General features: G+C 38.6%; 1 long non-coding RNA gene across 1 annotated transcript; it reads right to left on the bottom strand.

Annotated features, from left to right (window-relative positions):
- Positions 1-71548: 71548 nt before the first annotated feature.
- Positions 71549-143862, bottom strand: LOC103346257 (uncharacterized). The gene is made up of 3 exons (XR_016213797.1): positions 143432-143862; positions 80875-81109; positions 71549-71590 (listed from the first exon to the last, which is right to left on the bottom strand). It is a non-coding gene; the product is annotated as an uncharacterized LOC103346257 (long non-coding RNA).
- Between the last annotated feature and the right edge of the window lie 317 nt (positions 143863-144179).

The raw sequence follows: 144179 nt of genomic DNA, 5'->3' as shown, positions 1-144179 counted from the left end.
TTCCTTCTGGGGGCCAGCATTATAACACTGCAACTTAAACAGTTATTCCAAACACTGGCATCCCGTATCAGAATGCCTGTTACAGTCTCAGCTACTCTGCTTCTGATCCAGCTTCCTGCTAATGTGCCTGGAAGGCAGCAAATGATGGCCTAAGTACTTGGCCCCCCACCACCCATGTGAGAGACCAGAATGGAGTTTCTGGCTCTTGGCTTTCCCCTGGTCTAACCCTGGCTGTTGCCAACATTTGGGAAATGAACTAACTGATGGAATCTGTCTCTTTCTCTCTCTTTCTTGTTCTGTCTTTAAAACAAATAAACGAATCTTAAAATAAATAAATTTTACCTGGGACATGGTATGCATTTTTTATTTAGAATATAAATTCCAGGAGTTCAGTCAACATTTTCTATATTTTCAATACTCTGCTCTCAATGCCTAAAATGGCATCAGACAACAGCTAACCAGATAATGAAAGATTAATTTAAAAAAGTGTTTACTTTAGAAAAATTTTCTTCTAGTATATCCTTAGATATTTTAATATTTTATGTATCTTATTTTCTCAGGACACTCATTATGCATACATATAATGTCCCTAGTATGTCTTCCGTATTTCAACCATTATCATTTTTATCTTTGTACTTATGTTTAACATAAGCACATATGTACATCCTTGATGATACAAATATTCAGTTGTATTATTCTTTATGCATTGTTTTTGTTGTGGTTCTAAGAATATTTTTGAGTTTTCTTTCTTCTGCTTCTTTCCTAAGTGCTGCCACCTACCTCTTTAATTGCTTATTTACTCATTTTTTCTGGATACCTGACAGAACTAAAATTCCACACACCCCAAATCTAATTTATAATCTACACCAGCATATTAATCCTCCTCAAAGAACACCACCACTATCTAACCAATTTTATAAGATTGAAACTTCAGTTACTTTAGTTTAGCCTTCTATCACCAGCCATCCCAATCACCAAGTTAATGACCACTACAGTAAATCTTTCCTCTAAAACATGTTTTGATGCATCTGTTTCTTTCCATCTGTTCTGCCAACAAATAATCTTTACCACCAATATCTCTTGCCTGAAGGTGGGAAGCAGCCAGATGGCACAGATTCTTGAAGCACTATAGTAAGGAGTTTAAACTTCATTAAAATAAAAAAAATGGGGAAGCTCAGTGGCTAAGCATTTTAAATAGTTTATCTCATTCAATCCTCCCAAGCCTCTGAGGTAAGCAGGGGTAAATCCATTTAGCAATACATAAAATAAGGATTTTCTCAGTGTCACAGAGCCAGCAAATGATGGAGCTAAGGTTCAAGCACAGTCCTGTTTGAATTCAGGGGCCAAGGATTTAACACAAGTACAACAATGTCTCCCATCTAGACAGAGGTATAAATAAAACTGTAAACACTAATGAAGGCTCCAAGATTCAGAAATAAGAAATGGAAGTCAGGGATGTACCTTTGATAAACAACAGTTTTTGAGGGGTAAGAAATAGATTCACTGAACTAAGCAGAGAAAAGATCAGCTTTCAGTATCATGGAGAAATGACCAGAGACAGAGAGAGATTTTCTATCTGCTGATTCACTCACCAAATTCCTGCAATATTTAGGGCTGAGCCAAATCAAAGCCAGGAGCCAAGAACCAGGAATTCCATCCATGTCTTCCATTAGGCTGCAGGAACACAAGCACTTCAGCTGCCCTCTGCCTTCCAGGATATGCATTAGCAGGAAGCTGAGTTCAAAATCAGAGCCAGGACTCCAGCCCAGGAAATTCTATAAGAGATACAGGCATTCCTAGCAGCATATTAACTGTTACACTATGTACCAGTTTTCTGCTTTGTGAATAATCTCAGTTAGGCTACATCTGCATATGCCTAATGAAGAAAATGTTTTTTCAGTTGAATTTCTTTAAGAAATTATCAGTTCATTTCTTTGCAGTAGATAAGATCAGTCATATCACATAAACAGCCCAATTTCATTGAAAAACATTTAAAACTACAAAGCAAGCTATGTTTTGATCTTGTATTTTTATGTCACAAGTTATAGACAGAATCCCAGTTAATACCTACAATAAGAATAATTAGCAAATTCATTCATTGGAGTTCCACTGGCACATCAGTGACCCATTCCAACAAAAATCAACCTTTATGAATGTCAGTGAGTCAGCTGAATTTCCTCACATATAATTAATTTTCACATACTTTCATTTTGTATGAGATAAAAATTCAATCATATCTAATTTCTCAATATGATAGTGTTTATGACTTTTAAAAGATAGTTTTACCAAAAATTATGACTCCTCACAATGTAATTATAAAGCAAAATGTAATTTTCAAAATATGCACATTAGTTTTCACTGCCACAAGCTTTAAATTGTTCTCATTCCAGAGTACACCCTATCAGGGATTCAAGACTGAGTCATTAAAAATAATCTCTGGAAACCAGTAGACATAGTTGCAATCTTGGTTCTACCATCTAGAAGCTATAGGACTTACACAAACTATGTAATTCTCCTAAGGTGAGTTTCTCATTTGTAAAATGTAGATCATAATGTTTGCCGCATATTATTGTGACATTTAGATGACTTAATGAATCTGAAGTTCTTAGCATAATACCTGGGAAATGGTAATATTTGTTTAAATATGAGCTTTTTTCTCTCCTCTTTCATAGTTATATAGTGAAATCAAAGGAAGGGGAGATAAAGATTATGGGTTAAATTTCAGTATGCAAGAATTTGAGATACCCTTAGGAACAATTCCTAGGGAGAAGTAAAGGAAGCAATTAGGTAGAGGAGAAGTTGAGCTATTAGTAGCTACCACAAAGACCTCAGCCAATTCTGCAGTGAGTTCTGGAACTGGGAGGGCCCATCAGAGTTTTCCCAAAATAAGACAACAGAATTAGGCCTTTATATTTCCACCAAAGTAGGCCCTGGGTGCACACCCCACCAAAGATGAGAAGTGACTTTGGTGAAAATGATACTCTAGTTATGGGCTATTCTTAGAGGAGGAATCAGATGAACCCCTTCAGCCACCAAAATTTCTAAAATTTTGGAATGGGTCCCATAGTCCTAAAGGGGGATTTAAAAAGTGCACCAACGCATCCATTACAGTTAAGTCAAATAAATTCTTCACTAGTGAATAAGTTATTACACGGTAAAGGACAATCCAGATCAAAAGAACATTTCAAATTATAGAAGACATACTAAAATAGTCTTAAATATATTTGAACATTTTAACAGGTAACCTCACTGAAGGTAGAAACGGGGTTTGTAATCTTAGTTTTCAAAATAGCGAGAGCGCAGATATCCAAATGTGGATCTCCTGTGATTTTTATCATGATTATTTCCTTGGTAAATCTGTTTTTAGAGATAGCATATTCAACCTTCAACTCAGTACAGGCAAAATTATTACAAACTCAGCCACACTAGAGACTATTTCAGTGAAGTTTCATTGTTTCCTCATTATAGATAGAGTACAAGTACTTCAGCTGCAATGATAAATGAAGAGAGAACATTTTATCCCTAGTTAGGAGAAAAGTTCCTGGTGAAGGTTATATTTTAGCAGTAGGAAAAGTAGAACTTGTAGAGGTGCAGCAGTTCTTAACATAGATGCAAATTGAGTGAATTTCAAAAATTCTGAGAGGGATAATCAGGCACATGGGAAAATGAGTCAGTTTGCCTCAGTGGCTATTTTGAGAAAGCCTGATTAAGAGATTTAAACTAAAAGTTTTGTTCTTGTGCCTAAGGTAATTAGAGTTTCCTACAGAAATGTAAAAAGTTTTATTATGGCACAAGCAGTGTTCAGAGAAAACACAGCATTCAATACCTGCTTAGGAGAGTGTGCTGGGACCGGGAACTGAGGAAGGTAAGGATAGAAACATTCCTTAGAAAAGGATGAACACATGGGCTCTGGATGCACTCTAAAGAAAAATCAAGACCTAATATAAGCAATAGTGTTATATATTCAAATTCAGTCTAACTGTGAAGGATAATAAATAATGAGAAGTCAAACATTTTTAACCTTTCTCTGAAAAAATGTAGTTGAGACTGAAACATTTCCAATTCAAAAGGGAAGTGAATCTGAGAGAAGAGATTAAAGGAAGAAGAAACAGCTCTCTTCTTGTTAGTTTTTGCCTAAATAAATGCATTTAGTTTAGCATTGACTGTAGAGTGGGGGAAAAGTAGGCGCCATAACTAGAGTGCAAATACTATTGAATCTGGCAGTTTGAAAGGATGCATGGAATCATAAATCATAAAACTTCACAATCAGGAGTGACTTTACACCCATTTAGACAAAAGGATTCTGAACTATTTTAATAGTAGAATCACTTTTTGCCAACTAAAAAATTTTTCAATAATTCTGATATCAAAAAAAAAGAATCACAACTGTCTTGTTTGATTCCAAAGTGCCATTCATCAGGTGCCACTTCCCACATTTGGTACAAAATTTAATAATTGCTGTTGCTTCAGTATTTTTATATACCAAAATTTGAGGAATTAAAAAGATCAACTAACTTATCTAAAGCCAAAAAAGCAAATACATCACAGAATCAAGAGTAGGACTCAAGTACTAAACACCTTCTACACAAGATGCCTTCTTAGAAAATGCTCCATATACACAAGATTTTACTGTATCAAAGGGAAAATATTAATGATAAATAATATAATTTTTAAAATATCTGTTAGTAAAACAGTCTAGAAATATTTTTATATTTTCTAATAACATTTAAATTTGTCTGAAAATGTATATCAAAATTTTCAAAATACCATTAACTGTGCAATTCCACTTTTAAAAATGTATCCTTTAAGTGTATACCTGATTATTTTTATAGAAATTCAAGCACAAAGATGCTCACTATATGCCATATGAAATAGCTAATGGCTAGGAATAGTTTGTGTGTAAGTAGGAGTATAAATTATAAAACTGTTACATCCTTAAAATCTAACACTATGCAAACATGATAAACATGAAGCTAGGGATGGGGGTTAGCCTAGTGATCAATCTGCCAATTAGGATACCTTTATCCCATATTTCATTGCCTGGGTTTGAGTCTCAACTTCACTCTCAATTGCAGCCTCCTTCTAATGTATACCCTGGGAGGCAGCAGGTGATAGCTCAAGTAATTGGATTGAATTTCTGGCTCCAAGTTTTGGTCTGACTCAATCCTGTCATGGGTGTCTGGGGAGTGACAGCGAATAAAAGATCTCACTCTAGCTCTCCTCCCTCCCAACCCCTGCCTTTCCTTTCCTCTCTCCCTCCCTCCTTAACAAAATATAAAAAGAAAAACAAATATGGAGCTATGTCTATGTAAATGGGTGTAGAAAGATTGCAGAATCTGTTATTGAAGATTTCTGCTTTTTGAAGTTTAATGGGCTAAATATTTGGGAGGGTCCACATGCTACCAAACAACTAGATGCTATGTGAAACATTTTACACTGATGGGTTCCCAGGCACTCAGAGAAATCTCCAAGGGGAAGATTAATGAATGGCAAGCACACATAACCAGCAGGCTTACCCAAGGGATACATGTCATTATTGATGCCACAATCAGGAGATAAATGTCTTGACCAGCGGGTCAATGGCACAGATTCCAGAAGGGGCCAAAGTAAAACTACTTTGTCTTTGAGTAGCCCTTGGCTTCTCAGAGAAATACATGCAAATCATTCACGAAGTAAAGCATTTATAAATTCACCATATCTTCCTTACATTAAAAATAATTAAATATTATTTCACAACAATCACAAACATGATTTTTAGTAAATAATAAATAATGATGTTAGATTTGAATAAGAGTAGAAATTTTTATTTAAAAACTGGAGCACTGCTTTGGGAAAGTTGTACTCATCTTCTGTCCCTCCATAATTGAGTAAAGGGTAGGAAAATACTGTAGGCCCCCACTGCATCCAGTTAATCTTGGGGCTATGTCTTATGTTATAGACTTACTTCTGCCCTCCCTCGGGATTCACATGTTGAAACACTAATCCACAGTGCTTCAGAATGTGGATTTACAGATGATGCCCCCAAAGAGGTGTCTAAGTTAAAATGAGGCCATTACTGTCCTTATAAAAAGAGGAAATTTAGACACACAGAGAAAACCCATGGCCATGGATAAGAGGAAAGGACATATGAGGATACAGCAAATATGCTGCCAAAGAGAAGAGCTTCAGGAGAAACCAAACCTGCAGCATCTTCATGACTTACAGCTTCCAAAACTGCGAGCAAATAATTCAGTTGTTTAAGGCACCCACCCAGTCTGTGGCATTTTGTTATGCATCCTTTGAAAACAAATACCCCCAAAAAAGATATGTTGAAATTCTAACTTCTGTGGATGTGACCTTAATTGGAAACAGAGTTTGAGCAGATGCAATCTAGTTCATATGAGACCACACAAGATTAGGGTAGGCACTAAATATAACCACAGGTGTCCTGGAAATCAGGCCACGTGAGGATATAGAATCACAAACAGGAGACTATCATGTGAAGATGGAGGCGGAGCCTGAAGTCCTTGATCTACAAGCCAAGGAAGGTCATGAATTGCTGGAAACACCAGAAGCTAGGAGAGCGGCATGCAATATATGCTCCCCTAGGGGATCCAAAAGGACACTACCAACAACACCTTCTTCTCCAACTTAAAGCCTCCAGAACTGTGAGAGGACAAATTTCTTCTATTCCCTGCCGCCAATTTGTGTTAATTTTTTATAGCAACCCTAGGAAACTAAGAGAGTTCCCTAGATCTGCAGGAGAAGTAGAATTACTGAGAACACTCCACAGTCAAGACCCAGAAACACAACACATGCCCATGACCGAGACTGAAACAGAACGCAAGAAAGGACTCTGTCAGCCCCCACAACTAAGAAAGCAAGGACCAAGTAAAAAATAATAGCAGTTTACTGATGGTTTGCAATAGCATAGAGAAAGAACTCTGAGGCTCAATTTTGACAAAGAATGTCCAAAGATAGGAGCAGAGCAAGTACACTGAGAAAATTATTTCATCAAGTGAACCCTCACCCTAAGCACAAAGTAACACTAGAGGAACATAAAAATTTCAGGACATCAGTGAAATAATAGCAAGAAAAAAATAAACATAGCTCAACTTCTGAATAGATTGACTTGAGACCTCACAAGAGACACGCCCATTTACTAGCAATAATGCTAGAAACTTCAATCTCGAGTATCCTACACACTATGTACAGTTTTCAAAAAATGATACACATGAAGAAGATAAAAAAAAACAGAAAAACACAATATCAAGAGTAAAAATAATTAATAGCACAAGACTCAAATATAATATAATAGCACCAGATGTTAGAATTGCTAGACCAGGAATTTGATATAAATATGATTAAGTTTTAACAGCCCTAGTGGAAAAATTAGACAATCTGCATGAACAGATGGAGGAGCTTCATCAGAGAGACAAAAATTGTAAGAAAAAAGATCTAATTAAAATAAAAAAGATAGCAACAGAGACGAAAAATGTCTTTGATAAGTCCATCACTAGACTGAAACTAGCTAAGGAAAGAACTGATGATCTTGAAGAAAAGCCAATAGAAATTACCCAAACTGAGCCCAGAAAAAGAAAGAACGGTGACAGGAGGGAAAGAACAGAATGTCTAAGAGTTTTTGTAAAATAAGAAAGATGTAATGTAAAATTGGAACAACAAAAAATGAAGGAAAGTGAGCAGAAGAAAAAACTGAAGAAATAATGACCGAGAAAAAAACTGATGAAAGACAGAAAACTCCAGATCTAAGGAGCTCAGTAAACACTGAGGAAAATAAATATCAAATTAAATCACAACCAAATTACCTAATATTCAAACTTGAAAATCAAAATAAGAAAAATTGAAGGAAGCCAGGGACAAAAGATAGGTTATACACAAAAGAACAAACATTTAAAAGTTACAAGAAATTCTCATCAGAAATTACACTAGCCAAAAGCAACAAAATAATATAGCTAAATTATTGAAGAAAAAATATATAATCCTAGAACTCTACCCACTTAAATGATTTTCCAAGACTGAAGAATAAATACAAACATTTTTGGATGAGTAAAGCTCAGAGTAATTACTACCAGAATATTTGCATTATAAGAAATATTGAGGAAGCTCTATGGTTAAAAGGAACATGACATGAAACAGCTTAGACCTACACACAAAAAAGAATGGAAATATCATTCATGAAAGTAAGTATTTTCCAGCTGTTCTAAAAGTAGTAGATTATCCAAATCAAAAAACAAAACTAGCATTTTATTGTGCTTTTGTAGCTTATATAGAAATAAAATTATAACAACATTCCAAAGGAAGGGAGGGAGGAATTGGAAAATAACATTACATGGTTTACACTACATGTAAAGTGTATTACCACATTTTATGAACATGGAATATCATTAATTAAAGATGTAAACCCTGGGGGGCCGGCGCTGTGTCTCACTTGGTTAATCCTCCGCCTGCGGCACTGGCATCCCATTTGGGCGCTGGGTTCTAGTCCCAGTTGCTCCTCTTCAACTCCAGCTCTCTGCTGTGGCCCGGGAGGGCAGTGGAGGATGGCCCAAGTGCTTGGGCTCTGCACCCACATGGGAGACCAGGAAGAAGCACTGGCTCCTGGCTTCGGATCAGCGCAGCACCGGCTGTGGCGGCCATTTGGGGAGTGAACCAACGAAGGGAATACCTTTCTCTCTCTCTCTCACTGTCTATAACTCTACCTGTCAAATAAAATAAATAAATAGATTTTTTTTAAAAGATGTAAACCCTAAGTAAACTATAAAAATCTTTTAAGTAAAAATAGTCACCAATACTAGTAAGTAAAATGGAATCATCATAAAAACAAAACTCAAAAGAAGAAAAAAGTGACAAGGGGACAAATAAAAAATAACACAAGGTGGCAGAGGAGTCCAAAGTCAATAATTGTACAGATTGCCAAAAAGATTGAAAGGCTAAGACTGCCAGAATAATTTAAAAAGCAGCACCCATTATGTCTATAAGAAACATTAAATTTAAATACATACATAGATGAAAAAATTAAAAACTGAGAGTATATACATCACGCAAACTCTGAATTTAAGAAGCTGTAGTAGCCATCTACATAAGTAACAGACAAAAGCAGGTTTCAGGAAAACAATAATTATTGTCAAGATAAAGAGGAAGAACTCATGAAGATAAGAATTCTAAATGTATATGCATGTAGTAAAGAACACTAACAGATGTGAAGCAAAAACTGACAGAATAAAGGGAAACAGAAAAAAACAAATTGTTGTTGGAAACTTTAACATTCTTCTCTCAATAATTAATAAAACACTGGACATAAATTCAGTAAGAATATAGACTTGAACAACAATCAAACCATTTAACCTAACATTTTTTGCAACATTCTATCCAATAATGACAGGTTGCATAATTTTTTCAAGTACATCTGAAATATTCACTAAGATAGATCATATTCTAGGTCATAAAATAAACAATACAAATTTCAAGTAATTTACATCATACAAAGTATGTTTTCAAGCCATAATGGAATTAAGCTAGACATCAATGACAAAAAACAAAACCCTGGGAAATCCTAAAATATTTTAATAAAAACAACACATTTCTCAATAACACAAAAATAAAACAGAAAGCCACAAAATATTAGAAAATATTTTAATTGAGAGAAAGGGGCAAAAAACAACCTGTCAAAAGATATGAGATGCAGCTCATTTATTACTTAAAAGAAATAAATACATAATAATTATAGCAAATGTATAGCATCAAAATGCTTATGATGGAAAATAAGTTTCAACTAAGACTATCTTAAGACACAAGAAAAACAATAAATGATACCCAATGCAAAACTGTAAGAGCAGAAATCAACTAATCTGACAATAGGAAAAATATAGAAAAAAATCAAAGAAATTATAACTGTTCATTTTGAGGGAAAAGGTAATATCCTATTTAAACTGACCAACAAAAGGAGAGAAGACACAAATTATAAATATGAGGGTACTTCAAAATGTTTGTGGGAAAATGAGATTAAAATATAATTATCAGTGTAAAATTTTTTTTAATTTGTAGTTTTTTTCATACTATTCATTTTCCACAAACTTTTTCAAGATTGGCATATTAAGAATTCAAAACAAGAGACATAAATACAAATACTAAAGACATTGAAAGATAGTAATAACAATATTAACAATTCTATGCCCAGAAATTAGACAATTTATATATAACAGACAATTTCCTTAAAAGAGACAAACTACACAAGCTCAGTCAAGTAACCACAAATAACTTGAATAACTCTGTACCTATTAATTAAGCTGTATTCCTAGATTAATTTTCCAAAAAGGAACACTTCAGACCCAGCTGGCTATACCAGCAAATTCTCCTAAACATTTAAGAAAGAAACAACACAAAATTGACAAAGTCTTCCAGGATAGAAGGGGAAAAAAAAAGACAATAGTTTCCAAATCATTGTGTGAAGCCAAAACCAGAGAAGGGCAACCCGAGGGAAAGGAGATAAAACTATAGACCATATCTCTTATGAATTCAGTAAAAAATCCTGAACAAAATACCAGTAAATTAAATAAAGCAATATCTATAGATACTACTACATCATGCCCAAGTTTCAGTTTATGAAAGAATACTGGCTTGTTCAACTTTTGAAAAGCAATCAATGTATTTACTACATCAATTAAATAAAGAAGAAAATACATCATCTCAACAGATGCAGAAAAACTTAACAAAAGTCAACAATGATTCACAATTTTGAAAAGCTTTTAGCTGACTAAAATATGAAGGTCACTTTCACAACCTGATAAAGGGCATGTTAAAAAAAAAAAAAAAAAAGCACCCTGCAGCTAACAATACACCTATTAATGATGAAAGAGTGAATGTTCCCGTACTAAGATCAGAACAAGGCAAGGATATTATCTTTTCTATTTATCATCATACAAAGTGTCTAAGTTAGTACAATAAGGTAATTATAAAAAAATAAAAGGAACAGTATTTGAAAAAGAAGAAATAGAACTATCTTCATAATGGGTAACAAGATTGTATAGATTCCTTTTTTTAAATCTTAAAATATTTTGTAAAAGTTCACAGAATTATTGAGTTAATAAAGGTTTCAAATATAGTCTATATAAAAAATCAATAATATTTCTAGGGGCAGGTGTTTGGCACACCAGTTACAGCTTGGGATACCTGCAACGCATACAGGGGAGCCTGGGTTCAAGTACTGGCTGGGCTTACCATTCTAGCTCTCTACTAATACATACACTAGAAGCTAGCAGGTGATGGCTCAAATACTTGGCTCCATACCAGCCAGATGGGAGCCTTAGATGGAGTCCTAGGCTTCTGGCTTTCGCCTGGGCCAGCCCAGCTATTATAGACATTTGAGGATTGAAGCAACAGAGGGAAGTTCTTTCTGTCTATCTCTCTTTCTCATGTGTGTGTATGCAGGAGTCTGTCTGCCTTTCAAATAAATGAAAATAAATAACTATTGCTTTTAAAAAATAGTACTTCTACCTACTAGCAATGAAAAATTGGAGTTGAAATTTCAAATGTTTCATTATAATAGCACTAGAACAATTACTTAGAATTAACTATAACAAACATGTATAAAATCTGTATGCTGAAAACTAAATAATGTTAATTTTAAAATCAAAAATATATAAACAAATGAAGATATAAGAATTTTTTTTGAAATGATGGTATGGTTAAGATGACTTTTGTTTCCAGGCTGATTTATAGATTCAACACAATTTGAATCCATATGCCAGTGAATTTTTAATAGAAAAAGATAAGCTAATCCTGAGGTATTTTTGTAAAGATCAAAGAATTAGGTAGCCAAAGTAATTTTTAAATAAATTACCTTGATTTCAAAAATTATTTAACACTACAGTTTTCAAAACAATATACTATTAGCAAAAGAATAGATATATAAATCAATTAAAAAACAAAATCAGATAACATCACACCAATATATTTACTTGATTTTCAACAAAGATGCAAAGGTAACTCAATTGAGACAAAAATAGTTTCTTCAAGAAATTGTGCTGAAACAATTAGCTATCCATGTACAAAATTATATGAATGTCAGTCCATACTTCACATAATATGATAAAAGGAACTGGAAATGAATCACTCTATTATAAACTAGAAGACCTTTAGAAGAAAGCATAGGAGAAAATGGGGCTTTGGGTTAGACCAAAAAAAAAATCTTACATACTGAAAGCAAGATCCATGAAAGAAAAATTAAAAATTACATGTTAACAAAACTAAGAACTGCTGCTCCTTCAAAGACAGTGCAAAAGGGATGCAAAGGTAATTCATATACCAGAAGAAAATACTTGATAACCACATTTCTAATAAAGTATTTGTATCTGTGCATAAAAATCTTCAAATTCCTAACAGGGATCACTTTTCAGTTAAAATTTAAACACCTAAAAATAATTGTGTGTTAATTACAGAGTTCAACCAACGGTACTAGAACAAAAAAAAAATACTAAAATGGATAAAGTATTACATTGTACATCAACCGTCAGGACAAGAGCTGATCAAGTCACTGTTTAGGAATTTGGAAAACATTATGCTGAGTGAAATAAGCCAATCCCAAAGGGACAAATACCACTTGTTCTCCTAGATAGGTGACAACTAACTGAGCACCAAAAAGGAAACCTGTTAAAGTGAAATGAACACTATGAGAAATGGTGACTTGATCAGTCCTCACCCTGACTGTTGATGAGCAACTTGATATGTTATCCCTCTTAGTATTTTTTTTTTGTTTGTTCTACTTAATACTTTTGGTTGAATACTGTAATCAATACACAGTTCTTCTTAAGTGCTGAAACTTAACTGAAAAGTGATCACTGTTAAATATAAGAGTGGGAATAAGAGAGGGAAGAGATGTGCAATTCGGGACATGCTCAAGCTGACTTACCTCAAACGGTAGAGTTAGAAACATACCAGGGGATTCCAATTCAATCCCATCAAGGTGGCATGTACCAATGCCATCTCACTAGTCCCGGTGATCAATTTCTGTTCACAATTGATCATAATGATAGGACTAAGAACCAAAGGGATCACATAAACAAGAATAGTGTCTGCAAATACTAGCTGATAGAGTGAAAAAGGGAGAGAATGATCCAACATGGGAAGTGAGATACACAGCAGACCCATAGAATGGCAGATGTCCTAAACAGCACTCTGGCCTCAGAATCAGCCCTTAAGGCATGTGGATCCGGCTGAAATGCCCATGAGAGTATTTCAGGCATGGAAAGCCAAGACACTCTGGGGGGAAAAAAAAACCTAAATGAAAGATCTCCGTGAGTGAGATCCCAGTGGAAAGAATGGGTCATCAAAGAAGGAGGTACCTTTCTCTGAAGAGAGGAAAAAACTTCCACTTTGACCATGGCCTTGTCTAAAAATGATCAGAGTCAGTGAACTCAGGGGGCTTCCATAGCCTTGGCAGCTCATAACAAGAGCCTATGTTTATTACTGATGCCATAAACAAGAGTGTCAATTTGTTAAGTCAACAATAGGAGTCACTGTGCACTTACTCCTCATGTAGGATCTTTGTCCTTAGTGTGCTGTACATTGAGATTTAATGCTATAACTAGTACTCAAACAGGATTTTTCACTTTATGTTTCTGTGTGTGAGCAAACTGTTGAAATCTTTACTTAATGTATGCTAAACTGATCTTCTGTATATAAAGAGAAATGAAAATGAATCTTGATGTGAATGGAAGGGGAGAGGGAGTAGGAAAGGGGAGGGTTGTGGGTGGGAGGGACGTTATGGGGGGAAGCCATTGTAATCCATATTCTGTACTTTGGAAATTTATATTCATTAAATAAAAGTTTAAAAAAATCGTCAAATTCAATAAGAAAATAAATAACCCATTAAAAATAATGGGCACGACGCCAGCCTGTGGCATAATGCATAAGGTTTCCACCTGCAATGCCAGCATCCCACATGGACACCAGTTGGAGTCCCGGTTGCTCCACTTCCCATCCAGCTCTCTGCAGTGGCCTCAGAAGCAGTGGAAGACAGCCCAAGTCCTTGGGCCCGTGCACCCACTTGGGACACCAGAAGAAGCATCTGTCTCCTGGCTTCGGATTGGCCCAGCTTCTGACATTGCAGTCAGTTGGGGAGTAAATCAGCGGATGGAAGACCTCTCTCTCTCTGCCTCTCCTTCTCTTTCTGTGTAGCTCTGACTCTCAATAAATAAATCTTAAAAAAAAATAATGCGCACAAAATGCAAATACTTCACCAAAGAAGATATACACACAAGAAACATGCACATGAAAAGATACTTGGGGCCTGCACTGTGGTGTAGCAGGTTAAGCCACACTGCCTGCAGTGCCAACATCCCATATGGACACTGGTTCAAGACCTGGTTGCTCCACTTCTAATCCAGCTCCCTGCTAATGGCCTGGGAAAGCAGCGAAGGAGAACCCAAGTGCTTGGGCCACTGCCACCCATGTGAGAGATCTGGAAGGAGCTCCTGGCTCCTTTTTTTTATATAAATATTTGTTTATTTATTTGAAAGACAGAGCTACAAAGAGAGAAGTGGCAGAGAGAGAGAGAGAAAGAGATGTCTTCCATTCGATGGTTCACTCCCCAGTTGGCTGCAACGACCAGAGCTGCACCAATCTGAAGCCAGGAGCTAGGAGTTTCTTCCAGGTCTCCCATGTGGGTACAGGAGCACAAAGACTTGGGCCATCTTCTACTGCTTTCCCAGGCCACAGCAGAGGGCTGGATCCAAAGTGGAGCAGCCTGGTCTTGAACTGGCGCCCATAATGGATGCTGGAGCTTCAGGCCAGGGCATTAACCCACTGCACCACAGCGACAGCCTGGACTCCTGGTTTCTGATTGGCCCAGCTCCAGGCATTGTAGCCATTTGGGGAGTGAACCAGGGGATGGAAGACCTCTCTCTGTGTAACTCTGCCTCCAAAATAAATAAATAAATCTTTAAAAGAAAAAGATATTTAACATCCTTAGTCATTCAGAAAATATAAATTGAAATTCAGTGAGACACTATGAACAAAAGAATGGTTAAATTAAAAAAATTAAATTCATAACTTTAAATACTCGACAGGATGTAAAGCAATTATATAAACTAATGTAGTTCCTTTAGAAATATTTGCTATATCTTATAAAGTTTCTTATAAAGTTAAACATACATCTGCCATATGAACCAGAATCTCATTTTGAGGTACTTGCCCAGGGCAACTGAAAATTTATGTTCACATAAAGACATGTATATAAATAGTTATAGATGATGTATTATAATTGCCAAAAATTAGAAATAACTTAAAATGATCTTCAAATTGTTAAAACTACAGTACATCTCCATAATAAAATATTATAGTCATAACAAGAGGAGAACTCACAAAAATGTGGATTGATCTCAAGTGTATTACACAGAAGGAAAAAAACAGACTCAAAAAGCAAAATAGTGTATAATTCCATTGATAACTTTCTGGAAAATGACTGAGACAGAAAACTGGTCACTGGGGTCACAGTTTGAGAAGTAGGGGAAGAACTGACTACAAAGGGGTTTATGATAGGACAGAAATTTGGCACCATCATTAAGATGCAACTGGAGATACCTACATTCCATATTAGAGTGCCTGTGTTTTAGTCCTGGCTCTGCTTCCAATTCCAGCTTCCTGCTAATGCACACCTTGGAAGGCCACAGGTGATGGCTCAAGCAATTGGGGCCCTACTATCCTTGTGGGAGACTGAGATTGAGTTCCTGGCTCCTGATTTTGGCCTGGCCTACCTCTAGCTGCTGAAGAGTGAACCAGAGGATAGGAATGCGCTCTCGCCCTCTCTTTCAAATAAATAAATAAATAGATAAATATTTTTAAGAAAATCATATAATTTTACACAACAGTGGGCACAACTTACTATATGTAAATTATGACTTATTTTGAAAAATGAAACTTTTTTTTAAAAAGATGTATTTTATTTGAAAGGCAGAGTAACAGAGAGATGAAAAGAGAGAGAAGCCAACCTTCCGCCAACTGGTTCACTCCCCAAACAGCAGTAACATCCAGAGCTGAGCCAGGACAAAGCTAGGAGCCAAGAGCTTCTTCCAGGTCTCCCACGTGGGTGCAGGGGCCCAAGCACTTGAACCATCCTCCTCTGTTTTCCCTAGTGCATTAGCAGGGAGCTGGACTGGAAGTGGAACAACCAGGACTTCAACCTGCACGTATATGGGATATCAGTGCTGTAGGTGGCAGCTTAATCCGCTGCACCAAACAGCACCAACTGCAAAAAATGAAATTTAAAAAGAACATATACTTATGTGGTAACACCATTTTGGAAAAGAGAATGATAAAATTCACATTAATAAGAATCTATAGGTGGTAGAAAATGGGAAAATATAGGAAAGTAGCATAATCATATAATAGAGGTCTTTTAAAAGTTAATGGAAGAGTAGGCATTGTGGAATAGCAAGTTAAGTTGCCCCTGAGGATATCCACAGCCCATATCTGAGTATCAGTTCAAGTCCAGTCTGCTCTGTTTCCCATCCAGCTTCCTGCTAATGCTCCCCCTGAAACAGCAGATGAATTTTTCAGGTACTGGAGCTTCTGCCACCCATGTGGGAGATCCAGATGGACTGCCTGGCTCCTGGCTTCAGTCTGGCTTATCTCTGGCTGCTATAGGCATTTGAAGAGTGAACCAATAGATGGAAGATCTGTGTGTGTGTGTGTGTGTGTGTTACTCATCACTCATCTTTCAAATAAGTAAATAAGTCATTATTAAAATTAAATGAAAGGCTAGCACTGTGGCATACTAGGTTGAGTCTCCGCCTACAGCACCAGCATCCCATATGAGCACCCGATGTGAGCCCCAGCTGCTCCACTTCTGATTCAGCTCCCTGCTGATGGCCTGAGAGAGCAGCAGAGGATGGCCCAAGTGCCTGGGCCCCTGCACCCACACTGCAGAACAAGAAGAAGCTCTTGGCTCCTGGCTTCAGATGAGCTCAGCTCCAGCTGTTGTGGCTATTTATAGGGAGTGAACCAGTGGGTGGAGACCTCTCTCTCTGTATCTCCTTCTGTCTGTAACTCTGCCTCACAAATAAATAAATCTTTAATATATATAGATATATATAAAATCAGAAGTTAATAAAAATGCATATTATGAAAAAACTAAGCAAGGATTTCTAAATTTCTCCACCAAATAAATTGATTTAATTCCATTTTCCATGAACTTTTTAAGTTATCTTGTTAAGTAGTGTTCTAGACCCTAATTGGATGGCATCAAAGCACTAAAGGAAGTACCTTTAACTGTAAAACCAAACAAACAAATCTTATTTAAATGAAAAGAGCAGGTGAAAAATACCTATTACTTGGTATAGAAATATTAGGTCCAAAGGCACACACATTTTTTAAAATTTTTTAAAAAAAGATTTTCTTTAAAGATTTATTTTATTTATTTGAAAGACAGAGTTAGAGAGAGGTAGAGACAGAGAGAGAGGTCTTCCATCCGATGGTTCACTCCCCAGATGGCCGCAACGGCCAGAGTTGTGCCAATCTGAAGCCGGGAGCTTCTTCAGGGTCTCCCATGTGGGTGCAGGGCCCACAGACTTGGGCCATCATCTACTGCTTTCCCAGGCCATAGCAGAGAGCTGGATTGGAAGAGGAGCAGCCGGGACTAGAACTGGCACCCATGTGGGATGGCAGTGCTTCAGGCCAGGGCTTTAACCTGCTGTACCACTGTGCAGCCCCCAAGATTTTATTTATTTATTTGACAGGTAGAGTTACAGACAGTGAGAGGGAGACAGAAAGAAAGGTCTTCCATCTGCTGGTTCACTCCCCAAATGGCCACAACAGCCAGTGCTGGGCCAATCCGAAACCAGGAGCCCAGAGCCTCCTCCAGGTCTCCCAAACAGGTGCAGGGGCCCAAGCACTTGGGCGATCTTCCACTGCTTTCCAGGCCATAGCAGAGAGTTGGATCAGAAAAGGAGCAGCCGGGACATAATCCAAACCTGCACCCATATGGGATACCGGCACCACAGATGGGGGATTAACCTACTGTACCACATCGCTGGCCCTCGGCATGCATATTTTAAATTTTGTATATATACTAGCAGACTTATATAACTATTTCCTTTTCAGTGAAAACAAACATATATATGATTTTTATTATTAATGACCTACTACTTTATTCTAATTTGCTAATTTGAAAAGCTTTAATCCCTGTCCCAAAAAAGCTCTACTTCCAGTTTCTTTTCTTTTCTTTCACTTCCATTTTGAATTTTAACAAATCCAGCCCAATTTCAATATCATGTACTATAACATTCTTAAAACTTGACAGTCTTCCTCTGAGGTATGCATGTGAATTGCATATGTAATGTTCAATATCTTCACACAGCCACCACACCAACCTAAGAATCATCATAATTCACTGATTGTACGTATGGTTTAAAAAAAAGAATCCTGCTCAGTCATGCAAAAATTCACACTGGGGTCTCTAAAACCTCTGATTCTTTGACTAAATATTTCATAGGCTCTTTAGTAATGATAATACAACTGTGAATCGCTTTCTCCCTAATTGTCAATATGCAAGTGCTAAATATGCATGTGCAATTGACATACTGCTCTGCCACTTGCTGCTCAGAGGGTTGGAAAAGCAGCTGTCACCCCGATATTAGTGTTCAGATCTGGGGAGCAATCAGGCCAGAAATGCACACATTCCATTATTTTATCAGTCTTAACCCTAATCCTGCCATCCCACTGAGACGGGCTGTTAGAGGTAGATTCAGCAAGGGCCCCAGCTGCAAGTTTCCCGTTAGTTTTCCATCAGTTGCCATCAGTGACAATCCACCATGGAGTCTCATGGGAAGGACTGGCCCACAGCTTTCATCTACAGACATTAAATCAAGCAGTTAATTTTTTTAAGTCTTTGCAAATCTTTCCTTCCTCCCTTTTCCACTCCTTTGTCCCTAATGTGACTTATTTATATTTTTAAAAGCTTTGCAGGCAGTCTTTGCAGATTCTATCATGGACTAAAATCCATCTGAGTTAAGATCACTCAAGACTTTATGCACAATGAGGAAAGGGACTGTGCAAATTAATGTATTCATTCCAGACTGTATTTAGCTAACATCTTTCTTCACTTGAGTCTAACAGCTCAAGGGATTGCAAAATTATTGCATCAGCTTGACTGTGATGCTTTGTTCATTTAGAAAAAATAAATCTTCAGGCTCTGGTATCACCCTACCTTAAAATGCTATTATAGTTTCCTAGTGGCTACACAGTCAAAGGAACTGTGTAGTCTCATTTAATCTCTTTGACTCTTCAGAGATCTGCATACCCTACCCGTCTCCATTACCTCAGGAATTATGATTGGATTTAACCTTCTGCTCATTGAATTAGTGTCAGCTATCATTCTTAGTGTACATTTGTTAAATTCAATCTCTCCTATAGGGGAATGCCAGGCAGAGAAACGATAAGTGTATTAAATAGTAAGAGAGGGAAGACTGCAGAAATTGGGACTTAGAATCACTGTGCAGATAAAGAGAACGAAGTTCATGTTGCAGCTTCGTTTCTTTCAAGGAGGATACAATCACAGCAGGAAGTGTAAGCCTTTATAGTCAGCCTTCCAGAGTGTAAGGAATACTAAGTGACTCGGGACTTTCTTTTTCCTAAAGAGAAGAGCATTGAGGTGGTTTTAATTTTTTTGCCAGTAAATGTTAACGCCACTAGGAAAGCAACCATATGGAAAACCCTACAAATTCAGGTCTTCTGTTAATCCTCCAAAAAAAATTACAACACAGGCAGTAGCTGTGAACACTTCCCTCCAGCCAAGCACAGCATCTTTGACTGCTGGGTCAGAAATGAGGCAATCATATGCCGCTTAGCCACATGGCTCCCAATATGGAACAACCTTAATCTGCAAAGGTCCACAAGTGGGTTAGAGTGCATTTTCATTGTGCTTTCATAGGCAATCCACATGTCTGTTCAGGACTGAACTAAAAATAAATAAATAAGCAAAATTCTCAGAGAATAGGATAAAGGGATCCAAGTACAAATATGTAATCAAAAGTTTTTTTAAAAAATTGGCCCACAAAGCAAAAACATCACATTGTAAAGTCAAAAAGGAGAAAACCAAACAAGGTTTAATGGGAAAAAAACTAAACCAACATATCTGCTAAAAAATATCCCACATGACTTCCTAGTTCTCCCCAAAAGAGTTGAGCTGGCTGATTCAGACATTCCCAGAACAGAAATATCCATAAGCTACAGAGATAAGATGCAATATGAAGGAGTGACCAAACACACAGAAAACAGTATCCTGCATGCCTCGGGCCTAAAAGAAATCAAGAAGCCCAGAACATAAATTAAACAATAGGACTAAATGAAATTTAATGCAAGCTGCCTTACATTTCATTTCCCTTTTAGCGTGGTTTTCTAAAGAATTGGTTCCTCAGGGTGAAACTGTATGTGTTTTAGCTTCAGGGAGAGAAAGATTTTGGCATCCTAATATAATGTTTCTCTAACATTTTGCTCTCCAGCATTCCTTAATAGAGCAAAATAGCCTGAACTTAAAGGGAAAACCCAAACCTGAGAAAAGTTCTGGGATCAGACTGCTAGCAAGATGCAAACTCACACTGAAAACATGCAAATGCAGAAAACAACCATCCAGCATGTGGTCAGGTCATCAGGAAGGCGAGGCATCAGTGTTTTATGAGGAACAGGCTAAGGGGCGGGGGGGAGGGCAGAGATAAGTCAATTCTGCTCATATCAGTATGATATGAAATACTTTTTTTTTAATTTAAGAAAGAGAAAGAGAATGCATGCTCCTGTCCACTGGTTGATTCCCCAAATGTCCAAATTTCTGGCCAGGGCTAGGCCAATCCAAGGATAGGAGCCTCCTGAAACTCAATCTAGATCTCCCATAAAACCCAACTATTTAAGCCATCACCTGCTGCCTTCCAGGGTACCATTTGTAGGGACCTAGAGTCTGGAACTGGAAACAGGATTCAAATTCCAGTTCTCCACTGTGGTATGTGAGCAAATGCATGTCCTTTTCTGACTAATTTTTATTAAGTGATGGTAGCTGAAGAGGGACATCAAAAATGAGTGAAAATCTGTAAAAAAAAAATTGCAGTGCTAGATTTTCTCATGTTCAAGCTAGGAAATCATAACTTAAAGAATTACTGGGGCCAGCACCGTGGCTCACTAGGCTAATCCTCCACCTGCAATGCCGGCACCCCGGGTTCTAGTCCCGGCTGGGGCACCGGATTCTGTCCCGGTTGCTCCTCTTCCAGTCCAGCTTTCTGCTGTGGCCTGGGAGTGCAGTGGAGGGTGTCCCAGCCCCTTGGGCCCTGCAGCCACATGAGAGACCAGGAAGAGGCACCTAGCTCCTGGTTTCATATCAGCGCAGCGCACTGGCCACAATGCACTGGTCATAGCGGCCACTTGGGGAGTGAACCAACGGAAAAAGGAAGGCCTTTCTCTCTCTCTCTCTCTCTCTCTCTCTCTAACTCTGCCTGTAAAAAAAAAAAAAAAAAAAAAAAAAAAAAAAAAAAAAAAAATTAGTGGGCCACCAGGACCTGAAGTAGATGCTGTACTTCATGATGGAGGAACTAGAGTTAGATGAGGAAAATGTGGCCTGCGCTGTGGCTCACTTCGCCTGCGGTGCCAGCACTCTGGGTTCTAGTCCCGGTTGGGGCACCAGGTACTAGTCCCTGTTGTTCCTCTTCCACTCCAGCTCTCAGCTGTGGCACGGGAGGGCAGTGGAGGATGGCCCAAGTGCTTGGGTCCCTGCGCCCACATGAGAGACCGGGAGGAAGCACCTGGCTCCTGGCTTCAGATCAGTGCGCAGCACCAGCCGTGGCGGCCATCAGGGGAGTGAACCAATGGAAGGAAGACCTTTCTCTCTGTCTCTATCTCACTGTCTATAACTCTCTCTCTGTCTGTCTCTCTCTCACTGTCTAACTCTGCCTGTCAAAAAATAAAAAAAAGAAAAGAAAAATGTAAGAGCTGGCTCTGTGGCTTAGCTGGTAAAGCCACCACCTGTAGTGCAAACATCCCAAATGGGCACTGGTTTGAATTCGGGCTGCTCTACTTCCAATCAAGCTCTCTGCTATGGCCGGGGGGAAGCAGACAAAGATGGACCAAGTCCTTGGGCCCCTGAACCCACATGGAAGACCAGGAGTAAGATCCTGGCTCCTGGCTCCATATGGGCCCAGCTCCAGCCACTGCAGCCATCTGGGGAGTGAACCAGTGGATGGAAGACATCGCTCACTCTCTCTCTTTCTCTCTCTCTCTGCCTCTCTGTAACTCTGCCTTTCAATGAAATGAATCTTTAAAAAAAAAAAAAAAAGGGCCGGCGATGTGGCGCAGTAGGTTAATGCCCTGGCCTGAAGTGTCGGCATCCCATATGGGTCCTGGTTCAAGACTTGGCTGCTCCACTTCCTATCCAGCTCTCTGCTATGGCCTGGGAAAGCAGTAGAAGATGGCCCAATCACATAATGATTGAGTGTCGAATATAATGCACATAGGAATTTATTTACTTTTTTTTTTTTTGACAGGCAGATTTAGACAGTGAGAGAGAGACAGAGAGAAAGGTCTTCCTTCCATTGGTTCACCCCCCAAATGGCTGCTGCAGCCGGTGTGCTGCACCATGCCTATCCAAAGCCAGGAGCCAGGTACTTCCTCCTGGTCTCCCATGCAGGTGCAGGGCCCAAGCACTTGGGCCATCCTCCATTGCACTCCCGGGCCACAGCAGAGAGCTGGACTGGAAGAGGAGCAACCGGGACAGAATCCAGCGCCCTGACCGGGACTAGAACCCTGGGTGCCAGCGCCGCAGGTGGAGGATTAGCCTAGTGAGCTGCGGCCCCGGCCAATATTTACTATATTAATCCCTGTCAAAAAGGAGTAAGTAGAACACAAGTTATAGGACTATAGTACTATCTGTTAAACACATTTGTTATTTCATTAAGTCCTAAAAGTATATCTGCAAGATAGGCACCACCCCCTTTTTAATAGGATAAAAGACTAAGAAAAGTTCAAAATTTGCCCAATGTGACAATGAACACAAAGGTTAAAGAAGCCTTGTTATTATCTATGACACCAAACTCACAGAGTAAGAGTAAGAGGAGCAGGGGTTGAATGCCATCCACCTGACACACAAATAGTTGAAACGAGGAGATGAAATCCTTAAAACACTTAGGCACCAAATTAAACTAAATATGAAAATATATTTAGGACTTTCATGCAAGATGCAAAGACCAAAAAATATACAGGATATCTATATATATGGAGAAGGTGTGTGAAGAACCTACACCAAAGCCAGCTTCATGGGCATGCAACTTATGCAGTAGCCCTGGCCATCTTCAGAAGGGCCCTGTGCTTATTTAATGTTCTCTTTCACCACCTTAAAATTCTGAGTAATTTTATCTTTTTTTAAAGATTTATTTATTTTATTTGAAAGTCAGAGTTAGAGAGAGAGAGGGAGAGACCTTCCATCCTCTGGTTCACTTCCCAGAAAGCCATGATGGCTGGGGCTGAGCCAAACAAAAGCCAGGAGTCAGGAACTTCATCTGGGTCTCCCACATGGGTGACAAGGATGCAAGCACTTGTGCCATCTTTGCTGCTTTTCCCAGGCCATTAGCAAGATTGCAAGTGGAGCAGCTGGGATGCAAACCACCATCCACATGGGATACTGCTATCACAAGTGGCGGCTTTAACTACTATGCCACAACACGGGCCCCTGTCTCTAAACTTACATGTTGTAAGTAAAATCCACTGGAACAACCAAGCAAGTACATGGCCAGAGCAGATAGGTGCATGCCATTCCTTGCCATGTCATTCATAGAGTTCAGATGTCCCATGAGCACAGAAATCCAATGAATCCAGAATGCATGAAAGTTGATCAAAATTCAAAGCAAGCATGCAATAAGAGTGCTACACTGATAACTGAGTGGGCATAGGCACTGACACCCCCTGCAAATCGTGCTTTCCATTTAAAGCAAAAGTTGATTCAAGTGGAGAAAGCAGGCAATCTTGCTTATAAATCAAATAATCAAGGAACGCTAATTTGCTTTCTTATTAATGTTACTCCCTAGATTAGCCAACATCTTATGCTGGAAACGATGACATAGAAGGAAAGTGAATACTAGAGCACCATAGCTCCTTTGTCTTTCAGTCCTTCTTTACTCATCAGCCAACCAAAACTTGAAGTATTGGCAGAATATGTACATGACAAGAAGTAAAATAAAAATAGTTAAGTTACTATATGCAGTGTTTTCACTTTTCTCGGAAGAACGAAATGCATGTTTGTATATGAGCTGCATAATATAAATTATATAATATTGATAATTCCAGAGTATGAGTTAAATGTTCTCATATCTTGCATTTAAAACTCATAGTACATAATATGAAGATGAATGAGGAAATGCCATGCTAATCATTTGAATTTTTCATTTCTTGCAATGTCACCAAATAGCAAATAAATTTAAAAAGAAAACATGACAAGTTAATAGAAGTACAGTAGGGAAGCCTTTTATCTTAGCATGTTTAGGGCATTTTGTTCTTACTTTCTGAATAATAGGTGCTTCATGTTAGGTAACTGACCCAGCCTTACAGCAATGCAGCACTGTCTTTAAATTCTGAGAAAGAAATACATGTACAGAAAGAGGATAGCCATTCAGGGTGCACCTATAAGAAACAGATGGTTCTACTTAAAGCAAAACTGTTTCAGTCCTGAGCCCTGTGCTTTAGCAAGTAGAACACACACATATTCACAGTAGCAAGAGTTCACTTATTTGTTTTCTTAGCCATGCCTGTAGGGATATACAAAACAAATAGCCTCTGAGATTTTGAATGCAAAGAACAAGTGCTTTATCATGGCAAAGGCCATTTAAAATTCATACACTGCTCAACAATGTGCAAGCCACCCCTTGCAGTCTAATGTCTTTCCTAAAGTTAATTAACGGACCTGCTATTTCTCTTCCATTATCTTAGTCATTGATGAAGATGTTAAATACATTTGTTCTTGGACTGACCCCTTGAAGATGAGCACCAGCAATGTCAATCCAAGCTAATGCAGCTAAGAAGTCCATTTTAAGCACAACACTCCAACAATATAAGCAATTACTTAACTGGAGTGTTTCTCCATTTGTTGAGTACCATGTCATGCAAAATGGAAAAGTCTTAGGAAGTCAAGATAAATTACAACTGATGTCTTCCCACAGTTACCATTCTAGCCCTTCACCCACCCCCACACTATCTATTAAGCCCACCTGCCTCATCTCAAAATGAAATTAGATCTGTTTGCTTCGGCTCTGAACAAAAAGAAATGAGTCTCACTGGTCTGACTTGTTTCAGTCTTGATTATAATTTGAAAAATAAAGTTAATGGAAGAAAACCTCTACCTTTGCCGAAGGGAGGGTGTTGAGGTGGAAACATCTGTACCACCTGATCACCTTTTGATCATTCTCCACTCTCCTTGGCTTCTTATGATTTCCCTTGGACATATGTGCTCTTATTCTTTGTTAACACGTCAGCACCAATGGAAAGTCCAGATATTTTCATGAATACCTGAGATAAACAGATTCTGTTTCCAAGATCACTTGGAACATCATTATCCTTCATTCACATAAGAAAGCAGCCATTCTTTGATATCTTCAGCATCTAAAATGTCAGGCACCTAGAACAAGGGAAATAATATATTCAGCTTCTCTTGGTCACTTCAGATTCTTTTTTATGGAACACCATATTTTTCAAAGTTATATTTACTATAGATACATTCCTGTGTTCTCTCTTTGTGAAATGGGTGGCATAGGGTAGAATTCTCTAGAGAAAGTAGAAGTAAAAATTATTTAAGAACAACCAGAATTAATAATTTCTTGAAGATTAAAACAGGATGCAGAGGTTGCTGCAGACCAAGTTCTTTTCTAAAGTTATCATTAGACTAATTTTTTAGAACTCTGAAAGAGGAAATAAAAATTAATATTAAAATTAATTAATAAAATTTCCAATACCTATTATATTTTAGTAATGTAATAAGCATTTGAATGGGAACTTGTACTAATTCATCTTTGACCAATATATTAAAGAATTCCCATTTTCATGATTCTATAAATATGGCAGTCATATTATCTTCTCTTTAAAAATCTTGTTTTCTGGCCAGCGCCACAGCTCAATAGGCTAATCCTCCACCTGTGGCACCAGCACACCAGGTTCTAGTCCCAATCAGGGCGCCAGGTTCTGTCCTGGTAGCCCCTCTTCCAGTCCAGCTCTCTGCTGTGGCTTGGGAGTGCAGTGGAGGATGGCCCAAGTGCTTGGGGTCTGCACCCCATGGCAGACCAGGAGAAGCACCTGGCTCCTGGCTTCGGATCAGCGCCATGTGCCGGCCACAGCGCGCTGACCGAGGCGGCCATTGGAGGGTGAACCAACAGCAAAAAGAAGACCTTTCTCTCTGTCTCTCTCTCACTGTCCACTCTGCCTGTCAAAAAAAAAAAAAAATCTTGTTTTCTACCACCTTTCCCTCCAAGATTTTTGTTTTAAATAGATCTGCCTTGCATTGGAAAAACTGTCCAGTTAAATAAAACAAAGAACTGTTGTTAAATTATACAATTGGCAAGCAAGAACACAGACACACTGCTGGTTGAACTCTTTTAAAATGCTTTATTTGTTCATATCAGTCATAGATGATCTTGGGGTATATGGTAACAATAACTAGTCATTTTTAGACCTGACAGATGAACTCCTGGACAAGAATTTAATAAAAGACTTGCTTTCTGCCTCGCAAAGCTTTTCACTATAAGCATAGCGATATCATCTTTCCATTGACTGTTATGAATAAGCTGAGAAAATGGCAGATTACTAAGATAGGATCCACATAGCTCCTGTGATAATGGCTCAAAATGAAATTAAACTTGTCAACAGTTGCCCCTTTCCCATCTACCAAAATCCCTAAATTTTTCTTTAGTTAGGTCATATTAAAAAGAACAATATAGAGGACAATATTTCAAACAGATAACTGACCAGATAGGAGCATCATCTCTCAGTTCTAATATTCTGTTGTACTAGTGGATTTCCTCTCTGGGATATTAGAGGAATATTTGTATGTACTCATCTTCTAAATAGAATAATGAGTTTCATGCTTGTTCAGACAAGAATAATCATTCGTAGAAAGAAAAAAAATAAACTGAGGGATCCCAGAACCCCACAAATGATATGCTTCTTCCTATAAACTGAATTCAAGGTACAAAAACCATCAAATTATTAACATCTTTTCTTGATACAAAAACAGCCTTCACATTTTTTAACTCCTTAAAAATCTAAATTCTTAAGCATCTTAAATTGTGGAGCATAAAATGGATATTCTAAGTACAGTAATTAATGGGACATCTTATGCCCTTTGTATCATACAAGTGTACTTCAAAATGCTCATAGGAAATAGTATTAGAGGACAAATTTATTTTGGCACAATTTTGAAATCCATGCATACCAAGAGTATTCAAAATGTTCAAGTAAAATGTGTAGTATGAAAAAATGCATTGATTTCAAAATATTTGTGTACCAAAATTAACTTATCTTTCAAAAATAATTATTTATTTATTTCCTTACTTGACGTATAGAGAGACAGAGATAGACAGACAAAGAGCTCCAATCTTCTGGGTTATTCTCCAAATTCCCACAACAGCCAGGACTGAACCCTGGGGAAAGGAATACTATCCCGGTCTCTCATGAATGTGGCAAGGATCCAATTAATTAAACCATCGCCACTGAATTCCTGGGTCTATATTAGCAGGAAATTGGAGTCAGGAGCCAAAGCTGGGCATCAAACCCAAGTACTAGGTACTTAAATGTGGGATGCAGACACCTTCATCTCTAGGTTTTAATTAAATAATTAAAAACCAAACAAACTCAGATTTTATTAAGCCACAATATTAATGGCACAGGGGTGTGTGGGGAAGGAAGAGGGGAAATTTTTCTATTTGCTCAGATTTGTATTTCTTGTAATGAAAGTTAACTCCTACAAAAACAACCCTGATCATCAGAGCAATACGAAACTACCTGCATATAGCCGTGAGTGCCAAGACTCAACAGGAGAAAGATTGGGAAGACTTCTTTAACTGCCTCTAGCCAACACAGCTCCCTAAATAGGATATTAATGACATTTGTAGTGACGGCTTTCTAAGGGCACACTATTTCAAGGCACACATTTATTTGACCCCTTAATCCAGAGGCTTTAAGTAAAATTGTTAAATTTTACTAACTTCTTACCAAGAAGGGGTACATACATTTTCTGAATTAAATATCTTTGTTATATAAATATTAAGCAAAGCTTTTTGATGATGGGACATTTGGATATACTCTGTTCTGGATGGATCTCTTTTTCCATTTTTCTCTTTCCCTTTTTCCCCTAACTTCACTTTGCATAGACAAACCTGCAAAGCACAGTGTTTTTTTCCAATAAAAATTCCTTATTTGGCTATGGTAGTCATAGCATGGAGGGAACACAATCCTTGGTTGAATTTTTCAAGGTTTCTGCCAATTACTGTCAAAAGCAGTGGTGACTTTTTGTGAGGTGGATGCTTATTCATTAGAAAGTGGCCTGAAACAATGAATTCCCTTCACATAAACCATTGAACTATCATGAGATGGTAACGACTTTCTGTCACTCCCAACCTAGGTCTAATCCAAACTCCTGACCTAGAGGTGTAAAGGCTTTGTTGCTCATTAGTGATTCCCCTGGAGCCATCAAGTGCCAAGTCTCTAGTCTCATGGCACTAAAGAGTAGTACCATACACCTTTGAGCATTAGTAATATTTTAATGGCAAATGTGATAGGATTTACTAAGCCAAAATACTTAAAAAATTAAACAGTCTTAGTAATTTCTATGTGAGGCTAAGAGGATCTTGTTAATATAATTTTAAATGTTTCATTGTCCTTGTTTTATTTCCTTAAAACTATTTCAGGAGCTCCTGGTAAGGACAACAGTCTAATTCAATAGGGCCAAAATGGATCCTTTCATTTAGTTTGGTATATAAAATGGCCTTTCCTGAACCAGGTACTGGTGCTAAACACTGGATTCAAAATAGTTTTATTTAAGTGATCAAGACAACTGAATTTTTCTTTTTTCTGAGTTTTTTAATAATCATTATATATTGGATTTAAACAAGAATGAAGAATAGAATCCTGTAACTCAGTTTTCTTAGCACTAAATTAATAAAAATTGGTAGTCAAAGGACTCTCAGCTAAGTATGATCAAAATTTCAAACCGTGGTAAACATTGGATGTCAGGTTATGGGACAATGCTTTAAAGCTTCAGTGAAAATAATTTAATTAGTTTTCTTTTTCTTTTAACATGTAAGCTTGAAACAGAACTTTTATGAAAAAATAGGTAGGTTTTCCAGACTGACTGTAATTTCAATTTCAGTTTTGAGGTCTATCAAAGCAAAGCATTATCAATTTCATGCTTCCTAATGTATCCATTATTTATGGTCCCATATAATAATGAAATATATATTTCTTTGTAAAAGTGATTTGCTTTAAGAGAGGGCAGACCAATTGAACTATTTACTAATTATAATGATACATTTAACTCAAACACTACATAATATACATAATGGAAGCATTAATCATCTTATCTGGAGGCAAGTATCTATTAATAATACTACTGCAGACCCTATTTTAAGTTTGTATTTGTTGAAAATATTTCATCAGAAAAATAAGTTGGATGGCAAAACGTGATTAAATGTGAATAATTTCTTATCTTTGGAGCTTATTTTTCCTTGAAAATTAGTTACTTTAAGCTCTAGTGACTTATGCAGCTTATAATTATTCAATTTTAATTGAATTAAATGACATAAGGAATATGTTCAAACAAATTAACATATCATAAATTTATGTTTAATAGCCAAGGAACAGCTCATGTTGGCATTCAATTTAAAGTTCTTATTAGCTTCTGAAGACAAATCTTCCTGAAAGTGAGAGACATCTTCACAATGATCTTCAGTCATCACAACTCCGTCAAAAGTAGCACTTTGTAAGTTGATATTCGCTTTGCTAACCCGACCCAAGTCAATATACACTCCAATTATAGTTGTATGAACCTGACAGCTTGTAGGTGCTTTCTGAAAGTTGTCTGCTTCATTGAGTAGCCAGGACAGACAAGCTGCCAGCTCTCAATTAATACCTGGGTTGATTTTTTTTATTTATCGTTTAAAGGAAATGGTGTTTATTTATCCTATCTACCAAAGTGTTGTGTAGTTTCTTGCACAGAGTAACCTTTTAAATTTTGAGTTTCATGTGTTTTCTTCTAGAATTTTAAAACTTTAGCCAGCAGCCAATTATTTTTACTTTGCAGTATGTTAAATTATTTTCTTACAGAGTCATAATCACAAAACAGTGCACTGTACTTACATTACACACTCAATTTGAAAAGTGTTTTTGCAATATTTTTTACCCTTGTGATAATACCTGAAATTAAATTAAAAAGATGATATTGTTATAATCCCTTAACCGGTAAAACATTTGAAATGCTATACTCTGAAGTAAATGATTTACCATTAATTAGTCACATAGTATTCATGGACTTTTTGATCATATATTGCTTTTAAAACAGCCATGCAATTATTTTTTAAATGAAAGCCAAGCCCTCTTCATGGAACAGAGAATTAATTTTCCATTTGATGTAATCTAAGTGTCATTTTGCTCTTTAGGAAGTCATATTGGCTCAAGGTAGTGAAAGAAATCTTCATAACTTTTCTCCTTCTGAGATTTTTTTAGTATTCACAGAAGTAGATAAACTATCTCATATTGCTCTCTATTGTTCACAGGTTTTTGCATGTGTTTTCCTTATTCTTATAAAAGCAAATAAATATCTGAGCAAACAGAAAAACTTCTGATACACACTAAACCACATATGCTCATACCCACCTGAACCACTGACATATTAGTTTAATCAGATCTGAGCTCTGCTTGGTTTTATAATTATTCACTAAAAACCCAAAATGGAATTCAGAATAGTTATTAGAGATTGGAGATAAAAAGTTACAAAGGATGATGCAGAGTGGTCCTAACCATCTGAAGGTTGATTGGCCTAGATTTGTGATCTCCTACATGTTAGCCACTAGACATATGGGGCACTTTAAATTTAAATTAATGAAAACTAAATAAGAGTAGGCATTTGGTCTAGCATTTGGAAAATCCATGTCCTGTGATGGAGTGCCTGGTTGTTCAGTGTTCACCTTTACCTTCTGTCTCCAGCTTCCTGATGTGGGAGATCTTGGGAGCCCATGATGGTACTTCAAAGTGGTTTGGTTCCTACCACTCTTGGAGACCTGAACTGGGTTCAGGCTCCCAGCTTTGCTCCCTACCCATGGTCATTGCAGGCATCTGGGAAGAAGAACAATGGATGGGAGAGCTCTCCCACTCTGTCTCTCTCAATCTCTTTTTCAGACAAAAAATAAAGAAATAAAACAATATTGAAGACTGTGTAAATAAATATAGAAATGAGGGAAAGTCCACAGAGTAGTTCCAAGTGGAAAGAAACGTCAATGGCAAAAATGGTGAAAGACAAAAATCTTTAAAAAAAAATAAGATAAATAAAATTATAAATTCAATAGCTGAATTTCAGTGACCACATTTCACTTGTTCTATAGCCACATGTAGACAGTGTCTATGTTACTGGGAAGTGAATATATGGGACATCTCCTTTATCCCAGAAATTTCTAAATGACATTATCAACCCTAGGGAAAATATCAAATTTTAAAATGATTTATCATTTTAAGATATTTTCAGATGCATTTAATATAAATATACTCAAACTGACTTAAATAACCTGGTATGAGCTCTCTTAAGTGCAAGCCAAGTAGTGAGCTGGGCTTCAGGACAGTCTGGACCCACTATTTCGATTCTATTTCTCTGAGTTCCGCTTCATGCTTCCCTCCTCTGAGTCAGTTTCCTGTTCAACATAGCTGTCTTTGTGCAAGGAAAATGGCTGTGGCAGTTCCCAGCTTCACAGTGGGAACACATCCCTATATCTAAAAAATTAGAGTAAGAATTTCTGATCTCTTCTGCGTCAGAAAACTATATTCCTTGAACAACTCTGCCCCAGGTCCCATCCTGAAGGAGACATGGACTTGGGTTGCCTGGCTGCTCTGGTTTGAATGAGGTTTATGCTCCCTCAAACCCGTGTTAAAATTGAATCCGCAATGTGAGGTATTATGAGGGTGGAAATTTAATTTGGCTATGGTATTTAGAGATAGAATCTTGGGAAAATGATTAAGATTAGACAAAAATCTATTAGGGTGGAGCTCCCATGATTGAATCCTGCTGGCTTTTAAGAGGAAAAAGATAAAACATTCATGCCTATCTCTTGCCAGGTGATGCCATGTGCCACCCTGGGACTCTTCCAGCAAGAATGGCATCATCATATGTGGCCCCTTAACCCTGAACATCCAAGACCATGAGTTATAAACTTCTTAAGTAGCCTACGTCAACTATTTCATTGCAGTAACAAAAAACTGATACATTTGCCTACACCAATATTCTTGGACAATAATTGTAGGGAAAAAACATGAGATTGATGAGCCTTAGCCCAACCAGGACCTGCTGGAGTCAGGGTGTGAACATTTTCCCTTTAAGCACTTGGACAGTATGGCAGAAGGGCAAGGTAATTTAGGGTATCCTTACGAAAAATGCAGGGGGATGATGAAAGCTGAGCAAGCAAGCAATAATGTCCACTAAAGGAAGACAGAAATTTGTTTTACTCTATAATTTTTATACATTTACTAAATCTTCCTTTGAAATGTGACAATTTCAGAGTCAGTGTTCCCACCCACTTGCCCCCAAAACACCCAAGCATAAAAATAAACAGCAGAAACATCTCTATTTTTAAATTATATGAGGCTCTGACATTTCAGTGTGTAGAAAAAAGTGAAGCGAGTGACAAGGGTTGTGCTACCATGGAAGATAATTAAAATATAATAAAAAAAGAAAGATCTTCTAATCTGGGGAGGAGGTTAGAAAGAGGAATTCAAATTAACATATCTAAGAAAAATGCTCTTTCCCAAGGCAGATCTTTAACAATTCTCCTAACCACAATCTAATTTGTGTCCTAGAGTTTCTGCTTTTCTTAATCTGACCTAGAAAGCAAGTGCCCAGAGATGGTCAGATGCAAATCCAAAAGTGATACCAGGTTGAACTCTTAAAGGTTTGGTACAGATTCCTTATCCAAAACCAGAGCACCTAAGCCAGTCTATATGCCACATATTTTCTTTGCAATCTCTGTCAACATGGACTAAGGAGCAAAGAATCATGAGCAAGGCATTGTGCCAGATGCTGGCTGGGGCGGGGTGGGGGGAACACTTCTGTAATACATACATCAGGGCCAGCACTGTGGCTATCAGGTAAAGCCGCCACCTGCAGTGTTGGCCTCCCATTTGGGTGCTGGTTTGAGTTCCAGTTGCACCACTTCTGATCCAGCTCCATGCTAATATACCTGGGAAAGCAGTGTAAAGATGGCCCTAGTCCTTGGGCCTTGTATCCACATGGGAGACCAAGAAGAAGCTCCTGACTTCAGATTAGCTCAGCTCCAGCCATCTGGGGTGTGCACCAGCAGATGGAAGACCTCTTTCTCTGTCTCTACTTCTCTCTGTAACTCTTTCAAATAAATAAAATAAACCTTAAAAAAATATATATATATACATCAGGGAAAGATTCCAAGGTGGCAGAATAGGGAAGGAGTTTATTGCTGTAGTCTAGGGGAAGATAATTTTAAAAACAAAAAAGTGGAGAGAGTGCAATCTCACGGAAGAGTCAGGAAAAAAAACTGCAATGGAAATGCCTGGGAAGGTAGGGAGACATGGTGGATCGACATGGAGGGTGTGGATGGGCCGCACAAGCACAGACACAACACAGGACTCCAGCAGCTGAGAGCCTCAGCACCAGCTTTGGACGGTGAGTTGAGAAGACTGCAGCAGCCCAAGCCACCACCGGTGATGAGGCTGCAGGAAGAACCTGGCGTGAGTCCTTCCTGGAACCTTGCGAGGGACCATGTACCTGCAAACCCAAAGGGAAAAAGAGGGGCATGTTTCTCTCCCACCCAAACCCCCAGCAATAGCACCCTGCAACTAGCCGAGAGAAGGCGGGCACCATTTTGGACATACTTAACAGCTGCATCCAGCAACCAGCAAAGAAGAGATGCCTGAGTCTGGCTGGGAAGATTGTCAGGGGGCTGGGTGTCCATGTAGGACTGAGAGGTGCCCTCAGCCCAGCACATCACAGGCTCTGGGGCTTAGGCTGACTGGGTCAAGTACCCACAGGCAGCTGGCTCTGGGAGCATCTCGGCCTCTCTGTGAACAGGACAGAGTGAATCCTCATCAGCCCATTACTGTGAGAGCCTTGAGTGCTGGGACTGTGGAAACACTGTGGCTCTGTAGGAGGGTACAGGGTGTGGCTAGGTCTCTGGGCAATTGCTGTGGGTGGCTCCACATGCTCACGGCTCCCTGATTGCCTGGGATGGGTCATTGCTGTAGGATCTGGACTCACACTTAGGACTGCATGAATCCTTTGTGTGACTCTTCTGCCAGAGTGGATGAATACTGCACCCCGTTGGGACTAGCACCTTGAAGGAGAGAAGGTGAGGGTATAATAACACCAACAGAGCTGATCAAAACCTCTCTGCCAGTAAAAAAAAAAAAAAAAAAAAAAAAAGGAGATCTACCATGCCTGATGTGGGTGTCACCTTGGATACTCCCCTAACCCTGGAGCACTGAACAGAGTTCCTAGGCCACACCTAGCACACACCTCTGGGTATTCACTAAAAGAGCAGACATTTCACTAAGCCTCAAGTCACAGTCCAAAGATAAGTCATCAGAGGGGGAAAAAAACAACAAGTATTTCCACAAATGCAAAAAAAATTGCAGCAATTCAAGAAACAAAAATAATGAAGACAACATAACACTCCCAAAAGAACACAACACTTAAATGCTAGAATGTAAAGATGAAGAGATCGATGAATGCCAGAAACAACATTCAAAAAGTTAAACATACAGATTACTCAGAAGTAATAAGAAAATCCATGAAATAAAGAAATTCATACATGACACGAACAAAAATTTTTCCCATGAAATTGAGATTTTTAAAGAGAGATCAACATGAAATATTAGAAATGAAGAAGTCAATAGATCAAATAAAAAACGCAATAGAAAGCCTTAACAACATACTTGGTGAGGCAGAAGAAAGAAAATCTGAGCTAGAAGACAAATCTCAGGAAATTTTACAGCCAGACAAAAAAGAAGAAATCAGAAAAATTAAAACATTGTTGGAGATTTATGGGATACTATCAAATGACCCACATATGGGTCTTAGGAGTTACTGGAGGCATGGAGAGAATGGATTAGAAGGACTTTTTAGTGAACTAATTACAGAAAACTTCCCTGATTTAGAGAAAGAATGGGACATCTAAGTACAAGAAACACACAGAACTCCTAATAGACACAACCAGAAAAGATTTTCACCACTATACTTCGTAGTCAAGTTTTCCACAACAAAATATAAATAAAAGATTCTAAAATGTACACTTCCATGCTCATGGATTGGAAGAATCAATATCATCAAAATGTCCATTCTCCCAAAAGCAATTTACAGATTCAATGCAATACCAATCAAGATACCGAAGACATTCTTCTCAGATCTGGAAAAAATGGTGCTGAAATTTATATGGAGGCACAAGAGACCTCAAATAGCTAAAGCAATCTTGTACAACAAAAACAAAGCTGGAGGCATCACAATACCAGATTTCAGGAAATACTCCAGGGCAGTTGTAATCAAAACAGCATGGTACTGGTACAGAAACAGATGGATAGACCAATGGAACAGAATTGAAACACCAGAAATCAACCCAAACATCTACAGCCAACTTATATTTGATCAAGGATCTAAAACCAATTCCTGGAGCAAGGACAGTCTATTCAATAAATGGTGCTGGGAAAATTGGATTTCCACGTGCAGAAGCATGAAGCAAGACCCCTACCTTACACCTTACACAAAAATCCACTCAACATGGATTAAAGACCTAAATCTACGACCTGACACCATCAAGTTACTAGAGAACATTGGAGAAACCCTTCAAGATATTGGCACAGGCAAAGAATTTCTGGAAAAGACCCGGGAGGCACAGGCAGTGAAAGCCAAAATCAACTATTGGGATTGCATCAAATTGAGAAGTTTCTGTACTGCAAAAGAAACAGTCAGGAGAGTGAAAAGACAACCGACAGAATGGGAAAAAATATTTGCAAACTATGCAACAGATAAAGGGTTAATAACCAGAATCTACAAAGAGATCAAGAAACTCCACAAAAACAAAACCAACAACCCACTTAAGAGATGGGCCAAGGACCTCAATAGACATTTTTCAAAAGAGGAAATCCAAATGGCCAACAGGCACATGAAAAAATGTTCAAGGTCATTAGCAATCAGGGAAATGCAAATCAAAACCACAATGAGGTTTCACCTCACCATGGTTAGAATGGCTCACATGCAGAAATCTACCAACAACAGATGCTGGAGAGGATGTGGGGAAAAAGGGACACTAACCCACTGTTGGTGGGAATGCAATCTGGTCAAGCCACTATGGAAGTCAGTCTGGAGATTCCTCAGAAACCTGAAGATAACCCTACCGTTCGACCCAGCCATCCCACTCCTTGGAATTTACCCAAAGGAATTTTAGTTGGCAAACAAAAAAGCGGTCTGCACGCTAATGTTGATTGCAGCTCAATTCACAATAGCTAAGACCTGGAACCAACCTAAATGCCCATCAACGATAGACTGGATAAAGAAATTATGGAATATGTACTCTTTAGAATACTATACCGCAGTAAGAAACAACAAAATCCAGTCATTTGCAACAAAATGGAGGAATCTGGAACACATCATGCTGAGTGAAATAAGCCAGTCCCAAAGGGACAAATACCATATGTTCTCCCTGATCGGTGACGACTGACTGAACACCAAGAGGGAAACCTGTTGGAGTGAGGTGGACACTATGGGAAACGGTGGCTTGATCAGCATAGCCCTGACTGTTAATGAACAACTTAATACATTATCCCTCTTAGTAGTTTTTTTATCTGTTCTACTTAATATGACTGGTTTAGATCTGTAATTGATGCACAGTTATTCTTAAGTGTTGAAAATTAACTGAAATGTGATCCCTGTTGAACATGGTGGTGGGAATGGGAGAGGGAAGAGATGTATAATTTGGGACATGCTCAGGCTGACTTGCCCCAAGTGGTGGAGTTGGAAGCATACCAGGGGATTCCAATTCAATCCCATCGAGGTGGCATGTACCAATGCCATCTCACTGTTCCAGGTGATCAGTTTCAGTTCACAGTTGGTCATGGTGGAGGGACTGGGAGTCAAAGGGAGCACATAGACAAGTCTAGTACCTGCTAACGCTAACCGATGGAGTAAATAAAGGGGAGAGTGATCCAACATGGGAAGTGAGATACATAGAATGTCAGATGTCCTAAATAGCACTCTGGCCTCAGAATCAGCCCTAAAGGCATTCGGAGCTGGCTGAAAAGCTCGTGAGAGTATTTCAGGCATGGAAAGCCAAGACACTCTGGCTAAAGATCTCTGTGAGTGAGATCCCAGTGGAAAGAACAGGTCATCAAAGAAGGAGGTACCTTTCTCTGAAGGGAGGAGAGAACCTCCACTTTGACTATGACCTTGTCTAAACAAGATAAGAGTCGGAGAACTCAGAGGGCTTCCATAGCCTTGGAAACTCATGACTGGAGCATAGGGAGATTACTGATGCCATAGACAGGAGTGTCAATTGGTAAAGTCAACAACAGGAGTCACTGTGCACTTACTCCTCATGTAGGATCTCTATCCTTAATGTGCTGTACATTGAGATTTCATGCTAAAACGAGTACTCAAACAATATATTTCACTTTGTGTTTCTATGGGGGTGCAAACTGTTGAAATCCTTACTTAATGCATACTAAACTGATCCTCTGTAAAAAAAAAAAAAAAAGAAATTATCAATTCCCAACTTGACTCTCACTGGGATTAAACATGATAATAGGTCTGCTCTGATTTCATCATCATTTTAAAAAAAATCATCTATTATTTTTCACTCTATGTTTCTGTGTGGGAGCAAACTGTTGAAATCCATACTTGATGTATACTAAGCTGATCTTCTGTATATTAAGATAATCAAAAATGAATCTTGATGTGAATGGAAGGGGAGAGGGAGTGGGAAAGGGGAGGGTTGTGGGTGGGAGGGACGGTATGGGGGGGAAGCCATTGTAATCCATAAGTCGTACTTTGGAAATTTATATGCATTAAATAAAAGTTTAAAAAAAATAAAAATAAAAAATAAAAAAAAAGAACATAAAAAAAAAAAAGAAATGCCAGATTCCTTTCAGAAGATCTAATCGGAGACTGACTTTTCATCAGAAACCCTATAAGCTAGGAGAGAATGGCAAAATATAGCCAAAGTCTTAAGGGAAAAAAACTGTCAATCCAGAATATCGTACCCTCAAAATCTCTCATTTATGAATGAAGGTGAAATAAAGACCTTCCACAGCAAACATAAACTTAAAGAATTTGTCACCCTCATCTAGCCTTACAAATAATGTTTAAGGATGTGGTACACATAGAAAAAGAATGATAGCAATCATTATGAAAGAATGAGAAGACAGAAAAACCACCAATAGAAGTATAAAAGAAATCCAAACAATAAGAATATTTATGTAAAAATGGCAGGGCCAAGTTATTACTTACCAATAATCACTTTGAGTGTAAATGGCCTCAACTCTCCAGTTAAAAGATACAGGCTTGCTGAATGGACTGAAAAATAAGACCCATCTATTTGCTGCTCACAAAAGACACATCTCACCAACAAAGACATTCATACTGAAAGTGAAAAGATGGAAAAAAGATAGTCCATGCTAATAGAAACCAAAAAAGAGCTGGTGTTCCATCCTAATACAGACAAAATAGACTTTAACATAAAAATTGTTAAAAGATATGAAGAAGAGTATTATGTAATGATTAAGAGATCAATGCAACAGGGAGATGTGACTATAATAAATGTATATGCACCCAATTACCAGGCACTAGGCTACTCAAAAGAAACATTAATGAACCTAAAGGGAGACTTAGACTCCATCACAATAGTCATGGGAGACTTCAATACCTCACTTTCCACAATGGACAGTTCAACCAGACAGAAAATCACCAAGGAAACAATAGTTAACACTATAGACCAAATGGACTTAATGGATAGCTACAGAATTTTTCACCCCATAGTGGCAGAATATGCATTCTTCTCATCGGTGCATGGAACTTTCTCTAAAATAGAACATATGCTAGGCCACAAAGCAAGTCTCAGCAAATTCAAAAAAAATTGAAATCATTCCATGCACCTTCTCTGACCACAATGGCATAAAGCTGGAAATCAACAGCTCAAGAATCTCTAAAACATATGCAAACACGTGGAGACTGAACAACATGCTCCTGAATTAGTGGGTCATAGAAGAAATGAAAAAGCATCCACCATCCAGTTCATCAGATATTCTACATATTCTATCAAGCCTTACTGTAACTTGTGTCACTGTGTGCCCTCTGCAGATGTGAAAACTTGAGGCTCAAGTCACTTGATTTGACCACAGTCACACAGTGAAGGAGTAGAGAGCAAACACAAAGGACTGTAATATCTGTGTGCTTGCTATATTGTGATTCCTCTCATTGTTTTATTTTAGCCCTGAACTGATATTTAGAGGTAGATAGAATTTGTAATTTTTTCTTTCTACTAAATTGGATTGAGAGTTATATAGTAGAGAGATGGATATTTTGAAAGAGCATTTTCAATAAAATTTTATATGCAGGAAATTGAAAAAAACTATTTTTTAAATCACAGACAAAAATAGACTGTATATTCTAGGGTGATGACAATTCCAAAACAAAAGCTACATGGATCCTCTGTGATTCCAGAATGCCTATAGGAAAGCATGGGGGTGACATGATTTTATGTGTAGGGCTTCCCATAATTGCTCTTCTTCCACACAGTGTGAGATGTATCCACATTACTGGATAGACTACCCCAAAAGAAAATGCAGAAAACAAGTACAGGAAGAACTGTATTAGGATTCTATAGGCATTGAATTGGTTCTCAAAAGAGAAGAGAAGGAATTGGAGATTATTCAGAGAAGTAAAATCATCTGTGTGCTTTAGACATAGGTCAGCCCATGAGCTCATGTTAATGGGCAGACAGCAAGGTTTGAGTATTTAGAGAAAGCAACCTGCTATAAACATTAGAAGTTTCTCCATTGAAATGTGGTAGTACACAACAGTACTAGTGAAGTTTGTACTTCTATATACATGTCCTGGACTGATCACATCCTTGCAAATATGAGTAAATCTAAGAAAAGACACAAGCAAGTGCAATCCCCTTTTAATGGCATTCTCTTAGTTATACTTTAAGAGCTGATAGTTCTCTCCAAAATTAAAGCCACCAGATAATACATATCTTCACAAGAGAGTGGAAAGTGGGAAATATGAAAAGAGCTCTTCTTCAGGTCTTCAAACAGAAAATGAAATCAAGCTCAATACCCTAATACTAAGACCTAGCAGATTATTCTAAGAACTACTTTACATATCTTTATTATTTTGGGGATTAAAATTATTTTTATAACTGAAAAAATCAGAAAATATATAGATAGTTACTATCAATATTTTATTACATACTCTTCTAGAATATTTGGAATGTATATTTTAAACAAAAATGGGATACTACAGTCTAAATACTCACCAACTGCTTTTTTGTACATTATATAGTGATCGCACTTCTGTGTTAATAATTATAGGTTTATATCATAATTTATGATTCAAAATACTATAATAATTTATATCATAATTTATATCATAATGACTGGTAAAAATAGCTCCCCTCTTTAAATATAAGTTTGAGAAATTTTGGAGTAAACTATCATAACCAAAACAGTCAAAGACAAGTTCAATTGTCATAAACATTTTTAAAGGCAATTTGAATATTAAGAAAATGTAGGAGCTGGCGCCATGGCATACTAGGTTAATCCTCCACCTGTGGAGCCGGCATCCCATATGGGCGCCGGTTCTAGACCCGGTTGCTCCTCTTCCAGTCCAGCTCTCTGCTGTGACCTGGGAAAGCAGTGAAGGATGGCCCAAATGGTTGGGCCCCTGCACCCACATCAGAGACTGGGAGGAAGCACCTGGCTCCTGGCTTCAGATCGGCACAGCTCCGGCCATTGAGGCCACTTGGGGAGTGAACCAATGGAATGAAGACCTTTCTCTCTGTCTGTCTGTCTGTAACTCTGTCAAATAAAATCTTAAAAAAAAAATGCAAAGGAAGAAACTGATGATGAGGACATAGATCAAAGAGCCATTTAAGAAAAAGAATATAGTGAAAATAACTTAATGTTTGTATTTCCAAACCAAACTTTTACATATTTATCACTAATTCTATGAATTTTTTTAGCTGATCACAAATGTAAATCCTTTAATCTTTTCAAGGTATTTTTTATATTTCTTTTTTTAACATTTATTTAATGAATATAAATTTCCAAAGTACAGAATATGGATTACAATGGCTTCTCCCCTATAACGTCCCTCCAACCTGAAACCCTCCCCTTATCCACTCCCTCTCCCCTTCTATTCACATCAAGATTCCTTTTCTATTCTCTTATATACAGAAGATCAGTTTTGCATACATTAAGTAAAGATTTCAAAGTTTGCTCACACACAGAAACATAAAGTGAAAAATACTGTTTGAGTACTAGTTATAGCATTATCTCAATGTACAGCACGCTAAGGACAAAGATCCTACATGAGGAGTAAGTGCACAGTGACTCCTGTTGTTGACTTAACAAATTGACACTCTTGTTTATGGCATCAGTAATAAACATAGGCTCTTGTCATGAGCTGCCAAGGCTATGGAAGCCCCCTGAGTTCACTGACTCTGATCATATTTAGACAAGGCCATGGTCAAAGTGGAAGTTTTTTCCTCTCTTCAGAGAAAGGTACCTCCTTCTTTGATGACCCGTTCTTTCCACTGGGATCTCACTCGCGGAGATCTTTCATTTAGGTTTTTTTTCCCCCCAGAGTGTCTTGGCTTTCCATGCCTGAAATACTCTCATGGGCATTTCAGCCGGATCCGCATGCCTTAAGGGCTGATTATGAGGCCAGAGTGCTGTTAGGACATTTGCCATTCTATGGGTCTGCTTTGTATCTCACTTCCCATTTTGGATCATTCTCTCCCTTTTTGATTCTATCAGCTAGTATTTGCAGACACTATTCTTGTTTAAGTGATCCCTTTGGTTCTTAGTCCTATCATTACTATCAATTGTGAACAGAAATTGATCACTGGGACTAGTGAGATGGCATTGGTACATGCCACCTCGATGGGATTGAATTGGAATCCCCTGATATGTTTCTAACTCCACCGTTTGAGGCAAGTCAGCTTGAGCATGTCCCAAATTGCACATCTCTTCCCTTTCTTATTCCCTCTCTTATATTTAACAGTGATCACTTTTCAGTTAAGTTTCAGCACTTAAGAATAACTGTGTATTGATTACAGTATTCAACAAAAAGTATTAAGTAGAACAAACAAAAAAAATACTAAGAGGGATAACATATCAAGTTGCTCATCAACAGTCAGGGTGAGGGCTGATCAAGTCACCGTTTCTCATAATGTTCATTGCACTTTAACAGGTTTCCCTTTTGGTGCTCAGTTAGTTGTCACCTATCAAGGAGAACAAGTGGTATTTGTCCCTTTGGGATTGGCTTATTTCACTCAACATAATGTTTTCCAAATTCCTAACAGGGATCACTTTTCAGTTAAGTTTCAGCACTTAAGAAGAATTGTGTATTGATTACAGTATTCAACCAAAAGTATTAAGTAGAACAAACAAAAAAAATACTAAGAGGGATAACATATCAAGTTGCTCATCAACAGTCAGGGTGAGGGCTGATCAAGTCACCGTTTCTCATAATGTTCATTGCACTTTAACAGGTTTCCCTTTTGGTGCTCAGTTAGTTGTCACCTATCAAGGAGAACAAGTGGTATTTGTCCCTTTGGGATTGGCTTATTTCACTCAACATAATGTTTTCCAAATTCCTAACAGGGATCACTTTTCAGTTAAAATTTAAACACCTAAGAACAATTGTGTGTTAATTACAGAGTTCAACCAATGGTACTAGAACAAAAAAAAAATACTAAAATGGATAAAGTATTACATTGTACATCAACCATCAGGACAAGGGCTGATCAAGTCACTGTTTCTCACAGTGTCCATTTCACTTCAACAAGTTTCGCTTTTGGTGCTCAGTTAGTTGTCGCCAGTCAGGGAGAACATATGGTATTTGTCCCTTTGGGACTGGCTTAATTCACTCAGCATGATGTTTTCCAAATTCCTCCATCTTGTTGCAAATGACTGGGTTTTGTTGTTTTTACTGCTGTATAGTATTCAATATAGTACATGTCCCATAATTTCTTTATCCAGTCTACTCTTGATGGGCATTTAGGTTGGTTCCAGGTCTTAGCTATTGTGAATTGAGCTGCAATAAACATTAAGGTGCAGACTGCTTTTTTGTTTGCCAATTTCATTTCCTTTGGGTAAATTCCAAGGAGTGGGATGGCTGGGTCGAATGGTAGGGTTATATTCAGGTTTCTGAGGAATCTCCAGACTGACTTCCATAGTGGCTTAACCAATTTGCATTCCCACCAACAGTGGGTTAGTGTCCCTTTTTCCCCACATCCTCTCCAGCATCTATTGTTGGTAGATTTCTGACTGTGAGCCATTCTAACCGGGGTGAGGTGGAACCTCATTGTGGTTTTGATTTGCATTTCCCTGATTGCTAGTGATCTTGAACATTTTTTCATGTGTCTGTTGGCCATTTGGATTTCCTCTTTTGAAAAATGTCTATTGAGGTCCTTGGCCCATCTCTTAAGTGGGTTGTTTGTTCTGATGTCGTAGAGTTTCTTGATTTCTTTGTAGATTCTGGTTATCAACCCTTTATCAGTTGCATAGTTTGCAAATATATTTTCCCATTCTGTCGGTTGTCTCTTCACTTTCCTGACTGTTTCTTTTGCAGTACAGAAACTTCTCAATTTGATGCAATCCCAAATGTTAATTTTGGCTTTGACTGCCTGTGCTTCTGGGGTGTTTTCCAAGAAGTCATTGCCGGTACCTATATCTTGCAGGGTTTCTCCAATGCTCTCTAATAATTTGATGGTGTCAGCTCGTAGATTTAAGTCTTTAATCCATGTTGAGTGAATTTTTGTGTAAGGTGAAAGGTAGGGGTCTTGCTTCATGATTCTGCACGTGGAAATCCAATTGTCCCAGCACCATTTATTGAATAGACTGTCCTTGCTCCAGGAATTGGTTTTAGATCCTTGATCAAATATGAGTTGGCTGTAGATGTTTGGATTGATTTCTGGTGTTTCAATTGTGTTCCATTGGTCTATCCATCTGTTTCTGTACCAGTACCATGCTGTTTTGATTACAACTGCCCTGTAGTATGTCCTGAAATCTGGTATTGTGATGCCTCCAGCTTTGTTTTTGTTGTACAAGATTGCTTTAGCTATTTGAGGTCTCCTGTGTCTCCATATAAATTTCAGCACCATTTTTTCCAGATCTGAGAAGAAGGTCTTCGGTATCTTGATTGGTATTGCATTGAATCTATAAATTGCTTTTGGGAAAATGGACATTTTGATGATACTGATTCTTCCAATCCATGAGCGTGGAAGATTTTTCCATTTCTTGGTATCCTCATCTATTTCTTTCTTTAAGGTTTTGTAATTTTCATCGTAGAGATCTTTAACGTCTCAAGGTATTTTAATTTTCAACATATTTGTATTCAAGAGCAATAACATGGGTGGGTGTTATGGCACAGTGGGTTAGGCCCACTCAGGACACCATGTTATCAAAATGAAATGCCTGGGATAGAGTACCACCTCTGCTTCTGACACAGCTTCCCAATAATGCACACCCTGAGAAGCTGCAGATAATATCTCCTGCACTTGGGCCCCTCCCACCCAATTGGGAGACTGGGACGGAGTGTCTGACTCCCGTCTGCAGCCTGGCCCAACCCCAGCTATCGTGGGCATTTCAGGCAACTCTTTCTCTCTTGCTGCCATTATGTCTTCCAAGTAAATGTTTTAATTAATAAATAAAACATTTTTGAAAAATAATAAAATCCATTTTCTTTGAAACTGAAAAATATGAAGCTCTATTAACATTAAGATAAAATACAAATGCTTAAGTGATTCTTTCCTTCTCTCCTTTGGACTTTTTTGTGCTTATTTTCTATCTGGAGAGTTTTCAATGAATCTTTGCCTAATAATATATCTCTAATAGCTAAATGAAATTTTAATAAAAGTTAAGTAATCACAACATCCCTGTTTTACCTCCTCAACACATTTGTAGTGTTCTTAAGGGCATGGATATTTCTTTTCTTATGTGTCCCAAATTGGGTAAAATGAACCCAGAAAAGAAAGTCTTCAGTACATACACCAAATCATGCCATAAACTTTTTTCATCTTCTTGATCCGTTTTACTTAAAGATTTATTTTTGTAACAGTTGAACATCTTTCATCTTTAATATTAGTATAAAAGTTGTTTACACTTTTTAAAATCCAATAAAAACTACATGTAAAATAAAGCCAAAACTCAAATGGTTAGTTATATTGGGCTTTTCCCAAGAACCTTGCGGGTGAGAGGTTTTACACTCTGTCTTTTGGAATTGTGGTAAAAATATTTGAGAAACAATGTCTCACAATTGGCACAATGTATACTGCACATAATGGAAATTCAGTAATTAATTATGTTGATTTGACTCGAATTGCCACTAGATGAAACTTGGAAATCTTGGAAATGCCTTTGTGTTTGTACTTTACTTCTGACACATTAGACAGCACATCAAAGGAAAGAGAGACAGGAGGGGAAAAAAAAAAAAACAGAAATAAAAAGAGTATGTTATGTTAAATGACTTCTTAACACCTCTCACAAGACTATTGGAATTCTCTATGGTACAATGAGTTCTAGAATGGCTGCATAAGTGCCAATTGATTTCTCAGTTGCCTGTGGAATAAAATTCAAATTCCGTAGCCTGTCATACAATCTACTGAGAGCTTCAACACATCCTCTCTGGCTCATTTTATTTCCCAATTTTATTACCCTTTTTCAAACTAAATTGCACTATTCTCTGTTGTGCACACACCCTAAGTTGTCCTATCTATGCCACCAATTAGTCTGTTCCCTCTAACTTGAACACCTTTCCTTGTCCCACCATTATAATCAAATGCTTCTTCTTCCAGAATTCTCCCCTGATCTTTCACACTGAGAAATCACATTTCCTTCTCATCTGAAATAACATATATATGGATGTATCTTTCATTGAATTTAGTTCCTACTTTAGAGTATATTTACATACATAAATGTCTTACTTACTATAAATTCTTTGAGGGAAAGTAAAATATGTGTCTAAATGCCTAAGAATGAATGAATGAATATATAAAAACTGTTCCAAAGGCCCAGAAATTCATTAATTTAACTTAACCGTATCTTTCAAACGTATTTAATGAGAAATTCATGAAATAAAAGACCAAATAAGGGAATCGTGGATCATTCTCTTTTATATCCTATAGCATTGCTTCATTGAGTAGAGAGAGAAACAAAGAAGGGAAATGCCCTTTAAGAAAATCTGCACAGACAATTTCTGCTCAAGGCCTGTACTGGGGACTCATTGCCAAGTTCCTTTTGGATTCTGTCAGCAAGCTTTCAACCATTTTAATTTAAATGAATCATCCAAAAAATCTATGGCATTTAATACACCCACTTCTCAGGGATATGAAATGCAGTTTTTCTTTATGTAATTTAGTTGACAGTGCCAGATAATGTCAAAAATGTTCTGATTAATAGCTGTTTCTGGTTTCATAGAAATAATCAAAACAAAAGTTAGATAAATAATTTTTCACAGAGACGCTTGGTGTAGGCTCAGAACTGGACACTGTTGAGAACACTTGCCGTCGCTTCTCAGGAATGCCTTATGAAATGCACTTTGAACTGGTTTAAGTGAGAGCATGATTACAACAAAATGTATGTATTTGTAATTCTGGTCATACACAAGCATAGAACCATGTTTGCTGTTACTTCAAAAAGATCCAAGGCATCCTAGAAAACACAGAAATAAAATAAAGACTACAACACCACATCTTTTTGACACAGAGATTGTCAACAGGAAAATCTCATCATAATTCAACTGAAACTTCAAAATCTAATTGAAAGTTGAGAAATTGCCAGGACTTATTTTATGAAGTCTTGTTTCTTCTGTCCACTGAAATGAGTTTCACATAATACAAAAACAAAGGGACATGAATGCATGTGATTTCAATGGCTTCTAAAACCTTTTATGGGATCCTGAAAAAATCCTAACATGGAAATCTTTAAATCTTCTTCCTTTTTCACTTAAAGAAGTTCTCTTTCTCTTTCTTGTAGCATGTAATGGAGAGGAGCTCTCACACTTGACTTCTAGCAGGTCAAGGGTTAAATATCACACCAGGGGCTAAGTCATATAAACGCCATTCTACATCCCATGCTTTTGTTCTACCCTCTCACAAAGTTTTAACTAACATCAAGAAATGTATGTGATGTACCAATATTTGGCCAACAGTATGTGCCCAAAACAGAGGATCATAAAATGTGGTCACTTGCAGGTGAAACAATATTTCTTGGAACTTCTAAAATAGCACTGGTATCTGGAAAGCAGCGATACTCTCACCCTTGACGGGGAATATTTTTCCCTTAGTAATCAAGGACTATTGACTGAAAAGATGTCAGTCAGTCCTTGACTGCTCAGGGAGTCCTACCCCTTTTTGAAAAACAATTCTTAGCATTGATTTTCATGCTATCACAGAGGAAACCTTCAGTTAGCATCTATGGAGTATAATATATATAAAATGGAGTAAGAATATTTCTAACAAGTGAGGTCAGATAGCAAAATAATGATATTGTATTTAAAACAAACTTATAAGAAGCCTGCCACAAAACAAACAGTCCAGAAGACAAAATGCATGAAACAAATTTATGCAATAAATAAAATGTCAGATAATTGGGGGGAAGTGATATTAATTTTATGTGAAGCTTTAAAGCAAAAATGTAATAATTAGCTATTCAAGATTTATTTTTACATAATAATAAAGGCATAATGTCATTATGAGATTGGGAATATGAATGAGGAAAGTTTATCTTTTGTAAACTGTGAGGGTTTTTTTCCAAAATTGACACTGTTTACATATCCTTTTGAGGATTTCTTTGATAGTTTAAAATGAATCTCCCTCCTTTAAAAATAAATATAGCCCTAGTTCTTTCTTTAAAAAAAAAAAGATTTATATTATTTATTTGAAAAAAAGAAAAAAGAGAGGGAGAGAGAGAGAGAGAAGTCTTCAATCTGTAAGTTCACTCCCCAAAAGGCCCCAACAGCCAGAGCCAACTTGAAGCCAGGATCCAGAAGCTTCTTCCAGGTCTCCCAACTGGGTGCAAGGGCCCAAACACTTGCACCATCCTTAGCTGCTTTCCCAGGTGCATTATCAGGGAGCAGGATTGAAAGTGGAGCAGCCAGAATGCAAACCGGGGCCCATAAGTGATGCTGGTGCTGAAGGCTGGGGCTTTAATCTGTTGTGCCACAGTGCCGCCCCACCTAGTTCTGAGTTATACTGATTAGTAGTATAAATCTAATCTGGCAAGTGTAAGAAGCGTTTCCAGGACTCTCCCAGACAACTCCAAAAAAACCATCTTATTCTGATTGACTTAGATTTATGCAAAACTAGTTTTTGTTGCACATAGTTCTTTGAATTGCTTATTTCCCTTAATTGGAAATTACCATTTTCAAGGACCCTTGACTCTGCAGTCTTTCCTCCTCTCAGAATTTCTAAGCTACTTCATCCTTATCCATCATTCAAAATATGCACAGATATTTCCATTCCACAACAGCAAATACACAAATTTTTAGCCAAAGAAATAAAGTCTATTAGTTTAATGTATATTTCCAATAGTATGGTATCCAGAAGTATAAGTAATCTTATCTCTTTTAGAACTTCAAATTACAAACCCATGACAAGAGCCTAGGGTGATTACTGATGCCATAAACAAGAGCGTCAATTGTTAAGTCAACAACAGGAGTCACTGTGCACTTACTTCCCATGTAGGATCTCTGTCCTTAATGTGTTGTCCAATGTGAAGTAATGCTATAACTAGTACTCAAACAGTACTTTACACTTTCTGTTTCTGTGTGGGTGCAAACTGATGAAACCTTTACTTAATATATAATAAACTGATCTCCTGTATATGAAGATAATTGAAAATGTATCTTGATGTGAATGGAATGGGAGAGGGAGCAGGAGATGGGAGGGTTGCAAGTGGGAGGGAAGTTATGGGGGGAAAAAAGCCACTGTAATCCAAAAGCTGTACTTTGGAAATTTATATTTATTAAGTAAAAGTTAAAAAAAAGAACTTCAAATTCCAAATAAGCTCAATATCAACATAATTTATCAATACTTTCAGGGAATAACTGGTTAACCACTATTAACAAGGACTTAAACTACTGAATTCTTTTCTTTAACTCAAGCTTATCAAAGTACGCAATAAATAATACACAATTCACTCCTTTAAACTCCAGTTTGATGAGTTTTGACAAATGTGTACAAGCATGTAAGCACCAACAAAATCAAGAATCAAGACAGGGGCCACACTGTGGCGTAGCAGGTAAAGCCGCCACCTGTAGTAACCGCATCCCATAAGGGCACCGGTTCAAGATCCAGCTGCTCCACTTCCAATCCAGCTCCTTATTAATGTGCCTAGAAAGCAGAAAATGGCCCAAGTCCTTGGGCCCCTGCATCCACATGGGACACCCAAAAGAAGCTACTGGCTTCAGATCAGCTCAGCTCTAGCCACTGTGGTCATTTTGGGGAGTGAACCAGAAGATGGAAGACCTCCCTGTCTGTCTTTCTCTCTCTCTCTCTCTCCCTCCCTCCCTCCCTCCCTCCCTCCCTCTCTGCCTGTGCCTCTGCCTCTCTGTAACTCTGCCTTTCAAATAAGTAAATAAATGTTTAACAACAATGAAAAAAAGAAAGAATCAGAACATTTTCAACATCTAAAAAAGTTCCATTAATCCTCTTTGTAGCCATTCCCTCCTCTGCTATTCCTCAGTCCCTGGTAACCACTGATTTATTTTCTGTCCCTATAAATTTTCTTTAAAAAAAAAAATGCAATCATACAAAATGTAGTCACTTGTATCTGACTTCATTTGCTCAGCTTTCGGGATTCATCCATTTTGTTTATGGTATTTGTATTTCATTCGTTTTGATTGCTGAGTAGCACTCCACCATGTGAATATAATATCATTTATCCTTCATTATTTGATGGACATTAACTTGTTTTCAATGTTTTGTTATTATGAAGTTTATATGGACATTTGAGAACAGACTTTTGTGTGGATTTGTGTGTGTGTTTTTTTTCAGTTAAATACCAAGAAGAAGGATTGCTAGATCACATTGTAAATGTGTTTATCTTTAGATAAAAAAAAAAAAAGTCAAAGCTGTTTTCAAAGTGGCTTTATCATTTTGTGCCCCCATCAGCAACATATGAGATTTTCAGTTGTACCACAACCTTAGCATCACTTGCTATTATTGATCTTTTTAATTTTGGCTATTTTATCAGTCTGTGATGGTATCTCAATATGGTTTTGATTTGCATTTCTAACGAACTTGAGCATAACTAATGATGTTGAGCATCATACATCTTTCTTGGTAAAATACCTGTTTAAATATTTTGCCCATGTGTTAATTTAGAGTGTTTATCTTATTATTACTGTAAAAGTGCTTAATGAACTCTAGGTTTAAGCCCATTACCATATTTGGATTATGACACTGTTGAATAGTGTGGTGCATATCTCATTCCATAATCATCCCGCAACTACAGAGGTCAAATTAGATGAGAATTGTATGAATGAATGTCAAATTCCTAAAAACTATACCAATTTTACTGGGTCAATTTCCATAAAGACTGTTATCACCCATTGTTTAACTTCAAAATCAGTGTACCAATTAAAAGTCAAAATCCATAAAAGCTATACAACCCAAATGGAAATTCCATGAATACCAGACCATTTAATGTCTTTAGAAAAGAGGAGCTCTCCATTATGTTACCTACCTCACCTACCCCACCACAAGTACAAAGTTCCTCCTGTCATTAACATTTTGCATTTGTGGGATACATGTTATAACTAACAAACTAATATGAACAAACTATTATTAATTCAAATCTATAACTGGTTTTTGTTGTTGTTATTCTAACACATTTTATTAAATATGTTCAGGTTGTTGAAACCAAAATAAAGAATAGCTCTCAAATGTGGAATTCGGCAATTACTGTGTGCCTGTATCAAAGATGATTTAATTATATCATTCTTACCAAATTATGTCTTATACTTTGAGAACAAAATTGCTTACAGTGTATCACTAAGGCAGATTTTTTTGAATATTTACCTTTGGGCCCGGCGCTGTGGCATAGCACGTAAAGCCGCCACCTGCAGTGCCGGACTCCCTTATGGGAACCAGTTAGAATCCCAGCTGCTCCTCTTCCAATCCAGCTCTCTGCTATGGCCTGGGAAAGCAGCAGAAAACTGCCCAAGTCTTTGGGCCCTGCACCTGCGTGGAGACCCAGGAGAAGCTCCTGGCTCCTGGCTTCAGACGGGCACAGCTCCAGCCGTTGTGGCCATCTGGGGAGTGAACCAGCAGATAAAGACCTCTCTCTCTCTCTCTCTCTCTCTCTCTCTCTCTCTGCCTCTCCTCTCTCTGTGTAACTCTGACTTTCAAATAAATAAATAAATCTTTAAAAAAATATTTACCTTTACCAAACTTTTCAAGTTTTAGGAATTGAAAGAAATATTTTAATTGGTTATAAAGAAAAACAGCCCAAACATATGCCTATTTTTGCTATATGCTTTTGAAAAATTTAGGCCGGTTCCGTGGCTGACTAGGCTAATCCTCCACCTGCAGTGCCGGCACACTGGGTTCTAGCCCCGGTCAGGGCGCTGGATTCTGTCCCGGTTGCTCCTCTTCCAGTCCAGCTCTCTGCTGTGGCCCAGGAGTGCAGTGGAGGATGGCCCAGGTCCCTGGGCCCTGCACCCGCATGGGAGACCAGGAGGAAGCACCTGGCTCCTGGCTTCAGATCAGCGTGGTGAGCCAGCCGCAGTGGCCATTATGGGGTGAACCAACAGAAGGAAGACCTTTCTCTGTCTCTCGCTCTCACTGTCCACTCTGCCTGTCAAAAAAAATTTAATAAACTTTGCTAACTCCAGTTTCCTTTTTCTATGTCCACACCCAAATATTGGACTATCTGAATATGTTAATTTATATTTATATATTTCACTGCATAGATTCTGGCATCTAGTTTTTGTCCTTCTTGAAGTTAATAGTCATCATCTGTTCTGTCTAGCACAGAGACTAGTACACTGCTGCATATTTAGCTGTGTATAAGGATACAGACTTAATACCCAATGGAGATAATAAAGGCACTGTTTGCAAATGTTTATATAGGTGTAAGGAGAAATGGAAGCCTATGAGCTATTATTGAAGTGTGCAAAGAAAGGAGGAAGGAGAGATGCTCAAACTTCAATAGAGGCCAGTGCCGCAGCTCAGTGGGCTAATCTTCCGCCTGCGGCGCCTGCATCCTGGGTTCTAGTCCCAGTTGAGGCGCCAGGTACTAGTCCCAGTTGCTCCTCTTCCAGTCCAGCTTTCTGCTGTGGCCCGGGAGTGCAGTGGAGGATGGCACAAGTGCTTGGGCCGTGCACACGCATGGGCGATCAGGAGGAAGCATCTGGCTCCTGGCTTCAGATTGACACAGCACGCCAGCCATAGCAGCCATTTGGGAGGTGAACCAACAGAAGGAAGACCTTTCTCTCTGTCTCTCTCTCTCTCACTGTCTAACTCTGCCTGTCCAAAAAAAAAACTTCAATGGAGTAATTCTAACCACAGGAGCAGTAGTCTCTTTTAGATAGATTTAAACACTCTTGTGCAGAGAGGGCAGAAAACAAAGAAGGAAGAAAAAAATACCACAGTCTTACTCTCCCCCAGCATCCATTCTCCTAATAGTGACTGCTGCTGGGAGATCCCAAAGAGCGGGAGACTCCACTGATGTGTTTCATAAAGGTCAGCCTCCCAGGATCCAGAACAAGAGTGAGAGAAGTGGAAAGAAAGCCGACCTTAATCATCCACAGAAATCATCAGACATAGCAGATACTCAATAGATGTCCTCTGGCCCCTGGCTCATCCCTCCAAGAGAATTCTGAATCTACAGAGGAAACAAACTATAAAATCAGGAGAACTATAAACGTCTCCATGAAGGAAAAGTATTCTTATTAAAGTCAGATGTACAATAAGCTCTTTACATTTGGAAACAGTCGTTCCATATAGCAGAAATAGGACATACACTTAGGACTTTTTGCTTTTTAACCAATTAAAATATTTCTTTAAATTCTTAAAACTTAGGGTTCTGGAGAAGGATAAGGGGAAAATAATTTTGCCTAGTTTTAATTTCCTTTATCTAGCAACATCTGATAAAGATATTGCTATTACTATTTTTGAACTACCTACAGGTATACTGTATGCCAAATGTTCACTATAAGACTATTTCATAAAAAACATTAATTTAGTTTTTAAACTGACATTTATGTAACTACTACAAAAGTATATTTAAAATGACATGGAATTAGTATTTGATAGATCTAAGTTAGGTCTATCTTCACTAGTGATATGATTCATAGCAAAATATTTAACCTAAGATAAAGTCTTATAATCTAAAAATAAAGAAAAAGAAAATACAAAGGAAGGGTACTTCAAAAAGTTTGTGAAAAAGCTGAATAAAAGGTAAGTTCAGGGATCGGTGCAGTGGAGTAGCGGGTAAAGCTGCCGCCTGCAGTGCCAGCATCCCATATTGCCACCAGTTAGAGACCTGGCTTCTCCACTTCTGATCCAGCTCTCTATGGCCTGGGAAAGCAGTGGAAGATGGTCCAAGCCCGTGGGCTCCTGCACCCACATGGGGGACCCGGAAGAAGCTCTTGGCTCTTGGCTTCATATTGGCGTAGTTCTGGCCATTGGGGCCAACTGGGGAGTGAATCAGCGGATGGGAGACCTCTCTTTCTCTCTCTGCCTCTCCTCTCTGTGTAATTCTGACTTTCAAGTAAATAAATAAATCTTAAAAGAAAAAAAAAAAAGCTTAGTTCATTTTGGTGCAAAAAAATGAAATTCACATTTTTTTCACACTACATATTTTTTCCATACTACACATTTTTCCATCACCTTTTTAAAGACCCCCTAGTATCAAAGGATTTCAATGACTACTTCTTGTGACTGGATTAAAGTTTAAGTAATGAGTGATGAATATCTCATAATTATAATTCATCATTATAACTCCTTTATAAATACTAGCCTCCCTCCTATTTTTATTTGGTGGAAAAATCTCTGGTTCCTGGAAAAAATACTACAGATGCCACTTATCAAAAAATTCTAGATTCAGACAGCCAATGACAGACACGACTTTGGAAGCACCCTGATCAATGATGCTTGCTGCACGTACTACTGACTACACTCTAATTTCTTTCAGGCTTGAAAAAAAGATACATTTTGGATTCCATAAAGCTATTCAAATCACCCACAAAGAGAAATGTTAGAAAATAGCTATTTCCTTAAGTCACAAATTGGAGATGAAAAGTAAGGTAAGAACACAAGAAACTGATACTCTGAAAATGGCCACTGGACCAAATGATCAATCCACACATATGATGATTATTACCAAAACCCAACAAGAAACACAGGACTAGACTCAGGAAATGCTCAGAGCCTTGGGAGAAACCATCACAGTAGACTGACAAAATGAAAACACTTTCCAAAACAGTCGATAATCTCCAAAAATCCTACTTCCAATGAGATTCGTATGTGGAATGTAAAGCTAAAGATTAGTAGCCAAGTGATAATTTCCCATAAATAGCTGCTCTCCCATTATTTAAATAGGATTTCAAATACAGCTAAAGTAAATGCACGGGCTTTTATTTGCTCTAAGTCCAAAAAGCAAGAGCATGTAGAATTTTTTTATTCTGCTTAATTGAGATAATTATTTAAATGTTTGCAAGTACTTTCTACTTTAAAAGTGTTATTCATTTTTGTGTAAGCACTCTTTTTTTCAAAAAAGATTTCATTTATTTATTTGACAGGTAGAATTACAGACAGTGAGAGAGACAGAGAGAAATGTCTTCCTTCCTTTGGCTCACTCCCCAAATACCCACTACTGCAGGCTCTGCGCCAATCCGAAGCCAAGAGCCATGTGCTTCTCCTGGTCTCTCACGCGGGTACAGGTGCACTTGGGCCATCCTCCACTGCCTTCCCGGGCCACATCAGAGAGCTGGACTGGAAGAGGAGCAACTGGGACTAGAACCCGGTGCTCATATGGGATGCCAGCGCCGCAGGCGGAGAATTAACCAAGTGAGCCACGGCGCCAGCCCTGTGTAAGCACTCTTGATTGTGATATTCTTTTCATTATATCAAATAAATCTACTACTGCTAATCACAAAACCCAATATTGGAAAATATAAAATCAAGTGATATGTAGACATGTGAGTGCTACTGCTACCAAGTACTGGTTACAGAACCTTAACAGGAAGCAACAGGCAATCGGGGCAGCAGTTAAGACACTGGGATGGGACATGTGCTATGGTGCAGCGGGTTAACGCCCTGGCCTGAAGCGCCAGCATCCCATATGGGCACTGGTTTGAGTCCCAGCTGCTCCTCTTCCAATCCAGCTCTCTGCTATGGCCTGGGAAAGCAGTAGAAGATGGCCCAAGTCCTTCGGCCCCTGCACCCGTGTGGGAGACCCGGAAGAAGCTCCTGGCTCCTGACTTCGGATCAGTGCAGCTCCGGCCGTTGCGGCCATCTGGGGAGTGAACCATCGGATGGAAGACCCCTCTCTCTGTCTCTACCTCTCTCTGTAAATCTGTCTTTCAAAAAAAAAAAAAAAAGACACTGGGATGCCCACATCACTTATCAGTGTGTCTGCTTCTAGTCCTCATTCCTCTGCTTCTGATTCAGCTTCCTGCTATTGCACCCAATAAGAGACAGAAGATGATGATTCAGGTGCTTGGGTCGCTCTCACCTATGTGAGAGACTCAGAGAGAGTGCAAGGCACCTGGCTTCAGCCTGGCTCAGCCCTGGAAGTTACATGAAGTAAAAAATTTCTCTCTCTCTCTCTCTCTCTCTGCCTTTCAAACAAAATGAAAATAAGTAAATGAAACCTAACTAGTAAATATAGATACCACTCTATGAAATACTTGTGTTTATCACTGCTGGAAATCTGTAAAATGATTTAGTTACATGAAGTGGTAAGCCTACTACTCAGTTTGGATATAAAGTAACCCCCTCTAGGATTTCCTATCTCCAGGGACAAAGTAGGTCAATGCGATTGATAGTGACACTATCTGAGAAAAGATTCTCTACTGTGCTTTGGAACTGAAATATATAGATAAATAAATGATGAACAAAATTCACAACAGAAAAAGCAGCCTGGAAAATTTCAAGGTAACCAACTCAAAGAGGTAGGAGGATGTTAAATTTCTAATAATGAATAAACCATCCCACATGCTAATTTGCCGAACTGAAATTATATCTAAACCAGTTCTTATTTTTTAAGTAATAATAGGTACTATTTACTGAAGAAAGAAATATACATAAATTATGTCATTAAATCTCCAAAATAAACCTGTGTGGTATATATTATGGTTCCTATCTTATAAATAAGAAGATTGAAAGAGATGTTAACTTGTGTAAACAGAAGCAATAAATGGCACATTGAAAGTAAATAAATGGCACATTGAAAGTAAAAAGAGACATTAGAAATGTGTTTGAAAACATATACTTAAAATGAAATAAGAACTAAGCCGGCGCCTCAGCTCACTAGGCTAATCCTCCGCCTTGCGGCGCCAGCACACCGGGTTCTAGTCCCGGTCGGGGCGCCGGATTCTGTCCCGGTTGCCCCTCTTCCAGGCCAGCCCTCTGCTGTGGCCAGGGAGTGCAGTGGAGGATGGCCCAAGTCCTTGGGCCCTGCACCCCATGGGAGACCAGGAGAAGCACCTGCTCCTGCCATCGGATCAGCGCGGTGTGCCGGCTGCAGTGCGCTGGCCGCGGCGGACATTGGAGGGTGAACCAACAGCAAAAGGAAGACCTTTCTCTGTCTCTCTCTCTCTCACTGTACACTCTGCCTGTCAAAAAAAAAAAAAGTTGTTGTTGATTCTTGTTTCAATTTTAGCACAATTCATGTTGCTCTGACAGGGATCATTTTCAAACTTGTATCTTATTCTTTTTTATTTTCCCCAAACTAGATCCTGTTCAGATATATTATAAAAAGTTAGCAGAAGTTTGTTCTGGTATGTAAAAAAAAATTTGTTCATACTTTTCTCATAATAAACATTTTTCCATAATAAACATTTTTCATGATCTTTGTGAAGATGCCTCAAAGTATTTCTACCTACAATATATAAAGAACTGTTAAAATTCAATAATAAAAAGTCAGATAATCCAGTTTTTAAGATGGGCAATAGTCAAAGTAAACATCCAGAGATATTAAAATGGTTTATAAGCATGTTAAACAATATTCAAAATTAGTCAAGTTTGGATTGAATAATCATAATTTTCACTTGCTTTCTAGTGGATGTTTGTACCACTTCACACCTACTAGAATGGTTATGATCAGAGATGGATAACAAGTTTTGGTAATCACGTGCAGAAGTTAGAAGCCAGATACAAAGCACATTGCTGGTAGAAATGCACAATGGTACAGCCATGCTGGAAAACAATTTGAGAACTCCTCAAAAGTTAAGCACAGAATAACCATAGGAGTCAATAATTCCTCACCTACGTAGAGTCTTAAGAGAACTGAAAACATATGTTCACATAAAAATTCGTATGTGAATGTTTATGGCAGTTATTATAAGCTTTAAAGGGATTCTCCTCGACTTGCCATGCATGGAGTTGTATCTCAATAAGCCCACCAAAAATCTTAGATATATTTAAGGAGATAATTCATTTAATAAACTTAACCTACTGAATAGCATAGCTTAGCAGCACAGTACACTATAGAATACTGGTTGTTTTCCTCTCACAATACGTGACTGGGAAGAGAGCTGCTGCTTACTACCCTGCCTTTCATGTTGCTAACCTAGGAAAGACAAAAACCAAAACTTGAGGCAGAGGTACTACTAAATGTGTATCATTTTCACACCCTCATGGAGTGAAAAAGAATCATGTCAAACTATTGTAAGTTGAGGACCACTTGTATTGACGATCAGATCCAGCATTTTGATGATCTTAGGGTTTATCACAAAAAAGAAACGTTCAACATTAAAATATCTATTAACATAATTCAACTCATTAACAGAATGTTTTTAAAAATATGATATTTGTGATAGCTACCAAAACATTTTATACATTTCCCCACCCGGGGTGAGGGGGGATCTAATGTGAGTAAGATACCATTTGTACCCACTAAGTTCAGGATGAATTCTACAATGTCACACAGATTAAGGAATATACTTTTTTGAGAAAGAGAGAATTTATATATGCCAGGAGTTAGCAAAGGAAGACATAGTGAGTGTTAGAGTTAGTAGACAGCTAGATATGAGGGGATCTCAGATGTCCCAGAAAGTCCCAAGGACTTTCCATATCACAGCAATAGATTAACAAATGCCCCCAAGGAAGGCAACCACGCTGTCAACTATACCATCACCTTAATAAAACTAGACTTATAATTTCTTGGCATTGGGATTACAACTACAACCTGTCTCCAAAATTGCCATTATGGATCCAAAATGACTTTATTGGGAAGTAGGTGGCACCCCTATTCCAAGAAAATCTCATCTAATTATCCAGTTATTCTCTGTAACTCTACCTCTCAAATACATAAAAACTTTTTTTTTTTTTTGACAGGCAGAGTGGACAGTGAGAGAGAAAGACAGAGGGAAAGGTCTTCCTTTGCCGTTGGTTCACCCTCCAATGGCCACCACGGCCGGCACGCTGCAGCCAGCGCACCACGCTGATCCGAAGGCAGGAGCCAGGTGCTTCTCCTGGTCTCCCATGGGGTGCAGGGCCCAAGCACTTGGGCCATCCTCCACTGCACTCCCTGGCCACAGCAGAGAGCTGGCCTGGAAGAGGAGCAACCCGGACAGAATCCGGTGCCCCGACCGGGACTAGAACCCGGTGTGCCGGTGCCGCAAGGTGGAGGATTAGCCTAGTGAGCCATGGCACCGGCCTGTTATATTTATATACTATTGCCATTGTTTTAACATGCTATATGTAAATATTCTAAATACTACATAAAATTCATAAAAGCCTGATGTTCCTTGTGTATCCTTTTTTTGTAATAGTGCTTGTCCTCAATATAAATTAGAAAATGATGAAGCCTGGCTAATAAATTAGAACCTATATTTTAACAGCACTTTCCAATTTAATGTCTTCTGTAAAAAATGACAAAAATCCTAAAAAAAAAATCTCCCTATATACTCATATTCATGGCTCTTTTCTAAAACTCAACTCTCAAGGGAAACTGTAAGCTGTGTTATACTCATGGTCCCCTAGAGACACCAGGTTCCAAGGAACAATAGGCAGATTTAATAGATGGCCCAGTGTTAAGTAACCCTCCACCTCCCTGTGTTCAACTGCTTCAGCTTCAAATTGCCCTTTGCCAGAATCACCAACAGGGGATGACAAGTTTTCTTCTCCTTCAAATTCTGATTCTTTTACCCACTTCACCCCCACTTGATAACCCAATTTATCCTCCTTTGCCAAACTATGAGATTTCCCATAGTGCAGCCTCTTTTCACCCAGATATAATTAGACTTTGACCTCTGAGGAAAGTAGCCAATTAAGATGCTGGGACAATAAGGATATGTGGCATGTTCTCCATGACTGATCTAAATCAATGCAAAGAAAAGCTAGGGAGAGGATCCCACTAAGTTTAAGGTCTTAACCTTAGTCTTTAATCTAATCTGGAATGACTTACATATTGCTCTACCCACCTGTTGTGCCCTAGAGAAAAAACAACAAATCTGGGATAAGACCCAATTTGACACTCACCTGATGGTGGCTCAACAACCTAATTGATGTGCTGTGGGATCTACAGCAGTCCCAACAATAGATTCTAACTGGAACTATCAGAGAGAGCATGATGACCCAGTTCATTGAAACCATATGGTTATCTGTTTAGTGGCTGGGTTCAAACAATGCATTATCAAGCCTGTAAATTATGACAAAATTAGGGAAGTAACTGCATATAAGGAAGAAAATCCAGCCCTATTCAGGGATGACATGTAGAGGCCTTAAAAAACACACCAACTTAGGCCTCAGCACTCCTGAGGGACAGATCTCACTTGGTACCAATTTCATCTGTCAGTAAGCCCAAGACATTTGGAGAAAACTCCAAAAGTTAAGAGTAAAACCTGAAACTACCCTGAACCAGATGCTAAATACAGCATTTGAGGTATTTAATATCAGAGACAAAACTGAGGGAGATAAAAAGTTCCAGCATAAGAACCATCTAAGCCACAGGCTCACGGGGTACCAGTCACTATAACCATCACCTTATGACCGCAGACCCAACCTGAAAGGCATTCCAGCATGGATAAGAAAACCCAGGGAGATTGTTTCAGATGTAGTAATCAGGTATATTGGTGCAAACAATGTCCCCGACTGAAAAAGCTGTCTAGGAATTCCCTGCATGCAAAAAAGAGGGACTCCGGAAACAGGATTGTCCTCAACTCTGAAGGGAGAAGAGGACCTCCAGTTCCTTTATGTTCCTGTCTGATGACTCAGGGGCCTGGAAACTTGGGCATGTCCCTCAACAGACATGATGATCTCATTCCCAGAGTCATAGGTGATCTTGGATGTCTCAGACTATTAACTTCTCCATTTACAGAGGAGTCACCAAACTGCTTTTGTTTCCTTCATGGGAACTCTGTCTTGCTGTGGAAGTCAATGGTAAGCCTAGTTCCTAATAGTTCACCTTGCCTCTCACATGTCAGAGAGGACACTTTAAATCTCTCACCAGTTTCTGGTGATGTCAGAATGACTGACACCATTATAAAAGATTTATTATCAGGACTGGCATGGTGACATAGTGGGTAAAGTCGCCACAGGCAGTGCCAGCATCTCATATGGGTGCCAGTTCAGGTCCCAGCCATTCCACTTCTGATCCAGCTCTCTACTATGGTCTGGGAAAGCAGTAGAAGATGGCCCAAGTGCTTGGGAGACCTGGAAGAAGCTATTGACTCCTGGCTTTGGATCAGCCCAGCTCCGGCTGTTGCAGCCATTTGGGAAGCGAACTAGCAAATGGAAGACCTCTCTCTATCTCTGCCTCTGTCTCTCTGTAACTCGGCCTTTCAAATAAATAAATAAATCTTTTTAACATTATCATCTTTTGGACATCCCCTTATAGTTACTAGCTCCTAAGACTATCCCTTTAAGCCATGATGTTAGTATATACTGAAACAACATCTTACCTCAAACACCCACCTCCCTGTCAATGTTCAATATAAAATAAACCTTCGATCAGGGTCAGAGGCATTCCTGGACCAGCCACCCATGCTGCCCCTATCAAGATCCCATTTTCCCCATTAATGCCAATAACGCTTAAATTCTGAATCCAAATGAGAGATCCAACCCATAAACTGATAAATCCCTTACTCAAGCTATTTTTGTCCCAGGTGATTCCCCTGTAATACACCTAGACAGCCCTAAAACTGAATAAGAGAATATCACATGGTTCAAGACCATAAGACCATAAGTGAGGCTTTCATTACCTTTCATCCCTTTGTTCCTATCCTCTACCAGATAACTGAGGATACCACCTGGTTTATAGTCTTAGACTTAAAGGATGCTTTTGATTGTATTCCTCTTTTGCTCTGCCTCTGCCTCTCTGTAACTCTGCCTTTCAAATAAATATATAAATCTATAAAAAAAAGCCAGCTTGAAAGATACTGGATTAATCCTTTCTTACCTGTGTCATACTTGTGTAGCCAGTCAGCCTAGCTGTAAATAACTCCAATATTTACTTCAGCTTGACCTGAGATGTTAATCCAGGTGCAACAGTGATTCAATAACTATACAAATCCCTCTTTGTTCAGCTAACAAAAAGTCTAGAGACTTTCTGTTATCTAAGACTACATAGGCAAAGGAACCCTGCTTGGTCTGAAGTGTGCTGAGGCTATTGTCCATATTATGGGTTATGTTTTCAAGTGATTTTGTCAGTACAATTATAGTTTGCTTATGATATATAAATCCTTCCCATGAACCATAGCCGAAATAGTTCCAATAATTATAATAAATTTTGTGCTCACTTTGGCAGCACATATAATAAAATAATACATCTTAGTATTACCCTTTTTTCTTGGGGGGGCTGGTATTCATGCTATTGAAAAGTCTGACTTCTAATGGAGCAAGCTACCCCAGAATGCAATAGCCCATAAAGTGGAAATTGTCTGTGGACTAGTAAGCAAAAGCTAATTCAGGGAAATGTGTTGGTGATGTTGTAAGAAACCCTTTAGAGATTTTACAGAGCCTCATATGGGGATTTTGCCTATCCTTGGATCTAGATTCTACAGAAACCAGACATTCCATGAAAGTCCTAAACTGTTTCCTAGTAGCTGGTGGTCCAACATTTAATATTGTCTCATTTCATTTTTAAAAAAGATTTTATTTATTTATTTGAGAGGCAGAGATACAGAAAGAGAGTGGGAGAGACAGAAAGAAACAACTTCCGTCTCCTGGTTCCTACCCAAATGGCCACAAAAGCCAGAGCTGGGCTGATCTGAAGCCAGGAGCTTCTTCCTGGTCTCCCACATGAGTGCAGGGACCCAAGGACTTGGGCCATCTTCTTCTTCTTTTCCATAACAGAGAGCTGAATCAGAAGTAGAGCAGCCAGGACTCAAATCAGCACCCATATGGGATGCTGGCACTGAACATGGCAGCTCTACCCACAGTGCCACAGCCCTGGCCCCCCTGAGCTGGCCTCTAAAACTCTCACAGGCACTGTCTCTACTGGGACCTTTCATTGCTCTCATTCCCCTTCTCCTACTTGACTTTGTATTTTTAATTTACGAAATTTGTCTCTTCTAGGCTTTAATAGAGCCACACTGAAATGATGACCGGAGGGGATACCCACCCAATGACTATAAATAGTCCTCTGGAGAGATCTCTTTGCCTTTGAGACTCTTAGACCAAGCCTTGCAGGATTTCTATCATTCCTTCAAATCCGACCCTTCCACATAAGGAACTCTTGGACCAACAGATAGCAAGGAAATCTGGACTCCTTGGATAGGAAGGACTTACATCCTTTCTCATCCTGATGATGTTACTGAAGACTGAACTTTGCCCATTTCCCCTTATAAGACTGAAGGATCCAATTCTTTAAGTAAAGAATATTAGTGTAGGTAGACAGCTAGATATGAGCAGAGCCAAAATGTCCCAGAAAGTCCAAGGACTTTCCATATCATAACAACTCAAAAATGTTCCAGAAAATGCAGCCACATTGTCAGCCATATAGTCACCTTAATTAACCCTAGACTCAGTATGATTTCATTAGCATTGTGGTTGGGGTTACAACCTGCCTCCAAAATCACTATGACAGAGCCAAAAGAACTTTATTAGGAAAGAAAATAGGTGGTACTCCTATTCCAGGAAAACCTAACCTTATTTCTAGAACTCTCCTTCCTGTTGCATGAAACTCCCACCCCATTATTACAAGATAAAGATAAAAGAGAAAGTTTCTCAGACCCTCTTGGTAGATGCTTTTTCCCCTTGGAACCTGTCTAGTTTCCCTGAAGAATCTATTTTCACTTGCAATAAACATTGCTTGCTTGCTTAATTCAATCTTGACTTGTCTTAGAATTATTTCTTGTGGTGGTATCAAGATACTGAACACACTAGCCCATAAATTTGCATCAGTGGACACCAACATTCTTCCTACATTCCAAAGAAAGGCAGGCCAAACCAAGGCTCTGAGGTCCCTTCCAGTGAAGGGACCCTACCTTCGCTCCTACTGCACCTCTACATCCTCTTTCTCCTCCTTACAATTCAATCATAGGAGACAAACTTGTGAGGAGAACACTGAGGTTGCTTAGTGTCAGATTTTCCGAATTTGGAATGACACTAGTTTAGTAGAATTCACTGGACAGGTCAAACACCTGTCTTACTGAAGATCTTGGGAAAGTAAGATGGTGCAATATCTCCTGAAAAAGCAAATGGAGTGGGGAAGTAGTTGAATTTCAGTGGTTCTCTGCTAATCTCCTAGGAGAAGTGTCCTTGCACCAGCTAGCCAGATATCTGAGCAAGCCATACTGAACCAACAGGGCCACCATTGGACAGTTCTGCTTATCACCTCACAAAAACTCAATTCCTACATGTTTTATTTTTCCCAAATATTCGTAAACTTGGAATAGAAAAAAATGTATTTTGTTGAGCAGAATCTACCAAAAACTTGTAAGTCTCATATTAACAATAAAAGATCAAAGGAATTCTCCACTTAAGCCAGGGATAGAACAAGGAGGCCCTTGTTCATTTCTTGAGTTAGTAGGAGCAAAAGAAAGATATATTTGTTTGCTTTTAGAAGCTTTTATTTAATAAATATATCTATTTAATAAATATAAATTTCATAGGTACAACTTTTGGAATATAGCAGTTCTTCCCCCCATACCTGTCTACCCACCCCCAAACCATCACACCTCCTATGCCCTCTCCCATCCCATTCTTCATTAAGATTCAGGTTTAATTATCTTTATTTATTTATTTTTTTTTTGACAGGCAGAGTGGACAGTGAGAGAGAGAGACAGAGAGAAAGGTCTTCCTTTTGCCGTTGGTTCACCCTCCAATGGCTGCCGCAGCTGGCGCACCACGCTGATCCGATGGCAGGAGCCAGGTACTCCCCCTGGTCTCCCATGGGGTGCAGGGTCCAAGGACTTGGGCCATCCTCCACTGCACTCCCTGGCCACAGCAGAGAGCTGGCCTGGAAGAGGGGCAACCAGGACAGAATCCAGCACCCCGACCGGGACTAGAACCCGGTGTGCTGGCGCCGCAAGGCAGAGGATTAGCTTAGTGAGCCAAGGCGCTGGCCCTTAATTATCTTTATATACTGAAGATCAACTCTACGCTAAGTAAAGATTTCAACAGTTTGCACCCACACAGACACACAAAGTGGAAAGTACTGTTTGAAGACAAGTTTTACCATTAATTCTCATAGTACAACTCATTAAGGACAGAGGTCCTACATGGAGAGCAAGTGCACAGTGACTCCTGTTGTTGATTTAACAATTGACACTCTTATTTATGACATCAGTGATCTCCCGAGGCTCTTGTCATGAGCTACCAAGGCTTTGGAAGCCTTTTGAGTCCACAAACTCCATCAGTATTTGGACAGGGCCATAAGCAAAGTGCAAGTTCTCTCCTCCCTTCAGAGAAAAGTGCATCCTTCTTTGATGCCCCTTCAAGAAAGATATATTTGTAAAAGATATGACTGACTACCTATAGTTAGAGGTTTCTGAGACAGTTATTGTATTTCTTGTCCTAGCTGATCATTACATAGTATGTTTCTTAAAAATCAGCAAGCTATTTACTCATAATTTGTACATTTATATGTATAGGTACATATATATATATATATAGTTAGTTAGTTAGTTAGTTAGTTCTTTTTTTAAGTTTTCCTTTAAAGAGGAGAGGATGGGCACTTAGCCTAGAGATTAAGATTTTTGCATCACATATCATAGTAGCTGGTTTACATTCCAGGCTCTAGGTCCTATCTCCTACTTTCCATTAATGTAAAACCTAGGAGGCAACAATGATGCTTTAAGTAAATTGGATTCCTGCCAGCCATACTGAAGACCTGTACTAATTTCCTAGCTCCCAGCTTCAGACCAGTCTTGGGGCCGAACTGCTGGGAATGAACCAGCAGATAGGAGCATGCTCTTTCTTGCTCAGTTTCTCAAATAAATATTTTAAAAGGAAATATTATAATCAAAAATTACTGTGCACATATATTTTGTATGAGATTAAATTAGGGAATGACATTGTAGCATAGGAGGTTAATCTGCCACTTGTGACACTGCATCCCATATGGGTACTGGTTCATGTCCCTATCACTCTGCTTCTGATCCAGCTTCCTGCTAATGGCTGAAAAAAAGCAGCAGAAGATGACCCAAGTGCTTGAGTCCTTGTTACCCATTATCACTCAACAGATGTCAGATGGAGTCAGAGTGTTTAGCAGAAGAGGAGAGAAACTGAGAATTAGTAAGTCATAAATAAATAAACAAGATAATTTCCAATACTGATGGGCACTTTAAGAAAAATAAAACACAGTAATAAAGAGGCATTAAGAAGTAAATTTGGGAGGGGGTACTACTTTAGATTGAATGGTATGAGAAGAGCTCTTATAGAGTTGAATATGCAAGATCTGGGGCATTAAGTATGAAAGCCTTGAGGCACAACAGAGCTTGGTGCATTGAAGGAACAAAACAAAGACAGTTTAAGTACAGCTAACAAAACTTGAGGGAAAGAGAAAAAAAATCAAGAAACCTGAAAGGTAGACTGGAAATAGATCCCATAAGACTTTTAGGATTGAGTTTTATAATATAAGAAGTCTTCAAAATATTAATGGGCAATGTGCATTATCAAAGAAAGCATGCATGGATTTCAAAATGTGTTACATCAAAATAGATTCATCTTTAATTCTATTTTCCATGAGCCTTTTGAAATACCCTCAAATGTACAGTGCCGGGGCTTAAAACTGAGGCTTGATATATGATCAAGGTTAACATTTCAAAAAGACCACTACCGGCTGCAAAGTGAAAGAGGGAAAGAAGGAAAACAAAGGATCAGAGGAAGAAAAGTCCACGTGAGAGACTTCTACACTGTGGAAACAAGAGCTGACCAAATGAAAAAAGCACAGGCTATTTATTCTGAGCTTCTGTAGTAAGGCAGTTAGCTACTGCCACTTGCCTTTTGGCAAAGATCAAAGGCAGGCAGAAGAGTGGGAAGTTTTACAGTGGAAAAAGGCGAAACTTCAGGCATCCCCTGATAGAGGCTGTTGGCATACAGAAAGCTATGGGTGCACTAACTAGAAGCAAAATCATGCTATGTGACCTAGTTAGGGTAACAAGTTTCACTTTCTCTGGTTGGCCCTAAATTGAAAGCAGGGATAAAAATTAAAGAAGCAGTCAGTTATCTGTAACACCCTTGTCAATTGAGGCCATTACTACACATGTTATTCTGTAGCCTCCAGATTGTTACTAGAGGTAAAAATCTGGTTTTCTTTAAGTTTGATTTATAGTAAACCTGTTTCTTGGGCTATTCATTGCAGAGAAAGAGTTGTTTTGCTGGGCAGGTTGCTTCAGATTGTGAGCCAGAGATCTAGCTTTATAGTCCATCCACTGTCCTTTTGTACAACTATATTCAGTCTCTCAGATAGCAGTGGTGGAGGAGAGAAATTAATGGATTCAATTAATGTCTATAGATAGAACAAGACTTGATAACAGATTGGATGCAGGAGGGGGACAAAGAAGAATCTGGAATGACTCCTAGTCTGAAACCCCAATAATATTTGATCAGTAGTTTTTCTTAGGATCAAAGAAATGAGATGTAATTTAGTATGCAAAGCTGAGCACTGGTATCCAGAGCAGGAGGTCAGTAAAATTCTTCTGTAAAGGAACAATTGGTAAACTTTCAGCTTTGCAGGCCATGTAGTATCTGTTCTAACTCCTCAGCCCATTGCAGCATGAAATATCCTTAGACCAAGTAGAGATGACTGGGAGTATCTGTATTCAATTTGAATTCCTTATAATGTTCTTTTTTTACTCACTTGAAATATAAAAATTATTCATAACTCACATGCCTTACAAAATAGACAGTATTCAGAATCTGGCCTGCTAATCCCCGATCAAGGGTCAAGGCTCATCTGGTGCATGTGCAAAATGCTGTGTTAAGATTTGCACACATTATCTTGCAATTCTAAAAACTATGCCAAAGGGGCCGGTGCCATGGCACAGGTTAATCCTCTGCCTGCAGCACCAGTTTCCCATATGGGCGCCAGTTCTAGTCCCGCTGCTCCTCTTCCAATCCAGCTCTCTGCTATGGCCTGGGAAAGGAGTAGAAGATGGCCCAAGTCCTTAGGCCCCTGCACCTGTGGGAGACCTGGAAGAAGCTCCTGGCTCCTGGCTTTGGATCGGCCCAGCTCCAGCCGTTGTGGCCATTTGGGGAGTGAACCAACAGAGAGAAGACCTTTCTCTCTGTCTCTCCCTCTCACTAAAAAATTTGTAATTCTGCCTCTCAAATGAATAAATAAAATCTTTTTAAAAATTGTTAAAAAAAACTATGCCAGATTATTTTTATTATTAGTCCTATTTTAATAACTAGCAACTGAGGCTTAGGAAAGATAAGCAAATTTTCCAATAATTGGCAATTGTATTTATTACTGACCAAATGTTGGATTCAAAATAATACCTGTCTATACTGGACAGTCACATCCAATTCACTTGGTCTCTAAATTTTTAGTTTCCACAACATTTTGAATTATAACATACTAGAATACTTCAAAATGTTTGTGGATAAATGGAAGTAAAAGATAATGTGCATTTTCCATGAACTCTTTTAAGATAACACATATATCTAGTTTCCTATTGGTGTTGTAGAACTCAAATAAAATACTCACACTTTGTAATGCACTTTATAAATTACAGTGCTGGGGCCAGCACTGTGGCATATCAAGTTAAGCTACCACCTGCAACACCAACATCCTATATGAGTGCAAATTAGAGTCCAGCTGCTCTGCTTCCAATCCAACTCCCTGGTAACGTTGTACCTAAGAAAGAAGCGGAATATGGCCTAAGTACTCAAGCCCTTGCCACTCATGTGGAAGACTGGCATGGAGTTCCAGGATCCTGGCTCTGGCCTGACAAAGATTCAAATATTGGAAACATTTGAGGAGCTCATCAGTGCACAGAAGATCTCTTGCTGTCTCTCCATCTCTATAATCTACCTTTCAAATAAATACATAAATCTTTTAAAAAAGTAATTCATTAATTCTTCTGCTTTGTCTCCACTCTCCACCCAACGTAGCCACGTGCTTTCCATCCTCATTTAATTCAGGTATTTATGTATAATTCACATCAAAGAGGCTTCTCTGATCATCCTAAGAGAGCACCCCCAGTACTATCAACTCAGTCATTTTTCTTCATAATACACTTCACAATGACACATCATGTAGATTTTTTGTCTGCCTTCCCATGCTAAAACACATGATAAAAACAACTAATAACTATTATTGAGTAAATATATAATATATACATAGAAGGCTTAATCTCTTGATACAACATTTTCTAATTTTCCATTTTTTTAAAGATTTTATTTATTTATTTGAAAGGTAGAGTTACAGACAACGAGAGGGAGAGACAGAGAGAAAGGTCTTCCGTCCGCTGGTTCACTCCCCAAATGTCCACAATGGCCGGAGCTGCGCCAATTCGAAGCCAGGAGCCAGGAGCCTCCTCCAGTCTCCCACAGGAGTGCAGCAGCCCAAGGACCTGAGCCATCCTCTGCCGCTTTCTCAGGCCACAGCAGAGAGCTGGATTGGAAGAGGAGCAACCAAGACCAGAACCAGCGCCACAGGCAGAGGATTAACCCGCTGCGCTACCATGCCGACCCCTAATTTTCCATTTGAGCAAAAATTTTAGTAAAAAATTTATCTCACTCCATACATCCTTAAGAGAAAAGTAGATTCAGTATTACAGCAGTGATGGAATTAAGTGTCATAAGCACTAGAACACTCCTGCTTCCTTAAAGAATATATCTGTAATCTTATCTGTATCTTATGGTATATACACACTATGGAATACTACTCAGTGCTGAAAAAAATGAAATCCTGTCTTAGGCAACAAAATGGATGCAATTAGAAACCATTATACTAAGTAAAATAAGCCAGTCCCAAAAAATACAAATACAATATGTTTTCCCTGATCTCTGGTAACTAATAAAGTACCTAAAATGTAATACATAGGAGTGAAATTGACATTTTGATATTTGATTATCTCAACAGTTGAAGATCAGTGTTTTGGTTTTTTTTTCCTTCATACTATTTGTTGAACTCTTTACTTAGTGGAGGGTTAATCCTATGAATATAAAGTAAATTGAAAATAGATCTTTGTAAACATTAAGAGGGGGAATAGGAGAGGGAGGAGGAAGAGGGTGGGAACACAGACAGAAGGGAGGGTAGGGAGGGAAGTATCACTATATTCTTAAATATGTATATATGAAATACTTGAAATTTATGTACCTTAAATAAAATTCTAAAAAAATACACTGCTTTATGGAAAAAAAAGAATATGTCCGTAATCTATTTTATTTTTAAGGAGATACTTCCTGATCTTATTTTGAAGAGTTTAAAAAAAAAAAACTCTTGAATTCATGGAACTCTTTCAGTTTAATTCATAACAACACAAGACAGCCAATAAACAAGGAACTTTATAGCATTATTTTAATCTAATTTACTAGTTCAACTGGAAGATATTTCCAGAGATAAATTACTCTAGATTTTGAAATCTTGTCAGTTAATAGGTATGGCTACCTTCTTGTTTTGACTTTCTGATCCTAAGCCTTTCACATCAAGGTACATGGCTAAAATTCTTAAACATGTCTAGTTTTTCATGGTTTTAAAATTTTCATTCAACTAGCACTACTGCTCCAATACCTGCTATCCAACTCCATATATTTGTGATTTTATAGAAGTTCCCTGAGGGCCAGTGCTGTGGCATAGCTGGTTAACACCCTGGCCTGAAGCACCGGCATCCCATATGGGCACTGGTTCAAGTCTTGGCTGCTCCTCTTCCAATCCAGCTCTCTGCTATGGCCTGGGGGAGCAGTGGAGAATGGCCCAAGTCCTTGGGCCCCTGCACCCGTGTGGGAGACCCGGAAGAAGCTCCTGGCTCCTGGCTTTGGATCGGCGCAGCTCTGGCCGTTGCAGCCATCTGGGGAGTGAACCATCAGACAGAAGACCTCTCTTTTTCTCTCTCTTTGCCTCTCCTCTCTGTGTAACTCTGACTCTCAAATAAATAAATAATCTTTAAAAAAAAAAAAAAAGTTCCCTGAATCTTTTCTATAACTGATATCCTCTCATTACTTCCCATATAATGACATAGTTATTTCCTTACTTACTAGTCATTCCATACATCCTTTAGAACTGTAACATTATTTACTCATAAACATTTTCAAAATTTTACATTTTATTCATGAACACAGTCTCATTCACTTTCTTTTGAGTCAAAAAGCATTTTAAAAATTCTTAAAGATGCTTTCTCTTAGTTTTTTTTTTCTTTCAATCATGACTCAGCAATACATTATATAATCACTTCTGTCTGTTTCAGTAAACCTAAAAGAATTCACTACTTGAATATACATAAATATACAATATAAACATATAAATGTATACTTACACATATGAGGGCAAGACTTGATCTATAAACTGCTGCTGTCTGAAAGAGAAAATAAGCAGCAACAAAATTATCAGAGTCCTGTTGGAAATTCTTGAGTAAACAATGCTGCATTTTGAAACATTAATTGAGAAGCTGCATTCTATGAATTATACCAAGAACTGCATTCTGCAAAAATATTAACCAAGTTAGAACATTTATTTAAAACCTAATGCTCAGAATTGAAATGCATCACAAGCCAAAATGACTATAACAACTTCAAGAAAATTCCCTCTGTCAAGGAAGTAGAGTAACAGAAGTGCAAAGACAGTTCGGATTAATAATTTATATTTTCCTAATATCAGTTATCTGAATATGTGCATCTCAAGTCATCCTATGTGCCTGTTTGTGCACTTAATGTGTTCATTTTAAAATGATGGCTACAAAATAAACAGAACTCAACAGGTTCACAATGAACAAAAATTAAGTAATGTATTAATCTTGGGCCCATTTACAATTACATTGGAAAGAATAATAATTTACTGACTTTAGCAAAGTGTGATGACTTTATTAGCAATCCAGTGTAATAGTGGCAAACAGTGGATGCTTGCCAAGAAATACAAGTTTTATGCAATACTTTAAATAATTTTTTATTTGTTGATAGGCTCCAAGTATGACAAAAGACATGAGTCATAACAGCATGCTACAGTACACAGGCAGATTAACATTTATTTACCATCCACTTTTTGAGCTTCATAGCAAAGTGAAAACTCTTCCCTCTTTATATCAGTCTCTAGCTCAACCTCCTTCAAAGAATGGGGACCACCATTAACCAACATTGCTCTTTTCAAAAAATTAGAGAATTCTGGTTATTTCAGCAATAGCTCATCTGTGTCAGCACTTATTTTTTGTCTTATGAGCTCAGATTTTTAATTTTCAATTGTTATTTAGGTAATTTTATGGTGCTCTTTTGATCCAATTATATATTTGTTCACCACACATTCAGTCAGAAAACATTTATTGAGAGCATATTATAATGCTAAGTTCTAAAAATATTTAGATGAATTTTACTGTTTCTGGCCACAAGAATTTTACAGTGAGGTATATGTGTGTGTTGCAACAACAATTTAGAGTCGCTCATGCCTTAATAGCAATAGGGAGCAAAAGATATTTTTTACTATCTTGGTATAATTGGGGAATCCTGATCACATAGAAGGTAACATTTCATACTGCCTGGTAAATAATATTCTACATATTATAAGGGAAGAAAAAAGTCCACAGAGGAGAAGCAGCATGCTCAACAGCACAGAAGTGTGTAGGCAAGAAAGAGAGGTCCAGGGAGTTCTATGGTTGGGTGAGGCAGAAAAAAATATGACTGGAAGCAAGGAGAATAAATGACTATTCACCAGGAATATTAAGTGAATGACTCAAAATTTGGAAGGAAGACTGAATTCTAATACCCCTTGCCACTCTATAATAATTTTAGCCTACATTTATTCATTGTTGATCACAAATGTAGCAAAATACCTTCTTCTTGCTCCCAACTATTTGTTAAATGAGCAATCAAATTCTAATTTACTTGTTAGTAAATCACAAGTTCACATAAAGAATGTGCTTACACTTTACCTGTCCCTGTATTCCCAATAATTACTACTGATGAATCATTCTTATAACTTTTTAAACTTTTTTTAAAGATTTTATTCATTTATTTGAAAGGCATAGTTACACAGAGAGAGCAAGAGGCAGAGAGAGAGATCTTCCAACTGCTAATTCATTCCCCAGATGGCTGCAATGGCCAGTGCTAGGCCAGATGAAAGCCAGGAGCTTCATCTGAGTCTCCCACATGGGTACAGGGACCCAAATTCTGCTACTTTTCCAGACACATTAGCAGGAAGCTGGATTGGAAGTGGAGCAGCCGAGACTTGAACCAGTGCCCATATGGAATGCCTCTGCTTCAGACAGCAGCTTAACCTGCTGCATCACAGCACCAGACTCTGTTTTCTTCTATAAGATGATTTTCGAAGGACTCACACACACAATCTATCATTTGCCTAAACAAAGTGTCTTGAAAGCTCTATAATGGCTATACTAAATAAGCAAGATTAAAATGACTGTTTTTGTTGCTACAGTAAAATAACTCAGTATAATTGTAGTGGCAGATTCTCCTAGGAACAAAAGTATAAACATGATTACTAGTAGCCAAATGTTTTACTTCAGCACTTTCAATTTCAAATTATTTTCCCATAACATTACATTTTTGTACAAATTCTCAAATACTTAAAAATATGTAGATTCATAGTACCACAGAATTAACATTTCTAAGTTTAAGAATTAGTATTTGGGGGGCCAGGATTGTGGAACAGAGGTTAAGTCACCACTCTCAATGCTGCATCCCATTTTGGAGCATCAGTTTGAATACCAGTTTGAATACCAGTTTGAATCCTGGCTGTTCCATTTCCCAAACAGTTCCCTGCTCATGTGCTCTGGAAAGCAGTGGGAGGTAGCCCAAGTGCTTGGACCCCTGCCATCAACATGAGAGCCCTGGATGGAATTCCAAGTGCCTGGCTCCAGCCTGGCCCACTGCCGGTTGTTACAGCCATTTAAAGAGTAAACCAGTGGATGGAAGAGCGATCTGTCTCTCCCACATGTGCACCCACCCTCTGTCCCTCTCTCCCTTTCCCTCCCTCTCTGTATCTCTGCCTTTCAAATAAATAAATCTTTAATTAAAATTAAAAGAAGTAATATTTAATATCTATCATTTTGTAAAATTAACTTCCTTGGATTCTACTGAAATTAGAAAAAACTAAATTTGACATTATTTATATTTATATATTAATATATACTTATATTACATATTTATAGCATAGCATTTAATCCCACTATCTTGCGAAAAGAAATTGTATTAGTAACTGTGGTCCTGCCAGAGTTTTGCCGAGTCTAGCCATAGCTCTGAGAGCTGCCAAGTTCTAAGTGTAGTAGAATAAACACAGACTCACTTACATGGAGAGAATGTGCCAGTTTTTAATCATCTCTTTAATCACCTCCAACATCTGCCAGTTTTTCTCTTTCTGAAAGTGCTGCCACTTTTAGCATGTCCCCCCAAGAGGCAGGTGCAATATACAAAAAGCATGGTGCAGTACTTTCCAATTGAGTCCCTCTTGGCTTCAACTGAATGATGCCCCATCCTGGTTTGGCTGAGATCAGATGGATAAACAACCTCCCCCACTATTCAATATGACAACACCACAGGAGTACTGGCATCCTGAAGGGCTTCCTAGCAGTTCCTGAAATAAAATAACATAAAAGAGAAATATCTAAAGGAGAGGGGAGTTGGGGGAGTCAGAATTCTAAAGCACAAAAATAAGGGAAGGTAGGTAAGCATTAATATATATAAATGAACAAAAAGAAAGAAATTGCAGGAACCGTATAAAATTCATCAGCAAATCAGATGCCTTCCTTTAAAACAGCAAACTCTGATTGCAAATTAACTGTGTAGGATGAAGTATTGGAGACAGTTTACAAATCAGATAGATTCAAAGAGTGCTCCTACTGGGGCTTGGCTTAGAATAAATCCTGCCTGAGTACCCTGAAATTCCGAGTTTAAATAATCAATGGCTATCGATTTTTCACTTTTGTTCTGCCAACATTTGGTTATTCCCCAGATCACGTAGCCCTGCCATTTGAACCAAAGTCAATAAAGAATTTATTTATTCATTAGAATCTGTAGAGGTAAAACGTAATGCTGAAAAATTACATTTAAGATTTTCTACAGTAAATATCAAACATTTTGTGTAGGATTTTAATATGTATGACAAATCTGTATTAAAGACATCAGCAAGATAAACTTATGCTTTGTAAGGGACTGTTATTGATGAACTGAATTGCATTATTACAGGAGAAAAGTCACTTTAAAAGAATCTAACAATAAATTTGGGCACCTACAGCAGGAATGTGAATATTAACTTGTTTATGTATTAATAATCATGAAGTATCATTGTGATTTTCTTTGAATTCTTGAAAGCACAAGATCTAAGTACACTACTGTGCTCTGACCTCTATCAAACTAGTTCATTGTAATGATAAACTGTTGCAAAATACATAGAAGTGCAGATTGCTGTGGCAATATCAAGGTATAATAGCTCCCGGGTCATCTAATCATTGCAATTATTGTTTAAGGAAATGTCTCAATTAAATAGAAAAATATTATTCATTTCTTATTTATGACATTTGTTTTAAGCATTTTATTTTTCCTACAAAACACCAAAAAACTTACAATACTTTCCAGTAAACAGACAGCTCTATCAATAAATTTCATTAGTGATATCAACTGATCTTTTGAAGTATATAAAAGTGGTAACTGTTCAAAATATTTTGATAAATTGATGTTTCTATGTCATCATTTCATCTAATGATTACTTTCTATTTTATAAGATTTTCTAATAGTCATTTTTAATTTCTACTTGAAAACCTCTATTAGAGGTTAACCATTGGAACACAATTTTAACCACACTCTTACTTCTATCTATGATTCAGTATGTGAATCTCCCAAATTTTAATTAATAGAACTTTCCAGGATCTTCTATACTTATTCTAGTCATGTGGTATCTCTATGTTGTACTTTTATTTTCATAGAAATTTTCCCATCATTCTTCTATTCTGTCCTCATATAAGGCATTTCCAGTTTTACTCATGAAGAAACAGATACAGAAAGATTAAGTAAAATCAATGTACAAACATTACTTATAAAATCAAAATTTTAACCCAGTGCTTTCCCCACTAGATCACAGTCTCCATTTGTCCTACTTGAGGTAAGCCTTAAGGATAATTACCCTTATAAACTCATTAGCTTCAAACAATGTACCACAAGGTAAGTGAAATTTTAGCCATATAGTCTGAATTTGAGACAATAAAGGATCCTCATACTCAATTTTCAAAAATTAATTTTTCAGGTATCGGTGCTGTTACACAGCAGCTAAAGTCACCAACTGCATTGCCAGCATCCCATATGGGTACCAGTTTGAGTCCCAGCTTCTCCACTTCCAATCCAGCTCCCTACTAATGTGCTTGGGTAAGCAACAGAAGATGGCCCAAGTGCTTGGACTCCAGCACTTATGTGGGAGACTCGGAAGAAACTCCTGGTTCCTGGCTTCAGATCAGCCAAGCTCTGGTCATTGCAGCTGTTTAGGGAGGAAATCAGCAGATGGAAGAACTTTCTTTTCTCCCTCCCTCTCTCTTCTGTAAATCTGCCTTTCAAATAAATGAATAAATATTTTAAAAATTTAATTTTTGAATATTATGAAATTAATAAACGTCTAGGTTATATGAACATGAGTTCCTTTTCCCAAACAAACTGACATATAAATGTAAAGTTGAACTTCCTAAGCATGACCATAGGTTGGACAATTTCCGTAATGGTTAAGTTGCTGGTTGGGATACACACGTCTCTCACATTTGTGTGTTTGGGTTCAATAATTGCTGCCAGCTCCTGATTCCAGCTTCCTGCTAATCCAGACCTTGGGAGGCAGTGGTGATGGCTCAAGTGATTGAGTTCCTGCCACCCACATGGGAGACCTAAACGGAGCTTCTGGCTCCTGGCTTAAACCAGCTGAGCATCCCTGGACAATGCAGGCATGTGGGAAATGAACCAACAGATGGGAACTCTGTTTCTTTCTCTTTCACCTGCCTCCCAAGTAAACATATAATTTCTTAGAAAAAAAAAATAAAAACTAGGGCCAGCATTGTGATGTAGCAGGTAAAGGCACCTCTTGCAATGCTGGCATCCCATATAGGTGCTGGTTAAGTCACAGATACTCCACTTCCCATCCAGCTCCCTGCTAATGGCCTGGGAAAACAGCAGAATATGGCCCAAGTGGTTGGGGCCCTGCTATCTACATGGAAGGACTGGAAGAAGCTCCTGGCTCCTGGCTTCAACCAGGCCAAGCCTCAGCCATTGTGGCCTCCTGGGGAGTGAATCAACAGATGGAAGATCTCTCTTTCTCTCTCTCACTTTCTCTCTCTCTGTAACTCTACTTTCAAATATAGATAAATATTTTTTAAAAAGAAACATCACCATATAATTTACACTTCCATCATAATTCTTCTAAAAGAATTTTTGATTAGAGGAGAAAGGTTAAGCCTGGAAGAAAACAGATAAAACAAATATTTGCCTTAAGTTTGTTTTCATTAAAAAAAATTAAAAGCCAACATATAGATTTTCTAAATCCATATCTCACCATCCAAAGTACATATTTTTAAACAAGTCTTGAGATTCTCATGGATTTTTGTTCTTTTTCATATCAAGTAATTCATTTCTATATTAAATTGATATTTTGAATTATAAGATATTTTTATCAAATAAAAATTAAATGATTGACTATCTCAACATTTTCATTTTATAAATAAAAATGCAGATTTCAAAGATAGATTCAACAGTGTTTTTTGTGATTCTAAATGGTATTTTCTTCCTGCTTCTTCAAAACAGGCAAAAAAATTAAGTGAGGGTTTGTGTGGCATACAAGTGAACACAATTAAGGAAACCCTCATTGTTGTCTTCTGAATAGACTTGTCACATTACTATTCACAGCTTTGTCTAGTGACAGTGGAATATCAAAAAGATACTGAATAATATAGCAAAAATCTATTGTGCCACTGAGATCTAATCTTTGTCTGAATGTAATTGCCTTATTAAAAGATTTGCAAGCTTACTCTTTCTGTGATTCTAAAATAAGCCAAGAAAAAGCATGCTGTAAAACTGCAACTGTGGGTCTCCATGATATGACAACAGCATGTAAGTCAAACTGGAAATTAAAACCCCATTCCATGGTTCCCCAGCAATGGCATGGATGATTCTACTCCTGCAATTATCCCTGGTGATATGAATGGCGTTTGGAAGACTTTCTTCCCATGAACTTAGCTGAGAGGGCCTGAGGAACTGCTTATGTAAATAGGAATATCTCATTTAGATTGTAATTTATGTTATATGGCAGTGTCTGTCTCATAGTACCTGTTCATTATACAGCTTACAGGATAAGCTCCTTTGTCTTCTTCCCCAACACCCCGACTCCTCCCCACTCTGAAACACCTTGCTTGAAGCCTTCCTGTGGGGAAGAACTTTTTTACCATTCACTGGAAGGAAAGAGGTAATTGTACATAGTGATGCTGATTGTCAGCTTTAATAAATAGTGGAAGTGAGTAAACCTTTTTTTTTTTACTTTCAGCATATCCTTTTTTTATACATTAGAATGTTTTACATTTATGGTTTTCTGAGAGGCATTGCTTCCTACTCCCCTCACTTAGATCTAACAATAAGACATAATGCAAGCATGCCATACAATGGTATTAATTTACTTCAGTTGTGAAGTTACTATTCTCAAGTCACCATTCTCAGTAGAGAGATGACAACAACCAATTTTACTTCCCTCTAAGATAATCAACTCCTTTGAGAAACAGTAACACTTTAACACAACCCTTTCAATAATAGAGGTTGGGGCAGAAAAAGAGAAGAGGACCTACCGACAGATTCATATATATTTTAGCAATATATGTCAGAAAGAGTTTTTGCTACTTATCCATCCTTAATAGGTTTCAGTATATGTTAGATATGTACAAAATAACACAGAGGTAGACAAAGATTTTCTTCAAGTATTCCATTTCAATAACATAGGAACAATCTATTTACATAATTCTTAATTTATAGCCACTTATTTGTGAAAAGTACAAACTTACTCAAAAAATATGATTCAGGTCCAGCACTGTGGCGTGGTAGGTTAAACCTCCACCTGCAGTGCCAGCATCCCATATGGGCACAGGTTTGAGTGCTGGCTGCTCCAGTTCCAATTCAGCTCCCTGCTAATGGCCTAGAAAAGCAGTGAAAGATGGCCCAAGTGCTTGTTCCCCTACACACAAGTGAGAAACCTGGAAAAAGCTCCTGGCTCTAGCTTCAGACTGGCCAGCTCCAACCATTGCTGCCATCTGGGGAGTGAAACAGCAGATGGAAGATCTCTCTTCTGTCTCTGTCTGTCTGTCTGTCTCTCTCTCTCTCTCTAACTCTCCCTGTCAAATAAATAAATAAATCTTTTTAAAAAACAACTACAATTCATCACTATAATCATGATGAAACTAATGTAATGCAAAAAATTACTTTTGAGTTCATCATGAAAGCACAAAAATTTGGCATATAACAATGTAAGATGGATGTTATTTAGTCTAAGTACTAGCAAAACTCCAAGAATGGAAGTTTAGTTATAACATTAAGCTTCTCCTTACAGAATCCATATTTTGGTTTGCTATTATGGAAAATTAAGACTATATAATTACCTTTAAAAGATCATACTTATTCAAACTATTTGGTACATTATTAAGAAGACCAAAAATGTTTGCCTATAGCTCACAGGTCAATTTATCCAGCTTTACTTCTAAAGAGTATCTTTTTAAAGACTTCCAAGTAGAAGGCCATTTCCTCATTTTTTTCATTTCTTTCTCCCATAACTCATCATTCTATCTTCTTTTTATTATTATTATTTATTTGACAGGTAGAGTTATAGACAGTGAGAGAGAGACAGCAAGAAAGGTCTTTCTTCCGTTGGTTCACTCCCCAAATGGCCGCTACGGCCAGTGCTGCACCGATCTGAAGCCAGGAGCCAGGTGCTTCCTCCAGGTCTCCCAAACAGGTACAGGGGCCCATGCACTTGAGCCATCCTCCTCTGCCCTCCCGGACCACAGCAGAGAGCTGGACTGGAAGAGGAGCAACCAACACTAGAACTGATGCCCATGTGGGATGCCTGCACCGCAGGCTGAGAATTAACCAAGAGAGCCATGGTGCCAGCCCCCATCATTTGATCTTCTAAGTGTATAGTTTACATAGGAAGATAGAATATAAAAGCATAAGACTAAAAAATATTAAATCTCACAATATGTAAGTGGCCAATTAGCATCCTGGAACAGAATGAGGTAAATTCTACACTAAATAAAAATAACCCAGTTCTGGCAAATATGTAATACAAAATTATCCAATTGAAGCAAAATTAAGGTGGTAGAAAATTGAACCTCTAACTCTATGCAATTTGGGTGAAACCATCCATCATTACCTTCCTGAAAGACTCTTAGATTAGTTGGAAGAACAAAAGCAAAGGAAAACGCCACTCCATCTATCCCATCTACTCTTCCTTACCCTGTGGTCATAGTTTAACCAAACTAAACATTCTATGTCAAGATGAATACAGTTCTGAGAGCTAAATGCAGATCTATTAATAATTATACCAAGACAAGTGCCAACAGAAGTACTCATACTAGGAAGAATCCTTTTCTCCTAATCTCTCACATCTGTTTCTAGGACAGGGTATACTCACACTATTTTTTCTTTGAAAAGAGAGAATGGGTAATATATGCGACGTTAATGATGCTCCTTGGGTAAGACTTGACTGCTCCTGCAGACACTCCTTTGTAGTCAGAGGGGTGAACTGTAAAACTTTGATCTTTGGAATCTCAATTTTTTATGTGAAGAATGAAGATGTTGGAATGGACAACTTCTACAGTCTCTTTCCTATTGTTGTACTGTCGAATTTCCCCCATGAACTTGAAGATCTGAAAGGGAAAACATGGCAAATGTTTATCTCCTTGTTTCAAAATGTTAGTCATACATTAAACATAAGAAAATACCACATTTTTTTCTCTAAAACATGACATCTGTAAAAATCTGTTATTAAAGAAGGTACATAAACTTGGTTCTAACTAATGCAAGGGAGAAAATCATTTTAGATCTACATATTAAGCAAAATTTAAAAAGCCAGTGATATAAATATCATAAATTATAAAGTTTTAATATTTTAGAAAACCAGAACTGGTAACTATATATATATATTTTTTTTAAGATTTATTTATTTATTTGAAAGGCAGAGTTACATAGAGGCAGAGGCAGACAGAGAGGTCTTCCATCTGCTGGTTCACTCCCCAAATGGCCACAATGGCCAGAGCTGGGTTGATCTGAAGCCAGGGTCTCTCATGCAGGTGCACGGGCCCAAGCACTTGGGCCATCTTCTACTGCTTTCCCAGGCCATAGCAGAGAGCTGGATTGGAAATGGAATAGCCGGGTCTCAAACCAGCACCCATATGGTATGCCAGCACTACAGACATTGGCTTTACCAGCTATGCCACAGCACTGGCCCCAGTTAACTATATATAACATTTACCTTAATCTTCTCAAAATGACATTCCTCCTTTTCTGAGTTTATCTGCTTTATTGACTCCTCCACCTTCAGTGGAGTTTATTTCTTCCATTTTTTTTAAGATTTATTTATTTATTGGAAAGTTAGATTTACAGAGAGAGAGGAAGAGAGGTCTTTCATCTGCTGGTTTACTCCCTAAATGGCCCCAACAGCCAGGGCTGGCCAGGCCAAAGGCAGAAACCAAGCGCTTCTTTTGGTTCTCCCACATGGGTGCAGGGGCCCTAGAACATAGGCCATGTTCTTTGCTTCTCCCAGGCCATTAGCAGGGATCTGAATGGGAAATGGAACAGTCAGAACTCAAACTGGCACCCGAATGGGATGCAAGCATTGCAGGTGGTGGCTTTACCCCTAAACCACAATGCCAGCCCCATTTCTTCCATTTCTGAAAGAAATTACATAATCTTTGAGATTATGAATTTTTGGTTACTTCTCACCAATTTCTTAAGTTATATAGATTCCTTAAATACAAAATCATTTGTATTAAATTTTATAAGAAAACAATTACTTGACACAGATATAAGTACTTTTAAAATTAAACCAATTTTGGCCCGCGCAGCGGCTCACTTGGCTAATCCTCTGCCTGAGGCACCGGCACCCTGGGTTCTGGTCCCAGCTGGGGCACCAGATTCTGTCCCAGTTTCTCCTCTTCCAGTCCAGCAATCTGCTGTGGCCCGGGAAGGCAGTGGAGGATGGTCCAAGTGCTTGGGCCTTGCACCTGCTTGGGAGACCAGGAGGAAGCATCTGGCTCCTGGCTTTGGATCGGCGCAGCACACTGGCCACAGCGCACCAGTCGTGGTGGCCATTTAGGGGGTGAACCAACAGAAAAGGAAGACCTTTCTCTCTGTCTCTCTCTCTCTGTCTAAATCTGCCTGTCCAAAAAAAAAATTAAACCAATTTTTAAAGTTCAGTTCAATCTCATGAGCATCCATTCTAAAGTTTCCGTTTATTGACATAAGTTTCTCCATCTTTTGTTTATTTTACCTTCTTAGAATTTGTGCAAAAGATGCAAAATGCCTAATATCTCTGTAAGATAGATAAATTTAGAAATATGTTCTGAATATATCCATGATTACTGGTTAAAAGAGTGGGAAAATATATATTGTTTTAATTTTAATGTTAATAGTTATTGAAAAATATTTTCACCCTTGTGATATGATCACTATCACATTCTACGTCTTGCCTTTAAAGTAGAAGACATTCTACTCAACATTTCTATTATTGTCATAGCCAGTATGATATTAGGAGTCCCACAGAAAACTCCCAACTCTCATCTAATGTATTTAATGTAACCATAACAAACACATTTTTAAATTAGAATCTCTGTAAAGTGTATGTTATTAACTGACAAGTCCAAAAAATTTAGTGAACTCTTTTTTGGAATTCCTGGAAGATGATGGTTTGTTGTACCATAACTCCCATTTACTTTGCTTTTGTTTTACCAGAGTAAATCTTATGAACTGTATGCTTATATTGGTAATAATTCAAAATAGATATAATTCAGAGAAAAATCTATTTAACATTTAGTTTACTTTAGGCATCAAATTTTTTCTGGCAGATGTTAAATGTATGTTGGAGTTAGTATTAAAAAACCAAATAATTCCATGCCACACAAATATGGATTAAATATGAGTATCATATTTATGAATATATGAGCATACACACTTCCTAATTAACTTGCTGATACTTTTAACAATATTACATAGGCTTCAGGTAAAAATCATTTCCACTATAGCTGTTTCTTTTAAATATTTTCTCATATTTTAAAGTTAATACATAATTACTACCTAAAGTTTGCAAAACAGAAAATAGTAAAAGGAATAAATATATCTTTTCACCTAATATATAATAACAGTCTCTATTATGCTTTTGGTAATTTCCATTCCAGTTTTTATTCCTTAATTTTTTTACATTGGTTCTAATTACACTGTGTAAAACTGTATATCTTGAACTTCATATTTAACCTCATATAGCATTTCTTATAGTAATATACACTAATCTGAATGTCAATTTGAAGGATGCTAAGAGAATTACATGAGATAGACATAGGTAGGACTTGGTTTAGTTTATGATACATATTAGCTGTATGACAGTATATTTTAGCTACTATCTTCATCATTATATGTATTATTAATATCCAACCATTAGGCTCCACTGTAAAATATACAACCATGTGATTATTTTAAAATGTTTAGGTTTCTTAGTTCTTCTTAGCTTTATAAATAATACTGTATATGACATGTTTTATACATAAATTTATTTCCATCTTTTATATTATATTCTTTTTTTAACTTTTATTTAATAAATATAAATTTCCAAAGTACAACTTTTGGATTACAGTGGCTTTTTACACCCCATAACTTACCTCCCACCCGCAACCATCCCATCTCCGGCTCCCCCTCCTATCCCATTCATATCATGATTCATTTTCAATTATCTTTATATATAGAAGATCAATTTAGTATATATTAAGTAAAGATTTCAACAGTTTACACCCACACAGAAACACAAAGTACTGTTTGAGTACTAGTTACAGCATTAATTCACATTGTACAACACATTAAGGACAGAGATCCTACATGGGAAGTAAGTGCACAGTGACTCCTGTTGTTGATTTAACAATTGACACTCTTGTTTATGGCGTCAGTAATCACCCAAGGCTCTTGTCATGAGCTGCCAAGGCTATGGAAGCCCCCTGAGTTCACTGACTCTGATCATATTTAGACAAGACCGTGGTCAAAGTGGAAGTTCTCTCCTCCCTTCAGAGAAAGGTACCTCCTTCTTTGATGGCCCCTTCTTTCCACTGGGATCTCACTCACAGACATCTTTCATTTAGGTTTTTCTTTTTTTCTTTTTTTTTTCTTTTTGCCACAGTGTCTTGGCTTTCCATGCCTGAAATATTCTCATGGGCTTTTTAGCTGGATCCGAATGCCTTAAGGGCTGATTCTGAGGCCAGAGCACTGTTTAGGACATCTGCCATTCTATGAGTCTGCTGTGTATCCTGTTTCCCATGTTGGATCATTCTCTCCTTTTTAATTCTATCAGTTAGTATTAGCAGACACTAGTCTTGTTTATGTGATCCTTTTGACTCTTAATCTTATCATATATTATATTCTTAAAAGAGATTTCCAAAATTGAATCACCAAATAAAATGGAATACACATTGCCAAGACTTAATGTACATCATCAAATGTTTTGCAATGAGTTGTCCCAACTTTTCCTCCTGCCAGTGATGTATAGGAGTGACTCTTTGTGGCATCCTCACTGACACTCAATATTATTTTGTTTTTTCCACTGACACATACTAATCTACTTTAGCCATGTTCTTGGCTCTATCTGCCTCCAGTAATGTATTGTCCTTTTTATTTTTGAAGAATATATAATATAATATATAATATAATATATATATAATTTGACATAAAGAAGATACAAGAACAATAGAAGGAATTCCACAATACCCTTTACCAGTTCCCCTGAATGATAGCAATTTCTTACATTTGCTTTTCTCTCCTTCTGTAGATGGATATAATTTTTTCTGAAGTATTTAAGAATAAATTGCATAAATGACACTGCTGATTTCACATAGTGAAAATACACTATAAACTGTTTTTCATGGCCCTGAAATTTTGAGATCTCTATTCTGAATCTCTGCTAATCTAGTACATGAAAATAAATATGATGGGATTTTTTTTCTGTTTTTTTATTTTTTAATAACTTTATTGAAATATAGTTCCCATACTATACAATTCACCCATTTAAAGTGTACAGTTCAGTGGATTTTAGCAAATAAGATTATACAATCATCACCACTGTCTAGTTCCAGAATATTCTCATCACCCTAAAGAAACCCTGTCCCCATTAACAGACACTCACCATCTCTCTCTCTCAGTCCCTGCCAACTACTTGTCCACTGTCTCTATGGGTCTGCCTATTTTGGGAAGTTAAGGGGCTAGAGTGATATCTTAATATATGTATAAAATGGACAGTGATAAGGGGAAATGTTGATTACCTTGTCTTGATCAGTATTTTGCTTTAACTTGTCTGTTGACCCAAAGTTAACATGTTTATCTATATTAACTAGATTTGTTATTATCCGTTGATGATTTTTGCCCATTACTTACATATTTGCTCACCTTCCATGAAAGAGAAAAATAGTAATCAGTTCACAATATCAGAAAAGATCATGTCCCTGCTCACAGTAAATTTATAACCTAATTGAGAGTAAAGGTTTAAGACAGCAGTTTTTTGAAAAAAATAATTTTTAATCATGGAAATTATCCTAAGATGAAATTTTCCATGCAAACACAATGAGAGACAATAGATAAAAGAGCGGATTGTCTGGAAGATGGAAAATTCCAACCACACTGGATTCCTTTACTTTTTCACTTCTAAGGAACAAAGACTCCAGCTGATGCCTCCTGGGAGCTGTTTAGAAACTGTCGATAGAGGGCAGGCTTCTTTCTAAGATAAGCAATAATTTTTATATTGTCTCAATCACTGTACCTCTTTTTATCAAAACATAAAGTTTCTCAGCAAATGCATGTTTTCTTTTTCTTAGCTTGTTTTGCTCACAAACTTTCAACAGATGAAACTTGTGCTTAATGCTGACATTTCTGAGTTCATTATATAAACTTCTGCCCAATAGAAATTTTAAATAATTTTTTCATGTTGTCCCATCATAAATACTTATGATGTCACCTGAAATAAATTCATAGGCATATAAATCTCCAAACATAACTTCTTCTAGTTTTTTTCCAAAATTAATAAAGTTATTGGTGATTTTGTTTAATTAAACAACACAGTCTTTTCCACAAATTTACTGAGAAATGCTATTCACCTGGGTAGGGGGAAGAATTCAAAGCTGCATTATGTGAAGGTAGAGCAACTAAAAAATCTTTTATTAATGCATAAAATAGGTTCCTGGTCACCTTTTGGGCCCCTACCCTGTATAATTTATACTTTCCTTCTACCTTTCTTCTTATCCCTAATTCTTCCTAACATGAGTTTGCCTCCCTAGCAGACTGTTTATTCAAGAAAACTCGGCAAGCATGTTTCCAGATAGTGCAGGGAATTTTATCTACAAAAATAGTAAGAAATTTCCTCGTGATTAGCCTATTAGCCTTCATTCTCCTAACAAATACGCATGTGCTTTCTAGAGCTATGTGATTTTCTCTTAAAAGTTGTCTTGTAACAGACTAAGAAATCTCCCATAGTATCCTCCTGAGTTATATCTGTTTGACATTTTTTAGTAATCTTCTAACTCTGTTGAGTCTGCATTCAAGTAGCATTTGAAACTCAGCTATTTTACATTAATATTAATTTTATTAATTATATTTTTATTTTAATCTTTCCCTGAGTGTGACATATCTTGCATTGTGATTTAATTTGCATTTCCCTAATAAATAATATTTCATATTCCTTTGGGTCATATATCTATGTATTTGTGAAATGTCTGTTCAAGTCTTTTTCTCATTTTTATGTTGGGTGATATGGTTTGAGATTTGTAGGAATTTTTATATATTCTTAATATATGTCCATCATATACATATATATATATTTATATTAGAAAGAGATTTGTCTTTTCATTTTCTTATTGGTATCTCTTAATGAAAATAACGTTTAATTTTAATGAGCTCTACTTTTTCATTTTTTTCTGTTATGCTTAGTTTTTTTTTTGTTCTCTTTAAGAATCTTTGCCTTTTCCTAATTTCACAAAGATATTTTCCTACATACTTTTCTAGAGGCTTTATATATTTATCTTTTATATTTATATCTATTTCATATAAATCTTGAGGGCTAAAGATTATTTTTTCTTATTTTTACCCAGTTTAATTGCCAGGTTTATATCTTATAGGAAACTATCTTGATGCAATAATAGCCTCCAGATATACTACAAGCTAACACATCTTCTATGCAAAGAAAAAAAAAAAAGAAAATGTCCACAGATCAATTTAAGATGTTTGAAACACATTAAGAAATTAGCACAAAACAAAGAGAACCAAGGAGCACATAATGACTGCATTAACACACATCGGATAGACTCTAGCAGAATGGAAGGACCACACTGCCTGAGTCGTGGGTTGAGGTTTGAGAAATATGGGATGTAGGCATCATAAGCCATGGCTTAACCCACTGTGACAAACATCAATCCCCAATATGTACGATTTTTATGTGTCAGTTAAAGTTTAAAATAAAATATTTAATACATGGCCCTTTTAGAAAAATTTCACAAGTCTTGTTCTAGGGAGAACTGAGTATTCTTTTTTTTAGCCTTTTAATATTTTTAGTTACTCAAAAAAGCTTCATTTTTTTCTTTAGCTCTGACTCTATGTGCTTTCAGCACTCTCACAAGGATTTTCTGCTCCTCAATAACAAAACCATGCTCGAACCTCTCTGACTCATGGAACCACCATAAGCCTTGCCAACAGGTTTCTTTCATTTTAGACAACTTCCTAAGAACTTCAGATCTTACAACATGAACCACATACGGATCCTGATGCTTTATCAACTTTCTTGGTATAAAGGTAAACAATTCTATTGCCAAGATTTCGATTCAGCCTAGTTTTCTTAAAAGTTGTATTGTAGAAAAGCCTATGATAGAATGCCAAACTGAACCATTCCAAACAACTGTAGACACCATCTTAGAAGAGGGGGAAACCTTAGTATTTTTAACTAATGTGCAAACACACATTACTGCATCCTTGTTGAAAATCAATTAACTGTACATATGTACTACTGTTTTTGGACTTTCTATTCTGTAGGTCTAAATGTCTATTATTATGCTAATACCAAATGGATTTGATTACCATAGCTATACAGTAAGTTATTAAAACAAGGCATGAGTTCTCAGCCTTTTTTTTTTCTTTTAAAAGACTGTTTTGTCCATTTAGATCTTCTGTATTTTTATATAATTAGGACCAACTTGTCAGTGTCTCAAAAAGGGCTCTTGAAATTTTGATTGGGATCCCAATAAATGTTTTAATAATTTTGCAGAATTTTGACAATATTAAGTCTTTTGTCTACTATTTCCTCCATAAATGTTTCCTAAATTGTAACCATAGATGTCTTAGAGATATTTTATTAAATTTGTTCCCATGTATTTTGTTTTCTGATGCTTTTACAAAAAGAATCAGTTGTGTTTGCTTTTTTCAAATGGCTATGTTCAATGCAGTAATATAATAGATGTGTGTATGTTTACCTTACATCCTGTGTCTGCTCTACGAGTTAGTTCTAGTGGTTGCTTTGTACATGGTATCATATAGAATGTTTACCATTTTTCTGTATATTTGTTCTATCAACTTCTATGAGTAGCAATATTAAAATCTCCATCTGTGGTGGTAGAAATGTCTATTTCTCTCTTGGCTTCAATTTTCTTAATTTAAGTCTGTTATTAGGTACATACATATTTATGATTGTTATACCTTCTGATTGAATTGACCTTTTTATCCTGAAATACATGTTTGTATCTGTTGATTTTTTGAAGTCTTATTTCATATTAATTTTACTTAACCAGAAAACTGGAGAGACATTGCTGCAGCCCACAATGCTGCCCAGACAGCTGCTGGCTATGAACCACCATCTTTACTAAGTCAAGGTAGAAAAAACCTGTGACATGCTCCACTGCTCACAATTTCAGCTGAGAGGGAATTCCACAGCCACTCACTGACTTTTATTGCAGCCAGGAGAGCTGACTGGGGTCTAAGGAACTAGCAGCTGGCTTGGAACAGGGAAGCCAGCTTGCTTCCTTTCCTTTCCCCACACCAAAAGAGTGCTATACTTAGCAACGGAAAGTTGCACAGCACCTCTCTTCTACCAACATCATTGTCACAGTCAGATCAACATGTGGGGCAAAGGAGAGATTGTCTGCATCCTGCACTGTAGAAGTTTCGGGGCATTTGTCCCAGAGCTATGCTCATGCACTCTACAGGAGCAAGAGGGATTCACCGTAACTTCTGGTGGCTAACATTAGAAACAACCCATAAAATAGTAGTTAATGACTCCACTATACCCTGCAACACCAGTATTTTAACAATCCATTCTAAAGTTCCCAGTGCCACTGGAATCTACCTGGAGAACAAAGGGAAGAACCTGCCTGCATTCCACCCCTCGGAACTCATACCGTGCAGAGTAAATGCTTTTGTATACTTTGTTGTCACCTATAGGACTGGAACAGGGTTCGGTTCACACCCCTAGCCCTAAGACTAGGGCTGTTGGTGCTACACGCCCTAGCACCAGTTGGCCTCTCCTAGCAGGACCTGAGAAAAGGTCCATCTGTATCACATAGTCCTAGAGCCACAGCAAATGGTACCACAAACCCCAGCATCACTCAGGCTTGCCAGTAGAACAAGGGGGCAGCCACCCTTGTCCCCCTCAGCATCAAAAACTAGGCCATGGCTATCACATTCTTCAGGAAGACTAACACTGAACTCTCTGTGAAACAAAGATACATGCCCAAGGAAACCCTTATTATCTCAAAGTCACACATCTGTCCCTAAAAACTGCAGATTAGTCCACTAAGTCACTTATAGACATAGCTGACATTGATTAAGACAAAAGAAATCACTCAGAGATTATATTCCTGGGCTCACCTAGAACCAAAGCCAAAGCAACAAGCCTAGTGATATCCTGTGTTTCAGCTAAAATCATAGGCTCTTTTATGATAAACCTACTCCGTAAACAAGAAGGGACGGATACACCACATGGGCAGACATCAACATAGAGACACAGGAAACATGAAGAAGCTAGCATGACACCTCCCCAAAAAAATATAGCACTCCCTCCAGAAGGAGATCCTGAACTGAAGAAACTCTATGAAACGACAGATATAAAATTCAAAATAATGATTGTAAGGAAATTCAGTGGGATGCAAGTGAATACAGATACACAGATTAAGGAAATCAATGAGTGACATGAATGAAAATATTACTAACAGGATGGAACTCATTAAGAAGAACCAAATAGAAATTTTGGAGATGAAATTTTCAAACAATGAAATAAAAAATATGATTGAGAGCTTTAACAGTAGAAAAGACCAAGAGGAGGGAAGAATTTTTACCTCAAGGACAGAATTTTGAAATAGTCTAATTAGACAAAAATAAAAAGAATTAAAAAGAATAATGAAAGTCTACACAAAATATGGTATACCATTAAATGACCAAATATTCATACTATAAACATTCCTGAAGGAAAAAGGAGTTGATAACCTGCTAAATTAAGTAATAGTTGAAAATTTCTTAGGACATCCAGATACAAGAAGCTCGAAGAACCCCAAGCAGACTCTACCAAAAAAGGTCTTCTCCAAGGCATACTGTCATCAAATTATCAAAAGTTAAAGACAAGGAGAGAATTCTAAGATAGTAAGAGAAAACCACCAAGTTACATATAAAGGAAAACCAATTAGATTAACATAAGACTTCTCAGTGGAAATCCTGCAGGCCAGAATAGAGTGCAATGATATATTTAAGATCTTAAAAGAAAAAAACTGCCAACCAAGAATATTATGTCCAATGAAGCTATCCTTTAAAAGTGAAGGAGAAATAAAGTACTTTCCAGATAAGCAAAAACAGAGAATTCACCACCATCAGAGCAGCCTTACAAAAAATTCTAAAAGGCATTCTGCATTAGAAGTAAACATCATGATGAGGCCAGCTCTCTGGCACAGCAGGTTAACAACCTGGCCCAAAATGCCAGCATCCCATATGGGCACTAGTTCTATTCCTGGCTGCTCCTCTTCTAATCCAGCTCTCTGCTGTGGCCTGAGAAAGCAGTAGAAAATGGCCCAAGTCCTTGGCCCCCTGCACCCGTGTGGGAGACCTGGAAGAAGCTCCTGGCTTCAGATCAGCGCAGCACTGGTCGTTACAGCCAATTGGGGAGTGAACCAGCGGATGGAAGACCTCTCTCTCTCTTCTCTCTCTCTCTCTCTCTCTCTGCCTATCCTCTCTCTGTGTAACTCTTTCAAATAAATAAATAAATCTTTAAAAAAAGAAGTAAACATCATGAAAACACAAGATACCACCAAATTCACTAATAGAGCAGGTAAAACCATTATTCAATCAACAACATGACAGGTCTTAGTTCTTAGCTATCAATACAAACCTTGAATGTAAATGGATTAAATTCACCATCCAAAAGAGTTATGTTGGCTGAATGGATTAAAAAACCATGACCCCCACTGCCTGCAAGAAACTCACTTCACAAAGATACATACAGACTGAAAGTGAAGGGTTGTAAAAATATACCAGGCAAATGGAAAACAAGTGAGCAAGGCACAGCTATCCTGATATCAGATAAAACAGACTTTAACTCAAAAACTATAAGAGACAAAGAAGAGATGAAGAAAAGGTTCAAATCAGAAAATGCTATAACAATCCCAAATATATATGCACCCAACACAAGACCACTCTGACATACAAAAATACTATTAGACCTAAAGGGAAATAGACTCCAACAACAGTGGGTGACTTCAACATCCTACTCTCATCAATAAGTAGATCATCCAAACAGAAAATCAATAAAGATACATCAGAGCTGAAACATACTATCAAGCAAATCAACCTAATAGACAATTACAGGACATTTCACCCAACAGCTAAATAATACTCATTCTTCTCATCAGCACATGGAACATTTTCTAGGATAAGATGACATATTAGGACACCAATCAAGTATTAGCAAATATTAAAAAAATTGAAATCATGCCATGTATCTTCTCAGATCATAAAGAAGTACAGCTAGAAATCAACAAAAACAACAGAACACTTATAAATATTTGGAAATTAAACAATGTGCTATTGAATAATCATTGGGTCATTCAGGCAATAAAAATAGTTCTTGAAATAAATGAAAATGAAAACACAACATATCAAAATCTTTAGCATACAGCAAAAGCAGCATTGAGAAAGTTTACAGCATTAAGTGCTTACATTAAAAGAGAAATGTCCCAAATTAATCTAATGATGCGTCTTGAGGACTTAGAAAAACATGAACAACCAAATCCAAAATCAGCATGAGGTAAGAAATAATAAGGATCAGAGCAGAAATAAATTAAGTTGGAACTAAAACAAAAAAAAAATAGAAAAGATCAACAAAATAAAAAGTTGTTTTGAGAAGATAAACAAAATAGATAAATCTCTAGCCAGACTAACAAAGGAAAAAGAGAAAAAAATCAAATAAAATTAGAGAAAAAAAGAGACATTACAACCAATACCATTGAAATGATCAAAGGACATAAGAAACTACTATGAAGAACTATATGCTAATAAACTGGAAAAACCTCAAAGAAATGGATAAATTTCTGGATTCATATAATCTATCAAGATTAAATCAAGAAAATAGACAATCTGAACAAATAACAAACAATGAGATTGAAGTAGTAATCAGAAATCTGTCATCAAAGAAAAGTCTGGGACCTAGTGGCTTTACTGCTGAATTCTACAAAACATTCAAAGAGGAAGTAACCCAATACTCTTTAAACTATTCCAAAATACTAAACAGGATGGAACTCTGTCAAACTCTTTTCATAAGGACAGCATTACTCTGATACCGAAACCAAAGACACAACATGAAAACTACAGACCTATATCCTTAGTGCATATAGATGCCAAGATTCTCAACAAGATATTAGCAAATCAAATCCAAAATCACATCAAAAACATTATACATCATAATCAAAATAGATTTATCCCAGAAATTCAATGGTAGTTCAACATTTGAAAATCAATAAACATAAATCATATCAGTAGAATGAAGAAAAAAAACAATATGATCATCTCAATAGATTCAGAGAAAGCATCTGATAAGATTCAACACCTCTTCATTATAAAAGCCCTCCACAAATTATGTATGGAAGGAATAATCCTCAAAAAATATTTTCAAACCACCTGACAAAGAATTAATATATCAACATAAAAAATTCAACAACAGAAAAATAACCAATCCAGTTGAGAAATGGGCAAAGGACTTTAGGCAGTTCTTGAAAGAAGAAATACAAACAGCCAACAAATATATGAAAAAATGCTCAACATCACTAGCCATCAGGGAAATGCAAATCAAAACCACAATGAGGCCGGTGCCGCGGCTCACTAGGCTAATCCTCCGCCTTGCGGCGCCGGCACACTGGGTTCTAGTCCCGGTCGGGGTGCCGGATTCTGTCCCGGTTGCCCCTCTTCCAGGCCAGCTCTCTGCTGTGGCCCGGGAGTGCAGTGGAGGATGGCCCAAGTGCTTGGGCCCTGCACCCTATGGGAGACCAGGATAAGTACCTGGCTCCTGCCATCGGATCAGCGCGGTGCACCGGCCGCAGCGCTGGCCACGGCGGCCATTGGAGGGTGAACCAACGGCAAAGGAAGACCTTTCTCTCTGTCTCTCTCTCTCACTGTCCACTCTGCCTGTCAAAAAAAAAAAAAAAAAAAAACACACACACACACACACACAATGAAAGATCATCTCACCCCTATCAGAATGGCTAAATCTAGAACATGGTAACAAATGCTGGGAATTCTCATATGCTGTTGGTGGGAATGTAAATTAGTGCCACCACCATGGAAAACAGTGTGGAGATTTCTTTAAAAAGTAGAAATGGATCTGTTATATGATCCAGCAACCCCACTACTGGGTATATACACAAAAGACTTAAACACAATGTATCAAAGAGATACCTGCACCACCATGTTCAAAGCAGCACAGTTCACAATAGCCAAAAATTGAAACCAACCCAAGTACCCATCATCAGATGAATGGATAAAGAAGATGTGTTATATACACACAATGGAATATTATTTAGCTATAAAAAAGAATGAAATTCTATCATTTGCAGCAAAATGGTTGCAACTGGAGGACATCATGTTGAAATAAGCCAGACCCAGAAAGACAAATACTGCATGTTCTCCCTTATATGTGGGAGAAGAAAAGAAAGGAAAGGGAAAAGAGGAAAGAGGAAAAAGGAAAGGAAAGGGAAAAAGAGAGAGAGAGAGAGAGGAAGGTCTGGTATATCAGTATTGCTGCAAATATAGTTTTGTAAAACTTTGTTTTATTCTTTTGTGAAACCAGTGTTTAAGAATGTTATACTACTGGCCAGCGCCACAGCTCATGTGGCTAATCCTCCACCTGCAGCGCTGGCACACCAGGTTCTAGTCCCGGCTGGGGCACCAGATTCTGTCCCGGTTGCTCCTCTTCCAGTCCAGCTCTCTGCTGTGGCCTGGGAGTGCAGTGGAGGATGGCCCAGGTGCTTGGGCCCTGCACCCCATGGGAGACCAGGATAAGTACCTGGCTCCTGCCTCGGATTGGTGCAGCGCGCCAGCTGTAGCAGCCATTTGAGAGGTGAACCAATGAAAAAGGAAGACCTTTCTCTCTGTCTCTCTCTCTCTCACTGTCTAACTCTGCGTGTCAAAAAAAAAATGTTATACTACCATCATTTGATGATCTGTGATACTTTAAAATTTATTGTGTATAGGTAAAATGGTCATTTTTCCATTCAGTTATTGTTTGTAGCTGCTGTCTATATTTCCACTAAACTATAGTCTGTCCTTTTACTTTTCACTTGTTAAACTTCTTATTCAGTGAAATATTAAGAATTTTGACTGTAATGTATATTTAAAACATGTATCTCAGAAACTAAAAAAAAAAGACAAAGAAAGGGAGAAGGAAGGAAGGTGAGAGGAAGAAAGGGGGGAGAGAAGGAATATCATTATGTTAGAATTTTATCTACAAAGCATACTGAATCTGACAAAAACTAAGAATTATAATTTTTTAAAAAGAAAAATATTGCTTAAACAGTTTTTTTGAGGCTTATTGAGTATTATATGCTTTTTTCCAGATTTTACTTTCAATTTATGTCCTTATATTTAAAGTGTATCTGCTTGGGGCCAGCACAATGACACAGCAGGTAAAGCTGCCAGCTACAGCTCCAGCATCCCAGATGGGATGCTCTTCTTCTGATCCAGCTCTCTGCTATGGCCTGGGAAAGCAGTAGAAGATGGCCCAAGTCCTGTGGCCTCTACACCTGCATAGGAGACCCAGAGGAAGCTCCTGGCTCTGGCTTCAGATAAGCCCAGCTCTAGCTGTTGTGGTCATTTGGGGAATGAACCAGTAGATGGAACATCTCTTGCTCTGTCTCTCCCTCTCTCTGTCTATAACTCTGCCTCTCAAGTAAATAAATAAATCTTAAATAAAATAAAGTGTATCTGCTTTCATAGCAATCAGTTAAGCTTTTTACCCACTCTGCCAGTCTCTTTTAATTAAATCGTTTTTGCTAATAGAGTTGATGTCCATTTACTACTCTTTTTTTTCTGCACTATGGGTCATATTTTACTAGTTTTTCTCTTGGCTAGAAAAAAAATTATATTGTAGGCTTGACATTGTGAATGACACATTGCAGAAATTTTGTTCTAACATGTAGTTAACTTGGTAGAACTCAAACTATGTTCTCTGTAAGGGGCAGCAGCTAAAATCCATGCTCATCTTTCTTCAGCTTTACAACTTGATATGAGAGAATTTCTCACGTATGCCCAGCTGAGAGACCAGCCCAGGAACTGAGACAGATGACATACAGATGTAAGGGCTCACTAGGCTGTAGTACCTTCTTGCATCAGTTTTGCCCCCTTCCAATCTCAGGCTGTGCTGGTAGCCCCAGATTCCATCCTCTCACACTGCAAGCCAACACGCACTTACTTCCTTTTAATGCATCTCACTTTCGGGCATCACATATATTATAAATATGTATGTATTTCTACAAATAAAGGTTTATGGCAACCCTGCATTGATAAAGTATGTTGTCATACTTTTCTGATAACTCAGATGATCATCAGCACTTTTCAGCAATAAAGTATTTTTAATCACAGCATATATGTTTTCTAGGCATGAAGGTGTTTCACACTATAAATAGATTATGAAATAGTATAAACATAACTTTTATATGAACTGAGAAACCCGAAAAACTCATGTGACTCTCTTAATAGTGATAGTTACTTTATCGCACTGGTCTTCAACTGAACCCACAATACCTATGAGGTCTGCTATAGTTCCGTGGCTTTTTTCTGGAGTTCTAAGTGCACTGCCCTGCACAGATGAGAAAGAGCCTTTTGGAGGAACATTTATATAAATGTGAATCTCACTCAATGCTGTTCCCTTCTTTTAAGGATTGTGTTTCTTTCAGGGTTTTGTGTTTTACCATTTTATTTTATCTGAGAGAGAGAAAAGTCTAATCCACCAACTCACTCCCAAATGATGACAAAGCCAGGCCAATGTGGCCACCAGGAGCCGCATGCAATGCAGTTCTCCAGCACAGATGATAGGAACTCATTTCCTTGAACTATCACCACTTCCTCCCAGAGTCTGCTTTGGCAGAGAATGGGGATAAGAAGCCAGTAATTCAACACAGGCACTCTGATAAGGGCCATGGGAATCTTAACTATTAGCTAAATGCCCACTTCCAGGCTTTGATTCTCTTTCCTATTTTTTATTAAATGTTATGCCTTTAAGTGACTAGTTTTCATAACTTAATACAGAGCTTTGAATTGTTACAGAAAGGATGATCATTCTAACACAAGATCCTTGGCTACTATTAAAACAAAAACTAAAGATCCCATAGTTTATAACAAAACTAACAAAAAGGGGCTAGCATTATTATGCAGTAATCTAAGACACCTCCACTTGTGATGCTAGTTCAGTTCAAGTCCTGGCTGCTCCACTTCTGATCCAGCTCCCTGGTGATGCACCTAGGAAAGCAGTGGAAGATGACACAAGTGCTTGGATCCCTGCTACCTACATGGGAGACCCTGATGGAATTCTAGGTTCCTGGCTCCAGCCCTGGCCACTGTGGACATTTAGGGAATGAACCAGCAGAAGGGAAATCTCAATCTCTTTCTCTCTCTCTCTCTCTCTCAACTCTGCTCTTCAAATAAGTAACTCTTTAAAAAAATAAGTAAATAACAAATTAAATCATCACTTCCCAAAGTATAACACAGGCAGATCTTAAAATGAACAATCAAAAGAATTTTTTATGTAGTCAATATTTAGGAAATTTGGTTAGTTTTTCATTCACTATGCCTTCTAGATGTTCACAGTTACATAAACATATCGAAGACTATTCCAAGTCTTTAAGTAAATAAATCTATTAAACTTTAACACAGTGTTCTATTGATTTAATAAATATTCATTAATTGACATTTTAGTGTTTTTGCAGATATACTTTATAATGGAATCTTTTTTGTTTTCTTTTAACACTTTTTTATATTCCATAACCTAATGTTCTATGTAACACATGTTAAGAAATGCTGCAAAGCATGACCCCTACCTAGGATTTTAATTTCTTTTCCAAAAAATTTACTTCAGATATTTGCTGTTCCAGAAAACAAACTAAGTTTCTCCTACCATCTGGAAGATTTCTAGGACTCCATTTGCATATGGGGTTTTCCCCACCAATAACCAATTCTGCAGATGATTCTCCAGCTGACACCAACTGGGTATACTACAATTCAATTCAATACTGATTATTACCTACCTAGTAATAACACCAAATCTCCCAGCTTGAAGGCATACCCTTGCAAGTCTGCCTCCTACTTTGAATACCAATTGCAATCCTCAGGCTGTTTTGTTTTTTTTTGTTTTGTTTTCTTTTGTTTTGTTTTTGACAGGCAGAGTTAGACAGTGAGAGAGAGAGAGACAGAGAGAAACATCTTCCTTCTGTTGGTTCACCCCCGCAAATGGCTGCTATGGCCAGTGCACTGCGGCCGGCGCGCCACGCCGATCTGAAGCCAGGAGCCAGGTGCCTTCTCCTGGTCTCCCATGGGGGTGCAGGGCCCAAGGACTTGGGCCACAGCAGAGAGCTGGACTGGAAGTGGAGCAACCAGGACAGAATCCGGCACCCCAACCGGGACTAGAACCCGGGGTGCCAGCGCCACAGGCGGAGGATTAGCCTAGTGAGCTGCAGCGCCAGCCAATCCAATCCTCAGGCTGTTTTACCTGTGCCTCTGACCAAGTGGTTTTAAACTAGAGTTTCCAGAACACCCTCCTTAGGTCTAATTTGCTGAAGCATATCACCAAACTCTGGGGAACACGTTTATTAGTTTATGACAACAGACTTAAAAAGCATACAGAAAACAGAAAATATACATGGGGCAAAGTACAGGAGAAGAAGCAAAGATTTTAAATGTCTTCTCGAGGTGCACCACCCTCCAGGACCCTGCATGTGTTCAGCTATCTGGAAGCCCACCACACTCTGCCTCTTGAGTTGGGATGGAAGCTTCATTACATAGGCATGACTGATTACATCATCAGCCATTGATGATCGACTCTATTTTCAGTCCCTCTCCTCTCCTCTGAAAGTTTCAACCCTTTAATCTCATAGTTGGCTTCCTGGCAAGCAGCCCCCATCCTGCGTCTATTTAGGGGCCTACAGAAGTGTTGCTTCATTACACTAAAGGATGCTCCTAGCACCCAATCATTCAGGAAATTACAACAATTTCAGAAGCTCTGTGCCAAAAAGACTGAGGGAGAGACAAATAAGCATGTTTCTTATTATTTTACAATGAATAAATACATCTCATTGGTTTTCTACCTCCATGATTTCACTTAGAGTAATTAAATTAATCAATATGTTTTCTTCCTAATTACCAAATTTGTATTTCCAATTATTTTACCATTAAGGCCAATTCTTTATAATTTATATACAAACTAGAATTCTACTAAAGATCAACTACAGTCCAGTTATTTCTCTCATACATGTAGCGCATATCAGAGAGCATGCCTATTAGAGATGAGAATTACATCACAGAAAGCAAGATGTCGTTTGTTTGGTTTTCTATTACTCTGCAACTAACCATCCCAAGGCTTAGTATCAAAATCAATAATATGTTATTATAATTCACAATTTAAGGATGTGGCCAACTCTTCTTCTCCACATGGCATCAAGAGTTACTCAGGGGCCAGCTCTGTTGTGCAGCAGGTTAGGCCACTATCTGCAGTGCCAGCATCTGATATGGGTACCAGTTCGAGTCCTGGCTGCTTCTCTTCTGATCCAGCAACCTGCTGGTGGCCTAGGAAAGCAGCAGAGGATGGCCCAGGTCCTTAGGCCCCTGTACCCATGTGGGAGACCTGGAGGAAACTCCTGGCTTTGGCCTGGCCCAGCCTCAGCCGTTGTGGCCATTTTGGGGAGTAAACCAGCAAATGAAAGATCTCTTTCTCTCTGTAACCCTTTCAAATAAATAAATAAATCTTTTTTTAAAAAAGTTAATCAGGGATATCAATGAACTTGAGGCCAACGGGTATGATTTAGATGACTTCAGCCACTTCCCTAGCACCTTGACAGGGATGGCTGGAAGGCTGGGCTCCAAAATAACCCTCTACATCTCCTGTAGCCTTAGGACCTCTCATATGATGGCTCCTGTTAAAGAGTCAGACTTTTAGCCATGTTGTCTCAGTGTTCCAAGAGAAGGAAGGTGGAGGCTGTCATTACTCTTCTTTTTCTTTTCTGGAAACACAGTTACAAACGTAAAAACAGTGAGAGAGAGAGAGCAAGAGAGAGAGAGAGAGAGATCTCTTCTATCTGCTGGTTCATACCCCAAATGGCCACAACACCTGGAGCTGAGCTGATTTGAAGCCAGGAGCCAGGAGCTTGTTCTGGGTCTCCCAAAGGGGTGCAAGGGCCCAAGCACTTGGGCCATCTTCTACTGCTTTCCCAGACCATTAGCAGGGAGCTGGATCAGAAGTAAAGTAGCCAGGATTTGAACCGGTACCCATATGGGATGCCAGAGCTGCAGACCGGGACTTTAAGCTGCTGTGCCACAGAGCTGGCCCCTGTCATTACTTTCAAAAACATGGTACCTTTTTCTTCCATACACAGTTTGTCAATGCAGTCACTGTTCATCCCAGATTCAAGGCAAAGGAGAACCAGAACCATCTTCACGGGAGGAACATCAAATAGTTTGTATTCATCTTTAATCCATGACACCATTCTGTAGTAAAAATGGTGTCAAAGAGAAGAAATTCTGTTCTATTGCAGAATTACAAAGGTAAAGGTAATAAGCTAGTACAAACTGCTAGTGTTAAAACATACAGTTGGGGAAATGATGAGAAATAATATAAACATGAAAACATATATAGGAACATCATGAACAACTTCAAGCCAAAATATTTTAATATTTAGATGAAACTGAAAAGAATCTAGAAAAGAGAGCTTATAAAACTGATTAATCAAGGCAATCTATGACAAACCCACAGCCAGCATCTTATTGAATGGTTAAAAATTGGAGGCATTCCCAATAAGATCCAGAAGCAGACAAGGATGTCCAATATAGTCTGAGAACTTTTATATGGAGCCATCAGGAAAGAAAAAGAAATCAAAATGATATAAATTGGGAAGGAGGAAGTCAAACTATTTGCAAATGACATGATTCTATAAATATGAGATCCAAAAGACTTCACTGAGACTATGGAATTCATAAGAGAGTTTGATAAAGTAGCAGGATATAAAGTCAACACAGAAAAATCAATACCCTTTGTATACACAGACAATGCTATAGCTGAAAAATAACTTGTAAGATCAATCCCATTCACAATAGCTACAGAAAATTAAATACCTTGGAATAAATTTAACCAAGGACACCGAAGATCTCTACAATGAAAATTACAAAGCATTAAAGAAAGAAATAGAAGAATATATTTTAAAAAATGGAAATATCTCCCATGTTCATGGATAGGAAGAATCAATATCATCAAAATGTCCATACTACCAAAAGCAATTAATAGATTCAATACAATCCCCCATCAGAATACCAATGATATTCTTCTCAGATCTAGAAAAAAAATGATGGTAAAATTCATATGGAAACACAACAGATCATGAATAGATAAAGCAATTCAAAACAACAAAAACAAAGCTGGAGACATCACAATACCAGATATCAAGATATACTATAGGGCAGTTGTAATCAAAAAACCCTAGTACTGGCACAAAAACAGATGAGTAGATCAATGGAACAGAAAAGAAATGCTAGAAATCAACCCACGCATCTACAACTAACTTATCTTTGACAAAGGAGCTAAAATCAATCCCTGGAGCAAAGATAGTCTCTTCAACAAATGGTGTTGGGAAAACTGGATCTCCATATGCAGAAGTATGAAACAAGATCCCTGCCTTACCCAAAAATCCACTCAAAATGGACCAAAGACATAAACCTATGATTCAATACCATCAAATTACCAAAGAACATTGAAGAAACCCTGTAAGACATTGGCATAGGGAAAGACTTCTTGGAAAAGACCCCAGGCAATCAAAGCCAAAATTGACAAATGTGATTACATCAAACTGAGAAGCTTCTGCACTGTAAAAGAAACACTTAGCAAAGTAAAGAGGCAACCAACATAATGGAAGAAAATATTTGCCAACTATGTAACTGATAAAAATTCATTTCCAGAATCTACAAAGAGCACAAGAAACTCAACAACAACAAAACAAACCCAGTTAAGAAAGAGCAAATAACCTGAACAGACATTTTTCAAGAGAAGAAATTTAAATGCCCAACAGACATATGAAAAAATGTTCAGGATCACCAGCCATCAGGGAAATGCAATTCAAAACCACAATGAGGTTTCACATCACCCCAGTTAGAATGGCCTTCATACAGAAATCAACAACAGGATGTGGGGAAAAGGGTACCCTAATCCACTGCCTGTAGGAATGTAAACTGGTGCAGCCACTGTGGAAGACAGCATGGCAATACCTCAGAAATCTGAATATATACCTACCATATGACTCAGCCATCCCAATCCTGGGAATTTACCCAAAAGAAATGAAATCAGCAAATAAAAGAGTCATCTGCACCCCCATGTTTATTGCAACTCAATTCACAATAGCTAAGACATGTAATCAACCCAAATGTCTGTCGACGGAAGACTAGATAAAGAAATTATGGTATATATGCACTATGGAATACTACACAGCAGCAAAAAAAAATGAAATCTTGCTATTTGCAACAAAATGGATACAACTAGAAACATTATGCTTAGCGAAATAAGCCAGTTCCAAAAAGACAAATATCGTATGTTTACTGTGGTCTGTGATAACTAATAGAGCGCCTAAAATGTAATCTATAGGAGTGAAATTGACACTTTGTGATGTGATTATTTTAAACAACCCTTGTCTTGGCTGTTGGGAAACAATTATTTTTGTTTTTGTTTATTTTTCTTCATTTATTTGTTGAACTCTCCACTCTGTAGAGTCAATCTTAAGAGTATAAAGTTAACTGAAAATAGATCTTTGTAAAAAATAAGAATGGGACTGCAAGAGGGAGGAAGAAGAGGGTAGAAGTATGGGCAGGAAGGAGGTAGGGTGGAAAGAATAACTATGTTCCTAAATTTGTATATATGAACTACATGAAATTTGTATTCATTAAATAAAATTTTTAAGAATGGCGCCGTGCCTCAATAGGCTAATCCTCCACCTGCGGTGCCGGCACACTGGGTTCTAGTCCCAGGAAGGGTGCCGGATTCTGTCCCGGCTGCTCCTCTTCCAGTCCAGCTCTCTGCTGTGGCCTAGGAGTACAGTGGAGGATGGCCCAAGTACTTGGGCCCTCCACCCACCTGGGAGACCAGGAGGAAGCACCTGGATCCTGGCTTCGGATCAGCGCAGTGCACTGACTGCAGCACGCTAGCCACAGTGGCCATTGGAGGGTGAACCAACGGCAAAGGAAGACCTTTCTCTCTGTCTCTCTCTCTCACTGTCCACTCTGCCTGTCAAAAATAAAAATAAAAATAAAATAAATAAAATAAAATTTTTTAAAAAAATAAAAATATTAAAAAAGAAGAAGTTAAAAAAAACTGATTCAGGGGAAAATATCATTATCAGGTAGTTTTATATAATTGAAGAATCTAGAACAGAAATTTAATATCTCAACACATGGATAACACCAGGCCTGGGGCAGGTCTTTGGCATAGTGGTTAAGATACCACTTGAGATGCCTGCATACCCTATCAAGAGTGCCTAGGCTCAAGTCAGTCCTATTTTCGCTCTGCATCCCAGCTTCCTGCTAATGGTATCCTGAGAGGCATCAGGTAATGGCTCAAATGCCTGAGTCTCTGCTACCCATTTGGAAGACTCAGTGTGTTCCAGTCTCCTGGCTTCAGTCTGGCACAGCGTCCCAACTATTGCAGATATCTGAGGAGAGACTCAGCAGATAAAATATTCTCTCTCTGTCTCATCCTCCACTGCACTCCATGGCCACAGCAGAGAGCTGGCCTGGAAGAGGGGCAACCGGGGCAGAATCTGGCACCCCAACCGGGACTAGAGCCCAGTGTGCCGGCGCCGCAAGGCAGAGGATTAGCCTAGTGAGCCGCGGCGCCAGCCCTCACTTTCAAATAAATATAAATCAATAGATATTTTTTTTAAAAAAACCTCCAGGAACAAAGACTTCTGAGCATTAAACAGATAACCATTCTAACAACTATTTCCAAGTATTTCAGAAGATAGTAGTTAAAATTCCTAAAAGATTTTATTAGGATAACATAATCTCATGTAGAACATATATTTATTAGAGAAATTAGCCTGTAATTGCCCACCCTTTCTTTACTATCCTTCTCAGCAGGTAAATTATTGTATTTTGTTAATATCCTTAAAATATGGCTTACATTATATATTTGCTATTAATATATTATCAAACACAGTTAAGCATTAACCCATGTTAATGACCAGTCCCTTAAGAAATTTAAGGGACACAGATGACTGGATCGCAAGTGATAATTCTTTTGTATTAGAATTTCTGGCTAGGACAAAAAAAAGGGCTGCTTTGTTTTGCTTTTTAAACAGGAGTGTGCCCTATTTCACTCTCCCTTTTATCTCTACTGTAAGAAAAATCATGTCCTTGCCCATTTAGGTCCTCTGCCTTCTAACTTTCTTCTCTGCTGGAGCTAGTCTTTTTGTGATGCAAAAGTATAAGGAGGAAGGAGTGGAGAGAGGGCTACATCTATTTACATAACAAAGAACCAGGATGGGGGGGGGCTGAAAGATCTGGGTGAGTTTGGGAAGGGTCCTAAGGAAGACCCCACAGAGAAACCACAAGTCAGTAATGGACATTTTAGAAAGTGTAGTTTGGGAATACAAATCTGATCCTCATTTCTCTTCTACAGACGCAAGTGAAGATTGAAATTACTTTCTAGTGATCACTGTAGTAGTTACTAACATGGTGTTACTCTTTTCTACTTTATGACACTTCAAAAAATGAACAATGTGGGAGTACTACCAGGAGCATGTTCTAGTTTTATAATAAAGTTAATAGAAACCTTACTTATTTAACCAAGACAAGATTGCCCCTTCTTGTGAACAGAACTAATTTGGCCTGATCTAATTTCCAAAATACAAAATTCTTTCAAAAATTACAAACAATTATCCAGGGACTCATATTCTCAGTACTTCTTTTGCTACCTTGATTCCTGCTCTCACTCAATGGGTTACTGTTTGTTTTTCCTCTGCCACAGAGGCAGAGGCTGACCATAGGCCATGATGTCAACTATGCAAATGGGCCCTGATCAGCCAACATGACACATACATATACAACCTCTATTACCCACAGCCTCAATCTATATTTTCACACACAAACAGATGGCATGAAGCATTCATGAGACTCTACCAACTCTGAGGGCAAGATGAGAGATAGGCTTACATTTCCCCAATTCAAACAACTTCCATAGAACAAGCCTGAGCTATTTTTAAATACCCTCTGCTATCCTTTTATTGTAATATAGTCCCAGGTTTTCCCCAATTCTCTGAAACTCCCTGCCCTTTTCTCTTTATGCCTGTCTCACACAGAACAACATTGTTTTCTGATGATGAAAATAATAATAGCTAGCACTCACTATTTCACGTTTCAGATATTTTACTAAGTGTTTTATATGTCTTATCACACTCACTCCTCACAACAGCCCTAGGAAGCAATTATTAATATTACCATCCTTCTTACAAACAAGGAAACTAAAAGACCTTGTAATTTTGTTCACACAGCTAATTAATGGTACAGCTGAAATTTAAACCAATAGAGTAAGATTCTAGAGCCCATCCTTTGAACTACTATGCTATCTTGCTCACTACTATCACATATGACCTTGGGAACTTCCACACCCTTACCACAAAGCACAATTTATCTCAACTGAGCCTCTTATCTAAGGCAATCTCCTTTACTTAAAGTCAATGGATTAGGTAGTAGTTTAGCAGTTAAGACAATCTCTGGGACACTCACATGCCATAATCAACTGCCTTTTTTTTTAATGACTTAGTATTTATTTGAAAGACAGAGAGAGGGAGAGAGAAATTTCTATCTGCTGGTTCACTCCCCCAAATGCCCCACAGCAACCACAGTTAGGGTAGGCTGAAGCCAGGAGCCAGGAACTCCATCCAGATCTTCCATGCTGGTGGCAGGAAACAAGCATTTGGGACATTATCCTCTGTCTGTGAGGTTCATTAGCAGGAAGCTGGATCAGAAGCATGAAGCATGGACAGTTGGAACCAGGCAGTCAAATATGGCATGCAGGCATTCCAAGGGAGAGTTTAACCTGCTGTGCCACAACACTTACCCTAAGTGCTTGAGTTGGAGACCTGGCTCCTCCACTTCCAATTTCGGTTCCATATTAGAGAGCACCCTGCGAAGCAGCAAAGGCTCAAATACTTGGGTCCTGGACACCCAAATAGAGTCCCAGCTCCCTGGCAGTGGCCTGGTCCAGCCTTGGCTCTTGCTGGCTTCAGAAAAGAAAGGCTTGCGATTGAGGGGAGGGGGCAGGGGTGGTGTAAGAATCATGGACCTTTTCTGGAGAAGCTCCAAGAGCTTTGACAGCATAGAATAACCGAGAGGATGGGATTTTAAATGTTAGGTTGAATTACAGTCGCCAGGGAAATTTATTTAAAAGCCAGGTTCCTGTATTTTTCCTTAAGATATACATTTTAACCATGATGCACACAAAGACGACAATTAAGGAAAAGCAGAGGCTAGTGACAAATATTCATCCCATGACTAATAAGAATGTGAACTCCCAAACATAACAATCTCAGTGAGGACAAACCTCACCCACTGAAATGATAGAATGACCAGCTAGACCTGAATCATATCTTCCCACAGAATGAAGATAAGCTCCACAAAAGGAAATGATAGCCTAGATATGCCAAGCAAATTTAATTTCAGAATAGCCATTTTTGAATGTACAAATGGGATCAGAACAAATCACAATTGAAAGCCAATTTAGGATATGGCCTACACCCCACTTCCTATCCCTACGCCTTTCATTTGTTTGTGGTAATAAAATTAGAGCATATCACAGAGAAATAGAACAAAGTAACTGCAATGCTAAGAGAACAGTTTGTTCTCAGTACCCAGTTTTCCAAACTGCTGTTTATAAAAAAAAAAAATGCATTGTTTTTGCCAAATGAGATGCTCACCAGTTTGAATGACTTATATAGGATTTATCAGAATGCAAGCACACCAAAGACAAGGCTTCTGATGAAAGATGAGCTTGAAATAAAATTTTAATTGAATTACTGTTGATAATAGAGAATGGAATTAAACTTTGATCTTATGAAGCAAAAGCGTTATTATTATTGTGTGTTTGAAATTACTCTTGCAGCCTTGCAAGCAGAAAAATAAAATCTCTCCCCTTTTGAACTTGATTTAATTCATAACTGCCATCCAGGGACCTCTAACCAGTTCCTTATCATATAGAAACATAAATTTCTAGAATCTTAAATTTACATGTAGTCTTGATATTCAATCTCCAAATCCCCTATACAATGTATTGACAAAAGGTCTTCAAGTCTGTGTTTTAAAGTTACTGATGATGGGTAAGTGTGGGGAGCAACTCGGACTAGACTAAGTTACTGGAATTAAGACTTATTCTATGCATCTGCTCTCCCACAATATGGCGCTGGGAGAGGAGGCAACAGCTTCTACCCAGCTGCCTCTCACCAACTTGACAAGCTGCAGGAGCTGCTCCTGATTGGAGGAGAGCAGCGTACTCGGCGTGTGGGTAGCAGAGTTGGGATTGGTGGAAGAGGACTATAAAGGAGGAGAGAGACAACATGCACCAGGAACATCTAGGGGGAACATCTACCTGAAGGAACACCTGTGCAGCCCCCGAGAGAGCCAGCCGGCGGTGTGCCACTCCCCTGCGGAAGTGGGGAATGTGGCAGGGGGAACCGCCCTTCCACGGAGGTGGAAGGGACGGCAGCCAACCCGGGAAGAACCAGCAGCAGACCCGGGGAGGGCCGAGCAGACAAAAGAACAACGCAGGGTCCTGTGTCGTTCCTCCACGAAGAGGGGGAGCAACAGGTAAGTATTATCTCAAGAGTATCCCTGTACACTTACCAACACTAATTTGAAAGTTTTCTTTGGGGCCAGCTTTGTGGTATAGAAGGTTAAGCTGCCATCTGCAGCACCAGAATCCCATATAGTCACCAGTTTGAGCCCCAGCTGCTCCACTTCCAATCCATCACCCTGCTAATGTACCTGGGAAAGCAGAAGAAGCTCCTAACTTTAGCCTGGCCCAGCTCTGGTCATTGCAGCCATTTGGGAAGTGAACCAGTGGATGAAAGACTTCTATTTCTGCATCTCCCTCTCTCCCTCTCTCTCTCTCTCTGTAACTCTGCCTTTCAAATAAATAAAATCTCTTTTATAATATAGTTCTCCTCTTTGATAAATTGTTTTCGTCTAATTTCTCATAATAATCCTCAATCCCACTCCATCCTATCCCATACATCCCTACATCAGAGACTCTCTCACACACACACATACAAACACCCTTCACACCACACATACTCTAACCTACTTGGGACACTTAAATAATTTCCAAGGAGCACGCATTTGACCTAACAGTTAATATGCCCATATCCTACGTCACAGTGCTTCCAGTTCCTGACTCCAGCTTACTGCAAATACAGACCTAGGAGGCGATGGCCATGGCTGTACTAACTGGGTTCCTGCCACACATAGAGGAGACATGGATTGCATTTCCTGGCTCCCAGCTTCAGCCATCAGCCCAGTCCAGCCCACCCACTGCAGGCATTTAGGATTAAATCAGCAGATGAGAGTCAGTCTCTCTCTCCCCCTACTCCTCTGTGTATGTGGTGTGTGCGTGTCTTTCTCTGACCATGACAAGGAAGCAGACCAGCAGAGCTGGAAAACATTTCTGATTCCCTATAATAATATGGATTCACCCAAATAAATCATTTATTACCTTTAGAATATTATTAGTTAATACATGGAAAGTAATTGACATTAAGTTTATTAACAATCTCCATCTGTAATCAGAAAAGAAACTAGAGCTATAACTATATAAAGCAAATGTGTTCAAGCATTCTGAATTTTTCATTCAAACCTTTTGCTTCATTCCTTGTATTGAAAAAGCATGTGAGAAGGTGGGAGGGATGAAATATAATTTGATATTAGAATGACAAGGATGCATATAAATAACGGTGTGGTTTCTGAAGAGTCAGATTTACGTGACTCCTTATTTTGCAACAGAATCTTTAATGATATCTATCTTTAAAATGAATAACCAGATCTTTTACATTGTTAGTCCCATAAAAAATGGGATGTGGCAGTTACTCAAGATTCTTCATGCTGGAACTGGAGCTATGGTGGTAGACTAAGCCTCTACCTGAAGCACCAGCATTCCATATGGGCGCCAGTTCATTTCCCTACTGTTCATCTTCTGATCCAGCTCCCTGCTAATGAACTTGGAAACCAGGAGAAGATGGCCAAAGTTCTTGGGTCCCTGGACACATGGGACACCTGGAAGAAGCTCCTGGTTTTGGATGGGGCCAGCTCCAGCCATTGCAACCATTTCGGGAGTGAACCAGCAGATGGAAGGCTTTTCTCTCTGTCTCTCCTTCTCTGTCTGTAACTCTGTCTCTCAAATAAATAAAATCTTAAAAAAAAATCTTAATGTCTTCTGTATATCTAATTAATGCCCTAACATATCATAATAGATCAGTAAAGTCAGAGAAGATTTAATCATTTAAGAATTCTTATACCTATATTTAAAGATATCTCCTTATAAAAATAAGTTCCTAAATATATTTAAATTTTAGATAATACAAAATTTCCAAAATTGTTTAGGTTTCCTTTTTATAAACATTAATAAAGAGAATGTTAAATTTTTACAACCTGACACCACATGAGGCTGGTAAAACAGCATTATTTGCTGACATTTCTTTAAAAATTTACTCAGTGTTAACATAACTATATCATAGAGCTCATAATTCTATTTGCACAGAAACTATAGCAATGTAAAGTGAGTTTACTTTGTATAAAAGAAATCTTGACCCAGTAGAGGTAAAGAAAAATGAATTGGAATCCTGCTTCCATAACTTACCAGCTATGTGACAATGAAAAAATTATTTAACTTCTCTGACCCTCACTCTCTTCATTTGTATTATAGATATAAATATTATTATTAAAATGAGAGTATTTTGAAAAGATTATAAATATTTTATGTAAAATGATAAACATAGTAGTTGGTACACAGTGAGGTACAGTAAGTCACAGCTGTTCTCATTGCTGTAGTTAAGTGATCAAAAGTTAAAAAAAGATTTAAAAACACAACTGAAAGTTTAAATGTCAGTTACTTTCTTTTTTTAAAATTTATTTATTTATTTGGAAGTCAGAGTTACACACAGAGAGGAGAGGCAGAGAGAGAGAGAGAGGGAGGGAGGGAGGTCTTCCATCTACTGGTTCACTCCCCAGATGGCCACAAGGCCAGAGCTGGCGGCTCCAAAGCCAGGAGCCAGGAATTTCTTCTGGGTCTCCCACGAAGTGCAGGAGCCCAAGGACTTGGGCTATCCTTCCACTGCTTTCCCAGGACATGGCAGAGAGCTGGATAGGAAGTGGAGCAGCCAGGACTTGAACTGATGCCTATAAGGGATGCTGGCACTGCAGGTGGCGGTTTTACCCACTACGCCACAGTGCCAGCACCAGTCAGTTACTTTAACACTTTCTATATATTAACTAATGTTCTTTATTGTACTTATGTCATTTTTCTTATTTTAAAATTTATAATTAGTGAAGTACCATACTGATATGAGAATGCTTGTACTTATTGCAAGCTGATAGAAAAATGCTCTGTAATAAAATTTACAATATTTGAAGTAATATACCCCCAAAACCCAGTAAAAATCATGATTTAGAAAAGGACATTGAGTTTCAGAGGAATTGTTCTTAACCAGGATCACAGAGATAGTCTTCTCAGAAAACCAGAGCTTGAAGTAAGATCTTCTGTGACAAGTTTCAGTGGATACAGTGGTGAAGTCAAAGAAACTCAGAGCAAAATACTGATTGTTATTTCCCATAAAATAGTATTAATCAAATCTGAGAACACTGAACCAAGAGTAAATGAGCAAAGGAATTCCAATTATTTGATACACATATCTCCCATTTGAAAAAGAACACCTTTGTTAATTGATATTATGCTAACAAAATAATGAAATTATTTGTAGAATCTGCTTGTTAAAACCTGCTCTCAAGCGCTGCCATTGTATTAAATTTTAATAATTTTAATTATCTAATAGTGATAAACATATATAATATATTTTAAGTAATGAAATAATATATAAAAACACTTTAAAAAGTTTGTGGGCAACATGTGTTTGGCCTAGTGATTAAGACACCAGTTAAGCTTCCTGCATCCCAGGGCAGGTGTTTGGACTACATTTTGAGCCACCAGTTAGGACACCCACGTCTTACATCAGAATGCCTAGATTTGAGTCCCAGCTACACTGCTGACTGTAGCTTGCTGCTAATGTGCGTCCTTGGAGGCAGCAAGTACTTGGGTCCCTGTTACTCACATGGGAGACCTAGATTAAGTTCCTGGTTTTGGCCTGGCCCAACCCTGGCTGTTGCAATCATCTGGGGAGTAAACCTGCAGATGACAGTTCTCTGCTTCTATGTATGTGTGTACTGGACTTTTACTACCCATGAAGAAGTCCTAGATTAGTCTAGCCATGGACATGACAGGCATTTGGGAAGTGAACCTGTGGATGAAGTTCTCTGTCAGTCTCTCCCTGTCAAATAAATAAGAAAAAAATTGAAAAACTGTTGAAATCATGAATAATTTAATAATATGTATTTTTCATACATTTTAGAGAATCCTTGTATGCATAGATTTCAGGGTTTTTTTGCACAAAAATAAACTTTTAATTCCATTTACCACAAATTTTGAGGTGTCCTATTATCTATAGTTATAATACATAATATATTATACCAAAAAGTCACCTAAGTCAGTGTTCATTAAAGTACATATCACAGTCCACTTTGTGAGATGAGTCATTATTTTGTGGTACTTAATACAAGTAATTCACTAGCAGTTTGTCAAAAGGAATGGTTTCCTTCTCTCATATCCTGGTCAGCGTGTGAATGAGACAGAATGCCAAACAGATGACTTAGTAGATCTGCCAACAAGGCTTTCTATAAATACCTGTTGATTACTTGACTGACATCCATCAAAGCTAAAGAAAACTACTATCAACTGAGGTGTATTTCAATTTCAATGTTTTTAGTTCATTAACTTTGAAAGCCATCCAGAGAAAAATGGAATTTTCCCATTTAAAAATGCATTTTAATTGTAAACACAAGGTATCAGATATTAAAGGCAATCATGGTTATATGAGAAAAATGGCATTCTTAACTATGCATACTAAAGTATGCTAAAGTGTAAGGGTGAAATTACAATGCTTGGGATTTTACTTGAAATACTTCTGCAAAAGTACATACAACAGGGGCCAGTGCTGTGGCGCAGCAGGTTAAAACATCAACTGCAGTGCTGGCATCACATATGGGCACCGGTTTGTGTCCCAGCTGCTCCACTTCTGACCCAGCTCCCTGCTAACAGCCTGGGAAGGGCAAGGGAACATGACCCAAGTTCTTGGGCCCCTGCACCCACATGTGACACCTGGAGGAAGCTCCTGGTTTCCGCCTTGCCCAGCCCTGGTCACTGTGGCCATCTCGGGAGTGAACCAGTAGATGAAAGAGCTCTTGCTCTTGCTCTTGCTCTTTCTTTCTCTCTCTCTCTCTCTCTCTCTCTCTCTCTCTCTCTCTCCTTCTTTCGCTCCCCTCCCCCTCCCTCCTCCCCTCCCTCCCTTCTCTCTCTGTGATTTTCAAATACATAAATGAATCTCTTAAGAAAAGCATATACAACAGAAATGCATACATGTGTTCATTAAAAATATTTACAAAAATTATAATGGTAGCACTACTTTTAATACTAAAGATGGGAAAAATCCAAATATTTGACCTATGCATATAACTGAAGACAAGAACAAACAAATGACAACAAAATGCTACAATATAGGTGAATCTCATAAGCACAATGTTGAGCAAATACAGACATGAAAATACGTGAGATTTTATATAAAATCCCCCAAACAGCAAAACCAGTCTATGAAGTAATAACACTGATTACTCTGACATTGGAACTAGGGACTCGGGTTCACTTGTGGTCTGAAATGGATGCTTATGGAAGTGTGTTTTTATGGTTTGTATATCTTCTCTGTAGTTTGTTATTCTGTTTTTTTTAAGTTTATGTAAAATACTTTTATAGGTTAAAATTATGAAGCAATCAGTAAAGTCTCTGTAACTGTTGAAATTGCATGATGCTGATATGGAGATTTAATTTTACTTTTCTTTCTACTTTTGTGTCTGTTTGAAATTTCTCATATTAAAGATATAATTAGGTGTCAGCACTGTGGCACAGTGGGTTAAAGCCCCAGCCTGCAGCGCTGGCATCCCAGATGGGTACCAGTTCAAGTCCTGGCTGATCCTCTTATGATCCAGCTCTTTGCTATGGCCTGGGAAAGCAGTAGAAGACGGCCCAAGTCCTTGGGCCCCTGCACCCGTGTGGGAGACCCAGAAGAGGCTCCCGGCTCCTGGCTTCGGATCAGCTCAGCTCTGGCCATTGCAGTCATTTGGGGTGTGAACCAGCAGAATGGAAGACCTCTCTCTCTCTCTCTAACTCTAACTCTTTCAAATAAATAAAATAAATTTTAAAAAAAGATATAATTGGGGATTCCAATTCAATCCCATCAAGGTGGCATGTGCCAATGCCATCTCACTACTCCAAGTGATCAATTTCAGTTCACAATTGATCATAATGAAAGGACTAAGAGTCAATGGGAGCACATAAACAAGTCTAGTATCTGCTAACACTAACCGATAGAATAAATAAAGGGGAGAGTGATCCAACATGGGAAGTGAGATACTCAGCAAACTCATAGAATGGCGGATGTCCTAAATAGCACTCTGGCCTCAGAATCAGCCCTAAAGGCACTCGGATCTGGCTGAAAAGCCCATGAGAGTATTTCAGGCATGGAAAGCCAAGACACTCTGGCAAAAAGATCTCTGTGAGTGAGATCCCAGTGGAAAGAACAGGTCTTCAAAGAGGGAGGTGCCTTTCTCTGAAGGGAGGAGAGAACCTCCACTTTGACTATGACCGTGTCTAAACAAGATAAGAGTCGGAGAACTCAAGGGGCTTCCATAGCCTTGGAAACTCATAACTGGTGCATAGGGAGATTACTGATGCCATAAACAGGAGTGTCAATTGGTAAAGTCAACAACAGGAGTCACTGTGCACTTACTCCTCATGTAGGATCTCGGTCCTTAACATGCTGTACACTGAGGCTTAATGCTATAACGAGTACTCAAACAGTATATTTCACTTTGTGTTTCTATGGGGGTGCAAACGACTGAAATCTTTACTTAATGTACACTAAACTGATCTTCTGTAAAAAAAAAAAAAAAAAAAGAAAGAAATTTTCAATTCCCAACTTGACTCTCACTGGGATTAAACATGACAATAGGTCTGATCTGATTTCATCATCATTTAAAAAAAATCATCTATTATTTTTCACTTTATGTTTCTGTGTGGGAGCAAACTGTTGAAATACTTACTTAAGGTATACTAAGCTGATCTTCTGTATATTAAGATAATCGAAAATGAATCTTGATGTGAATGGAAGGGGAGAGGGGAGAGGGAGTGGGAAAGGGGAGGGTTGTGGGTGGGAGGGACGGTATGGGGGGGAAGCCATTGTAACCCATGAGTCGTACTTTGGAAATTTATATTCATTAAATAAAAGATAAAAAAAAAAGATATAATTGTCACTGGCTTCAGAATGGCACAACACATAAAGCCACAGCCTGCAACGCTGGCATCCTGTATTGTGCCAGTTCATGTTCCAGATACTTCACTTCTGATCTAGCCCCCTACTAATGTGCCTGGGATGGGCAGCAGAACATGACCCAAGTGTTTGGGCCTCTGCACCCATGTGAGAGTTCCAGAGGAACCTCCTGGCTCCTGGTTTCAGCCTGTTGCAGAACTGTTCTTTATGGCCATTTGCAGAGTGAACCAACAGATGGAAGATCTCTTTGTCTCCCTCTCTGTAATTCTTTCAAGTAAATAAATAAGTCTTTTGAAAAAATGTTTTGTAATCTGGAAAATATTGTATCCATAAGTAGGGACTACAGAGTTTAAAATTTGGGCCCTACAGATACACAGGTTCATGAATTTAAGATGTAGGTTTATAAGTATGTAAACATTATTATAGATACATATTAGTTTGAGTCTTTTGAAAATAATTGATTCTGCCCCAAATGGCACTTTTCCCACCTATCCACATAAAAGTTTGTTAAATTAAATTAGGTCACTCACCCTAGAGAGATTAATAGGCTAACACAAATATGAGTGCAATCATCATGGATCCCAGCATTTCCTTATTAAGGAGTCTAAAAAAGTTAAATCAGTGCTCAACACTGTAATAAAGAGGGACATCCTCCCTGACACCTGAATAGAAGAGCTATGCCTATGTGAATCTTATTGATGTCTATAATGTATATTCTAAAGAGTGATTCTAACAGACTTGGAAGGGGGTGAGAAAAGAAGTGAAAGGAGAAGGTGAAACATTTCCGAGCAATCCTCCAACAATTTTCAGCACAGTTACTCCAAATTTAGATGCAGGCAGAGTTAGACAAAATATCATTAGACTATTGATTTAAAGAGGTAAAGAAAAATTTAGCCTACAAGGAATAGCACAATATTTCATTATGTTAACATGAAACCTCAAGAGTTTGCTGAACAGAACCTACTGGGTATACATGCCAGACACATTGTCTTTCAAATTAGGCCATTTTTATACCCACTATGAAGAGTGCTCTTTCTGGGTATAATAATACCTAAGCTTGCAGACTTAGAAAAGTATTCTCATGATATGCTATAAAATAATCAATTTCTCTTTATAGGAATATGATTCTTATTTATGAGGGTTTTCATTAAGTCCATGGAAAATGTGTATTATGAAAAAGCTATGTATGACTATCAGAAATGTTATTGGATGAAAATAAACATCTTTTTATTCCATTTTCCACACTTTTTGAAGCAGCCTTATATAATCAGAGAATGTGATGTCTGAGGTGAGGCTAAAAATTAACAACTCCATGTACTGATAGATTTTTTTTCATTTTGAAACCATTTGCTTGATTATTTCTAATTTTTTTTGCATAAGTTGAAAAAAAATATTTAATACCAGCCAGTTACAAGTCAGTTTCTTTTTCAGCAAACTAACACTGCTTGTTGCTTTTTAATGTTAAAACTCAAAAAGAATTCTCACCTAGTCATAGGGTATATGAATTGTAGTTAATAAACCATTACTCTCTGTGAACATTATGATTTTGGGTACCTACTATTATATATGCCTTAAATCAAAAGTTTAAAAAAAAAACTCTCTCCATTCAGCACAAATAAAATAGGCTTAGCAGTAAGTAATTGCTGATCATTTTTGCTGGATATTTTTATTAGAATTGCATGGTAACCATTAAAATGGGTTTGCATTTTCTTCAGGAACATTAATTTTCGGATTAAATAAAATACATGGTCTTATTTTAAATCAGGCTCATTTTATACAATGGACCAATTTTTAAAATGAGCTACCCTACACTTAATGTCATTAGAAAACAACATATTTAGTCACACAGGAATACAAGGCTCATATATTTAAAACACTTCAGCATCTAGTTATGCCAGCTGAACCCTACATAGTGATGTAACCCAACAGCAGCTATTTATATAACCAAATGGATATAGGAGACTGATTTTCCAGCACACATGCTGCCTCATTTTTAGCCTCTCTAGTAAAATATCAAAATAGTCATCATTATAGATGTTGAATATAGTTGGTGTTTTTCTAGGATGAGAAATTGTTATCCATATCTCACAGAATTCCAGGGAAAGTCTACTAAATGGAATTTCCCAAGAGTTTGTTCTTAGCTCTAGAGCTTTATTAAGGTATGTTATATGACCTAACAAAAGGTTATGTCTGTTATGTACAAAAGGTAACAGTGTACAATGTCAACATGATTCTATTATTAATAGTCATGATTATGATACATTAACAATGAGTGTGCTAAATTTTTCACATGTTTAATCTCACTAAACACTCACAAAAGCCCTAGGAACAGTCTGTTAGTCTGCTTCCTCATTTTTATTTCTCTATTATTAAGGTTAAAAAAAAAAAACAGATTCTAAAACAGAAGAAACAATGGGCTACTGGTTAAACAGGTAGAAAATGGCAAACTTGGAATTCAAGTTAAGTCTAAATGACTCTACAAAGAAAACACCCTAGCCAACTTTCTTTTTTATATATATAGAAAGCTTTTTTATAGAAGCCTTGAGTCCACAAACTCCAACATTATTTAGACAAGGCCATAAGCAAAGTGGAAGTTCTCTCCTCCCTTCAGAGAAAGGTACCTCCTTCTTTGATGGCCCCTTCTTTCCACTGGGATCTCACTCACAGAGATCTTTCATGTAGGTCATTTTTTGCCACAGTGTCTTGGCTTTCCATGGCTGAAATATTCTCATGGACTTTTTAGCCAGATCCAAATGCCTTAAGGGCTGATTCTGAGACCAGAGTCCCTAGCCAACTTTCTAGCATTTCAAAATAATACATTCTGCCTTTGTTTCTTACTTTATATCTTTTATCTTTCTCTAAAATTAAAGCACCAGCATTTACTGGTAAATAAAGCTTTGTCACTATCTAACACATTTCAAGTACCCATAAAAAGTTATTTGCAAATAAATCTTATCTTATTAAATTGCATTATATCTATGAGATAAAATTCTAAATAAAATGAGTAGATGCTCAAAAATTTTGTTAAACTCAATTTCTTAGTTATTATCAGTAGTCATAAAAATCACAATTCAGATTTTAAAAATATTAATATAGGAATAAAATAGGTTTTTAAGTAAGGAAGTGATTTTAATGACATTTCATAGTCTATGGAGTAAAATAGTTTACAGAAATTATTTGGTGTCCTTCCACCTTACCATCCCCAGCTCCAAACCACTCTCCCTAATATTCAAACACAAACAGACACATCCCCATGGAATGCTTTAGTATCTTTAAAAAAAATGTTACCATAAGTGGAGCTCCCATCTGTACCTAACCTATCAATGTCTTAGTTCGGTTTGTGTTACCATAACAAAACACCAAAGGCTGGATATTTCATAAAGAAAATAGGTTTGTTTGGCTCTTGATTCTGGTGGCTGGAAGGTCCAAACAGTGTGGCAGGGCATTCTGGTGAAGACCCTGAATATGTGACAGCACAGTAAAGAAATGGAAAGGAACTGGTTGCATATAGAAGGACCAGGCACTTTGTAACAATCCACTCTCACAAGACAGCATGACTCATTCATGGAACAGAGCTCCCAGGATCTAATTTTCTTTCACTAAACCCCAGCTCTTTAAGCTTCTACCACCTCAACACTACCACAAAGGGGACCAGGCATCCAGTACATGATCCTTTGGGAAACAAGGGACTTCCACATCATCGCACTCACCAATCATGGGAAACTAACTTAGAAGGAAGCTTACTCCATTTTGTAGGCAATTCCAAATGCTTACATTCCTCCAAAACTAATGTTCACCTCCTAGTCTGGTAGGTAACTAAAATTCAAACCAAAAATTTATCAAAATAACCATTGCAACATTAACAAAACTGTTGTCTCCTCTTTCGTTCTATTTATTTATTTATTTATTTATTTATTTATTTATAAAGGTGAAAGTCAGAGCCACACAGAGAGATAAGGAGAGGCAGAGAGAGAGAGAGGTCTTCCATCCACTGGTTCACTCTCCAATTGCAGCAATGGCCAGAGCTGCGCTAATCTGAAGCCAGGGGTGTCTTCTGGGTCTCCCATGCCGGTGCAAGGGCCCAAGGACTTGGGCCATCTTCCACTGCTTTCCCAGGCCATAGCAGAGAGCTGGATTGGAAGTGGAGCAGCCGGGTCTTGAACCAGCACACATATGGGATTCCGGCTCTGCAGGCAGCAGCTTTACCCACTACGCCATAGTGCCAGCCCTTCCTCTTTCATTCTATTTATCCTTATGAACCTGTATCTCTTTAATTTCTCCACTCTGATTTTAAAGCAACCTTAGCAAAGCACACACAAGCATATGTTTCCTTTGGGTCTATTTACACGGAAACTTCTCAAAATTTCTCAACTTCTACAGTTGTTTCAAGAAAGGTGTCTTGTGATTTATCCACTCTCAAGAGATTTAACTAGAAGGTCTATAGTGTATAAGTTTTATATATTACATATTTCACAACTAGTTTTCCTATAAAATACTCAAATTTATATATATTTGCATATAAGCATAGATTTATACACACAATTTTAATAGTGAAGTTTAGGGCAGAATGGAGATTTATTTTGTTTTATGAAAATGAGAAGGAAAAGTAACCCTTTATCCACAATTTTAAATGAATAAATTAGTTATTTAATAGGAGTTAATTTAGCATACAAATTCATAATATGGCTAAATAAGAAAACTAGAAAATAGTCATTTTGCCTATGCTATTGCAACAAAATATACCAAGAGTAGTGACAGATACAGACTAATTCTTCTTCCTGAGATGCAATGCTTTTTTTCATTCCAAAATTCAGTATTATCAAAACTGATTATTTTATTTACTTAATAATGTGCAGTTGGTGAGAGTAGTGAATAATTTTTTTTATTTGCTGGTATCTAAAATATCTTTACTAATATTAAGTTGTAGCCAATTGAAGCTATAACTCTAAGAGTCCTTTGGATACTCAAGAAAAGATTTATTTTCCAGGGACCAGCACTGTGGCATAGCAGGTAAAGCTATCACCTACAGCACCAGCATCCCATATGATTCAAGGCATAGCTGTTCCACTTCTGATCCAGCTCCCTGCTAACAGCCTGGAAAAGCAGCAGAAGATGGCCCAAGTGCTTGGGCCCCTAGAATCCAGGTCAGAGACCCAGAAGAAGCTCCTGGCTTCTGGTTTCAGCCTGGCCCAGCCCTAGCCATTGCAGCCATCTGGGGAGTGAAGCAGTAGATGGAAGATATGGAGTTCCAAATAACTAAATACATCTTTTTAAAAAAATATATATTTATGGGACCGGCACTGTGGCATAGCAGGTAAAGCTGCTGCCTGCAGTGCCAGCATCCCATATGGGCGCCAATTGAGTCCTGGCTGCTCCACTTCCTATCCAGCTCTCTGCTATAGCCTGGGAAAGCAGCAGAAGATGGCCCAAATCCTTAGGCCCCTGTACTGTGTAAAAGACTAGGAAGAAGCTCCTGGCTCCTGCCTTCGGATCGGCACAGCTCCAACTGTTGCGGCCAATTGGGGAGTGAACCAGAGGATGGAAGACCTCTCTCTCTTCTGTCTGTCTGTCTCTCTCTCTCTGCGTTAACTCTGACTTTCAAATAGAAATAAATAAATCTTTAAAATATATATATTTATTTATTTATTTGAGAGGTAGCAAAGTTACTGATAGAGAAAGGGAGAGATAGAGAGGTCTTCCATCTGCTGGTTAACGCCCCAAATGGCCACACAGCTGGAACCATGCTAATGCCGGTGCTGCAGTCAGAGGCTTATGCCGCTACACCACAGTGCCAACCCCAATAAATAAATCTTTATTAAAAATTATTTTCTTATCTTTCTTTGAGATATTAGAGAATCTTTATGCCATATTGTCTACCAATCAAACTTGAGAACAAGTCCAATTAAATTATTTCAAAACCAAACAAGAGATAAACAGGGCTAGCACTTTCCCATCAATTTACTACAGAAAATGGTTTTGACAAGTTTTTAACAAAAAGAACTCTCATTTTAAACCAACAGTGAACAATACTATTAGCAGAGTAAGTAGATTAATTAAGTTGTTTTTGTAAAAATTAAAATAAAAACACAACATATCCTTTGCAGGTGCTGAAGTGCCAGTTCAAGTCCCAGGCCCCTACCCCAGTGTCAGAGACCCAGAGGAAGCTCCTGTCTCCTGGCTCCAGATTCGCCCTGCTCTGACCATTGCCACCATTTGGGGAGTGAACCAGAATATGGAAGACCTCTCTCCCTATCTGACTCTCTCTCTCAGTAACTCTGCCTCTCAAATAAATGAATAAATTTAAAAAAAAAATACCACAACTTATGGGCAATAGCAAAAGAATTACTAATAAGGAAGTTTATAACAGTAAGTACCTACATTAAAAATTGGAAGATTTCAAATGAACAATGTTTATTATAATGTTTATATTATTAAAAATAAACAAGATTTCAAACAAACAATGCGATTTAAGTAACCATAAAAACAAGAACTTGGGGCAGCACTGTTCTCCTAAGCCTCTGCCGTAGTGCAAGCCTCCAATATGGGCACTAGTTCTAGTCCTGGCTGCTTCTCTTCCATTCCAGCTCTTTGCTATGGCCTGGAAAAGCAGTGGAAGATGGCCCAAGTGCTTGGGGCCCTGCACCCATGTGGGAGACCCAGAAGAAGCTTCTGGCTCTGGATCTGCCCAGCTCTGGACTTTGTGGCCATTTGGGGAGTGAACCAGCAGATGGAAGACCTTTCTCTCAGTCTCTCCCTCTCTGTAACTCTAACTCTCAAATAAATAAATAAAATCTTAAAAAAAAAATTAGCAGAAGGAAAGAAATCAAAAAGATCAAAGAAGTAATTAAAATACAGGCTAATAAAACATCAATAGAACAGAGAGCTGGCTTTTTTGAAAAGATAAAATTAATAACCTTTAGTTAAAGTAACGAAGATAAAAAAAAATAGGAAGAAAATTCAAATTAATAAAATTAGAGGTGCAATTAGGCATTGTGGCAAATCAGGTTAAAATGCCCACTTCCCATATCAGACTTCCTGGTTCAAGTCCCAGCTACTGCATGCTTCCAGTCCAGCTTCCTGTTAATATGGATGGCAGACGGTGGCCCAAGTACTTGATGGGTTCTTGCCACCCATGCTGGATACCTAAATGTTGTAGATGAGTGGCTCCTGGCTTCAGCCAGGCCTAGCTCTAGCTGTTGCAGGTATCTGGGGATGTGAACCAGTGAATGGAAGCTTGCTCGCTCGCTCTCTCTCTCTCTCTCTCTCTCTCTCCTCCCTCCCTATGACTCTTCTTTTCAAATAGATATATCTTAAAGAAAATCAAAGATGAAAAAGGAAACATTACAGCTGAAACCATGGAAATAAGGATTATCAGGAACTATATATCAACATGAATAAATGTATGAACACACATGACATATGAAAATTGAACCATGAAGACAGACCAACTGGTAAGAAAATTAAATCAACAACAAAGAAATCTTCTGGTTGGCGCCACGGCTCACTAGGCTAATCCTCCACCTTGTGGCACCGGCACACCAGGTTCTAGTCCCATTCGGGGTGCTGGATTCTGTCCCGGTTGCCCCTCTTCCAGGCCAGCTCTCTGCTGTGGCCAGGGAGTGCAGTGGAGGATGGCCCAAGTGCTTGGGCCCTGCACCTCATGGGAGACCAGGATAAGTACCTGGCTCCTGCCATCAGATCAGCATGGTGCGCTGGCCGCAGCGCGCCGGCCGTGGTGGCCATTGGAGGGTGAACCAACGGCAAAGGAAGACCTTTCTCTCTGTCTCTCTCACTGTCTACTCTGCCTGTCAAAAAAAAAAAAGGTATGAGACTATTAGGAAAAATCATGTGCCAACAAATTGGATAACCTAGAAGAAATGGATAAATTTCCAAATACAGCATTCCATATCAGAGTGCCTAGCTTTGAGTCTCTCTCTAATATATATACATATATATATTAATGTATATATATATATTTTTTAAACAGATAAGATGGCAAAGTTATGATGGGTTCTTTTTACAACAACAGAGAAAATTCAAAATAAAAGACTATCAATAACACATTTAAATTTTTGAGTATTTGGCATTACTATAACACTTTACATGAATGGAGGGAGAGGGAGAGACAGAGAGAAAGATCCTCCATTTGCTGGTTCACTCCACAAGTGGCTGTAATTGCCAGAACTGGGCCAGTCCGAAGCCAGGAGCCAGCAACTTCCTCCAGGTCTCCCACATGGGTGCAGGGGCCCAAGGACTTGGGCCATCTTCCACTGCCTTCCCAGGCACATCAGCAGGGAGCTGGATCAGAAGTGAAGCAGCTGGGAAGTGCAGCAGCCAGGACTCGAACCGGCACCTACGTGGGATGCAGGTGCTACAGGCAGCAGCTTAACCCACTACAGCGCAGTGTGTGCCTCAAAAACTTTAACAGAAAAAATTAGAGTTCAAACCTACATGTAAATATGACAAAATGAAAGAAAAATCAAGAAATCAACAATAAAAAATTTTTAAACAAAATGTTTAAGCAAAAACAATCATATACACAAATAGGCAAAGGCCATTAAAAAAGGAAGATGAAGAAATAAAGGGCACCACTGTGAATCTCCCTACACCAACCTACAACCCACCCCACTCCAACCCAAACTACAGTTAGGATCACTGAGGGTTTCTTCCTGGCCTACATGTGTTCTAAAGGGGAAATAATGACAAAAAAATACAAGGTAGAGGTAGACAGAGGCTAAAAATAGTACATTTAGGATAACAGCACAATGGACCACCAAATTAATATCCAGATTAGACTGATTTAGCCACCAGGTCAGAGCCAACACTGTCCATCAGACAAGCTACCAGAATACAGTGTTACCAGATGTCCTTCAATAGTGTACTAGTCAAGTTATCCAAAGAAACAAAACCCATAGGGGTGTGCGTGTGTGTGTGTGTGTGTGTGTATGTGTGTATGTGTGTATGGGGAACTGACTTATACAATTATAGAGGCTTAGAGCTATGATCTGCCAACTACAAAGTAAATATCCACAAATGCCATTGATATAATTCAAGTCTGAAGGCATGAGAATATGAGGATGGATAGTTCCAGTCCAAAGGCAAGAGAAAATCAATATTCCATTTCAAATAGTTAGGTAAAGAGAATTTCCCCTCTTCCACCTTTGTGAGGTATTCAGATCTTAACAGGTTTGGATCATGCCCACACACTTTGGGGAAGACAATTCACTTACTCAGCCTACTGATTCAAATGCTAATCTCACCTCTAAACATTCTCATAGACATACCTAGAAATAATGTTTAGCAAAATATCTGGGCACCCTATGATCCAGTGAAGAAGACATGTAAAATTAGCCATCACATGGAAAATCTCTTTCTATCTCTCCACATCCCCCTACCCATGTTACTCTGCCTTTCAAATAAATATTTTTTAAGTTTTTTTTTTTTTATTTGAAAGACAAAGTTACAGAGAGAGGTAGAGTCAGAGAGAGAGAGGTCTTCCATCCACTGATTTACTCCCCAAATGACCACAACAGCTAGAGCTGAGCTGATCCAAAGCCAGGAGCCAGGAGCTTCTTCCTGGTCTCCCACGCGGGTGCAGGAGCCCAAGGACTTGGGCCATCTTCCACTGCTTTTCCAGGGGCATTAGCAGGGAGCTGGATGGGAAGTGGAGAAGCCAGGTCTTGAACTGGTACCCATCTGAGATACAGGCACTGCAGGCAGCGGCTTTTACCCACTGCACCAGAACACCTGCCCCTCAAATAAATATTTTTTAAAAAGAAGAAAATTAATAATCACAAATATGAAAGGTACTCACAGGAGTGAACAACTTAATATTTCCTGTCTTCTTATTGGGAAGTAGTGGAAACAATCATGAAGGAGAAGGATGTAAAAATCAAGAAAGTGAACAAAGTTATGCACTGTTTCTTAGAAAGAAGTGAAGTTTATGCACAGAATGAAAAGGCCCTGGGTGGCGCCGCGGTTCAATAGGCTAATCCTCCGCCTGCAGCACTGGCATACTGGGTTCTAGTCCCGGTCGGGGCGCCGGATTCTGTCCCAGTTGCTTCTCTTCCAGTCCAGCTTTCTGCTGTGGCCCGGGAGGGCAGTGTAGGATGGCCCAAGTGCTTGGGCCCTGCACCACATGGGAGACCAGGAGGAAGCACCTGGCTCCCTCCAGGCTTCAGATCAGCACAGTGCACTAGCTGCAGCGCGCCAGCCGCAGTGGCCATTGTAGGGGTGAACCAATGGAAAAAGGAAGACCTTTCTCTCTGTCTCTCTCTCTCACTGTCCACTCTGCCTGTCCAAAAAAAAAAAAAAAAAAAAAAAAAGGCCCATCCTGCTTCCAAGCATATCCCCAGTGTGAATGAACTGGAACAATACTGCCTAAGTAAGTCATTGAACCCTGGTAGAAGACCTTTAACAACATTAGCAAAATGATATTGGGAAGACTTAGATGGGCTAGACAGTTAGGAAAGGTCCCTGTGGGAATAAGGAACCAGGTGTTTGTATAAAACCTACCATCCGCTGATTAGAAAAAAAGGGCATTGCCCCAAGAAAATGAAAAGATTGAGAGTTAGGGAACACAATGTGTCATATACCCATAGGTAACCATACCAGAAACTAGGCTCTGCACCATACCAGAACACAACACAAAGCTGCATGCCTCAAATGCTTAGCACTGATCAGGTAGGCATAAGCTGCCTTAATTGGTCATGTCAAGAATATTCCTCAACTGTATATCTTCCAAGTGGTCAGCAAGATAACATTTGTTAACTGGTCAATAATCATAGCCACTACACAAGAAACACAGGAAAACAAAGCAGACCTCTGATGTATTGAAATTATGTAGAAGAATTGATCAATTGATATGCACTCCCTATATAAGCTCCCAATACCCAGACCTGGTTGGAGCCCTCCCTTAGAGACCCCCCCTGGTAAGCAGGAATCTCTGCTTTTCAATAAAATTTACTTCCACTTGCTTTGATCACCCTCCTTTTTTGTCCCCATCAAGGTTCTTCATAGGGGCCGGCACTGTGGTACAGCGAGTAAAGCCACCACCTGCAGTGTCTGTATCCCATATGGGCACTGGTTCAAATCCCGGCCACTCCACTTCTGATCCAGCTCTCTGCTATGGCCTGGGAAGGCAGTAAAGTTGGCCCAAGTTCTTGGGCCCCTGCACTCACATGGGAGACCCGGAAGAAGCTCCTGGCTCCTGGCTTCCAATTGGTGCAGCTCCAGCCATTGCAGCCAGTAGGGGGTGAACCAGCAGATGGAAGACACACTCACTCTCACTCTCCCTCCCTCCCTCCCTCTCTCTCTCTCTCTCCCTCTCTTTCTCTCTCCCCATCTCTGTAACTCTTCCTTTCAAGTAAATAAATAAATAAATCTTTAAAAAAAAAAGTTCTTCATCATTGTGAAATAAAGAACTGACTCCAAACTCCTACAACAAAAGCAGATCTTTCATGTACACACATTCTTGAGCTCTTCCCATTCCCCATTTTTCCCTCATGGTCTAGGAAAAAAACTTAATTAATCAAATTCCTAGCTTTTAAATTCTATATAAAAGGGTGCAACAAAATGGTCTTTGAATGGCCAGGTTGTCGAAGTGTTCCTTTCATTATAAAAAAATAAATGCAGATTTGGACACATCCTCAAGCACAGGCAAGATGAAAAGATAGAGCATGGCAGCTAAGCAAGCTAATTAGGAAGGGAGGAAGAATGTTTAAGACCAACCCTGAACCAAACCAAGAAAAAACCATAATGAAAGAAAGCGAATTAATTTCTCTTCAGGTGCTTTACTGCCCAAAGGGACTTTAAAATAACAAAATAAGAATTAAAAGATGAGTTTAAAAAACAGAAGAACAGAGAAAAGAAGGATAACAGACCTAAGGAAACAAAACTGAAACAGTATCATTAAAGAACTAGTAACAAATTTCAGAAGCAAGAAAGCAACACCAGAGATAATCATAGTAAATGTAGATCGAAGAAGTAGAAATTAATCAGAAAGAAGCTCTTAGAAGTGAGCTAACCAATCCCGTGCAACACAGCAATGTCTCTTCTGCAAAAGCCTGTAAGAATACACCACAGTCGGGCCAGCATTGTGGCACAGCTGGTTAACTGCCGCTCGCGCGCGATGCAGGTATGTTTGGGTCCCTGCCACCAAGGTGGGAAAACAAAATGGAGTTCCTGGCCCTTGCTTTGGCCTGGCCCAACCCTGGCTGTTATAGCCATTTGTGGAAAGAGTCAGCAGATAGATCTCGCTCGCTTGCTCTCTCCTCTCTCTCTCTTCCTCTTTCCCTCTGATATTCTGCCTTTCAAATAAATTTTTTAAAGATTTATTTATTTATTTATTTGAAAGTCAGAGTTATACAGAGAGAGAGAGGCGGGGGGGCGGGGTGGAGTTCTTCCATCCCCTAATTGGCCGCAACAGCCAGAGCTGCGCCGATCCAAAGCCAGGAGCCAGGAGCTTCTTCCAGGTCTCCCATGCGGATGCAAGGGCCCAAGGACTTGGGCCATCTTCTACTGCTTTCCCAGACCACAGCAGAGAGCTGGATGGGAAGTGGAGCAGCTGGGACTAGAAACGGCGCCCATATGGGACTGTGGTGCTTCAGACCAGGGCATTAACCTGCTGTGCCACAGTGCCAGCCCTCAAATAAATAAATCTTTTATAAACAACAAAAAGCAATGTCCCAGGTATAAAATTTTCTAATTGATGAAGACATTTTTCACTGAAATAAAGCAAAAGTCCAACCTGCAGATTGAAAAGGAACATATATTTCACAGTGATTTAAGTACAAACACCCAGCCCTGAGATTAAGTGCTTAGTTGGTCTCACATTATTCCATAGTAATATTCAGTAACACAAATCACTGGAAAAAACTAAGAAATTTTGAAAGGAGATAAATGCAATCCATCATACTCCATAGGTATACAAAGTATCCATACATGCAAGGTATATAACTACAACAGAACAGGCAGATGTCTTCAAACATGAAAGAAGTCTGAAGAAGACAATACTCATGTTTCCTTTTTCCCTCAAACCAAGTGAAACTAAAACAAATGCAGGTAAACACACATTATCTACTTGATAATGAAATCAACAACTTAAGAAAGGACTGAAAAGTAAACAGAGAAGGAAATGCCTAAGAGGTCTTGGGTGAACACTGAATTGATTTTAATATTTAAACCTTTGCAATACATAAATAATAATATAAATAACAAGACCAAGAGGTGTCTTCGTCTTTCAGAATAGAGAACAAAATTGATGCCATCTACAATTGAGATGTAGATTGTAAAGCTATGATTTGAACACCTTAAGGTTTTTAACAATCTCTTTAGAGGTGTCTCAGGAAATAATATGTCCAGTACTGAATACAGCATTTATTTGCAGTTTAACAATCCATTGCAACATTTCAGCTTCATTTGTTCTTTTCCTACTTCAATACTTATTTTCAAAAAAGCATGTACCAGCCAGCGCCGCAGCTCACTAGGCTAATCCTCCGCCTTGCGGCACTGGCACCCCAGGTTCTAGTCCCGGTCGGGGCGCCGGATTCTGTCCCAGTTGCCCCTCTTCCAGTCCAGCTCTCTGCTATGGCCAGGGAGTGCAGTGGGGGATGGCCCAAGTACTTGGGCCCTGTACCCCATGGGAGACCAGGATAAGTACCTGGCTCCTGCCATCGGATCAGCACGGTGCACCGGCCGCAGCGCGCCAGCCATGGCAGCCATTGGAGGGTGAACCAACAGCAAAGGAAGACCTTTCTCTCTGTCTCTCTCGCTCCCTGTCCACTCTGCCTGTCAAAAAAAAAAAAAATAAAAAAAAAAAAAAAAAAAAAAAAAGCATGTATCGTATGTTAATAACGGTAAATGGTCCGGTGTTGTTGTGTAGTGGGCTAAGCCTCCACCTGAGGTGCTGAAATCCCATATGGGTGCTAGTTCAAGTTCTAGTTGCTCCTCTTCTGATCCAGCTCTCTGCTATGGCCTAGGAAAGCAGTTGAAGATGGCCCAAGTGCTTGGGTCCTGACACCAGCATGGGAGACCTGGAGGAAGCTCCTGGCTTCAGATCAGCTCACCTCCGCCCCTTGTGGCCAACTGGGGAGTGAACCAGCAGATGGACGATATCTCTCTGTTTCTCCTATGTCTGTAACTCTACCTCTCAAATAAAACCTCAAAAAAACAAAAATAAATAATGGTAGAAAGGAATTTGTCATGAGATTTACAACCTCTTTTTACTTTTCTGCATGACTTAAACTCATTATAATGAACAAGTGTGAGGCTGGCACTGTGGCTCAGCAGGTGAATGCCCTGGCCTGAAGCGCCGGCATCCCATATGGGCACTGGTTCGAGACTTGGCTGCTCCACTTCTGATCCAGCTCTCTGCTTCCGATCCAGCTCTCTGCTACGACCTGGGAAAGCAGCGGAAGATGACCAAAGCCCTTGGGCCCCTGCACCCACGTGGGAGACCCAGAAGAAGCTCCTGGCTCCTGGCTTCAGATCGGCACAGCTACAGCCATTGTGGCCAAATGGGGAGTGAACCAACAGATAGAAGACCCCTTTCTACTTCTCCTCTCTGTGAAACTCTGACTTTCAAATAAATAAAAAAACATACCAGGGGATTCCAATTCAATCCCATCAAGGTGGCATGTGCCAATGCCATCTCACTATTCCAAGTGATCAATTTCAGTTCACAATTGATCATAATGAAAGGACTAAGAGTCAAAGGGAGCACATAAACAAGTCTAGTATCTGCTAACACTAACCGATAGAATAAATAAAGGGGAGAGTGATCCAACATGGGAAGTGAGATACTCAGCAGACTCATAGAATGGCGGATGTCCTAAATAGCACTCTGGCCTCAGAATCAGCCCTAAAGGCACTCGGATCTGGCTGAAAAGCCCATGAGAGTATTTCAGGCATGGAAAGCCAAGGCACTCTGGCAAAAAGATCTCTGTGAGTGAGATCCCAGTGGAAAGAACAGGTCTTCAAAGAGGGAGGTGCCTTTCTCTGAAGGGAGGAGAGAACCTCCACTTTGACTATGACCTTGTCTAAACAAGATAAGAGTCGGAGAACTCAAGGGGCTTCCATAGCCTTGGAAACTCATGACTGGTGCATAGGGAGATTATTGATGCCATAAACAGGAGTGTCAATTTGTAAAGTCAACAACAGGAGTCACTGTGCACTTACTCCTCATGTAGGATCTCTGTCCTTAATGTGCTGTACACTGAGGCTTAATGCTATAACGAGTACTCAAACAGTATATTTCACTTTGTGTTTCTATGGGGGTGCAAACGATTGAAATCTTTACTTAATGTACACTAAACTGATCTTCTGTAAAAAAAAAAAAAGAAAGAAATTATCAATTCCCAACTTGACTCTCACTGGGATTAAACATGACAATAGGTCTGATCTGATTTCATCATGATTTAAAAAAAAAATCATCTATTATTTTTCACTTTATGTTTCTGTGTGGGAACAAACTGTTGAAATCCTTACTTAAGGTATACTAAGCTGATCTTCTGTATATTAAGATAATCGAAAATGAATCTTGATGTGAATGGAAGGGGAGAGGGAGTGGGAAAGGGGAGGGTTGTGGGTGGGAGGGACGGTATGGGGGGGAAAGCCATTGTAACCCATGAGTCGTACTTTGGAAATTTATATTCATTAAATAAAAGATAAAAAAAAAACATATACCATGCATAAAAGTATAAAAAAAATTTTAAAAATGAACAAGTGTTATATTTACCAAATTAATATTTTTTCTTTTAAAAATGAACAAAGATAAAAACAAGGAGACATTTAAGGTTTATTTATTTGAAAGATTTATTTTATTTATTTGAAAGAGTGACAAAGACAGGTAGAGACAGAGAGAGAGAGAGGTCTTCCATCTGTTGGTTCACTCCCCAAATGGCTGCAATGGCTGGAGCTGAGCAGATCAAAGCCAGGAGCCAGGAGCTTCTTCTGGATCTCTCATGTGGATAGAAGGGGCCCAGACACTTGGGTCATCTTCTGTTGCTTTTCCCAGACACATTAGCAGGGAGCTGGATCAGAAGTGGACTAGTGGGGAATTGAATTGGCATCCATATAGAATGCCAAAGCTGTAGGCTGGGGCTTTAACCCACTGCACCACAGTGCTGGCCCCCACATTTAAGTTTTTTGACAAACTGATTTTGGACTCAATAAATGTGTTATAATTTAATCACTTTTCAGGCTTAAGATTTTCTCTGCACTTGGATAGATCTCATCTCTAAATTCCAGATAAGTACTTCCATTTGAAAATCCTTCAATTCTGCAAACAGAATTTTGCATGCTGAATAAATCCTAGCACTTAAATTACTGAATTGGCTGCTAAATCAACAGCATAGATGGGATCCAGGGCTGAAGTCAGAGGAAATGACAGATTCGAGCTCAGAATCATTACATTATAAGATAGCAAAATGACTGCTTTTACTTTTAGAACACCATCTTTTGTTGTGCTCTGTGTATACCTGTACCTATTTTATTTGAATTGCTCCCTATTTCTTTAGGGGGATGGGTTCCAGTTCTCATAAATGCTTTCCTCATACACTTAGGTGTGATGCCTTCAGGTGAAAATCAATACTTACAGAACATGAACTATACAACCACATATGCTTTCAGAGAGATACATTCGTACAAGCTACTGAATAGCAATTCCCTCTTCAATCTCCTTAGAATTTTTGGTATATTACATGAATTCCCTAAGGTCAAAGAGCCTGGCACATTTTTATTTGTATTTTGTCTTTGTGAATAAGGAGATGTCTTTATAGATATTTGTTTACCATGTGAATTTGTTTCCTTGCTATGTACATATGACAGAATAATGCTCCCTCGGCAGATATATGTCCTCCAGAACTTATAAATACCTAGGGTCCCTCAAAATGATCATGAAAAATAGGATTAAAAGATATTTAGGTACAAAAAATTTTGAAGTTCATGCATATAAGGACATCTTAAAAATTTAATGGAAAATGTATATTATAAAAAACTATGCCTCAGCCAGCACTGCGGCTCACTAGGCTAATCCTCTGCCTGTGGCACTGGCACACCGGGTTCTAGTCCCGGTTGGGGCACTGGATTCTGTCCCGCTTGCTCCTCTTCCAGTCCAGCTCTCTGCTGTGGCCTGGGAGTGCAGTGGAGGATGGCCCAAGTGCTTGGGCCCTGCACCCACATGGGAGACCAGGAGGAAGCACCTGGCTCCTTGCTTTGGATCGGCGCAGCACGCTGGCCGTAGCAGCCATTTGGGGGGTGAACCAATGGAAGGATGGAAGGAAGACATTTCTTTCTCTCTCTCTCTCTCTCTCTCTCTCTCATACTGTCTAACTCTGGCTGTCAAAAAAAAAAAAAAAAAAAAAACAACTATGCCTGAATTCCAAATACTTCTCTTTGAATTCCAGTTAACATAAAATTTTCAAGTACCCTTCTCTTCTATGGCAAAAGAGATTTAAAGTGTCAGCTGAAATTAATGTTACTAATCAGATAACCTTGTGATAAGATTATCTTGGATTATCTGGCTGGATTCAATGTAATCATAAAGATCCTTATTAGTGGAAGTAAAAGGCATGAGAGTCAGTGTGAGAAATACCCAACTCCTCACTTCTGGCTTTCAAGATACAAGGAGGCCAGGAGCCAAGGAATGTGCCTGGCTTTCTGGAAACTGAAAAATCAAGAAAATGGTTTCCTCCTGGGACAAATATGACCCACTTCAGATTTCTGATCTTTTTGGTTTTAAGATTTATTTATTTGAAAATCAAAGTTACACAGAGAGAGGAGAGGCAGAGAGAGAAAGAGGTCTTCCATCTGATAGTTCACTCCCCAGTTGGCCGCAACAGCCAGAGCTGTGCCGATCCAAAGCCAGGAGCCAGAATCAGGAGCCAGGAGCTTCTTCCAGGTCTCCCACGTGGGTGCAGGGGCCCAAGGACTTGGGCCATCTTCTACTGCTTTCCCTGGCCATAGCAGAGAGCTGGATAGGAAGTGGAGCAGCCAGGTCTCGAACCGGTGCCCAAATGGGATGCCGGCGCTTCAGGCCAGGGCATTCACCCGCTGAGCCACAGCGCCAGCCCCAAGATTTCTGATCTTTTTGTATTGTGTTTTTTAAGCCATTGAATTTATGATCATTTGTTATAGCAGCAATGGAAATTAATCCAGTAAGTATTAGATGAAAACATGACACAACTTTTCTCCCTGGACCATGTCTCTGAATGTTCATTCACAATGGGTAGGCATGAGGCAAACATTTGCTCCCTGTCAGCAATTTACTACTTTTTCTGGTAGGTTTGGCTTATAGAATCCATAGAATTTCAAAAATGGAAGACACTGTCCTCTGGATACCTTTAATGCTGCTCCATATTCCTAGGACCAGGTATGATGACTATGTGTTGGTCATTTACTTCACCTGTCATTCATTTTTAAGGCTTGGAAGGTGGATGAGACAGCTGCCACAAGAAAGCCTTACAGAGAGACTGGCTGTCTAAACATAGAGACAAACAGAAAAGTTCCTGATCCAAACATAGACATCGCCACTGATGTCTCTTCATCTCGGGTGGGAGAGTGGAAAGGAATAAGGGAGTGGAGTAGACATGACAAAAACACAGTTATCAAGTAAATCGTGTAGCAAAATATTACCAGTTACCCAGGCAGGTAGATGACTTTACTATGAGAGCAGTTTAAAGGCAAGTATTGAGCTCTAGAACATGTAATGAATATGATTTATGCATAGCCACACCAGTCAGTTCCTGGTTTGAGCTCTGATACCTGTTAGCAAAGAATACAATAACACAGGAGACTAGCTACTAGCAAATTATGGTCAAATTAGGATAACCTTTAGACTGAATCAATAAAGATTCATGTATTCCCTTTACCCAAGGATAGGTATCATCTAAATGTGGGGTTGAAGCTAAATGCCCCCATCACGGAATGGTATCTAGTTACTCAAACCGTACCCAAGGTCATCATTACATACTCAGCACTGTCAAACCTGATACTTCTGAATCCCGTTCTATTGAAGGTTTTGTTAGATTTCACTGAAAGTAAATTTAACTAGATAAACCACCCGAGGCAGTGTAATAGTACAGCAGTACCCCTTGACCTTCACTATTGCTGCTGTTTTCAATCCCTGCACACCTGGGAATTGGATAACATACATTCATCCTAACAGTTTACTACGTCCATCACTAGAGGGAATCCATATCCTCACTCTGGAAAATCACTAATTCAGCTTAAAATTGACCTCACTGGAGACAGCACAGCAGGTTAAGCTGCTGCCTGTGACACCAACACTCCAAGAGCACTGGTTCAAGTTTCAGTTGCTCCGCTTCCACAATCCAGCTCCCTCCCAATGTGCCTGGGAAAGCAGCAGAAGTTGGAGCAAGAGCTCAGGATCCTGCCACTCATGTGGGAGACCTGCATGGAGTTCTAGGCTCTTGGTTTGCTTTGACCTGGTCCAGCCCGAACTATTGGGGCCACTTAGGGAGTGAATCAACAGTTGGGTGATCTCTCCCTCTCTGTCTCTCCTCCCTCAGTCTCTCTGCCTCTAAATGCCTGAAATAAATCACTGTTTTTAATTGACCTAAAAGTCAGAAAATGAAGATCTGAGTACTGGTTCTGCAAGTAGTTTGACATAAACTTTCTGCAATAATTCATGGTTCACCTACAGCAGAATCAGTTATTAGGCTCCTTTTAAAAAGAATATTCTTCTACACAACAAAACAACTCAGCAACTGTTGTTCAGGATCTCAGGTGAGTATTTGGCATTCTAACAGTCACAAACATTGTACTGTAAGTGACATTAGCCAAGTTATTGGACTTTTTTTTTTTAGCCTGAAAGGTGTTTATAGTCCTGGTCCTTCTCATTCCTGCTGTGAGGCAGAGTGGGAAGACAGGGACTCGGTAACCAAAAGGTCACCAACTTCACTACTAACTGTGTAGCACTGAGTGATTTTTTCAACCCCTAATACTTGCAATTTCTTCATCAGTAAAATAGGACTAGTCCTGTTATCTACTCTGTGGGGTGTTTTAAGAATTAGCAATGGTGGGGCCTGCATTGTGGCACAGCGGGTTAACACCCTGGCCTGAAGCACCAGCAACCCATTTGGGCACCAATTCGAGATCTGGCTGCTCCACTTCCTATCCAGATCCCTGCTATGGCCTGGGAAAGCAGTAGAAGATGGCCCAAGTCCTTGGGCCCCTGCACCCACGTGGGAGACCCAGAAGAAGCTCCTGGTTCCTGGTTCCTGGCTCTAGTTTGGCACAGCTCCAGCCATTGCGGCCAATTGGGGAGTGAGCTATTGGATGGAAGACTCTCTCTCTCTCTCTGCCTCTCCTTCTAACTCTTTCAAATAAATAAATAAATAAAATCTTTATAAAAAAAAAAAAAAAGACTTAGCAATGGCATATATAGAGTGCCTGCTGACCCTTAAAACAGCACACATAGGGCCAGCACCGTGGCTCAATAGGCTAATCCTCCGCCTGTGGCACCGGCACACCGGGTTCTAGACCCAGTTGGGGCACCGGATTCTGTCCTGGTTGCTCCTCTTCCAGTCCAGCTCTATGCTGTGGCATGGGAGTGCAGAGGAGGATGGCCCAGGTCCTTGGGCCCTGCACCCGCATGGGAAACCAGGAGAAGCACCTGGCCCCTGGCTTCGGATCAGCGCAGTGTGCCGGCCACAGCGGCCACTGGGGGGTGAACCAATAGAAAAGGAAGACCTTTCTCTCTGTCTCTCACTGTCCACTCTGCCTGTCAAAAAAAAAAAATAATAAAACAGCACACATAACATTTTCATAATAGCAAATGTTATCATCTCACAAATAACATGATGTCTGATCCTCACTAAAATGTTACTAGATTCTTGTAATTTTAACTCGATAGCTACCCATTCTATATTTTATGGTAGAGTGTATCATTTCACATACTGCTGCATAACAAAGCATACCAAAACTCACTGGTTAAAATAACAAGCATTGACTATTGCTCTTGGGCCTTGGGCCTGGGAGTCAGCAGAGCAGTTCTACTCTTGGCTGTGGATCCTGCAGGTGAAATCTGCTGACCATGGCTGTGCTTCATCATATATTTAGGAACTGGCTGGCTGGAAGCTGGTCTGGATAGCCTCAGTGGGACAAGTGGACTCTCCTCCCTGCGCTCTCCTATTTTACCAGGTTACTCTAGGACTGCTGACATGATAGTGCCAGGATACCAAGGGAGAGGAGGAATAAAGGGCCTCTTGAGGCCAAGATTCGGTGTTGGCACCTTGTCACTACTTCTACATCCTATTGGTCAAAGTACTTTACAAATCCAAGCCAGATTCTAAGGGTGTGGATAGAGACTCATTCTCCTGATATGAGTAACTGCAAATTCAACCTACAAAGGACATATTCCTTTGCACAAACCTACAGCTGGGTTTAGAATTCAGGCCATCCTCGGCTGCTTTCCCCGGTGCATTAGCAGGGAGCTGGATCGTTAAGTGCAGCAGCAGGAACACCAACCAGCATCCATATGGGATGCAGGCATCACAGACAGCAGCTTTACCTGCTATGCCACAATGCTGGTCCCTGGGTTTAGAAATCTTAACTAATGCGTCAAATCTCCTGAAAGGCTTAATAAAACAGATTGCTGAGAGTGCCTGAATTTCTGATTCAGGAAGTCTGGGATGAAGCCTTAAAACTTTTTTTTTTTTTTTTTGACAGGCAGAGTGGACAGTGGGAGAGAAACAGAGAGAAAGGTCTTCCTTTGCTGTTGGTTCACCCTCCAATAGCCGCCACGGCTGGTGTGCTGCGGCCAGTGCACTGCGCTGATCCGATGGCAGGAGCCAGGTACTTATCCTGTTCTCCTATGAGGTGCAGGGCCCAAGCACTTGGGCCATCTCCCACTGCACTCCCTGGCCACAGCAGAGAGCTGGCCTGGAAGAGGGGCAACCGGGACAGAATCCAGCGCCCCAACCAGGACTAGAACCTGGTGTACCGGCGCCGCAAGGCAGAGGATTAGCCTAGTGAGCCGCGGCGCCGGCCAAAACTTTCATTTCTAATAATTGGTGATGATGACTTTAGATCACACTATGAGAACCACTGATCTACCATACAGTCTTCTACCTTTATATAAAAAAAAGAAGATTTAATATATGTATATATACATACTTTTGTTTCTGAGTAAATATTATTTTCAAGATAGCATAAAATACATATCATAACCTGTTTCTCTATCAAAATATGAAATCTTAAAAAATCTAAATTTTTGGAGGACATTAGATTTCTTTTTCCTGCCTCACTCCCAAAAAAAATCCTTTTTGAGGTTCCACCCTTATACACATAATAAACTCCAATCAAATAAAAATTTCTGGAAGATTCTATTTCATCTCTCATTTTGCTTACCCCTTCTACAGTCGATCTCCCTCCTTCCTGCCAGAGACAGGAATGTCTTGATGAATCAAATGAAAAAAATGTATTTTGTTAAAATTAGCTGAAAACAGAAAACTGAATAATAAAGCACATTCATATTCCACTTACTCAGTATATAGATGCAGTAAAAGATAGAAAAATTTAGAAACTTGTACCCAAACAATGATTTTCGTTTAATCACCTTGGCTTGATAGATCATGAATACATATGATCTAAACCAATAATCATCTCTCTTCCAATTTCATCTTAGTTCTCTATGCAGTAGAATAGAGATATTTTGTAAACAACATGCTAATTGTGTTTTCTTGATTCGTAGAAAATGCATCTGGTTTTCCATTCTTCATTAACAAAGGCAAGTAAAGGAATAACAAAGTTCTTATCTATTTTTTAAGGACATTTCTCTAGAAAGACAGACATTACTTATACCATAAAAATGACACTTGGGTAGGTAAAGAATGTTACCTATAATCACACACCAGAACCAGAACTGGTTTGTTCTGAACCAATTTCTTTTTTCTAGTACCCCAAACAAGGTGATAAATATCCAATATCAGTTCATGTTAACTATCCATGATTAACTCATAATTAGCTAAATTATTTTAATGTTGCAATTTTTACTAGCAATGCCTATAAACACTTAAGATTCTTTGCATTTTAAGTATTTCAAAGTCCTCACTATCTGCCTAACATGGTATTATCACAAGTAGTGCTTGTTGATCACTTACTGCATGTACAGCATTATACACAAATCCCATATTTATTGTCTTATTTGATATTCATGACAACTCTCTAAGATAGGTACTATTTTTATCCTTATTTTACAGATTAGAAAACAGTTTTAACTAATTAAATAACTATTCAAGTCACACAGCTAGTAAGTAGTAAAGATGGTATTCAAATGAAATTGTTTGATTCAAAATCTTACTATCTTACTGATGCCAATATTTAGTCTTGATACTTGTACTCTATTTAAAAGATTTATTTATTTATTTGTAAGGCAGAGTTACACAGAGATCCTCCACCCAGAGGCTCACACCCAAACTGTTGCAATGCCAGGGCTGGGTCAAGAAAAAATAGGGAACCTAGAACTGCATTCGAGTCTCTCATGTCAGTGGCAGGGGCTCAAGCACTTAGACCATCTTCCAACTGCTTTCCCAGGTGTGTTCAGCAGGTGCTCATATAGGATTCCAGCATTGCAGGTGGTGGCTTAAACCAGTGTATCACACGCCAGCCCAGATACTTATATTTTTTAAAACTCAATGATGGTAAAATGATAGTACTATAAAAATATCTGATTCAATTGAACACTGAGCCTGTCTCAATAGGAAATTTATGACAGGATGGAAAGGGAAAGGTGAAAAGACAACATCTGGTTTACTCAAAGAAACAGAGAAATAGCAACTAAAAGTAGCTGCTAGGCTGACATGTTTAACTAACACATATGACCATGTATGAGTCTCCAAAGCAGTGTCCTTGGAAGACACATGCTTATTTAAACAAGCTCATTATTTTGAGCTTGTTTTACATCTTATTATTATGCCTAACTGTTTCTCTAACAACAAAAACCTACCCTATATCATATCACTTACCTGATTTGACTGTGAACAAATTCTAAATTGAATCATAAATTCAATCTTTAAAGAACATATTTGTTAAGATTAACACTGTTGCCATTTCCTAAAACTGTGATCCAGTTTCTGAACACAATTCCTAAAGAGGACATTCAAATTCATTTGGAGCTATGGCAGCAAACTAGAATCATGAATTTAATAAGCTCTGATAGTCTTCCAAAATGAATGCTCTGGTTTGCATCCAAAGGTAAATACATCCCAGCAGGAAAACAACAGCAAAAAAGAATGTATTAATAAAAATGGAAGTGAATTTGAACTCTAACCTGTTTTAGGACAATTTATAGGACATCCTCAGGGGAGGGAAAAAAAAGGTCCTTACAAACCACATTCTAGTTCAATAATTTGAGTACTCAATCCACTTCCATGACGTTATGGATAGAATCTCTGAGAGATCTTTCAACTGAATCCTTCAGCTGATATTTAGGGTGATGTAAATAATTTAGGCAGATTTAATTTACAAGCAGGAATAAAGCAGATATATCAGGTAGGAAAATTTCCAGTTATATTTACCTATTTAACTATGGCAAAGTCAGGAGCAGTTTATTTTTTCATAAGTAAGGATACTTTGAGAAGTTTGTGGAGGGGCACAATTTTAGCCTTGTGGTTAGGGTGCTGGTTAAGATGCCTAAGAGTACCCGAGTTCGCTATCTGACTCTGGCTCCCAACTCCAGCTTCCTGCTAGTGCAGACCCTAGGAGACAGCAGTGGTAACTTAAGTGGTTGAGTTCCTGCCACATACGTTGGAGAACTGGATGGAGTTCCCATCTCCTGGCTGGGTTATTGTAGGCATTTGGGAAGCAAACCAGTGGATGAGAGCTGTCTCTACATCTCTCTCTGTGTCTACAAATCAAATAAACTTTTACAAATCCTGTGGAAAATGGAATTTATATTGGTACAAGAGTTTTGAAATCCATGCGGTTTTTCTTAAGTATTTTCCATGAATTTTTAAAATGGATTTCAAAATTTTTGGATCAAAACAAATGCATCTTTTAATTTCATTTTCCGTAAGTTTTTAAAGATTTATTTATTTATTTGAAAGGCAGGGTTACAGAGAGGCAGAGGTAGGTAGGTTAGGTAGGTGGGGGGAGGGAGAGAGTCTTCTATCCACTAGTTCATGCCTCAGATGGCTGCAACAGCCCAAGCTGCACAGAATGGAAGCCAGGAGCCAGGAGCTTCCTCTGGGTCTCCCACATGAGTGCAGGGGCCCAGGGATTTTGAAAAGTTTGTGGAGGGGCACAATTTTAGCCTTGTGGTTAGGGTGCTGGTTAAGATGCCTAAGAGTATCTGAGTTCGATATCTGACTCTGGCTCCCAACTCCAGCTTCCTGCTAGTGCCCATCTTCTACTGCTTTCCCAGGCCATAGCAGAGAGCTGGATCAGAAGTGGAATGGCTGGGACACGAACTGGCAACCATACGGGATGCCGGCTCTACAGGTGGTAGCTTTACCCACTACACCACAGTGCCAACCCCTTCATAAGCTTTTTTTTTTTTTTTTTTTTTTTTTTGACAGGCAGAGTGGACAGTGAGAGAGAGAGAGACAGAGAGAAAGGTCTTCCTTTGCCGTTGGTTCACCCTCCAATGGCCGCCGCGGCCAGCGCGCTGCGGCTGGCACACTGCGCTGATCCGATGGCAGGAGCCAGGTACTTATCCTGGTCTCCCATGGGGTGCAGGGCCCAAGCACTTGGGCCATCCTCCACTGCACTTCCTGGCCACAGCAGAGAGCTGGACTGGAAGAGAGGCAACCGGGACAGAATCCGGTGCCCCGACCGGGACTAGAACCCGGTGTGCTGGCGCCGCAAGGCGGAGGATTAGCCTAGTGAGCCGCGGCGCGGGCCCCCTCCATAAACTTTTAAAAGAATGTTTGTGCAACAAGAAGTCTGAAGGTAAGCAGTCCCCCACTAATTGAGCAGGACAAGTATGCCATCAGGAACCTAGGTTCTTCTCATCTTTCTTCAACACTTCTCAAAAATCGGCCTTCAACTCATATGTATTGCTTCATAGTGAGAAGATGGCTTCTCCATCTCCAGACATCAGATAAGATTTCAAGTAGGGAGAAGGCAGTAGGGCAAAAGCGGAAAAATTGTGACTGCTGTGTCTATTCTTCTTTCATTAGGAAAGCAAAAGTATTTCCACAAAATCCTTCAGCAAATATGTATTTAAGTTGCCAGGGCTGTTAAACAACCACTTTTAGTTGCAAATAAAACTGAGAAATCAAATATTCCATTTTCCAATCTGTAAATTAGAGTAAGATAAGGAAGCAGGAGGTTGAGAATTTGTATTGAGTAAGCCAAATTACACTATCTGACTCAAATGGATTGATATTTCAATAGGCAGTGTGCTTTCACATTTTGCATCTTTAAATCATCACATCTGTAGGATCTGGTCCTTGTTCTTTTAAATTTACTAAAGATAGAGTGTGATCTAGAGTGGTTAAGGAAATTGACCAAGTCATCTAGTTTATAACAATGGAATGGATTTTTATATAATCCCCCAAACCCTGCTAACACAGGTTTAAACATTGTAACAAGGGAAAGCCCTTTGGTGAAACAGCTACATCACTGCTTGGGATGCCCGCATCCCACATCCTAGTGACTGGTTTGAATCCTGACTCCACTTCCAATCCAGCTGCCTGCTAATGCACATCCTGGGAGACAGCAGATGATGGCTCAAGAACTTGGGTCCCTGGCACCCATGTGGGAGACCAGATGGAATGCCTGGCTCCTGGCTTCAGGCATTTGGGGAGTGAACCAGTAGATACTCTCTTCATTTCTCTTTCAAATAAAAGAAAAAGAAATTATTAACAGCCTGAAGATAAATGCTTTCCCAAACACTGAGTATTATACTTGCTCATTAAAGAGCATTCTGTAAAATCCTTACTGGATTTGTACACAATGATTGTGCTCTCACATGTAACAGAACTTGATGTGCAGTTTCTAAAAGGAGATAGCCAAGGTCACTTGAGATTAACCACTATATTCCATTAGTCACTGAAGCCCTCACGGGACACTCAACAGTCACCCACTGGTGGGAGATTTATAGGTAGTGAATTACTTCTTTAATACCTAGCTTATATATTTTCCAGACTTGGTTTGCTTTTATTGATTATAATGTAGCCCTTAATGTATGCCGAAGAAACTATTTTGCCTTCTACCTTTCCTTCCACAGATAGAGCAAAGCCTAAAATAAATCAAGCACAAAATTATATTAATATAGAAAATATTATTTTGTTCAGGTATTAAACAGCCTGTTTTCAAAGTAGTATTAACACTATTATATGGGTTATTGTAAAGCTGGGCTAGGAACTTTTGGTAGGATAAACATTTTTGCAGGATAGTTTTCTTTTTTTTAATCTGCCTACAGTTTTCCTTTGGGCTTGATGTATTTTCATCTCCTAAAAAAAACACTGATTTACATTTAAGTGTATAATTCTTGCCAATTCAGTACAACTGTGCTCCATACTAGGCTCAGGTTCTCATTAATGCTGAGTGAGTTGATACGTCTTAATAATCTCCAACTGTGTTAACTTCTCCCAGGTGCAATCTTGTGTTTCACAAGGTTAATATATTTAATGCATATACTTATTGGAGTTGGTTTTTTTATCACATCTTAAAATTTTTGCTTTTTAAAAGACCCAATTTCAAAATTCATTGTCTTTTAATCTATCTTTCAAAGTGTCAAGGAAAATACCTTTCTTCCGTTAGTTGGCATTCCCATTCTTTTCATTTTCCCTCCCTTTATAAACAAAGTTATAGGGTAGAAAAGCAGAAAGGTAGATCAGAGAAAAACAAACTTATTAAATTGGATGCTTTCCAGGATGGGTTCAAAATAGTTGAAAAGACAATTTCGGAAACAACAAACAAACTTGTCCAGTCAGGTAATGAGCTATTTGTTCAAAAATACCTTAGTAGCTTTCATTCAGAAGGTGTTCAGAATAGTGTTTAGTATCTTGCCCATCCAGGTACTGAGGAAATAGAGAGTTTTAACAATAACAAATCTTTTTGGCTTGTTATTATGCTTACAAATAATGGACTGCAAAATCCATTCACTATCTCTGATTCCAATTATTTTATACACTTAATGCAAACTATTAGTAAAACAATATAAAAGGGAAATGTACCAAAGTAGTTTTCAGATGCCTCTTAAGAGAACTATTTACATGAACAATTTACATATAATTCTACATTCTATGTAAATATATAGAATTCTAAAGAGAATTTGTATGCAAAAAGGTAAATCTCTAAGGATTTCATCAAGAAAAAAGGATTTCATCTACGCAAAATTGCTATTACTGTCAGTCAATAAATTAGGCAATTAATTTAGATCTCACTACTTCCAAATAGTCTTCCCTCCACCTAGCTCCATCCAACCCCATGCCTTTATATTTAATTCTAGGACATATATGAACAGAAACCTGCTACTACCTTCGAAGCATAGAACTGTGAAAAGTAATTGGTTAAAAACAGGGGTGTGGTGGACAGGCATCTGACCTAGAGGTTAAGAGGTTGGCTGCGACACCAACATACCCTTTCAGAGTGCCAGGGTTTGAGTCTTGGTTCTTCTCCTGATTCCTGCCTCCTGCCAATCCACACCCTGGGAGGTAGCAGGTAATGGCTCAAATAGTTGGATCCTTGCCTCCCACGTGAGAGACGCCATGGAGTTCCTGCCCCAGCTGTTGCAAGCATTTGGGGAGTGAACTGAGCTGTCTTTCTTCCTCTCCCTCCTCCTCTCATAAGCAACTTGATTTTCTAAAAAGGGGTGGGGAAGACTTTTTGTGGCCCTGAAGGTTGACAACCTGAAGGACCCCCAGGAGGTCAGTCCTCTGCCTAGGTCTCTCCTTCCCGTTAAAAGTGGTTTCTTAGGAGGAGCTATTAAGAGCCCCTGGATCTTTTACCTTCCCTGTGGATCAGTAGCTCTTTGGGGTGCAGCATACAGTCTTTAGTGCCTTCCCATGGCCTAGAACAGGTTGCACAACCTATATACACAAATTTTAAATTATAAATAAATAGCAGGCATAAAATGGGAGAGATGCTTCATTAGACATAAATGCCCTGTTTTCTCTCTGCTACTTGCTTTCTCTTGGCTGCTATAAGGCATCCACAATAAAAACATAATAGTTGATTGCACAGTGTCGAGAAGTGGTGCTCCATAAACTCTAATAAACACAGTGAATGCCTTCCTGGCGGTTCTGGAGAACGGCTCAGGATGTTTGGAAGGTGCTTTGCAAAGCGCATCCAGAGCGTCAGCAGCCCAGTACGTTGAAATGGAAGTTGA

The sequence above is a fragment of the Oryctolagus cuniculus genome, chromosome 1 (genome assembly GCF_051225735.1).
Source record: "Oryctolagus cuniculus isolate XC-2025 breed Fujian yellow rabbit chromosome 1, ASM5122573v1, whole genome shotgun sequence".
Taxonomy (NCBI): Eukaryota; Metazoa; Chordata; class Mammalia; order Lagomorpha; family Leporidae; genus Oryctolagus; species Oryctolagus cuniculus.
Note: the sequence above shows the minus strand (reverse complement) of the source record. Positions and strands in the feature narration are given on the sequence as shown.